Source organism: Typopeltis vanoorti, chromosome 3 (assembly GCF_054136105.1).
Source record: "Typopeltis vanoorti isolate ZY-2024b chromosome 3, IOZ_Tvanoo_1.0, whole genome shotgun sequence".
Classification (NCBI taxonomy): domain Eukaryota; kingdom Metazoa; phylum Arthropoda; class Arachnida; order Uropygi; family Thelyphonidae; genus Typopeltis; species Typopeltis vanoorti.
The window spans coordinates 25,498,017-25,642,195 of NC_143551.1; the positions used below are offsets into that span (position 1 = coordinate 25,498,017).

Genomic DNA, 144,179 nt, shown 5'->3' on the forward strand with positions numbered 1-144,179 from the left:
TTACAGTATTGTCGAATGGAGTTAATGTTCACAGAATTGGTAAGTTCTTTATCAATAAATGTTTGCACGTATATTATAAATAAATGATTAGATATTCATTTTTAAAATAAATATTACACATATATTCTGTGTATGGAAACAAACTATATTATTTGTTTTGATATACCAAACAGCTTCATAAATTTGTGGAATAATTTGAAGTATCAAATAGTTTAATGTGTTATTTCTGCTTACTAAAAAAGTGGAATCATAGATTTAACATTTTTGAAATATGGCTGCTTAGCTCAGAAATTGAAAGTTTACTTGTAAACTTGTTTAATTTAAAGTACCTTAAAATCTTGATCTTAATATGTACCTATTTTAGCTAATTTGAAAGGAGTGAGTGCATATTATTTACATGTATAATCACAGTTCTGCTGATCCATCTTTCTGTATCGTTGTGAGTTTTCTTCATGCCATTTTCCCTAGGATTACAACCCTCAGCTTTTCAAAAAAAATTTTTCAACATGCCCCTTTTTTTTTCTAAATTTTTTCCACACAGCACTGATGTGCTGTAGGTTTTGTAATCTGTGTTAGGGTAATATTGACAAAAAAAGCAAACAAACTAATCACTGATATGGTTTGTTGAACCCACCTTGTCTTCTCCATGTTTCTGTTCCACCCTTTTTCTTAGCATCTTCTCAAATCTGTCCAGTATTAGAATACTGTTTTCACATCTGAAGTTTGGACACCAATCTTAGCATCTTCTCAAATCTCCCCAGTATAGAATACTGTTTTCACATCCGAAGTTGGACACCATAATCTGTTTAAAAACATATGATACTCTCCAGAAGAATTACAGTCCATTTCATTGATGACCACCTCTCAGTGACTCACTCCACTCACTGCAGTCATTCCTCTCTATTCTGTTTTTATGTGAAAACTTGGGCAGATGCTGGTCAGCATCCACAATCAGCTTAAATTTACTGAAGAAATTTGTCTTCTGCTCTGACATCCATCTCTGTTATTTGGAACAGCCTTCCTCCAAGAAGCCTATCAACAGATTCCTTCTTTCTGTTTAACCGCTTGCTCATGCATGGCCCTGATGAGCTATACATTTTACAGCCTTTTTTATATGCGTAGTTGTTTTATATATGTATATAGAAGAAGAGAGATAGTTCGGTTGCTGTTTCTTCAACTTAAATTGCTTCCCAATTTACATGATCTGCTTTTAACTAATCTAATGGAGACTTCCCTTTATCACCAACATTGTTTAATCTTGTATCTGTCAGGACTCAGTATTGTCAGACCTTATTTTCATTCTTCTGAGACATTTCTGACTGTATCAGTCCATCTAGATGATCTTTCTCTGCGTCCTTTTCCTTGGATCAACACCAGTTTCACTAATCCTTCCTCACTCATTCTGTTTAAGTGACCATACCATTTGAGTTTTGCTCTACTCATATGTAATACTGCTGAAAGCTAATAATGTCAGGTTTCTTCCTAATATTTTCATGTATAATATGATGCTGCTATTGATATCATCTGTTTATACCATTCATTTTTTTCAGAATCTAAGGTTCACAAGTAAAAATTGGTTTCAATACTGTCTTGCTCTTGATTAATTGCTCTCTTATTTCACTTAAATAAATTCAGTTGTCTCCTCACTATACCATCTTTGCTTATTCTGTTGTCTGTTTCTATTTAAATTTGTTTTCACTAAAATTGTGCCTAAATACTTGAAACGTTTCACTTGTTTTGTAGGTTCTCCATTCAGATGTACCAGATGTTTTCAATGTTCTACTTATTTCCATACTGTTTTTTTTTTAATTACTGATTTCATCATCATCATCAAATTCCTGACATGTACCCTCAAGTGGTGTACAGGATATGATAATACTACATGAAAAATTTATATCATTACTAACTTCTTATCCACTATTTTCCAAATCAGTCTGTTACTTGTCAAGATTCCAACATTATCAGATCTTATATTTCTATCATCTCAGGCACTTTTTACTGTATTGATCTACCTATATCTTGGTCTTCCTCTAGGTCTTTTTCCTGCCAACCTCGCAGAGAACATTTGTTTTTCTTAATCTTTCCTCTCTCATTCTGTTTAAGTTACCATACCACCTGAGATTAGATTTGCTAAAGCATTTCTGGATGCTGACAATGTCAAGTTTTTTCCTAATATCCTCATTTTTAATATGATATTGCCACTGATGCCAACTGTTCATACCCCTAATCTTTCTCATGACTCTAGTCTTTGGTCAAGTGTTTTACTTCTGACCCAGCTCTCAGATCCATAAGTTAAAATTGGTTTGAACACCATCTTGTATACAGCTAATTTACTGATTTGGCTAATTCCTCTCTTATTCCATATAAATTTATTAAGTTCACTTCCTACCATACCATAACATACCATACCAGCTTTGTTGATTCTGTTCTCTATTTCCATATTTAATTTACCATCTTCAATAAAAATCGTGCCTAAGTAGCTGAAATGTTTTACTTGTTCCACAGGTTCTCAATTCACAACGCAGTTGACAATTTCAACGATTCTACCTATTTTCATTGTCTCTGTCCTTTTATTGCTGACTTTCATACCATATCTCTTACAACAGTTATTCAATTTAGTCAGGGAATCTTGCAAACTTGTAGCGGATTTATTTAGAAGTATAACATCTTCCGCATAAAGCAGAGAGCTGATATTAACATCTCCAATTCTGTTATCATGTTTAATACCACTTTCCTTCATAATGTGATCCATATAGATAATGAATAACAGAGGGGATAATGTACATCCTTGTCTCACACCAGATTTAACCATCTTCCTGTACTTCCTTCAGTTCTAACTGCTGACGTACAACTCAAATAAAGAATAAGTATTGCTTGATATAATGCAGCATTGACACCACATAACTGTAGCATATTGAATAGCTTCTCTCTTGGCACCTTGTCTTATGCCTTTTCCAAATTGACAAAACTTAAATACAGATCTCTGTTATATTCCCATGCTTTCTCAACTATTTGTCGTAAAGTGAAGATCTGATACTGACAGCCTCTATTTGGCCTGAATCCAGCTTGTTTTTCACCAAGCTTTTCTTCCACAATTCGTTTCAACCGTTTCTCATGTATACTTGCATAGATCTTCCCAGGAACACTCAGCAGGGAAATACCTCTGTAATTCTCACATTCAGTTTTATTTCCCTTTTTATACATGGGGTACTATTAGAGCTCTACTCCAATCATTGGAAACTCGTCCCTCTGTTCAGGCTTTCTGAACTATGCAGTGCAGCCACTGTAAGACTTTTACACCACCATACTTCAGCATTTCTGGTCTAATATCATCTACTCCTGCTTCAAGCCTTTGTTTTCTTTTTCTACTTCAAGTATGGATATGCATTCCTGACTGAAAGTCTGTTAAGTGTTTTTTACCACTGTGCTATCACTGCTTGTTTCCTTTAGCAATTTTTCGAAATAATTACTCCATACTTCAAGGATATCTTTTTTCTCCTGTTTTCATGTCACCTTTATCATCTCTAACTCCTTTTACAACCTTCAACTGTTTCTCAAGTGTACTTGCATAAATCATGCCAGGAACTTAGTAGGAAAATACCTCTGTAATTCTCATATTCAGTTTTATTTTTATTTTTATATATCGGTATTATGATAGCTCTAATCCACTCATCGGGAATTCGTCCCTCTGTCCAGGCCTTTTCAACTATGCAGAGTAGGCACTGTAACACTTTTATACCACCATACTTCAGCATTTCTGGTCGAATATCATTTACTCCTGCTACATTTCCACATTTCAAGCCTTTAATTGCTTTTTCTACTTCCCGTATGGATATGTATTCCTGACTATATGCCTGTGAAGTGTTTTTTACATGCTATCACTGATTGTCTCATTTAGCGATTTTTCGAAGTAATTACTCCATACTTCAAGGATATCTTTTTTCTGCCGTTTTCTTGTCACCTTTATCATCTCTTAACTCCTTTTACATTATTCTTTCCACCATTTCTAAGCTTCCTCAACAACCTCCAGAATATTTTACCACCTTCTTGATATTTTTTTCTATGTTTTTGCTAAAATCCTCCCATGACTTGTTTAGCTAGTTTTACACAGTGTTTAGCTTTCTTACATTTCTCTCTGTATTCTCTAAGAGCTCAAGGTGACTTATTTGCTAGGAACATTTGATATGCTTTCTTCTTTTCCTTCACTGCCTCATTAACTTCCTGTGTCCACCATGAAGTTCTGATTTTTCTATCCTTGCAGACAACCTCACCACTTGTCTTTCTGGGTGAATCAATCAGGGTTTTCTTCAAGGATTGCCACTGAGTCTCCAAGTTTTTGTTTCTATTCTCAAACTCTTTCATTTTTTCTTCAATAAGCTTTGTGTATTTTAGTCTACAGTTTAAATCTGAGAGCTGCTCAACTTTTATTAATGCTTTAAAACTTTCTTACATGTTATTCTTTTCCATATGAAATTCAGTTTTATGCTGCTCAAGACTAAATAGTGATCACTTCCAATTTAAATCCTCTGTACACTCTGGTGTCCTGCACCAGGGAGAAAACATCACTATCAACAATAACATAGTCAATGAGACTTTTCTTATTCCTAGGTTTTTCTCCATGTGAATTTGTGCACATTTTTATGTTGGAACATTGTGTTAGTAATAAACACTCCATGTCCTGACTAGAAATGCAACAGGTATTTGCCATTATTATTAGCTTTGCTGTTTTCTCTAAATTTTCCCAAAATATTTTTGTATGTCTGACAATCATTTCCTACTCTGCTATTTAGATCCCCAACAAGCACGAAATTTTCCTTTTTCATTTTATCAGTTGCTTTTTCTAAAGCATCAAAAAATTACTTTACTTCTAATTCCTCTACTTAGTAGAACCTTCTGTGGGACCATTGGCACAAATAAGGCTAATTGTCCAATTCCCCATTCTGATATTTGCCTACATCACTCTACTTGAGACTGCCAGCCAATCAAGAAGATTAGCCTCGTATTTTGTGTTGAATACTATGGCTACTCCTTCTTATCCTTGATTGTCATTTCCTGAATATAACATTTTGTATTTATTACTTAGAAAGATCTCACTAGTTTTTGTCTTTTTAGTTTCAGTCACCCCTATTATGTCGATCTGGTACTTATCTAATTCTTCAGCTAGCTCCATTTCTTTGCCATTCAGGCTTCTTATGTTGATAGTCCCAATCTTTAACTCTGGTGATGCTGAGTTGGGGTGTGTTTTCAGATTTGTTCCAGTAGCTGACTTTTCGCTGTTCGCCCTGGTTCCCTGGCGTAAACAATGGGTGCCTTGTTTATCCTGGTGATGCCCTAGCCCGCATGAAATTTTGTCATGTTGTAGCCTCATTTTGTATATTGGTTTAAGCCAATAAGAATACAGTTTGGTCAGCTAATAATCCCAAATTGGCAGCCCATCTTCCTTTGTTCAGTATCCAAGTAGATACCTAACAGGGTGCACCAAGAGAAGGTGAGGATTGGACATTAGTTCAGAAGCCCTGGTCAGTTCTCTGCATTCCTTTAAAGGCTATGTGGAGGTCTCCTCTCAGTTATATAGCTGTGACCCTTAAGCACCCCTATTACTGATTTTTCATATTAAATTTGTTACATGCATTCCCAACCTGGGGTATTCATTGTCCCCAGGGGTATGAACCAGGACATTTAGGGGTATGGAAAAAAAAAAAAAAAAAAATTATAATGGTGGAAAAAGGCACATATGTCAACAGTATAAGACAAGATACAAATCAAAAGTTGTGAAATTAATTGAACATTATTTTCCATGAGCTTCCATGAGGTTAAATAACGAAGGAGTTGGTTTCCTTCGTTATTTAACCTCATGGAAGCTCTTTTCCCTTGCTTTGTTATTTTGTTATATATATAAGCAGACACCTCATTCAGTCCTCTGAACAGTGTTCAATGAGTTAGATTTTCCTGGTCTTCTCTACGTCTCTTCTCTTTGTCATCATTTTAAGTTTGAAAAATTTACTGTACCAATATTCACCTTTTTTTACTGTACCAATATGGAATACATCAGGAACACATCTAACACTCTAGTGCAGTGAGAAGGAACAGTGTTCAGTTCTTTGAACAGGTAAAAAGAGAACATGCTCTGATGAATACATGAAATATGGATTTTTGTATAGTGTTTAGGGAAGTATTATCCAATGGTAGCATGAAACCTTGTTTACTCTTGTAGCATTTACAAACACAACATGCCAATTATACAAACAAGGACTGCAGTTTTTTCACCGCTTAATGAAACATCGGAATATGACATCGTTGGTGTTGTTGTCAACTAACAAAGATAACGAAAATGTGCTTGAAGTCTCCTATTGTATTAGTTACTGCATTGTAGATGTGGTAAGAATCATACCATGGCTGAGAATTTGATTTCTCGTTGTGTAAAAGATGTTATTCTGTGTATATTTGGAGAAGAATGTGTGTGGAAAATGAACACTATCTCTCTTTTCAACAATACAATATCTCAAAGAATGAGGATATGTCTGATGATATTGGGGGGACAGTAATAGGTAGAATTAAAAATAGTAAATTCTTTTCTCTTCAAGTTGATGAAAGCACAGATGTTGCTTATTTCACTTGCTTGTTTTGGTTTTTATTGTGAGGTATTTGAAAGGCAATAAAGTTGAAGAAAACCTTTTACTTTGTCATCCTATGTCAGAGCATACAAGAAGTGACAGTATATTTAATGCTATTGATTGTTATTTCAAAGAAAATGACATTAATTGGCCTAATTTTTGTGGGCTATGCACTGATGGGAGAAAGTCTATGTCGGGTGTTCACTCTGGTCTTAACACTGTGTCATGAAGGTAGCCCATTATAACCTGGAGTTACTGCTGCATCCACAGGCAAACGTAGCATCTAAGCACCTCTTTGATAAATTACAAGTCGTTCTTGATGAATCTGTTAAACTTCTTAATTTTATAAAGTCAAAATCCATAAACTTGAGGATTTTCAAAGCACTATGTGAAGAGATGATGAGTCTTCACTCTGATCTGCTCCTTTATCCAGTAGAAAGGGGCTTTCTTGCTGTAAATTCCTTACCCAGGCTGTTCAAGCTAAGACATGAAATCCAAGATTTATTTTTTTTTGAAGACCATCCTTTCCAACTTACTTTTAAGTTACACAACTGTGATTGGTTTCAGGCTCTTGTACTTATCAGATATTTTTCTACAAATAAACAATTTAAATTTGGCGTTTCAGAATAGTTCGATAATGATCTTCAAAGTTTCAGACAAAATTGAATCCATGATTAAAAAAATTAGATTTTTGGAGGTCATGTGTAAAGTTCACAAACACCTTAGGTATTTGTGAACTTTATACAATTTCCTATCTAGGAACAAGCTACAGCTCCCAGGAAATGAGTGAGAAAATAACTGAAGACTTGAAAGGGCTAAAATCATCTTTTGAGAAGTACTTCTCAAAGCCTAGTGAAGAGAACAACTGGATTGCAAATCCCTTTGAAGAAGATTACTTCCAAGCTGCCAGATTATCAATCAAGGAAAAAGAGAAGTTGATTGAACTTTTGACTGATACTACTTTAAAAAGCTGAATTCAAAGAAAAACCCTTATTAACATTTGGGCAGACATCAGCAGAGAATATGAACAGCTTTCTGACAAGTTTCTGTTGCCATTTACAAATATAAAGCTGGTGGAGATCGCTTTCTCTTATACCTTTATAAAAAATAAATATCATAGTAAGTTGAATGCAGTTCCAGATTTAGGATTGTATATTACATCAGTTGACCTTATTTCAAAAAACTGTTTGTCTCAAAACATGCTCAAGGATCGCACTGAATATTTGTGTATAAAATATTTGTTGTATTTTATAAATATTATTTCAAAACATATTAAAGTTTTGAAATAATATAATTAAAGTTTGTATTGTTTATTTACAGTTGCAATATATAATTTGAAATAATAGCAACTGTATTAAGTACAGACCTTCTGCTAATATAGAGGATACAATTTATTTATTGAAATGGGCTGCCAAGGGGTATGCAAGTGAAAAAAGTTCAGGAACCACTGCAACAGTAGAGATTGTGTGCAATCAAGTGTAAAGCTCTTGTTTACACCTGCTTTAACATCAAACCATAATTTGTACCTCTTTCAATTTTAATTGCTGACTTACAGCTCCAGTATAGACTGTGTATTGCTCAATGTAATATCCACTTTACATCATAAAAGTGCGCATCTACAAAACAAATACAAATCCTTATTATATTCCCATGATTTTTCAGCTATTTGTCTTAAAATGAAATCTTCTAATCCCTGTTTACTCTGAGACCAGTTTCTTCTCCAAATTTCTATTTCAGCCTTTTTTTAGCTTCTTCTCAGATATAAATCTTATCTAGAACACTGTGAGTGAGGACATTCCTGTGTAACTCTCACATTTACTTTTATTTCCTATTTATAGAATATTCTGAGAATTCAATTTTAATTATCCCAAATTCAGTCTTCTCTCTTGACTCCCGAATTATTCAGTGCAGCCATTGTTAAACTTCTTTTTTTTTTTTAAAACTATATTTGGGCACTTTGGTTGAATATTATCTATTCCAGCATTCCTTGTGAATATTTTCTACCACTGTTCTGTCACTGACATTTCATTTAACAGTCTTTCAAAGTAAATATCCAGATATCTAATATCTTTAGTTTTTATATCACTTTTATCAACTCTGACTCCTTCTACATTACTCCATCTTCCATTTTTTCAATAGCTTTCAAAATATTTCTCCAACTTCCTGATATTTATCTTTTGTACGAGGGTGGTCTGAAAAGCTCTCAGCCTAACAATAAAAAAACAAATTTATAATTCCAAAATTATTTTTATTTATCAATATAATCTCTTAAGGGAGATTATATTGATAAATAAAAATAATTTTATTTATCAATATAATCAATACATTTATTCCAGTGATGCTACAATGCCATTATCCTGTCTCTGTAGTGGTTCTCAGTAAGATCAGCAAAATACCCATCTACAGCTGCAATTACCTCTTGATTAGAGGAAAAACACTGACCAGCGAGGAAGAGTTTTAGTTTTGGGAAGAGATAGAATTCAGAGGGAGCCAAATCTGGAGAATAGGGTGGATGTTCCAACAATTCATAGTGCAGATCCCTTATTTTCCCATTACCAAAACACCTTTGTGGGCAGGTGCATTGCCCTAATGAAAGATGATTTTTTCTTCTGCAAACCGGGTCTTTTCTCATGAAATTTTTTTGTCTATTTGGTTGAAAGATTGGAATAATATTCCCCAGTTATTGTTTTACCCTTTTCAAGATAATTAATAAACAAAATGCCTTTAGCATCCCAAAACACCGATACCATGACCTTTCCTGCTGATGGAACCGACTTTGTCTTCTTTGGCACTGAATACTCGGCTTCTCTCCACTGTTTTGACTGCTGTTTGGATTGTGGTGTGTAATGGTGAATCCTAGTCTCATCTATAGTAATAAATCGACACACAAAATTAGTTTTATTCTTGTTAAAACGCTCCAAGCACGGTTCAGAGATTTTCATGCGAGTGCGTTTTTGATCTGATGTGAGCAAGTGCAGCACCCACCTTGCGTAAAGTTTTTTCATTTGCAATTCTTCATGCAAAATATATCCTACATGTTCTTTTGAAATGCCTATAGTCTCAGCAAGTCTGCACGTTTAGCCTAGTGGCTGTGAACTTTGCAACCATATGCCTGGGGAAGGAGTGTCCTAGGTTCGATTTCCATCAGTGATGTGAGGAGCTGAAGGATCTCCCTCAGCCATAGCCAAGTTAGCCGGTCTTGGGTGTGGACAGTAGGGTTTTTTCCCACAGTTTATCCTGGGATTTTTCATCCTACAAACCAGCCTTGAAAACTCAACTATGGACATAGGATACACCGGGACGTAGGGCTTGACTACCTTATCCTGTAAACGGTTTGAGGTCCGATGATTAATAAATGCTCAACACTGCAAGGTAAAAGAGGGGAAAAGGAAGATGAGATAGTCTCAGCTATTTCATGCACTTTGACTCACCGGTCTTCCAATACCATATCTTGCACTTGATCAATGATTTCTGGTGTTGTTACACTTTTGGACGTCATTCACGTGGATCATCTTCAAGGCTGGTACAGCCAATTTAAACTGGGTAGCCATTTCTTAATTGTAGAAAACATAGGAGAAGAGTGCCCATAAACTTTTATGAACTTCAAATGAATTTCTTTTGCTGTTAAACCTTCTTTTACAAAGAATTTTATAACCGCACGATACTCAATTTTATCCATTTCAAGGGCACACACAACATTTTTGCTTCAGGCAGCTGTATGAAACAAACTACTTGATATAATGTCTTGCAATTTCACATGGATGCTTATGACAGATGTACCAACTTAGAAAAAAAAAATCTTGGCAATGTGTTGCCATCTATGGTCGAGGCCGAGAACTTTCTTTTCAGACCACCCTTGTATTATTACCAATCTCTTCATGGCTAATTAGCTACTTTTACACACCACTTTGCTTTGTTATGTAGAGAATAGATAAAAACTGTATTCTCTCTCTCTCTCTCTGAGCTCATTCTATCTTACTTGCTTAGAAACCTTTGATACACTTTCCTCATTTCAAGCTTCGTGACTTCCTGAGTTCACCATTGAGGATTTCTGAATTTTCTATCCTGGCATCTATCTCCACAAAGATTCTCCAGGAACAGCAAGATGATAACCAGCTTTCTCAAAAAATGTTAACCTTTGTCAGTCAGTGTTTCAGACCTACTATGTTATATCTTATGTTCATTCTCAATTATGCAGTGAACATAAGATATATACATGCACTGATACCTTCACATTCTCCCTCCAAATGATGCCTAGTACCATTCCTGTAATTCTCCTCCACCCATGTTCATCATATGACATTGAAATGATTTCTTGATCTTAGTCCAATGCAGTGTTTCCATATATCATACTCTCATCCATTTTCCTTTAATGAAAAATTATCATATGGCTTGGTTAAATAGCATGTGTTAATTATTCAAATTAAGTGGATATTGAATCCAACATTATTTCAAAGCTGAATAGAGAAACTACAAGAGTTTCATGCCGAATATAGAAACTATAAAAGTTTCGGTAGATCCAAGCATAAACAAACCTTTCATGACAGGGGCAACTCGTAGTAAAGATGGAGTAAGCTCTGATCACTATCCTTAGTATTTCCCATAATGTAAAACACATCTCCTAGCAGACATGTATGATGTTATACATTATGGGGGATGGGGGGGGTCACTACCCAGACTGGTTTTGACCTTTGTTGAGGTCTCATCAGTAAGTAGGCAGACCCAAAATGTAAATACCCAGGTTGTAGTGATGTAGAGGTTATACTTTACCATACGAATTGCCAAGAGGTATCACATCACAAAAGGCAAAGGCATCAAGATTTACTGAAATAGAGAGCAAAAAGGCTTCACTTCGGCAATGCAAAATTATTCAAATTAAGTGGATATTGAATCCAACATATCAGTCAGTCAGCCATGCTAATATTCTATAACCCAAACCCTTCTCAAATTTATGCAACAGTCTACCATGCTGTATTCTGTCAAATGCCTTAGAAAAATCCAAAGGCATCATGGTGTATCCATTCCCCTTGTCTCGTTCAATGGTAACATTGTTATAGAATGTGTGCAAGTTGCTAAAACATGACCTTCCTGTAGTAAACCCATGACCCATGTTGCTCATTGCAAAGTAGAGATTCACTGTCAGCCCATTTCAGAATGTGAGCCCTAACCAATTTTTCTAAAATCTTCACCACTATTCCTGAGATACTAATTGGTCGATAGTTGGCTACATCGATCTTTGCACTACCCTTGTGCAATGGAATTACCATACATTCGTTCCATTCCTGCGTAATCTTCCCTGTTCTGAGACTAATATTAAACAGTCTGATCAAAGGAATAGCCAGTTCAGCTGAAGACTCTTTTAGTACACATGCTGATATTTCCTCAGTCTCTATTGCTGAATGCTTATTCAGTTTGTGCAACAGCTCTAATACCTCGTCCTCATACAACTGAGTTTCTTCATCCAGTGAAGAGGTAGCAGTGAGCTCAATGTCAGTTACACCAGGTTGATAGCTTTTAACAAAATGGGCACTCATTAGTTGAACAACCTCTTCTGGATCTGTAACCATCATGCCATCTGCATTTATAAGAGTTACTCTTTCATATTCATTCTTTCTTTTACTTACAGCATTTCAATGGAATTCTTGTGGGTTGTTCTTTAGCACACAGAGCCAGTTTCGTTTCATACTTAGACTTTGCTTTCCGTACAACATTTGTGACTATTCTAGCCTGCTGGTTATAATTTTCATAATGGATATCATCCTTATGCACATGGTATTCCTTCTTCATCATCCTTTTCTTACATATCATTTGCTTTATATAGTTTAATATAGTTTTATTTGGGTTGTTCTAGACATCTGTTTACTGACTTGTCTGTTCCAAGTTCCAATAACTGCTAGGAATTTTTGCTTGTTATATGCAGTGTCAATTTCTCCATTGGGGCTTATGTAAGATAATTAAATTTTTATTGCTGATTTTCATTCCAAATTCATTGCAACAATTATTCAATTTACTCAGGGAATCTTGCATACTGAATGGATTTATTCAGAAATATGAAATCTGCATAAAGTAAAGAGCTAAGATTAACATTGCCAATTTTGTTATCAGATTTAATACCATTTTCATTCATTATGTGATCCATATAGATAATAATGAATAACAGTGAAGATAACGTGTACCCTTTTTGCACACTTCATTTTACCTCAAACAGTCTTCCCCTCTCTCTCCCTCCTTCCTTCAAATCTAACTGCTGACTTACAGCTTAAAAAAGACTATGTATTGCTTGATATAATGTACCATTTACACCATATAACTGTAACCTTTTGAAGAGCTTTCCTCTTGGCTCCTTGTCAAAATCTACAAAACTTAAATACAAATCCTTGTTATATTCCCAAGGTTTCTCAACTATTTGTCTTAGAGTGAAAATCTGATCTTGACAACTTTTATATGGCCTGAATCCAGCTTGTTCTTCACTAAGCTTCCCTTTCACAATTTTTCTTAGCTGTTTCCCAAGTATATTTGCATAAATCTTATCAGGAACACTCAATAGGAAATATCTCTGTAATTCTCACAGTTTTATTTCCCTTTTTATAGATGGGTACTGTGAGAGCTCTGCTCCAAACTTTTTTAATTTGACCCTCTGACCAGTCTTTCTGAATTATGCAATGCAGCCACTGTAAAACTTTTATACCTCTATATTTGAGCATTTCTGGCTGAATTTCGTCTACTCCAGCTGCCTTTGCACATTTCAGGTTTTTGATGATGACGACTTTTCTACTTCAAGTATGGAAATGTATTCCTGACTGCATTTCTGTTGGGAATTTTCTACCATCATGCTGATACTGTAATTCAGAGTAATTACTACAGACATCTAGAATATCTTTATCTTCAGTTTTCATTCACATTTATCATCTCTGATTCTTTCTACAGTACTTTATCCTCCATTTCTAATAATAATAATGTATCTCTGAAAAAAAAGTAATTGAAAATTTTCTTACCTAAAAATTATGTTGAAGAAAAATATATGAAGAATTATGTTTGTTTCATGCATTACAAAAGATTTTTTTTATGACATTGCATGCTATGTTTTGAAACTGACATTTATTATTTTTAAAAACATAATTTTATTTAGTGGATTTGTATATTTTTTATTTTTTGTTATATTTTTCAATTTCTTAATGTAATGGATTAAAAAGAAGCAATGATATGAATTAAATTAATATAAAAGTTAAAGTTCTACTCATATTACTATTTCTGAAGTGCTTAAAATCTTAAAAATTGAGGTGTACATAAATATACATTCCTTACATCATCTAATTTATATAGACTTTAATTTTCTTGTTATTTAATAGATGATAAAAAAGAAAGAGGAACTGGAACTTAAGAAAATTCACCTCTCCAAGGTTAGTGAACCGTCATAATTGTTTCACCTGAACAGAAATGTAAAGTATTTAAATAGAAACTTATTATTATATAAATAATTTTCACTTTTTTTAATCAGCTGCTTTTTATTTATTTTGATATGTGTCTGTTTTGTTAGACAAAATCGTGCTACCTTCTTCAAGGAATATATAGTAAAAACTAAGCAGATACCCTGGTTGGCTGAGTAGTTAGTTATTTTACTCTCCCACCAGTAAGATATAGGTTTAATCCTGCTGTGAGCATGGATGTTGTAAATGTCTTTAGGAGGGAGAGAAATTTCATTGCCTGGTGTATGTTGTGAAACCATGGCTACTGTTAATTGGATGCCGGAAGTGACTTGAAAAGGTTCCATGTTTTATCTCTAGAGCTAGGTTTCTGAATAATGTAAAAAAAAAAAAAATAATGAATAAAAAAATATTAAAAGTGCTCACGTGTGCATGTGTAAACAAAACTTGAGCTGACCCTATAGCACTAATGAACTGAGTGTTTTCTACTATGGGTATGAGTCACATAAAACAATTAAAGCATTGTGTAATAGTTATGCAAAAGTACAAGCATTGTGAAATGGTTTTCAAAAATAAAAAAAAAATGATAGCCCACTGGTGTTAAAGAAGAATTTGGGAGTTGAAAAATCATGTAGAAGGTTCCGAACTAAGTCAGCATGTACTCTTAAAAGAATTCAGAGCAGAATGTAGGAAAGTTATGTATAAAAGTAACTAGAGTCAAAAGAATATTGTAAGATAAATATCAGAAAGATGACAAAATGTTTCACAGGTTATTAAGAAAGTTAGTAATGGAGGGAAAAGTACCACAAAAACAATCAAATATCATAATGATGATATCAAAAAGGAAAAGGATATTCAGGTATTCTGGAATATTCATTTTGAAAAATTATTAAACAAGGTAACAGTAATAGAAGAGTGGGTAGAAAACATCCTGGAGAAATGTGAATATAAGTGTATTTTAGTACCAGTTGTTTAATGGAAACATGCATAGCAGACTTAATTAATTTTTAAATAATGGTTTTGAACATATAAAGGAAACTAAAATTTATTAAATAGGTATACTGTTTTTAGGAATGACAGAAGAGATGGGGGGGAGCACTACTAATGATATGGTATGACTTAAATTCAGTTAGGATTTAATGCAAGAAAACAATGATAGTAACAATGTCTCATGTAGCGGTGAGTTTTAGGCTGTCTGGTGGGAAGTGGAGGATAACATAATAAAATATATGGTGGGTGTTGCTACAGACCTGACAGCTTAGTTGCAGAGGATGAAGAAATGCATTGCCAATTTAGCCTTATGGTTCTAAATGAGTGATCATTATGTGTGACTTTAATTATCCAAACATTGATTCATTCTTATCATGAGAGAAATCTCATGATAAGAATAAAGAGGAATTTGTTGAATTGTTGCGAGATAACTTTCTTAAGCAGCATGTGAAAGAAGGAAATCGAGGTCAAAGAGATTTGGATTTATTCAGAGCATCAGATAGGGTCTCTGTTAAGAATATGACTATTTTACCACCAGTTGGCGACAGTAATCATGATGTGCTTTCTTGGGAAATATCTAATAATATTGATGTTCCCATTAGAACACGTTTCAGGCTGAACTACAAAGCTGAGAATTATGATCAACTTAGGAGAATATTATCTTTGGTCCCATGGTATCAGTTATTGAATCGGAAAAATATTGGCAATGCATGGGAATCTTTGAAGATTCCCATGCTAAAGAAGACAAAGTCAGTTCCATCAGCAGGAAAGGTCATGGCATCAGTGTTTTGAAGGCATTTTGTCATTAATTATCTTGAAAAGGGTAAAACAATAACTGGGGAATATTATTCCGATCTTTTAACCAGACTAGACGAAAAAATTTCTGAGAAAAAACCCAGTTTGCAGGAGAAAAAAATCATCTTTCATCAGGACATGCACATGCCCACAAAGGTGTTTTGGCAATGGGAAAATTAAGGGATCTGCACTATTAATTGTTGGAACATCCACCCTATTCCTCATATTTGGCTCCCTCTGACAAAACTAAAATTCTTCCATGCTGGTCAGCATTTTTCTTCGAATCAAGAGGTGATTGCAGCTGTAGAGGGGTAATTTGCAGAGCTTACTGAGAACCACTACAAGAACATGATAATGGCACTGGAGCATCACTGGAATAAATGTATTAGTCTTAACAGAGATTATGTTAAAAAATAAAAATAATTTTGAAATTATAAATTTGTTTTTCATTGTTAGGCCAAGAACTTTTCAGACCAGCCTCTTACCACAGGAATTGTAAGAATGTATGGTAGTTCCATTGTACAAAGGATTCAAAAACTGATCTGTCTAACTACCGAGCTATCAGTATCTCTGGTGTGGTAGTGAAGATTTTAGAGAAGTTGGTAAGAACTCACATACAGAAATGGCTAGACAATCAAGCTATACTCTGAAGGTTTAGTAGTAAATTGCTAAAACATAATCTTCCATTACTATAGGAAGGTTATGTTTTAGCAATTTACTTGATTTTATAACAATGTTACAGATGAGTTGGATAATGGGAATGAATACACTATGAAATTGTTGGATTTTACTAAAGCATATTATAGGATATCACATGAAAGACTGTTGTGTAAACTGGAGAATATGGGATTGGAATATAAACTCTTGACTTGGATCAGTGGATGGTCACGTGGATACCATATACCACTTTTTGATATCTGATCCACTTATCCACTTGGATCAGTGGATCAGATATCAAAAAGTGGTATATGGTGGTTGTGAATCTTTTAAGTTCAAGGTGACCTCAGGTGATCAGTGGTGTACCAGGGTTCCTTGGCCCATCCATTGTTGTTCAATCTATACATTAATGACATTAGGAAGGGTCTAACAGGAGATGTGCAATTGTTCGCCGATGATGCGAAGATAGGCAGGGCGATCACGGATGCTACTGATATCTAGCACTTACAAAATTATTAGAATAGGCTAGAAATTTGGGGAAAAAAATGATTGTCAGTTTAATGTTAGTAAGTGTAAAGTTATGCATTTTGGCATGATGAGATTTCCAGCAGCATATTATATTAGAAGGGTTATGCCAGAAGAAAATGATGAGGCTAGGGATCTTGGCATAATGGTGGATAGGAATTTCAAGTTGAAAGGTCACATATCAAAAGTTTCAAATACAACTCAGTGGATAATTATGATGTTGAAGCAAATCTTAACATGTAAGGATAATGAAGTCATTTTGCCTCTATATTAGTCCTTGATACAACCACACCTGGATTATTGTGCACAGATTTGGTCTTCTTGGTTCAAGAAGGGCTAAAGAAGCTGTGGAAAGGTTACAAAGAAGAGTTGCAAAGATTATATTCGATTTGTGGAGTTTAGATTCTGAGGACAGATTGAGAGTTTGTGGATTGCAGATTCTAGTTAACAGGTGAAAGAGGGGTTATATGATGAAGGTTTATATACTTTTGAATGGGTGTTATAGGATGATGTTTTGAAATGAAATTTTTCATAATATGGAAGGTGGGGAAGGAAGACTGTCAGGAGGGGTATCCCCGGAAGTTAAGTTTCAAAGGAGTAAGAGCTAGGTTTTTCTCTCACAGAGCAGTGAGTGAGTGGATTAGTTTGCCTTTAGGGATAGTGAGTGCATATAGTGTGAATGAGTTCAAGAAAAGGTATGACAGTTAATGTAGGTGATTTATTGTCTCCCTCAATGAGTACTCAACTCCCTGGAGGTCTCAGATAATATAATAAATACTCCTGTATATTTCACTCAGTGTAACATGACCATCATTCAGGAAGAAAACAAGAATTGGCTACAACATTTAAAATGTGAACACAAGAATGAGGAATATAACATGTGTATACTTTTACATGTGTTGGTTGCACTTTAGTGGGTAGGAGGAAACACCATTAAAGTTCCAGGAAAATAGGTATAGTTATGTAATTTAAAAAAAAAAAAAAATATATATATATATATATATATATCATCATCAAATTCCTGACAGGTACCCTCAAGGGGTGTACAGGTTATGATACTACTACATGAAAAATTTACATCATTACTAACTTCCTATCTACAATTTTCCACCAGATCAGTCTGTTACTTGTCAAGACTCCAACATTATCAGATCTTATATATCTATCGTCTAAGGAACTTCTTACCGTATCAATCCACCTATATCTTGGTATTCCTCTGGGTCATTTTTCCTGCCAACATGGCAGAGAACACTTGTATTGCTAATCTTTCCTTGCCCATTCTGTTTAAGTGACCATACCACCTGAGATTAGCTCTGCTAACGCACTCCAGGATGCTGACAATGTCAAGTTCTTTCCTAATATCCTCATTTTTAATATGATATTGCCATTGATGCCATCTCTTCACACCTCTAATCTTTCTCAGAACTCTCATATCTGCGGTCTCTAGTCCTTGGTCAAGTGTTTTACTTCTGACCCAGCTCTCAGATCCATAAGTTAAAACTGGTTTGAACACTGTCTTGTATACAGCTAATTTACTGATTTGGCTAATTCCTCTCTTATTCCATATGAATTTATTCAGTTGACTTCCTACCATACCAACTTTGTTGATTCTGTTGTCTATTTCCATATTTAATTTACCATCTTCACTAAAAATCGTGCCTAAGTAGCTGAAATGTTTTACTTGTTCTATACGTTCTCCAATCACAATGCAGTTGATATTTTCAATGTTTCTGCCTATTTTTATTGCTGACTTTCATACCATATCTATTACAACAGTTATTCAATTTAGTCAGAGAATCTTGCAGACTAGTAGTGGATTTATTTAGAAGTATAATTGTCTGCATAAAGCAGAGAGCTGACATTAACATCTCCAATTCTGATACCACTTTCCTTCATAATGTGATCCATATAGATAATGAATAACAGAGGGGATAACGTACATCCTTGTCTCACACCAGATTTAACATTAAACCATCTTCCTGTACTTCCTTCAATTCTAACTGCTGACTTACAACTCAAATAAAGACTAAGTATTGCTTGATATAATTTCCCATTGACACCATATAACTGTAGCATATTGAATAGCTTCTCTCTTGGCACTTTGTCATATGCCTTTTCCAGATCAACAAAACTTCAATACAGATCTTTGTTATATTCCCATGCTTTCTCAACTATTTGTTGTAAAGTGAAGATCCTCTCCTGACAGCCTCTACTTCGCCTGAATCCAGCTTGTTCTTCACCAAGCTTTTCTTCCACAATTCTTTTCAACTGTTTCTCAAATATACTTGCATAAATCTTACTAGGAACACTCAGTAGGGAAATACCCCTGTAATTCTCACATTCAGTTTTATTTCCCTTTTTATATATGGGTACTATGAGAGCTCTACTCCAATCATCAGGAATTCGTCCCTCTGTCCAGGCCTTTTGAACTATGTAGTGCAGCCACTGTAAAACTTTTATACCACCCTACGTCAGCATTTTTGGTTGAATATCATCTACTCTGGCTGCCTTTCCACATTTCAAGCCTTTGATGGCTTTTTCTACTTCAAGTATCAATATGTATTCCTGACTGCATGCCTGGTCAGTGTTTTTTAGCACTGTGCTGTCATTACTGCTTGTTTTTCATTTAGCAGTTTATCAAAGTATATCAAAGCAGTTTATCAAAGATGAAACCGAGAATTATATCTATCTTTATAGTGAAGTAAAGATGGAGGAAAGGGCAAAGTCAGGGGTAATCATATTTATACATAAATCTTTGAGAAGAAATATTATACAACTACTGGAATGATAGAATCATAGAGACAAGACTAAAGATATATAGAGGATATTTGGCAATAATAGTCACTTATGCCCCAGAAAAGGGAAAAGAAGAACAATCAGAGAATTTTTATCATGAAGTACAAAAGATTATAGATCAAATAAACCCTTCTGATTATATTATAATAATGGGTGACCTAAATGCAAGAATTGGTAATACCTCACATAAACCTAACATAGGACCAATAGGTGAACCAACATATAATAATAATAATGGGAAGAGGATAAGAGCATTCATCCTATACAACAATTATGGAATAACGAATAACTACTTTAAATATAAAGATATTCACAGATTTACCTAGTAGGCAAGAAATAGAAAAAGCATTATAGACTATATAATAATTAATATGAAATTATCAAACATGATCATAAGCACCAGAGTATATAGAGAAGTAGAGATAGAATCAGACCACCACTTACTGGTAGGGAGAATTAAATGAAAACCAAAATGGGAGGGAAGAAAAAAATCAGAAGAAAATAGAAATATAGAACTATATAAAATTAAACTCTTAGATGATGAGAATATTAGAGGCCTATATCAGAATAGAATTAGGGATTGGTTGAGCACAATTCAGGAAGAATGGTTAAACATCAAATATATATTAGGAAATGCTGCAAGAGAGAGATAGATAGTTTCGGAACAAAAAGAAAATGGATAAGATGCAGAGGTCTAAGACAATGGGATGAAGAGATCAAACAGATTGAAGAAAAAAGACAACATATAAACAATGGCTAAATTTAAAGGCAGATGAATCACTCATTGAATATAAAAGGAAAGGAGCAATAGCAAAGAGAGCTTGTAGAAAAAAAAAAATAGAGAAACGTATGAAAATTTTATAGCAAAATTAGAATGGGATTGCACATTAAAAAGACCTAATACATATAGAATCCTCAAACAAATGAATAATGATTTAAAAGAAAGAACAAAAATTGATATGATCGAACCAGAAACTTGCAGGAATTTTTCCAGAAGCTATGGCATCATAACTCCTTGATACAAGAATCTTCCCTGAAATATAACATCGGTAATATAGATGAGTTTACATACGAAAAACTACAAAATACCCTCAACCAAAGTAGAACAGGCAAGTTACCAGGAGAAGATAATATAAACACAGAATTTATTAAATTTGCAGGTAAAGAATTTAACATCAGATTTCTAAAATTTATAAACCAAATAATACAAAGAGGGAAAATCCCCCCCCCCCCCAAAAAAGCTGGGGTAGAGCCATAGTGATACCAATTTATAAAAAAGGTCTAAAAACAGATTGCAATAACTATCATGGTATCACTTTCCTCAATACAGGATACAAAATATATGCAAAAAGAATGTTCGTTACTTGTATTCCATTCCTATAACTGTTTGTGTGACGCTGAAGATGTACTATTAGTTTTAGTATGAAATATCTGTACCTTTATTAATTAAAAGTTATTATTACTCTGGTCTTACGTGTTCTTTTAATAATAAATATGCAAAATGTTAACAAATTAATATCCTATGTAGAATCACAACTGGGAGAAGAATAGAACACATTCCTTAAGGGAAGATCATGTATGGACTCAGCTTTTATCTTAAAAATAATTATAGAAAACATAGAGAATGCAATATTCAAACTCATGTACATTCATCGATTATATAAAAGCATTTGACAGAATTCTGAGAAATAAACTGTGGGAAACTCTAAAGGAATGGCACATTCCAAACCAGCTATGCTCTATTAAACATATACCATAATAATGAAATAGCAATAAGGCAAAATGATATCATATCCACTTGGAAACCAATAAATAGAGGAGTCCATCAAGGCTGTCCTTTATCTCCCATATTATTCAATATATATATATGGACAATATTATCAAAAAATGGAGAGAAGTAAATACATGAGGCTTCCAAATCAGTCGACATACAAAAATAGACACACTACTCTTTGCTGACGATCAGATCATATTTGGAAAGACTGAAGATTAACTACAGAAATCAATTTATAATTTAAATAATATTATCCAATAGTATGGCCTAGAAATGTCAACAGAGAAATCTCAAGTCATGGCTTTTTATGGAAATAACCCTGTCAGAAGTAAAATGATAATAATAGATAAAATAATTGAGCAAGTTAATAATTTCAAATACCTAGGCTGTAAACTGTCTTACATAAATGAAATAGATATTAATTTTAAGATGACAAACTATAAAAATCACTGGAATAATTAACAGACTCTTTAAACCTAACTACGTACAGAAACACACAAGACTCAGAGTATACATTTGGCTATTGTTTTGGCTACAAAACAATAGCCAAAACTACACTATTATATGGAAGTGAGATCTGGACCTTTGGAGAAAGAGACATGCAGAGAATTCAAGCAGCAGAAATGAAATACCTTAGGAAAAGAGAAAAACTTACTCTATTAAATAAAAAAAAAGAAATAGCGAAATAATCACTATTTCTTTTTTTATAACTCAATGTTTGTTATGATATCCCATAACAAACTCAATGATCAAATATAGGAAAAACTGGCTAGACCATGTAGCAAGAATAAGGAGAGAAAGGCTACAAAAAAGATCTTAACATATAATCCTAGAGGAACAAGGAATAGGTAATGACCAAGAAGATGGACTGAGTCCAGAACAAGCCACATGGCCTAGAGACTGGATAGGAAGATGACAATGACATTTCATCTATTTAGGCAGAGTTTTTAGTGAGGATGGCAAATTAAATTTGGAAATATACTGCATAATAAGCAAAGCTGGGATAAGAATCCAATTGAATAAATCTTTATGGAATTAGAGAGATATTAGCCAAATCACCAATCTAATAGTATACAAGACAGTGCTCAAACCAGATAGTTGGGCAGAAATAAAGCACTTATCAAAGATTAGAGACTACATATGAAGTTCTGAGAAGAATTAGTGCAGTGAACAGATTGCATCAATGCCATAATCATATTAAAAATGAAGATATTAGAAAGAACTTGGCATTGTTTGCATTCAAGAATGTGTGAGCAGAGCTATTAAAGATTAGAGACCAAAAATTTAAGGCTAACCACATAATCTAAGGCAGTTAGCCTTAAATCTATGGTGGTTAGGCCACTTAAATAAAATGGGTGAGGAAAGATTAACAAAACACATGTTTAATGCCAAGGTGGCAGAAAAACAGACTCAGAGGAAGACCAAGGTCTAGGCGGATTGATTCAGTCAGAAGTGCATTAGAAGCACAAACTATTAAATACAGTAATATTGGAGTGCTGACAAGTAATAGATTAATTTGGAGGAAAATTGTTGATGGGAGATTGATAATGATGTAAACTTAATTACATAGTGCTGTCATAGTAACCTGTCTCCCTGGAGTCAGGAACTCATCGAGGAAGACCATGCTAATAGCACCAGCTCTCATGTCTAATCATGTCATGTCTTGAATTCATTAACACTACTTACGCACGCACACACACAATATCCAACAACATTCCATTCCAGTCATGCACTATTCTATGAGAGAAAAATCTAGTCCTCATCCCCTTCCTTTCATGCTTGCACATTCTTCAAAGACTGGCATTATGTTGTTTCAGGAAGGTCACCACATTAACACATCATTCATGATGTCTACTTGAAATAATAGCCAACTAAAATGAACATAATAGTTCTCAGGAAACTTGGAAGCTTGCAAAGTGTCAGTTGCAGCTGTAGGAAGAGATGATGAGAGATAGCATGATGCAATTTAATAAATTTCTTTGTTTGGTTTTCTCTGAGGCTTAGTAATGTCAATAAAGGTATGACTTGGCTGAAAATGAAATAAACTTGGTGAGTGCAAGTTTATTTCATTTAATGGTAAGTACCATTTATCACAGTTAAAAAGAAGAACAGTGTATATTTATCACATCAACAAAATATTGATGAGATAGAAATTTTGAGATGTCTTTTCTGAATTGTCTGAAAAAAAATTTTTGGAATCTCATTAGTTTACCAGCTAAGAAATTCTTTTTTTAGTATAAGCTAGTTTCACTTAACTTTTAACTCCAACTGGTTTTAATAAAATATGATGGTGAGTTAATGAGTGGCCATTTCTTGTTTATTTAAATTTCCTGTTCCATAGCACAGCATCTTTGATAATTGCCATGGCATACGCTTTATTTTTAACTACATCTCATTTTTTTACTACACTATATTATTATTAAGAGAGACCTCCAGGGAGTCAGAGCCTCATCGAGGGAGTCCACATACTATACACACCAGCTATCATACTTATTCTTGAATTCATTCACACTGCTTGCACTCACAACATCCAATTGCAATCCATTCCAATCATGCACCACCCTCTGAAAGAAATAGCTCTCACACCCTTCTTGGCAGCCTTCATTCTCAGCTTCCAAGGATGCCCTCTCATCCTTTCCCCACATGTGTTCTAACTTTTATGAGTGAATAGAGTATTCTTTTAAGGAACATGTCAGAGATCTCATTTCATCTCATCTTCTTTATATCCTTTTTACCTTGCGGTGTCAAAGGTTTATTAATCATCGGACCACAAACCGTTCACAGGATAAGGTGGTCAGCCCTATGCCCTGGTGTATCCTATGTCCTGTAGTGTTGAGCTCTCAAAGCCGGTTTGCCTGCTTTGCAGGATGAAAAACCCCAGAATAAACTGGGGGAAAAAAACCTTACTCTCCATGCCCAAGACTGGCTAACTTGACTATGGCTGAGGAAGATCCTTCAGCTCTTTACGTCACCAACAGGAATCGAACCTAGGACATTCCTTCCCAAGGCAGATGGTTACGAAGCTCACAGCCACTAAGCTAGCCACACGGGATAGTAGCAATATTTTTACTCTCTGTGACTCCTTTCTATAAATGAAGTTTTGATCTAGGATAGTCTTTAAAGCAGGCCTGCACAACTTGATTGTCTTTGAGGGCTAACCCAATTTGGACCACCTGACCAAAGACTTATTAATCACTTCGGACCTAGAATCTTAGACTAGTCCACTGCAGCTAAACTTAAGTAAATTTGTTAGTAGGTCTACAGTAAATATTAATTAATATGCATATTTAAATTTTTTAGAGAGTTACAATTAAAATTATAATAAAAATTATTTACAAACAGATATAGGCTGCAAAAGATTGCCAAAAATAACACAGGATGGGAAAAGGTTATGGGAAAATTTGTATTTGGAGAAAGAAATGAACGTGCAGAGATGTTGTTTATTATTTTAACGGTATAATAGAACACAGAAACTAAGTAAATAATTAATTTATTGACTTGATGCTGATATTTCGCTGGTATTATAACCAGCATCTTCAGAGCACAAAAACACTGTTTGTCACAATACGCGAGACTAAAACAACATGGTGTACTTAACCAAAATTGTAGCCAAAGTGTTGGTTGGCTACGCTATGTTGATGATGTGCTTGCTATTTGGCCACATGGCCCTGAGACATTGAAAACATTCTTAGCACATTTAAATAGCCAACATCCAAAAATCCACTTTACTATGGAACTGGAAGCCAACAACTGTCTGCCCTTCCTGGATACACTCATCACACGTCTCCCAGATGGTTCCTTATCATTTTCAGTTTTCAGAAAACCCACACATACAGGCAGATACTTACACAAACAATCACACCATCATCCTTCTCAACAATATGGCATATTAAAAACGCTAACCCATAGAGCGAGAGCAATCTGTTCAAATGACAAGGCTCTGACTGCTGAACTGACTCACTTACGCCACACCTTCTTGGCCAACGGCTACAATCCACAAAAAATAAACAAAATACTAAACACTCCTAAGAAACCCCTCCCACCATCTACCACAGAGAACTACAACAAAACAGTCACCATCCCCTACATTAAAGGCACATCCGAAAAGATCTCAAGAATCCTCAATAAACATAAACTACGCACCACATTCAGACCATGTAGCAAATTAGCCACCCTCATCCGCTCACCCAAGGACAGCATTCCTCCTTTATCACATCCAGGAGTCTACCAAGTACCCTGCTCATGCAGTCAAGCCTACTACGGTCAAACAGGAAGAACTGTGAATATCTGCATCAGCGAACATAAACGATACGTCCGGAAATATCATTATGGGAAGTCGGGCTTAGCAGACCATGCTCTGGATACCCCTGCACACAGGATCAACTGGAAAAACACAAAAGTACTACACAGAAACCCATATAAATCAGAGAGATTGTTCTTAGAGGCGACAGAAGCCCTAAATCACACTCCAAATCTCAACAAATACGGCTGTATTAACTTGCCGAAGATCTGGGAGACAGTCATATTAAGAAAAAACTAGCACTTTTCTAGGACTCTAGTAATATATGATAGCGGATTTTTTTTTATTTTTTTTTATTTTTTTATTTTTTTTATTTTTCAGATAGAGGGCGCCAAAATCAGGACTCTAGTCTTTGTGTTGCTGCTACAATTTTGGTTAAGTACACCATGTTGTTTTAGTCTCGCGTATTGTGACAAACAGTGTTTTTGTGCTCTGAAGATGCTGGTTATAATACCAGTGAAATATCAGCATCAAGTCAATAAATTAATTATTTACTTAGTTTCTGTGTTCTATTATACCGTTAAAATAATAAACAACATGTTCGATGAACACATAAGTCTGTCCACACGTGCAGAGATGTTTCTGGAATTTGCCACGGATAACAACCTGATGATTTGCAATACCAAATTCCAACAAACCATCATTTTTTATTTAGGTTTAACCAAAATAAAAATGCATAGTAATTTAGCCATAGTATTCAACACAAAATACAAGGCTAATTTTCTTGAATGGCAGGCAGTCTCAAGTAGAGTGATGTGGGCAAATATGAGAATGGAGAACTGGACAATAAGATTTATTTGTGCCTATGGTCCCACATAAGGTTCTACTAAGGTAGAAGTGGAGGAATTTTTTGATGTTTTGAAAAAAGCAACTGACACAATGAAAAAGGAAAAGTTGGTCCTTGTTGGAGGTCTGAATAGCAGAGTAGGAAATGATTGTCAGACATACAAAAATATTTTGGGAAAATTTGGAGAAAAGAGCAAAGCTAATAATAATGGCAAATACCTGTTGGATTTCTGCTCAGGTCATGGACTGGTTATTACTAACACCATGTTCCAACATAAAAATGTGCACAAATTCACATGTATAGAACAGGCAAGGAATAAGAAAAGTCTAATTGACTATGTTATTGTTGATAGTGATGTTTTCTCCCTGGTGCAGGACACCAGAGTGTACAGATGATTTGAAATTGGAAATGATTACTATTTAGTCTTGAGCAGGATAAAATTGAATTTCATTTCGAAAAGAATAACACGTAAAAAAGTTTTAAAGCGAATAAAAGTTGAGCAGCTCTCAGATGTGAACTGTAGACTAACATACACAAAAATTATTGAAGAAAAAATGAAAGAGTTTGAGAACAGGAACCAAACCCCTGGAGATTCAGTGGCAAGCCTTGAAGAAAACCCTGATTGATTCAGCCAGAGAGGCATGTGGTGAGGTTGTCTGAAAGGATAGAAAAATCAGGACTCCATGGTGGACACAGGAAGTTAAAGAGGCAGTGAAGAAAAAGAAGAAAGCATATAAAAAGTTCCTGACAAATAAGTCAGCTTTTGCTCTTAGAGAATACACAGACAAATGTAAGAAAGCGAAACATTTGTAAACTAGCTAAACAAAAGTCATGGAGGACTTTGGCAAGAACATAGAAAATAAATAACAAGAAGGTGGTAAGATATTCTGGAGGTTGTCGAAGAAGTTTAGAAATGGAGGAAAGAGTGCTGTAAAAGGAGTTAGAGATGATAAAGGTGACATGAAAATAGGAGAAAAAAGATATCCTTGAAGCATGGAGTAATTATTTTGAAAAATTGCTAAAGTAAACAAGCAATGATAGCACAGTGGTAAAAAACACTTAACAGACATACAGTCAGGAATGCATATCCATACTTGAAGTAGAAAAAGCCATTAAAGGCTTGACATGTGGAAAGGCAGCAGGAGTAGAAGAAATTTGACCAGAAATGCTGAAGTATGGTGGTATAAACGTCTTACAGTGGTTGCACTACATAGTTCAGAAAGCCTGGACAGAGGGATGAATTCATATAGTGAATTCCAATTGAATGAACTCTGATAGTGCCTATATATAAAAAGGGAAATAAAACTGAATATGAGAATTATAGAGGTATTTCCCTACTGAGTGTTCCTTGCAAAATCTATGCAAGTATACTTGAGAAATGATTGAGAAGAATTGTGGAAGAAAATCTTGGTGAAGAACAAGCTGGATTCAGGCCAAATCGAGGCTGTCAGAGCAGATCTTCACTTTACAACAAATAGTCGAGAAAGCATGGGAATATAACAAAGATCTGTATTTAAATTTTGTCGATCTGGAAAAGGCATATGAAAAGGTGCCAAGAGAGAAGCTATTCAATACGCTACAGTTATATGGTGTCAATGGGAAATTATATCAAGCAATGGTTAATCTTTATTTGAGTTGTAAGTCAGCAGTTAGAATTGAAGGAAGTACAGGAAGATGGTTTAATGTTAAATCTGGTGTGAGACAAGGATGTTCGTTATCCTCTCTGTTATTCATTATCTATATGGATCACATTATGAAGGAAAGTGGTATTAAACATGATATCAGAATTGGAGATGTTAATGTCAGCCCTTTGTTTTATGTGGACGATGTTATATTTCTGAATAAATCCGGTACAAGTTTGCAAGATTCCCTGACTTAATTTAATGACTGTTGTAATAGATATGGTATGAAAGTCAGCATTAAAATGACAAAGACAATGAAAACAGGTAGAATTGTTGAAAATGTCAACTGTGTTGTGAATGGGGAACCTGTGGAACGAGTAAAACATTTCAGCTACTTAGGCACGATTTTTAGTGAAGATGGTAAATTAAGTATAAAAATAGACACCCCCCCCACCCCCCCCCCCCCCCACCCCCCCCCCCCCCCACCCCCCCCCCCCCCCACCCCCCCCCCCCCCCACCCCCCCCCCCCCCCACCCCCCCCCCCCCCCACCCCCCCCCCCCCCCACCCCCCCCCCCCCCCACCCCCCCCCCCCCCCACCCCCCCCCCCCCCCACCCCCCCCCCCCCCCACCCCCCCCCCCCCCCACCCCCCCCCCCCCCCACCCCCCCCCCCCCCCACCCCCCCCCCCCCCCACCCCCCCCCCCCCCCACCCCCCCCCCCCCCCACCCCCCCCCCCCCCCACCCCCCCCCCCCCCCACCCCCCCCCCCCCCCACCCCCCCCCCCCCCCACCCCCCCCCCCCCCCACCCCCCCCCCCCCCCACCCCCCCCCCCCCCCACCCCCCCCCCCCCCCACCCCCCCCCCCCCCCACCCCCCCCCCCCCCCACCCCCCCCCCCCCCCACCCCCCCCCCCCCCCACCCCCCCCCCCCCCCACCCCCCCCCCCATCAGCATTTCTGGTCGAATATCATCTACTCCGGCTGTCTTTCCACATTTGAAGCTTTTGATGGCTTTTCTACTTCAAGTATGGATATGCATTCCTGACTGCATGCCTGGTCAGTGTTTTTTTACCACTGTGCTGTTGTCACTTCTTGTTTCATTTAGCAGTTTTTTAAAGTAATTACTCCATACTTCAAGGATATTTTTTCTCCCACTTTCATGTCATCTTTAGTATCTCTAATTACTTTTACAACACTCTTTCTTCCATTTCTGAGCATCTTCAACAACTTCCAGAATATCTTACCATATTCTTGATACTCATTTTCTATGTTCTTGCCAAAGTACTCACATGACTTTTGTTTAACTAGTTTTATACAGTGTTTCGCTTTCTTACATTTGTCTCTGTATTCTCTAAGAGCAAAAGCTGACTTATTTGGCAGGAACATTTGATATGCTTTCTTCTTTTCCTTCACTGCCTCTTTAACTTCCTGTGTCCACCATGGAGTTCTGATTTTTCTATCTTTGCAGACAACCTCACCACATGCCTCTTTGGCTGAATCAATCAGGATTTTCTTCAATGTTTGGTACCTGTTCTCAAACTGTTTTATTTTTTCTTCAATAATCTTTCTGTATTTTAGTCTACAGTCCACATCTGAGAGCTGCTCAACTTTTATTCTCTTTAAAACTTTCGTACATGTTATTCTTTTCAATATGAAATGCCATTTTATCCAGCACAAGACTAAATACTGATCATTTCCAATTTCAAATCCCGTGTACACTCTGGTGTCCTGCACCAGTGAGAAAACATCACTATCAACAATAACATAGTCAATGAGACTTTTCTTATTCCTTTCCTCTTCTCTCCATGTTTGTGCACATTTTTTGTTGGAACATGGTGTTAGTAATAACCAGTCTATGTCCTGAGCAGAAATCCAAGGTATTTGCCATTATTATTAGCTTTGCTCTTTTGTCCAAATTTTCCCAAAATATTTTTGTATGTTTGACAATCCCTTCCTACTCTGCTATTTAGATCCCCAACCAGGACCAACTTTTCATTTTTCATTGTGTCAGTAACTTTCTCTAGATCCTCAAAAAATTCCTCCACTTCTACCTTAGCAGAGCCTTCTGTGGGATCATTGGCACAGATAAGTCTCATTGACCAGTTTTCCATTCTCATATTTGCCCATATCACTCTACTTGAGACCGTCTGCCATTCAAGAAGATTAGTCTCGTATTTAGTGTTGATACTATGGCTACTCCTTCTTTTCCTTGATTGTCATTGCCTGAATATAACATTTTGTATTTATTGCTCAGAAAGATCTCATCAGTTTTTGCCTTTTTTGTTTTAATCACCCCTATTATGTGGATCTAGTACTTATCCAATTCCTCAGCTAGCTCCATTTCTTTGCTATTCAGGCTTTTATGTTGATAGTACCACTCTTTAACTCTGGTGATGTTGATTTGGGGTGTGCTTTCAGATTTGTTTCAGTAGCTGACTTTTCGCTGTTCGCCCTGGTTCCCTGGCGAAAACAACAGGGGCCTTGTTTAACCTGGCGACGCTCTAGCTAGCATGAAATTTTGTCATGTTGTACCATCATTTTGTATATTGGTTTAAGCCAATAAGAATACAATTTGTTCTGCTAAATGCCAAATTGCCAGCCCATCCTCGTTCGTTCAGTATCCAGGTAGATATCCAACAGGGTGCACCACGAGAAGGTGAGGACTGGACATTAGGTCAGAAACCCTGGTCGGTTCTCCGCATTCCTTTAAAGTCTATGTGGAGGTCCCCTCTCAGTTATACAGCTTTGACTCTTAAGCACACCCTATTTCTTAACTAGTTTCCAATCAACAACTCTCCCTGACTGTTTGAGGTCGGAGGATGTTGTTGCACCCTTACATTTCTGCCTGTTAGCACTCTCCCCCTCACTTTAAATAGACTTTTGTTTCAAAGACCAAGTAAGTAGTATTACAGTATTAGTTAGGTCTTTGAAGTGAAAAATGATGACAGCAGAAATGTAAGACCTAACCTATAATTGGCAAACTGAAACATAATATAACATATTAATGTGGAGGAAAATTAAAGATAGAAAATTTTAACTGTACTAGACAATCACAGTATTCTCATAGAGAAGTGAAGGGCTCCTAATTACATCATGCTGAGAGCATCATTTCCATATTTCTGGCAGCATGCTTAAACTCTTTAAAAATCCTTGATTTTGTTAAGAAGAGACGTTTAGGTTAATTAACTCCCTCATTCTCACTTCACTAATCACAAACAAGAGTTTGTGTTTTGTGGATCAGCATAAACTAGTTACATGAAAGTGTAACTAGTTTATGCATTTCTTGCTCTGCAGATAAACCCAATAGCACTGGTCATCGCTACCTTAATTCTTCTTTTTTTTTCTCTCTAAAATCTTATCAGTATACAAGTTGGAGTTATCTCCAAACACAGTAACTCCCTCTGCCACTATTCTATGGAACAAATTCTTTTCATACATATATTTTCTAAAATTACATAATCAAATTCTTGATATGCATCTTCAATGAAGTGTATAAAATAGTATAATGATTAAGTAACTGTATGATTAAGTCTCAATTATTACTAGCTACCATTCAATGTTCTTCTCACTTAAATCTGATCTCCAATATCATTACACCTCTAACATTTCAATGTTCTACAGCACTACCAATTGCAACAATCCACTTAGATCTTTGTCATACTCTGCATGCTTTTCCTACTATCCAGCATCAAACACCATTTTTTTTTTAACCTTTCTTACCCCATTTGGTTTAGACATTATAATACTTTAGATTAGTTCTGTTCCTATATTTTGGAAGGCAAAATATGTCAAGTTTCCTTCTAATTTTTTTTTCCCCTAATAGTTCCTTTCGATAACTCTTAATACAATTCTGCATTTCATGTCATCTGTTTCTTGCATTCTAGACAGGATGCATGAAACTATTATGAAGACTTTCTAGTCAAAGGCGAGTTATCTGGTCCTACATAGAGGTTACAAGGTTTTTCCTACTATAAACTCAGACTTTTTTTTTGTCATCCCAAAAAATACAGGAAAATGGGCCAGCCTGAGATTATACAGTTAACTTAAATAACTATACTGTCCTCATATATATTACCTAAAGTTTTGAAACTATCACAGTACTCATACATAAAAACAAAAAATAACTACTTAAATGGATAATTCTATACATAATTCCATATGTTTTTAATGTGTGTTTATCTCTTATCTCATCAATCATTATCAAATATCTGATATATACTCTCGAGGGGGGTATACAGTTATATTTTATCTTTTAATTCTTAATTATAATGTAAAAATGTTGCTAAATCATGATTTTAAAATATATATATATATACTTTCATGAGTAATGGCATAAAATGCAATGACTTACCCATTCTTCATAATATTCCTGAGAGAGACAATTCTTTTCAGCTGCCCTTTTCATGGCATTATTCACATGCATCAAATTCTAAAAAAGACAATAATTATCAAATTAATACTGAAAAAAACATATAAAAAAGTAAGATAATACTTTTTACCAGTTTTGTATAACGATACTGTACTTCTTCAGATTGATACAATAAAATTTGCCATCCCATGGCAGAACATATTGCAGGGGAAAGATGTTAGCAGCGCATGGGATAAAATCAGCGAGTATCTGAGGAAAGCAATATCAGATTGTGTCCCCATGGTCTGGAGGTCAAACAAAGCAGGCGTTAGATGGATGAGCAGTAGTATCAAGCTTGATCTACAAAAAAAGAAAATGTTATGGAGAATTTACAAGGAGAAAGGCGATCAGTACACCCATGAGCAGTACAAGGCTCAAGCTAGGAAGGTTACCAGCATAGTAAGAAAAGCTAAAACTGATTATGAGAAGACCTTAGCCAAAGAGATCAAGGGTAATCCCAAAGAGTTCTTCCATTATGTAGCTAGTAAGAGGAATAGAGGAAGAGGAAGAATGACTTCAGAAGGATAACGTTAGTGGGTGCTGATGGTATTGAGGTGACAAAATCTGATGTAATAGTTGAGTTACTGAGTGATCACTTTTCAAAAGTCTATCACCCAAGTGAGGATATCTCTATACCTATAGCAATACCTAATGTGAGACCTGAAGTTAAAGAATCAGAGGTATTTAATATATTGCAAAATTTAAATGCAAAAACTGCTGTAGGCTTAGATGGAATATCAGCTCGGGTGTTGCGTGAATGTGCAAATGAATTGTCAACCCCTCTTACTTGGATATTTAATTTGAGTTTGAACTCTGGTATGGTCCCTAGGGAGTGGAAGTTAGGCAAAGTGGTTCCTTTGCATAAGGGTGGCAATAAAACTGCAGTAGTTAATTACAGACCAATCACCATCTCAGGAGTAGTGGTAAAAAGTATTGGAAAAGTTGGTTAAAGACAAAATTCAAAAATGGGTGGATCAGGATAGGATACTCTATAGGGGCCAACATGGTTTTGTTAAAGGTAGATCCTGCCTTACCAATCTATTAACTTTCCATAATGGAATGACATCTGAGTTGGACAAAGGAACTGGCTACACAGTGGTACTTCTGGATTTTGCTAAGGCTTTTGACAGGATACCCCATAGTACACTGTTAGGCAAATTGGAGCAGATGGGAATGGATATTAAATTGGTGATATGGATAGGAGAATGGCTCAGGGAGAGATACCATAAGGTGGTGTATGGAGGAGCCAAGTCCAGAATGAGGCAGATGACCAGTGGTGTGCCACAGGGCTCTGTGCTTGGGCCAATGTTGTTTAATTTGTATATAAATGATATAGGAAATGGCTTAAAGGGAGATATTCAGTTGTTTGCTGATGATGCAAAGTTGGGTAGTGCAATAAAAAATCAGCCTGATGTTGAAAGTTTGCAGGATGATTTAAATAAGCTGTTAAATTGGGCAAAAGATAATGGATGTCAGTTCAATGTGGAAAAGTGTAAAGACATGCATTTTGGGATTAAAAGATTACCAGCTGTGTACTACATTGATGGAAAGGTACTCCAAGAGATTGATGAGGCTAGGGACTTAGGGGTGTTGGTAGATAGGGAGCTGAAGTTCAGAGGACACATTGCACATAGGATTACTTGGTTGTTGAGGAACACACTGACATCCAGAGATAAAGAGGTTATTATTCCCCTTTATAAAGCGTTGATACTTCCACATTTGGATTACTGTGCTCAGGTCTGGTCACCTGGATTCCTTGGAGATGAGGAGGCTGTGGAGAGGGTTCAGAGAAGAGTGACCAAGTTGGTGAGTGATGTAAAAAATGATCCCTACATTGATAGATTGAGAGCTTGTAGATTGCAGAGATTGGTTGATAGGCGAAGAAGAGGGGATATGATAGAAACATTTAAATTACTGAAAGGTTTTTATAGGATTGATGCAGGGGAAATATTTCAGCTGTGTGATAGTGATGGAAGAACAAGAGGTCATCTCTGGAAATTAAAGAAGAGTGTGGTTAACAAGGGTGTCAGAACAAGGTTTTTTGCCTGGAGGGTGGTGAATGAGCGGAATTCATTGCCTGACTTAGTTGTGAGCTCTTCGTCTGTAAATGAATTCAAGAAGAGATATGACAGATATTGTTTTGCTAGTTTGCGTCTCCCGCAATGAGTCTACTGACTCCATGGAGATACCCGTAATAACAATAATAATAATAATAACAAAACATAATATATAAGAAGTATTAACATGGAGGTACCTAAATGTCGGTCATGGTTCTAATACCTGTGCCTGACAGTAAAGAACATGATAACAAATCTTGCTGTGCAAAAAAAACTAAATGTGTCAACTGTCAGGGAGATCATTCACAGCTTACTCTTATGCATGTCAGAAATGGAAATATGAAAAAGAAATACAAAGAATGAAAACAGAGCAAAATATAACATATCAGGATGCAAAAATAAGACAAAGTGCACATTATCTCCACTCCTACTCATCATCTATATGGATCACATTATGAAAGTAGCATCAAGCCTGATATTAGATGTCAAACTTAGTGCTTTGCTTTATGCAGATGATGTTATACACCTAAACACATCTAGTGCAAGTCTCCAGGATTCTCTAATTAAAATAAATAACAGCTGTAAGAAATATGGCTTGAAAATCAGCAATAAAAAGACCAAAAGTATGAAAATAGGCAGGAGCACAGAAAACTTCAACTGCATTCTGAATGGAGATCCTATAGAACAAGTACAATATTTCAGCTATTTAGGCACAGTTTTTAGTGAAGATGGAAGGTTAAATCTGGAAATAGACAACGAAATAAATGAAGCTGGTATGGTGGGTAGCTAGCTGAATAAATTTATATAGAATAAGAGAGAAATCAGTCAATACACCAAACTAGTATACATGACAATGTTCAAACTAGTTTTTTTAAGTTATGTATCTGAGAGTTGGGTTAGAAATAAAGCACTTGATCAAAGACTAGAGACCACAAATATGAGGATTCTAAGAAGAATTAGGGGAGTTAACCAATGAAATCAATGGCAGAATCATATTAGAAATGAATTTGTCTTTACTAGCATTCAAGAATGTGTCAGAAAAGCTAATGAAATAGAATGGATGAGGAAAGATTAGCAAAATAAGTGTTTGATGCCAAGATGGCAGGAAAGACCTAGAGGAAGATCAAGGTCTAGGTGGAGTGATTCAGTTAGAAGTGCCTTAGAAACACAAAATGTTAGATATGAGAATAATGGAGTGTTCATAAGTAATAGATTGATTTAGAGGAAAATTGTTGATAGGAGATTAATAAAAATGTAAATTTAATTATATAATGCTGTCATAGTAACCTAAACACTCCTTAATGATACATATCAGGAGATTGATGATGGAAAATAATATAGTAATCAACAGTAGGTAAAGTCATAAAATACCTGCATAGCTATTTCAAAATTTTCATTTTGGAGACTATCCAAAAGATACGGTATGTAGAAGCCCCACATTCTGTCTAAAGAAAAAAAAAAGTTTTAATACAAAAAAAAAAATGCCAACACAAATATAATTCAAATAAATACAAAATTCATTTGTTTTATATATATATATATATTCTCGTATTTTGAACGAAGTGGTGCCTCGTATTTCGAACGCTTCTAACTTCAAATGTTCCAGGAACTCAGTCATATAGCATTAGATAGTTTCGGCATGCTTCTCCACAACTAATTTCCCTCACTCAATTCCCCGTGCCTATGCAGTGTGTGTGTGTGTCTGTCTCAGTCCGGAGTGCATTGTTCCTTACTTTACACAGCCAAGTCATTGCGTGATACATTTGCGTAGAGAATTTTTAACTGTTTTTGGCATTTTGTTTTTATTACCCATGGCATCCAAGAATGCAGAAAGAGCAAAACCTAAAAGAAAAGTTGTAGTATTGACAACTGAGATGAAAAAAGAAATTATCATGAAACACGAAAGCAGTACACATTTCAAGGATCAGGCGACGATGTTTAAAATATCAAAGTCAATGATGAGTAGCATTCTTAAGAATAAGGAAGTGATAAAAGTAGCAAATGTGGCTAAAGATGTGACAACGCTGACCTCCAGGAGATCATGTTACTGGAGAGATGGAAAAATTCCTTTCAGTGTGGATAAACGAGAAGTGATTACGTGGTGACGTTATTACTGAGATAATTATTTATCAGAAAGCCAAATATCTGTATAGTGAACTTAACAAACACACACCTGAGACCAGTAGTGAAAATGGGGAGTTTAAAGGAAGTAGCAACTGGTTCGATAAATTCAAAAAACGAAATGGGATCCATAGACAATGAGGGATTTGTATCTCAACAAGTTTTTAATTGCTATGAAACAGGCCTTTTATTTATACCTGTACACCCCTTGAGGGTACAAATTCCTGCATGTACCCTCAAGGGGTGTACAGGATATGATAGTACTACATGAAAAAAGTTACATTATTACTAACTTCCTATCTACAATTTTCCTCCAAATCAATCTGTTACTTCTCAAGACTCCAACATTATCAGATCTTATATTTCTATAGTCTAAGGCACTTTGTACCGTATCAATCCAACTATATCTTGGTCTTCATCTGGGTCGTTTTGCTGCCAACCTGGCAGAGAACACGTTTTGCTAATCTTTCTTCGCCCATTCTGTTTAAGTGACCAAACCACCTGAAAATAGCTCTGCTAATGCATTCCTGGATGTTGACAATGTCAAGTTCTTTCCTAATATCCTCGTTTTTAATATCATATTGCCATTGATGCCATCTGTTCACGCATATAATCTTTCTCAGGACTTTCATATCTGCGGTCTCTAGTCTTTGGTCAAGTGTTTTACTTCTGACCCAGCTCTCAGATCCATAAGTTAAAACTGGTTTGAACACTGTCTTGTATATAGCTAATTTAGTGTTCCGACTAATTTCTCTCTTATTCCATATGAATTTACTCAATTGACTTCCTACCATAGCAGCTTTGCTGATTCTGTTGACTATTTCTATATTTAATTTACCATCTTCAGTAAAAATCGTGCCTAAGTAGCTGAAATGTTTCACTTGTTCCACGGTTCTCCATTCACAACACAGTTGAAATTTTCAATGATTCTGCCTATTTTCATTGTCTTTGTCTTTTTATTGCTGACTTTCATACCATATCTATTATAACAGCTATTCAATTTAGTCAGAGAATCCTGCAGACTTGTAGTGGATTTATTTAGAAGTATAATATCATCCACATAAAGCAAAGAGCTGGCATTAACATCCCCCATTTTGATATCATGTCTAATACCACTTTCCTTCATAATGTGATCCATATCGATAATGAATAACAGAGGGGATAATGTACATCCTTGTCTCACACCAGATTTAACATTAAACCATCTTAATGTACTTTCTTCAATTCTAACTGCTGACTCACAACTCAAATAAAGACTAAGTATTGCTTGATATAATGACCCATTGACACCATATAACTGTAGTGTATTGAATAGCTTCTCTCTTGGGACTTTGTCATATGCCTTTTCCAAATCAACAAAACTTAAATACAGATCTCCGTTATATTCCCATGCTTTCTCGACTATTTGTCGTAAAGTGAAGATCTGATCCTGACAGCCTCTGTTTGGCCTGAATCCAGCTTGTTCTTCACCAAGCTTTTCTTCCACAATTCTTCTCAACCATTTCTCAAGAATATTTGCATAGATCTTCCCAGGAACACTCAGTAGGGAAATACCTCTGTAATTTTCACATTCAGTTTTATTTCCCTTTTTATATATGGGTACTATGAGAGCTCTACTCCAATCATCGGGAATTCGTACCTCTGTCCAGGCTTTCTAAACTATGTAGTGCAGCCACTGTAAGACTCTTATACCATCATAGTTCAGCATTTCTGGTCGGATATCATCTACTCCTGCTGCCTTTCCACATTTCAAGCGTTTGATGGCTTTTTCTACTTCAAGTATGGATATATATTCCTGACTGCATGCCTGGTCAGTGTTTTTTACCACTGTGCTGTCATCACTGCTTGTTTTATTTAGCAGTTTTTCAAAGTAATTACTCCATACTTCAAGGATATCTTTTTCTCCCGTTTTCATGTCACGTTTATCATCTCTAACTCCTTTCACAGCACTCTTTCCTCCATTCCTAAGCTTCTTCATCAACCTCCAGAATATTTTACCACCTTCTTGATATTTATTTTCTATATTCTTGCCAAAGTCCTCCCATGACTTTTGTTTAGCTAGTTTTACACAGTGTTTAGCATTCTTGCATTTGTCTCTGTATTCTCTAAGAGCACAAGCTGACTTATTTGACAGGAACTTTTGATATGCTTTCTTCTTTTCCTTCACTGCCTCTTTAACTTCCTGTATCCACCAGGGAGTTCTGATTTTTTTATCCTTGCAGACAACCTCACCACATGCCTCTCTGGCAGAATCAATCAATGTTTTCTTCAGAGTTTGCCACTGAATCTTCAAGGTTTGATTCCTGTTCTCAAACTCCTTCATTTTTTCTTCAATAATCTTTATGTATTTTAGTCTATAGTTCACATCTGAGAGCTGCTCAACTTTTATTCGCTTTAAAACTTTCTTACATGTTATTAATTTCAATATGAAATTCAATTTTATCCTGCTCAAGACTAAATAGTGATCACTTCCAATTCAAATCATCTGTACACTCTGGTGTCCTGCACCAGGGAGAGAACATCACTATCCACAATAACATAGTAAATGAGCTTTTTCTTATTCCTTGCCTCTTCTCTCCATGTGAATTTGTGCACATTTTTATTTTGGAACATGGTTTTAGTAATAACCAGTCCAGACAAAACAACCTATATCACAAAAGAAGAAAAGACGCACTGGGATATAAACCTATGAAAGATAGAATTACTTTGCTGCTTTGTGGTAATGCTAGTGGAGACTGTAAGATAAAGCCTTTGCTCGTTTACCATTCTGAAAATCCACGTTTTTAAAAAGAGTGTCATAAAGAGCAAATTCGGTGTTATGTGGAGGGCCAACACGAAAGCATGGATTACCAGAGAGTTTTTCACTGAGTGGATTTATCAAGAATTTGCTCCCACTGTAAAAGCTTATCTTACTGAAGAAATCTACCATTAAAAGCTCTTCTAGTGATGGACAATGCTCCTGCTCATCCTCCAAATTTTGAGGAGGATTTAGTTAGTGAATTCATTTTCATCAAGATTAAGTTTTTGCTGCCCAATACCACTTCTATCATACAACCCATGAACCAGCAAGTGATTTCAAACTTCAAAAAAATGTATATTAAGGCTATGTTTCAAAAGCACTATGAAATAACCAATGCCACAGAACAGACTCCTAAAGAATTTTGGAAAGAACATTACAACATTCTTCACTGCTTAAGGATCGTTGATAAGGCATGGAAAGAAGTTTCTATTAAAACAATGATTTCTGCTTGGAAAAAACTCTGGCCAGATTGTATTTCAGTCGGTGAAGTAGTAAGCTGTGAAGAAAAGTCTGTTGTAAATGAAACTGTGTCTTTGAATAAAGCTACGGAATTAGAGGTGAGTGATGAGGATGTAGAGGAGTTAATAGATGATCAGAAAACCGAACTCAGCACAGAAGAACTTCAACATCTTCACGATCAACAAAAAGAAGTGGAAAAAGAAATTTTTATGGAAGAGAAGGACGACAAAGGATGCATTTCCAATGCCGACCTTCAAGAATTGTTCTCTGTTTGGGTTAGAACTCAAGCTGTTGTGGAAAAATGGCACTCTAATAAGACAGTAGTGACCAGGAATATGAACTTATTCAATGACAACCTGATGGGTTATTTTAAAAATATCAAAGAAAATCGCCAGTGCCAAACAACATTAGATAGATTCTTCTCTGCAGAAAAAAGAGAACATGAATCAGCATTCTCAACTCCAGCTAAGAAGCAAAAAGAAGAACTTAACAATGAGATTAGTTTCGTCTTTGTGATTTTTATATTAAAAAAATATTCTTCACTGTTATTTTTATGTTGTAATAATTAAAATAAATATAAGATTATTTTGTTTAATTTTTTCTAAGTTATTAACAATAAAAAACCTAAAACAGATAAAATAAAAAAATTATTGAAATTTTTTGGATATGGGAACAGATTATTTTGCTTTCCATTATTTCTTATGTAAAATCTTGATTCAGAATTCGAACGATTCATAGTTCGAACGGGTTTCTGGAACAAATTAAATTCAAACTATGAGGCACCACTGTGTGTGTGTGTGTGTGTGTGTGTGTGTGTGCGTGCACACTCGTGTGTGTGTGTGTGTATACATTAGGAACACCCACCTAATAACATGCTGGTCCACTTCTCTGTGCAATCGCAGCTCACAGACTGGAGCAATGGAGGATGTTCGACACCTTGTGTCGCACATCTTCCATGCATAACTTGACCCATGTCTGCTGAGGCAACTCCATCATTTCACACTCATTCTGTGGAGGAACATCAGCAGTTCTCACATGTCATTCTAACATATTCCACGCAAGTTCATTTGGGTTACAGTCAGAGGAGTTTGAGGGCCAAGGCAATGTGATGAATTAGTTGTTATGTTCCTCCAACCAATCATCAGTTGTACAAGCCCAATGACAAGGTGCATTGTCCTGTTGAAAGATGGCACTGTGGTCGGAGTAGACCTCATACAGATGTGGATGGAGATGATTGGTTAACAGGTCCCTGTAGGATTTACCATTTAGTGTTTGTGGGATGAGAATCAATGAACCTAGGGTGTGCCAGGAAAAAGCTCCCCAGACCATAACACCACCTCCACCAGCCTGTTGAACCCCAAATGTACAATGAGGGAATAGGGCTTCATTCAGTTAATATCAAATGTGAATCTGGCCATCAGCATGCTGCAACAAAAAATGGGACTCATCACTCCAGATGACCTTCTTCCATCTGTTGATGGTTCGTGGCCGACATTCCTTGGCCTATTCGGTGTGTTGTTTGCCTGGCCATCATAATGAATACCCTTGTTGGTCTCTGGCTGTGGAACCCACAGTCGAAGCAAAGTATGGCGCTTGGTGTATGTGGAAGAAATAGGTCGAACTGCCCTGCTGTTGTACTGATGGGTGAGCTGTGTGACTGCTGCATGTCGCTGTTGAGATACTAGTTGTGACACCTGATGCTCACCAATAGGATCGACCATGCATGGCTGACCAAAGTGAGCCCTTCTGCTGGATCTCAGTTCATTCTTGATACAGTTCTGATACACCCTTGATACAGTAGTAAGAGAGCAAACAACAAGTACAGCTGTTTCCAAAATACTGGCACCTGCCCTATGGGCTCCCACTATTTGCCCACAGTCAAATTTACTTATGTTGCCGCCAGTGACGTCCAGTGCCCATTTACATTGGGTGTACTGCCGTGTGGGCTATGCAACCTGCAATACAAAATTCACATGAATTTGAATGTATGATTGGATTTTCAATGACGAATGAAAGCTTTAAGAGTGCACAGAATACAGAATTTATCGATTAAAATTATATTAATTGATAAATTAAAGTATTCAGAGTTATCCTACAATAAATTATATTAGACTAATTAAGATGAGCGCTGATGTTATGTGCACTCTTAAAACTTTCAATCATCAATAAAAATGGGGTACTTAAGGGTCAAAGCTATATAACTGAGACTTCCACATAGCCTTTAAAGGAATGTGGAGAACTGACTAGGTCTACTGGCCTAACATCCAATTCTCACCTTCTTATGGTGCACCCTGTTAGTTATCAACCTGGATACTGAAAGAACAAGGATGGGCTGGGAATTTGGGATTTAGCCGACCAAATTGTATTCTTATTGGCTTAAACCACAATATAAAATGATGGTACAACACGACAGAATTTCATTCCGCCTGGGGCGTCATCTGGTTAAACACGGCCCCCCCTTGTTGTTTTCAACAGGAAACCAGGGCAAACAGCAAAAAGTCAGCTACTGGAACAAATCCTAAAACAAACCCCAACTCAACATCATTTTGAATGGCAGACAATGTCAAGTAGAGTGAAGCGGGCAAATATCAGAATAGGGAACTTGAGACAATGAGACTTATTTGTGACTATAGTGCTACAGAAGGTTCTACTAAGGTATAAATGGAGGAATTTATTGAGGCCTTAGAGAAAGCAACTGACACAATGAAAAATATTGGGGATCTAAATAATAGCGTAGGAAATGATTGTCAGACATACAAAAATATTTTGGTAAAAATGGAGAAAGAGAAAAGCTAATAATAATGACAAATTCCTGTTGGATTTCTGCTCAGAACGTGGACTGTTTATTACTAACTCACAATGTTCCAAAATAAAAATATGCATAAATTCGCATGGAGAGAAAGAGGCAAGGAATAAGAAAAGTCTCATTATGTTATTGCTGATAGTGATGCTTTCTCACTAGCACAGGACACTAGAGTGTACAGAGGATTTGAAATTGCAAGTGATCACCATTTAGTCTTGAGAAGGATAAAATTGAATTTCATATTGAAAAGAAATAAAAGAAAGTTTTAAAGCAAATAAAAGTTGAGCAGCTCTCAGATGTGAACTGTAGACTAAAATACACAAAGAACAGAAACCAAACTTTGGAGATTCTGTGGCAAGCCCTGAAGAAAATTGACTGATTCAGCCAGAGAAGCATGTGGGTCTGATTTTTCTGTCTTTGCAGACAGAAAAATCAGAATTCCATGGTAGACACAGGAAATTAAAGAGGCAGTAAAAGAAAAGAAGAAAGCATATAAAAAGATTTCTGGCAAATAAGTAGGCTTCTGCTCTTAGAGAATACAGAGACAAATGTAAGAAAACCAAACACTGTGCAAAACTAGCTAAGCAAAAGTCATGGGAGGGCTTTGATAAGAACATGGAAAATAAATATCAAGAAGGTGGCAAGATATTCTAGAGGTTGTTGAAAAAGCTCAGAAATGGAGGAAAGAATGCTATAAAAGGAATTATTACAGATGATAAAGGTGACATGAAAATTGGAAAAAAAAGATATCCTTGATGTATTGAAGTAATTACTTCGAAAAATTGCTAAATGAAACAATCAGTGACAGCACAGTGGTAAAAACCACTGAACAAGCTGAAATGTGGAAAGGCAGTTGGAGCAGATGATATTCGACTAGAAATACTCAAGTATGCAAGTATAAAAGTCTTACAATGGCTGCACTGCATAATTCAGAAGTACGGGACAGAGTTGAATTCTGGATGACTGGAGTGGTGCTCTCATAGTACCCATATATAAAAAGGGAAATAAAACTGAATGTGAGAATTACTGAGTTTTAGCTTTACTGTGTGTTCCTGGTAAGATTTATGCAAGTATACTTGAAAAATGGTTGAGAAGGATTGTGGAAGAAAAGCTTGGTGAAGAACAAGCTGGATTCAGAATTCGTGTGTTGAGACTTAAGTGCTGTGAGGACATCGTTTGGAGGCTTAATGGAATGTATACAGCACTCGGAAAGTATTAAAGTCTGTTTTAATCCTTTCTGAGTGCTGTATAAATTACATTAAGCCTCCAACATGAAGCTGGATTCAGGCCAAATAGATGCTGTCAGGATCAGATTTTCATTTTACGACAAATAGTTGAGAAATCAGAATATAACAAAGATTTGTATTTAAGTTTTGTAGATCTGGAAAAGGCTTATGGCAAGATGCCAGGAGAGAAGCTATTCAAAACACTACATTTATATGGTTTCTGCACTCAACGAATTGGGTTTGAAGAAGCTCTTTTCATGAAGAAATAAAGTAGCAACCTCGGATGTCTTGTAATATCTCAAAGACATCATTTAGATCAGTGTTTCTCAACCTGTGGTCCATGATGATGGGAGAAGTGGTCTGCAGGCAGACTTAAATTAATTAAATAAATATTTTTTTTTTTAAATTATACAAACAAAACATATTAAAATTGAATAAGTAAAAAGTTGGAGAAAAGAGCAAAGCTAATCATAATGGCAAATATCTGTTGGATTTCTGCTCAGGACATGAATTAGTTATTACTAACACCATGTTCCAGCATAAAAATGTGCACAAATTCACATGGAGAGAAGAGGCTAGGAATAAGAAAAGTCTCATTGACTATGTTATTGTTGATAGTGATGTTTTCTCCCTGGTGCAGGACACCAGAGTGTACACGGGATTTAAAATTGGAAGTGATCACTATTTAGTCTTGAGCAGGATAAAATTGAATTTCATATTGAAAAGAATAACATGTAAGCAAGTTTTAAAGCGAATAAAAGTTGAGCAGCTCTCAGATGTGAACTGTAGACTAAAATACACGAAGATTATTGAAGGAAAAATGAAAGAGTTTGAGAACAGGAATCAAACCTTGGAGATTCAGTGGCAAACTCTGAAGAAAACATTGATTGATTCTGCGAGAACGGCATGTAGTGAGGTTATCTGCAAGGATAAAAAAAATCAGAACTCCATGGTGGACACAGGAAGTTAAAGATGCAGTGAAGGAAAAGAAGAAAGCATATCAAAAGTTCCTGTCAAATAAGTCAGCTTGTGCTCTTAGAGAATACAGAGATAAATGCAAGAATGCTAAACACTGTGTAAAACTAGCTAAACAAAAGTCATGGGAGGAGTTTGGCAAGAATATAGAAAATAAATATCAAGAAAGTGGCAAAATATTCTGGAGGTTGTTGAAGAAGCTTAGGAATATAGGAAAGAGTACTGTAAAAGGAAATAGGGATGATAAAGGTGACATGAAAATGGGAGAAAAAGATATCCTTGAAGTATGGAGTAATTACTTTGAAAAACTGCTAAATGAAGCAAGCAGTGATGACAGCACAGTGGTAAAAAACACTGACCAGGCATGCAGTCAGGAATACATATCCATACTTGAAGTAGAAAAAGCCATCAAAGGCTTGAAAGGTGGAAAGGTAGCAGGGGTAGATGATATTCGACTAGAAATGCTGAAGTATGGTGGTATAAGAGTCTTACAGTGGCTGCAGTGCATAGTTCAGAAAGCTTGGACAGAGGGACGAATTTCCAATGATTGGAGTAGAGCTCTCATAGTACCCATATATAAAAAGGGAAATAAAACTGAATGTGAGAATTACAGAGGTATTTCCCTGCTGAGTGTTCCTGGGAAGATCTATGCAAGTATACTTGAGAAACGGTTGAGACGAATTGTGGAAGAAAAGCTTGGTGAAGAACAAGCTGGATTCAGGCTAAATAGAGGCTGTCAGGATCAGATCTTCACTTTACGACAAATAGTTGAGAAAGCATGGGAATATAACAGAGATCTGTATTTAAGTTTTGGTCGATTTGGAAAAGGCATAGGATAAGGTGCCAAGAGAGAAGCTATTCAATACACTGCAGTTATATGGTGTCAATGGGGCATTATATCAAGCAATACTTAGTCTTTATTTGAGTTGTAAGTCAGCAGTTAGAATTGAAGGAAGTACAGGAAGATGGTTTAATGTTAAATCTGGGGTGAGACAAGGATGTACATTATCCCATCTGTTATTCATTATCTATACGGATCACATTATGAAGGAAAGTGGTATTAAACATGATATCAAAATTGGAGATGTTAATGTCAGCTCTTTGCTTTATGTGGATGATGTTATACTTCTAAATAAATCCGCTACTAGTCTGCAAGATTCTCTGACTAAATTGAATAGTTGTTGTAATAGATATGGTATGAAGGTCAGCAATAAAAAGACAAAGACAATGAAAATAGCCAGAATCATTGAAAATGTCAACTGTGTTGTGAATGGAGAACCGTGGAACAAGTGAAACATTTCAGCTACTTAGGCACAATTTTTACTGAAGATGGTAAATTAAATATTAAACAAAGCTGGTATGGTGGGAAGTCAATTGAGTAAATTCATATTGAATAAGAAGGAAATTAGTCGGAACACTAAATTAGCTGTATACAAGATAGTGTTCAAACCAGTTTTAACTAATGGATCTGAGAGCTGGGTCAGAAGTAAAACACTTGACCAAAGACTAGAGACCACAGATACGAGAGTCCTGAGAAAGATTATAGGTGTGAACAGATGGCATCAATGGCAATATCATATTAAAAACAAGGATATTAGGAAAGAACTTGACATTGTCAGCATCCAGGAATGCGTTAGCAGAGCTAATCTCAGGTGGTATGGTCACCTAAACAGAATGGGCGAGGAAAGATTAGCAAAACAAGTGTTCTCTGCCAGGTTGGCAGCAAAATGACCCTGAGGAAGACCAAGATATAGGTGGATTGATACGGTACAAAGTGCCTTAGACGATAGAAATATAAGATCTGATAATGTTGGAGTCTTGACAAGTAACAGACTGATTTGGAGGAAAATTGTAGATAGGAAGTTAGTAATGATATAATTTTTTCATGTAGTACTATCATATCCTGTACACCCCTTGTGGGTACATGGCAGGAATTTGATGATGATGATGATGATGATGATAAGTAAAAATTATTGAAATCAAATGGAGCCTTAAAAAAAACCAACAAATAGCATCAGAATGTTCAAAGTAGAAGCAATAAAACTATATTGTTTTTCACTTCACCCCTCCTTTATTATTCGTCATTCTGCCGCTAAATTTGTAGCTGCAGAATGACGAATAATAAAAGAGGGGTAAAGTGAAAAACAATATAGTTTTATTGCTTCCACCTTCCCTTGTTGTTTTGTCAGATTTGAAGTGAACATATGTTATCCACATTTCAACCAAATGCTTGTTGTGTATTGATTTTTATTATTGAAGGTTTCCTTCAACCAAGGCTCAGTGTATCTTCAGAAGTGCTAAGTGATACTTGAACAAAGTGTGTCGTGAGTTAACCCCAGTATTTATATATTTATCGGAAGCATGTTTTTTAATAATGGAAAAGTTGCTTAGAACTAGGACTTTGAAAAGAAGAGCAAATGAAACAGGTAATGCTACCTGTTTCATTTGCTCTTCTTTCGAACAGAAACCTCAATGTGTTTTGTGTTATGAAGTGTTGTCGAACGAATGCATGTAACCTGCAAAACTCCAATAACATTTAGAAACTAAACGTTGCGATGTGAAAAATAAGCCAATTGAATTTTTTCAGCGATGCTTAGGGACATTAAATCATGGGAAAGATATATTTTCAGCCATGGGTTCTATTAATAGTAAAGCACTGGAAGCATCCTATCTCTTAAGTTTGCACATAGTGAAAACAAGGAAACCTCATTCTATTGGGGAAAATTTACTACTTCCAGCTATAAAAGATGTGGTAAAAACTATGTTTGGCAACAAGTTAATAAAAGATGTTGATTTGATTCCTCTTTCAAATGACACTGTCGGTCGCAGAATTAATGATATGGCAGTGACATAGAATCTCAGTTAATCGAAAGAGTTAAGAAGAGCCCTTATTATGCATTACAAATAGACAAGACAACTGATGTTACAAATGATGTGCAGTTAATATGCTATGTAAGATATGCGCATGATAACAACATTCATGATGATATTCTGTTTTGTAGAACTTTGTCACCCGAACAACTGGAGAAGAAATATTTCACACTCTCAATAATTACATAATACACATTGGGTAATTCCTACATAGGGGAAAATGTATAGGCTTCTGTTCAGATGGAGGCATAGTGGGGTTGTTTCTAAGAAGTAGCTCTGGATATGAATTGAGTGCATTGTTATGAATTGAGTGCATATGAATTGAGTGCAGAATATAGGGAAGTGTTAGCCTCCAAAGGAATGCCACCAGAATTTAAAACTGTGTTATACAATGCTGTCAAGCTGGTTAATTTTATTAAAGCTCGACCATTAAATAACAGGTTATTTTCAGTACTCTGCGATGAAATGGGCAGTGAATATACACAACGTTTGCTTCATTCTGGCTGGCTTTCCAGGAGCAAAGTACTAACAACGTTATTTCAATTAAGGCACGAAGTTTTATTATTTGTAAATGAACATAATTCTGATTTTGCATCACTCCTTGTTGACGAAGCATGGTTATCAACAATATCCTATCTTTCAGACATTTTTTCAAAATTAAATGAACTAAATCTCTCCCTTCAGGGAAATTTTTTAACTGTTCTTGATGCCTACAACAAAATAAAGGCATTCGAGATAAAACTGGTTTTATGGATTAATTATGTAAAAGACAGACAATTTGCACCTTTTCCAGCATTGGAATCCTATTTAGTGGAAAATAATATTTTTGTTCATTCTGAGTTGGTGGAAAGGGTTCGTGACCACCTCAAAAATCTGAAACGGAATTTTGAAACATATTTCCCGAATAACTTTTATAAGAAATTTCTGTGGGTTTGCGATCCATTTCAGGCTTGCAGTCATGAGAATGACCTTTCGTTATCAAAAAAGGAACAGTTAATTGAGCTTTCAAGTGACAGTGGCCTTAAAATGCAATTCCGTGATCTCAGTTTTGCTCGATTTTGGATCTCGTCTTCAGTGAGATGTGAATTTCAGGAATTATCTGAAGAAACATTGAAAATCGTCCTGCAGTTTTCTACAACCTATCTTTGTGAGAAAGGATTTTCATTGCTCATTCAAATAAAAACAAAATACAGAAATCGTCTTAGTGTGTGTGTGTGCCAATCTTTGACTGAAGTTGACCAATATTGAGCCAGATATCCAGCAACTCTGCAAGGGCCGAGAAGATCAATCATCTCATTAAAAGTAAGTAGTAATATCATTATATCATCTGATTTATTTGTTTAATAAAAATTAAAACTTTGTTCAATGATGATACACTTTTAATCGTTTACTTCCAAATTAATTAATTATGTTGCCATATCTTTCAAAACATGCTTTTAGATTTATTATGTTATAAATGGCACAGTTTTTCTGAAATGTTGGTAATTCCTACATAGGGTTTTAAAAAAAAATAAAAAAAGTCAAAACGACGTATAGCGAAAAAAATTAAAAACACTATGTTTATTTTTGAAGTAAAACTTTAATTCCAACATTCTAAAATGTTATTTTTCTTGCTTTTCTGTTTGCAAAATTGTCGAAAATGCCAAAAAAGGTGCTGCCAGGGACTGATCCCCCCCCCTTCCCCAGCTATGCTCTGTAACTTAGTGGTCCGCAGAATTGTTTCAGGCATTTTATTGGTCCTCGGGGCTTAGAAAGGTTGAGAAACGCTGAGCTAGATGATTTCACAAAGGGAAGAATTATTGGAAAGCTTGAAGAAGGCTGCAGAATTACTGATATTGCAGGACTTTGGAATCTCATATAGCATCGCATCCTGGCTGTGGGTAGCATTTCAAACCAATAGAAAACAAATAGAATGAGGTACTAAAGCTTCAAAGCTATATAACTGAGAGGAGACCTCCACATAGACTTTAAAGGAATACGAAGAACTGAGAAGGGTTTCTGACCTAACGTCCAATCCTCACCTTCTCGTGGTGCATCCTGTTAGGTATCCACCTGGATACTGAACGTTCAATGATGGGCTGGCAATTTGGGATTTAGCCGACCAAATTGTATTCTTATTGGCTTAAACCAATATACAAAATGATGGTACAACATGACAAAATTTCATGCCGGCTGGGGCATTGCCCGGTTAAACAAAGCCCCCCGTTGTTTTCGCCATGGAACCCGGGGGAACAGCGAAAAGTCAGCTACTGGAACAAATCTGAAAACAAACCCCAACTCAACATCACCAGAGTTAAAGATCAGTACTATCAATATAAGATAAGAAGCCTGAATGGCAAAGAAATGGAGCTAGCTGAGGAATTAGATAAGTACCAGATCGACACAATAGGGGTGACTGAAACAAAAAAGACAAAAACTGGTGATATCTTTCTGAGCAATAAATACAAATTGTTATATTCAGGCAATAACAATCAAGGAAAAGAAGGAGTAGCCATAGTATTCAACACTAAATATGAGGCTAATCTTCTTCAATGGCAATCATTCTCAAGTAGGGTGATGTGGGCAAATATGAGAATAGGGAAGTGGACAATGACACTTATTTGTGCCTATGGTCCCACAGAAGGTTTTACTAAGGTAGAAGTAGAGGAAATTTTTGATGCTTTAGAGAAAGCAACTGACACAATGGAAAAGGAAAGGTTGCTCCTTGTTGGGGATCTAAATAGCAGAGTAGGAAATGATTGGCCTTCATTGGAATTTAATGAGCGGTGCAATAGAAAAGAAATCAGGCAAGTCATCAATTAAAGTTAAAGAAAAACATTTAATCACAAATCAGACAGTCTACACATTATGAACGAATACTGACATATAATTGCACTAACTTTAAGGAATGAGTATAATTATCCAACTTTTCTAATTCTCCCATAACATGTAAAGACATCAATTCACATAGGAAATTCTATCTAAGGTCAATCATGCATTTTATACACTTCAATGCTAAAGGTCACTTATCAACAACAAAGTTAGCTCTATGTGCTTTCACACAAATTCCTTCATTCAAAACTTATAGTTCCACTTATTTCTTAAACACAATCTCTAAAGTCCTTTCATTAATCGTTGCTTTTAAAACCTAATGTCCATTTTACAAATACAGATTTTCTTCTTTAATACAATTACTTAACAAATCAAAGTTTCAACATTACCAAAGCCTGGGGAACTAATTGACCTTCACATACATCTCGGCAGAACTTCCGATACTTGTTTCCTTCTTCAGTTGACTTTATCTGCATTATTCTACTGATAGGCTCGGACTAGACATATCTCTGCCAAAAAAGGTAAGTGCTTGCCGCTCTCGCTGGTAAACAGGTTCGGCATGGCATAGCAATCTCGGTGGCGATTGGGAACTTCACTCTACTGGGCTATTCGTTGACCGGCGAACTGCCCATAGACATTTCAGCGTGCTCCAACAACCTTCGAAAGACCTCAATCTCGAAAGCATCTCCAAAGCAGGGGGAAAGACAAAAGACCTCGAGCCGGCTCAGCGACGCGTTTTAAATCTCGTGCCCGATGCTTCCTTTCTATGTCATCATTCTCTCCCCCTTTGCCCATGACACCTTACTTCTCCCGGCACCTAGCACCACACTCTCCCTTAGCGTGCTTTACGAAGGAGGGGGGGGGGGGGACCTTGCGTGCACGTGTACTTGATGCAGGTGTTTAGCTTCTGGACATCAGTATCTAATCCGATTATCTTTCTCCCAGCAATACACAAGTATTTACACAAAAATAGCATAGTGTGAACATTAGAAAAGCTACATTAATTATTTATAACACGATATATAGATAAGTATTTTCTCAAATTATTAGTGTTGCTGATAAATTACATTAAGCTTTATTCATCTGATATATCAATATTGGCTCTGGAAACAGAGTTTCATTTTCATTCAGAACTTAACAGTTAGACATACAAAAATATTTTGGGAAAATTTGGAGAACAGAGCAAAGCTAATAATAATAGCAAATACCTGTTGGATTTCTGCTCAGGACATGGACTGGTTATTACTAACACAATGTTCCAACATAAAAATGTACACAAATTCACATGGAGAGAAGAGACAAGGAATAAGAAAAGTCTCATTGACTATGTTATTGTTGATAGTGATGTTTTTTCTCCACCTTATGTATCCTCCTGCCAATTGTGTCAGAAATGGTCAAACAGCAGTGGTAAGGCCCCCTTCCATCCTTTCCCCATCCCCATGCATCCGTTTCAAGCTGTGGCCATGGACATCATAGGTCCTCTTCGATCTAACCCGAAGGGAAACAAATATATATTAGTTATTATTGACATGTTTTCCAGGTTCACAGAGGCCACAGCTATGAAAGACCAAACTGCATAAACAGTGGCAAAAAAGTTGTTCAAATTGATTATATCCAGGTATGTAACCCCACAAACTCTCCTCTCGGACCAGGGTTCGAACTTCACAGTTGAAGTCATGCTTCAGTTGTGCAAGTTGCTGAAAATAAAAAAACTGTTCACCACTCCTTAAGGCAACAGAATGTGTGTGAGACAATGAACAGAACCCTGAAACAAACACTTTCCAAGCTGGCTAGCAGTCAGTTATCGAACTGGGATGATTATCTCTTACACACACCCTCTTTGCCTGTAGAACTGCTCTACATGCTGCAATCAGGGAAGCCCCTGCCATCATATTATATGGATTTGAATCGTTGTTCCCCAGTGATTTTCGAAGCTCGAGGGCAAACACAGGATTCCCAGACATTGATGATTATCTGAATAATGTCATAAATGAAAACAAAATTGCATATGAGTTGGTAGCAGAGTCTACTAACAACAGTTCGCAAAAGGCAAGGGCATATGCAAACAAACTTAGGAGATATAAAGATCTAAAACCAGGAAACCTAGTTCTTCTAGAACAACAATCTAGCAACAAGAGGGGAGGAAAACTAGGGAAGAGTGCTGCAGGACCATATGAAATTGTCTAAAAAACATTCCCGGTAAACTTCAGAATAAGAAACATCAAGCCGATTGAAGACGTTAATTGTTCACTCAGACAGACTAAAATTATTTAAAAGCAGACCAGAACGACTAGTTTGTCTTGGCGACTCGTTAGGATATGGGGAAAAAGGGGAAATTCTTTCAAAGTAAATGAGCACTGGAAGGGCACTCTAAGGGAGAGTGTGGTGCTAGGTGCCGGGAGAAGTAAGGTGTCATGGGCAAAGGGGGACAGAATGATGACATAGAAAGGAAGCATCTGGCACGAGATTTAAAACGCATTGCTGAGCCGGCTCGAGGTCTTTTGTCTTTCCCCCTGCTTTGGAGATGCTTTCGAGATTGAGGTCTTTCGAAGGTTGCTGGAGCACGCTGAAGTGTCTATGGGCAGTTCGCCGGTCAACGAATAGCCCAGCAGAGTGAAGTTCCCAATCGCCACCGAGATCGCTATGCCATGCCGAACCTGTTTACCAGCGAGAGCGGCAAGCACTTACCTTTTTTGGCAGAGATATGTCTAGTCCGAGCCTATCAGTAGAATAATGCAGATAAAGTCAACTGAAGAAGGAAACAAGTATCGGAAGTTCTGCCGAGATGTATGTGAAGGTCAATTAGTTCCCCAGGCTTTGGTAATGTTGAAACTTTGATTTGTTAAGTAATTGTGATAAAGAAGAAAATCTGTATTTGTAAAATGGACATTAGGTTTTAAAAGCAACGATTAATGAAAGGACTTTAGAGATTGTGTTTAAGAAATTAGTGGAACTATAAGTTTTGAATGAAGGAATTTGTGTGAAAGCACATAGAGCTAACTTTGTTGTTGATAAGTGAATAACCTTTAGCATTGAAGTGTATAAAATGCATGATTGACCTTAGATAGAATTTCCTATGTGAATTGATGTCTTTACATGTTATGGGAGAATTAGAAAAGTTGGATAATTATACTCATTCCTTAAAGTTAGTGCAATTATATGTCAGTATTTGTCTATAATGTGTAGACTGTCTGATTTGTGATTAAATGTTTTTCTTTAACTTTAATTGATGACTTGCCTGATTTCTTTTCTATTGCACCACTCATTAAATTCGAACCACAGTGGGAGGTAAATTACAAGGGAGGCTACAACTGCGATATAAGTTTTAGAGTTTATCAAAAGAGATTAAGAGATTTAAGACAGGGTGCTAAACTGAGTTCTGGTTCCTTGATTTTGCACTATTCGACAATCTAGGATTCAGGGTGGCGCATCCCCCCCCCCCACCCCCCCCCCCCCCCACCCCCCCCCCCCCCCACCCCCCCCCCCCCCCACCCCCCCCCCCCCCCACCCCCCCCCCCCCCCACCCCCCCCCCCCCCCACCCCCCCCCCCCCCCACCCCCCCCCCCCCCCACCCCCCCCCCCCCCCACCCCCCCCCCCCCCCACCCCCCCCCCCCCCCACCCCCCCCCCCCCCCACCCCCCCCCCCCCCCACCCCCCCCCCCCCCCACCCCCCCCCCCCCCCACCCCCCCCCCCCCCCACCCCCCCCCCCCCCCACCCCCCCCCCCCCCCACCCCCCCCCCCCCCCACCCCCCCCCCCCCCCACCCCCCCCCCCCCCCACCCCCCCCCCCCCCCACCCCCCCCCCCCCCCACCCCCCCCCCCCCCCACCCCCCCCCCCCCCCACCCCCCCCCCCCCCCACCCCCCCCCCCCCCCACCCCCCCCCCCCCCCACCCCCCCCCCCCCCCACCCCCCCCCCCCCCCACCCCCCCACAAAAGTGTTCTTACTTAAGCATACATACATAACACATCAAAGACACTGTTTGTTCTTTTAAGTTTACATATTTATTTCACAGATATTATTTACATTGCAATATGCAAGAAATAGGAATTGAATTTACATATATCACCAATGCAAATGGTGTTTTTCTTGGCGTAACATTTCTTTGATGAGGCAAGTTTGATTGCCTGATTTTGATACTGCTTCCCAGATGATTATGGCAATTTCCATCACTAATATTAGCAGTACTGCTATAAAAGCAAGTAACTGCCACTTTTGCGATGTTTCTTGATTTTCACCTGCAAAGAAAAAAAATCATTGATAGTAATGGAAAAGTTAGCAGATTACTATAATCCTAATACAGTAGTTAGTTTTGGAAGTATCAAAGCTTTACAGAAACATACAAATTTGCCACATGAAACCGTGAAAAGTTGGTTAGCAACACAACCTACTTATGTGAGACATAAACCCATTAGAAGAAAGTTTAAACGCAATCAAATCAAAGTCCCGACACTTTTACACACTTTTCAATGTGATTTGGCAGATATGTCATCCCTTGCAAAAGAGAATGGGGGTGTGTGTTTCCTTCTTGTATGCATTGATTGTTTTTCCCGATTTGCGTGGGTTCGAACACTGAAGAAGAAATCAGCAGACGATGTTGTTAATGCTTTCGAGTCTATTTTTAAAGAGGAAGTGCCATGTTACATAAACACTGATCAAGGAAAAGAGTTTTGCAACAAGAAAGTTCGTGCATTGTTTAAGAACCATAATATTCATTTCTACACGACCAGGAGTGAAATGAAAGCACCCATTGCAGAAAGATTTATCAGAACATTGAAAACAAAGATCTACAAATGGATGACGTATACTAAAAGTAAAAGTTATACGAAAGTTTTGCCGACCCTTGTACATACTTATAACCTCACACCACACCGCACTATCGGTATGGCTCCTTCGCAAGTTAACCTTCACAACGAGGATCGTGTTTGGAAATATTTGTACGGAACCCAAGAGGAGACTACCAAACCAAAATTTCAAGTAGGTGATAGTGTGGTTTTAAGTGATGATACCCACAAATTTAGAAAAGGGTATTGGGGTAACTGGACACGAGAATTGTTCACTATTGCTCAGGTTATTAATAGAAACCCTGTAGTATATAGAGTTCGCAGTCGGGACGGAGAGATAGTGGAGGGAACTTTCTATGAACCTCAACTGCAAAAGGCTAATATACCCAATGAACTTCCGGAAGACGTGTATCTAATCGAACAAGTACTTAAGCAGCGCAAACAGAAAGGAAAGCTTCAGTATTTTGTTAAGTGGCTCGGTTATCCCTCATCGTATAATTCTTGGGTTCGTAGCGAAGATGTTTTACTTAACCCTCCCCAGTAATGCCAGTATGAAAATGTTTCCTACAAACACGCAAACGAAATTTCAAGTGGAATTACCACACGAGATCAGACTTAAAGGTAAATGGGAAGTTGCTCTTGCCGAAATTCATCTTCCGGGAGAATTTAATAACATCGATTCCGGTTACGATGAGTTTCATATGATACGTGCAATTGGGGGAGGTGTCAACAATATCGAGAACAACAACATCGCAGGAAATAAAGTTTTCGAAAAGTCTAAAGAAGGATTTTACAAAGTGTACAAGATTCCCCATGGCAGTTACAATTCACCCTCTGAACTTCTTCAAGCAATGTTTGATGTGAGTTCTGTGATTACTGGAAAAAAGAATCCAAACAACACTATTTCTCTGACAGTCCCAAAAGATTACAACCTTTTGTTTCCCAAAGAGGCCGCAGGTTTGGGCCTTCTACTGGGTTTTAATCAGATTGGTGTTAAACTGAAAGGTACAATCACAGGGAAATATCCAGTTGATATAAAGAGGGGTGTAGCCGCATATTTTGTTTATTCTGATTTAATACAAGAACAGATAGTTGGTGATACATGTGCACCATTGTTACGAGTTGTTCAGTGCAGCACTAAGTGCTCCTTCGTTTTTGCTCAACCTGATTATTATCCGTTACGAAAACAAACATTTCAGTCAATTAGCATTGAAATTCGTTCTGACAGCGGCGAGTTGTTCCACTTTCGTGGTGGCAAGACAATAGTTAAATTACAGTTCCGACAAGTGAAGGATGACTGATTATCTCAGATATTACACATTGCAGGCAGGTGGGGCTCAAATGTTTACGGGCCCCCCAATACAGCGTGGGTACGGATTAGGTAGCATTTTCAGAAGTGCCTTCTCCTTTCTAAGTCCACTTTTAAAACCTGCAGCTCAATTTGTCGGTCGTCAAGCCTTAAAAGCCGGTCAGCATATGATAGGAGATGTCTTGGAAGGGGTACCTGTACGTCGAGCCTTTATAAACAGAGCATCAGAAGCTGGGAAAACCATTGCTGAAAAGGCTCAGAGTCGATTACTTCAGAGAGGTCAAGGAAGCAAGAAGAAAAAAACGAATACTAAAAAACGCAAGCGAGATGACATCTTTTGCTGAGGATATGATGTCAGAGTTAGATCTTTTTTCCCACCCTCGTGTCAACATGTGTGTGGAAAGAAGTTCTTATGTTACCTACCAACCAATATCCAGTACTGACAGTGGAGGTCCTGTGGAATTTTGCATACCAGGTACATCTGAAGAATACTTGGATTTGGGAAACTCATACCTACGTGTTCGTGTGCGCATCACCGACAATGATAATAAACCTATCGAAGATTCTTCAGTTGGTGTTGTGAATAATTTTTTCCATTCCCTGTTCAGTCAAATTGACGTTTTTCTCCAAGATAAACTAGTGAATGTGGCATCAGACACGTATCCTTATAGGGCTTATATTGAAAACCTACTAAATTATGACAGAGATGCTAAAAACAGTCAACTCACAAATGAACTATTTGTTAAAGATGATGTGGCTAATGTTAGTGATATGTTTACCAAAAGTGAATGTGGGATGCGTAGACGACAAGCTCGAATTAACCAATCAAAAAGTGTCGAGATGCTTGGGCGAATACACGCTGACATCATGCATCAAGACCGGTACTTGATCAATAACGTTACTGTTCGTGTTCGTATGGTTCGCAGTTCTCCCGAATTTTGTTTACTGACTGCAAATGCTGATTCTAAGGCTAAAGTGCAAATTGAAGAGGCTACACTTTTTGTCCGCAAAGTCAAAATAAATTCAAAGATTCAACTGGCTCACCTGTCTGTGTTAGACAAGTCAAACATGATATACCCCATCAATCGTGTGCAAGTGTCTTATTTTTCAATTCCCAAGGGTATGTCAGATGCCACACGAGACAATCTGTATCTAGGTGAAATACCATCTAGATTAATTATTGGACTGGTCGCTAGTGATGGATTTAATGGCACTTTCAACAGAAATCCATTTAATTTTCATCATTTCAATCTGAATTTTCTTGTAGTGACCGCTGACGGTATTCAGTATCCCTCACAACCTTTGACTCCGAACTTCAAAGAAAGGCATTACAGCAGATGTTACATGTCACTGTTCACATCACTAGGTAAATGGAACAGAGACTGTGGTAATGACATTTCTTATGAAGAATACGTAAAGGGAAACGTTCTCTATGGATTTGACTTATCGCCAGATCAAAATGCCGTTGCCCCCCATGTCAGCCTGTTAAGAAGAGGAAGTGTGCGACTCGAAGTTAAATTTGCTCAACCTCTTCCTGAAAACATCACAGTGGTTCTTTATGCAGAATTTGAGTGTACGTTATCCGTAACAAAGGATCGTTCTGTGTTACTGGACTATGAACACTGAACAATTAGTAAGCATACTAGAGTTAGAACCCACGACGAGAAAAGTGGGTTTAGGAGTTTGTGCTCGTGATGAATTGCCACATTATCCGATCAGAAAACAACAGTCGATGTTCGTAGTGAACACAGATCCGACTTGGTTGCCAGGACAACATTGGCAAGCTATCTATATTAAAGACAAACACGGTGATTTTTTCGATAGCTTCGGTCGTCCACCCGAAAACGATATTGTTAACTTTCTGAATATTAATACTAATAAATGGTATTATAATTCTGTAGCTGTACAAGCTAAGGAATCTGTCGCGTGTGGTTTGCATTGTGTGTATTTTTTAATATTGAGATGTCGTGGTCTTTCTATGCAAAATATTATTAGCAAATGTTATTCTAAGGATTTGTGGTTAAATGATATTGTAGTAACTAATGCTGTTACAGATCATTTACTGAAAATAAAAAAATAATTAAAAAAAAAAATAATAATAATTGTTTTTTTTCACTTACCATTTTTTCCAAACCAGTTTCTTATTCCCACGCAGCTTTCGGGGAGATAGAGAGATGAATTTGGTACTCCTTCTTCGAGCTCTCTTGCGGGGAGGGATTGGAGTGGAAGCATTTTCTTCACTGGGAGTGGCTGATGTTGATGGTTGATGGGAATGGTTCTGGGTATTTGGTTTGTTCAGTAAAGGTTCTGGACGTGGTATTCTATGTTCCTGTTGCTCTCCTTCTGTGAGAGCCAATTGGTTTTTCAACCCTAAATACTTTTGCAGAACATTTAAATATGCTTTTACTTTTTCATCTGCATGTTTATTTCTTATTTTTAAAATAGCACTCATTTCGTCATCAAGTTCATACAATTCACGCTCCTCTGGTGATTGGAGAAGCGTAAATTTTTTAAACATATTCATTTTCTAATAAGTGAAGTCAATAAAGGAACAATGATACTGCCTAATAATGGGAACAGTGCTCCTCCGTGCTGTAAAACCAATTTTCTTCTGGTTATGAAGGGAAGCGATTTGTTACTTAGTGCTCTTATAATTTTTTTTTTCCTTCGTAGGCGTGACTTTTGCTTGTTTTTTAGTGGAATATTTCCACATAATACATTTTTGCAAATTTCACAGAGTGTGGTGATTTGGCTGGAGGTGCAATGTTTTAAAGCATCATTTGCTTGTTTGGGAGAGGAATGAGATAAGTACTTGATGAGATATTCATAGCGTTTGAGTCTATCAGCCATTCAGGGATAAATACTGTATTGGGTTCTTCTCCTGGCAAAATCCGTGACCTCAAGCGTAAAATATCAGGTGTTTCCTGTCTAAAGTCTAAAACTAAATATGAGTGGGGTTCCCGTGTTGCATCTTTATAAATCTGAACTAACACGTTCGTTTGTCCTGGAAATACTTGGGAAGCTAAATGAGAAAACTGCAAAGAGTCTCGGGGATTTTTAAAAGCAATAACATAATGACTATTGAGAGAAATTGTACGAAAATGTGTACCTTTACAGAATAAATTTTGTGTCAGTAGAATGACACTAAGGTTACGGTGATGTGAACCTTTTATGAATACATCAGCTATTTCCGTGCTGTCCTTAGCCTGGTGAACCAAATCATCGATTATGAGTAAATTTCTCACATTAGAATCAAATTCAGGTAACTTCAAACCATTCACGAACTCTATATTGGTAAATTTTTTAAATTTATCTTGATTTTCACTGTAACAGTAAACGATTCGTTCCGGTGGTGGTTTGATTAGTTGATTACAATGTTCTATGAGAGACAACACGAATGTTGTTTTTCCTGACTGAGTAGCTCCCGAAATTATACATGTAAATGGATGTATGAACATATTGAAAATGATAATATAATAAGTCTGTGATTGTTTTTATATAATTAGAGATCATGTAAAAACAAATAGATACTTGTTTTAATATCAAAAAAAATCTCCTTGTCAACATTTTTTTTTTTTTATCACAGTCACCATGTAATCATGCCAAGACGAATTTTCTTTTTTAATTCTAAGAAAAAAAAAAAGCTATTGTGGAATAATAGTAACAATAACATTGATGTTAAAAATGTACAAGAGAAGGGCGACACTGCAAATCATCGTGTTGGGAAACAACCATGGATTTTTACCAACCAGGTAGAATGTTGTTTAGTTTTCTGTCCCATAGATGGCATCTTTTGCTTATGGGGTATATGAGTGTAAGGAATTATCCTTTAAAATACCCATAGGGAAAAGTGCATGTGTCTGTTGACACTATGCGCTTCGCAAAAGTGTATCCAAATCTTTTTGTTACTGAGGTCGTTTTGAGTTGACAGCTCCATTTGTCTCTGTGGACAGAAAATGGTACAGGAATTTGGATATTTTGTGGCTCACCCCTTACTGCTGCAATCATAGATTCCAGATTAATCTCAGTGGCCGCGCGAGAATTTAAAGTAATGCCTTTGCATTTGGTCACAATCTTACCCCTCCGCGTTCTGTAGGAATAAGATTTGGGGCCTGTGGTAACAAACTCAACAATAAAGTCACCGTCGAGTTCGTCACCTAGCTCCCCAAGGTAGTGACCAATGGACGGTGAGTAATCGCCCGGTTTTTCAATGAAAATCACAGAATCAGTATCTGTGTATAAAAGCCGTCTTTGCAAAGGTTCCATGACCTCGTATAACTTTATCCTACCGTAGGCAGCTACAAATGAGGAGATGACAGCATTCCCTTTCCTATTTTCAGGCTCAGTGCCTTCAACAGGCGAGTAGGCAACCATCATCTGCTCTTCTGAAACTAACCTGGCATCTTGGATAACTTTACTGTTATCTAAAAAAAGTTCTACGAGGTCTTCATAAGAGGAAATCACCTGGGTCTGAGTTCTTAACATTCTCATGCCAAGCCTTCCCCATAGAGAATTCAAACAAAGCTTAGCAAGTGAACGTTTACCAGGGTTTTTACTAATGTGCTCACTGTTTAACATAACACCTTCCCTTAGCAAAAACTCGTCCAGATAAGCCTGTCGGTTTTGACCTTCAGGCCATCCAGATGCTTCCTGTTTCAGCTTCAGAAAGGTATCAATATAGTGAGCAAAGAAGTTTTCTTCCCCTTCAAATTTTTGAGAAAAATGCCACACCTCGTAAAATTCAATAACTTTATAACCGCGAGAACGTGCTAAATCTAACTCTGGACTGCACCAATAACCTGTAAATGATCGATCCGTATGAGAGCATAATGGGGCCATTTCGGAAGCACACTTTCCACACAGGGGGAAGATTAATTTTTCGTTAACTGTGATGGGCAAAACCGGCAAAAAGAGATCAGTAGGTGCTTCCACTTTTGCATGGCAAATACCAAAGTATACCCCAGGAGAATAGTCGAAATTATCGATAATAACTTCGGGATGCCCCATAGGAAATACCTGGTATTTCATAACCCATGGATAAAGGCTATTGAAGTCCAAATAGCGAATAACTTCCCCTTCTGACTGAATTTTGTGATACATTTTGTAGCAGTCGGTTCTGCCACCATGCAGAGCACTACGAGGTAATATGGGATCTGGAATATTAAGAGCAGCAATAAAGGTTTTCAAGGCTGTGTTTTCAGAAATTTCTGCATTAAACTGACATTCCCAAATTGAGATAACATCGAATCCTTGGCTACGAAAATAGTTTTCGCGATCCTTTGTTTGCTCAAAAAGGGTTATCATGTTTGTATTTCTGTATGGTTGGAATGTATTTGGCTTGTAACAAAACTGACAACCATGGAAGAAGCAGCCGTAATATTCAAAAATTAAACTTCCACATTTCCCATCGACAAAATAAGGTCCGATGCGGACTTCTCCCCCCACAGAACGTGCATGTTGTATGGTTATGTTGTTCTGTTGTTCTTGCCATTTGAGCCAAGCCAAAGCCTTTCGACTTTGCACGTTTGCCCCTATGTAACCCCGAGCAGGAAGTATGGCCAATGTGTTAGGTTTCAAAAAGTTTTGGAGAAATACTCTCAAACATACTCCTGCAATTGTAATGTCATGGAGAAAGGGATCAATCTGGGTGAGCTGTATGAAGAGAGTGCGAAAAGTGTTGCAACTGTCTCGCAAAACACGCACGTCATCTTTCGTATAAGCTAAAAGTTCCGCTTTCAGACAGTATTCAGTGTCTAGCCGATTTTCGTACCAAGTCTCGAACTCTGTACGAGTTTCTTTATTCATAAATTCCGGCTGGAAATATGATTTTTCGGGGATGACTCCACGATAATCCAGAGAATCGGATGTGTGAAACTTATGAGGAAAGAAACCCTTACGAACTTCTGGGAGATCAAACATAGCAGGCAGTTTCCTAAGAGCGACACTTATGTAGGAAAAACTGTCAAGAAATATGATGTTTAAAGGGTCATAATAGATAGCAAGTATCTTCGATCCGTCAAACACTACACGGGGTTGGAAATTTTTTGAAAAAAGATATTCCAAAATAAAATACCCGTCAAAACCACGAAAATTGTGTGCAATTACACGAATATTTTCGTATTTTGGTTTGACAGTCCGAAGGATTTTACCATCTCGATCTCTTTTCATAATATTCTTGACAGAAAACAGCTCGTCTAGGAATTGACCCACACAGTTTTCACCCCAAAACTCGCGTTCGTGACTACCGAAATCAGCTATACATAATACTGGTACATGACGATGATTTTTAGCTATAGTTTCTGTGTCAAAAAAAACCATAGAAACTTGTTTATTTGAGACCTCAGATTTTTGCACAAAGCATTTCTGTTTTGGGTGAACTGATTTGCAGTAGTTGCAGAAATTTTCAGGTGGACAGACGTGACTTTTATCTGTAGAGAAAGTAGTCAAACACTGTCCGCAACGATGGAGTTTTGAACAAATATTATTTTGTATGTGCAAATTCAGACATTCGTTGCCGTAGAAAAATCTATTGCACGACTTGCACAAAAGTAGGTCCCGCACACTATGACTGGCGTTTGTGCGGCAGCGGATGCATATATTTTTGCATCTATGCATTTGCAATTTGATAGAAGTGCTGTATGTCCGAAAGCAACTGGGGCAATAATAGCTATTCCCAAACAGAGCTGACACACTACGCACTAAATCATAATGAGAGTTGCGGTATAAAAGACAGATCTGTTTATTTGCATTTGGGCCCCGAAATACCACAGAAAAATCAGCATCTGCTGAAAAAATTACGATTTGGTATTCCGGAGTCAAATGCTTTTGAAAGAGATCTGCTTCTGGAATACCGCAAGAAATGAGCGGAACCCCAGCAATTTTGTGCAGAGTTAAAGCCCTCTTTGTTTGTAACTTTTTTCTATCTAAACGCACTTGTCTGTATGTTGCAACATCATCAGTGTGTGAAGAAACACCCAGAACAAGTGCTCGGGCCATGCAAAGATTGTCTTTGTTGTTAATTTCCACAATAGCTTTTTTTATTTTCACAAATTCATCCAGGCTAAGCAGCGTTCTTCTTTTAACATTGCTTCTTCCACCACCATTGTTACTGATATTGATAAGAATGACGTCGATAATCAGATCATTTGCCAAAAGAAACTCACGTTTCGATTGGGCGACAGCATAAAAAGCATCAACTATTCTTTTGATAGTTAGTTCAGAAAGCAACATAAATGGTAAGTTTATGTTGCTTTCTAAACTGGATGCACTAACACCCAACCGAACGTGAGAAAAAGTTCCAGAACCCGATAAACGCTGAATGATCTCATTAAGCATATCTCGAAAAATATCAAAAAAACACTCTGGTGAAAAGAGTTCCAGATCACGAAATCGAACTTGATACTCTAATTGTCGAGTTTGATACTTGATAGATTTACGTGATCGGGCCACCGAAACAGTATAAAAGTCCCTGTAGAGTGAGGGTTCGATAGTAGTAGACGTAGAGAGTTTAGTTTCACATCCAGTAACTGAATGTGAATCATATAAATTTTGGGGAGGGTCGCGACTTCCTCCAGCCACACCAGCGATTGTTATATTAGAATTAATACCACGTCCTGTGATTTCTTCATTTTCTCCAGTCAAATCTACCTCTACAATGGTGGGTTGATGATTGGATATATTCCCATTACCATCAATAAACCGAATAACAGATGATCGCTATTAAAAAAAAAATAATAATAATAAAAATTACTTTCTAGATTTCAGAAATATCGTTTAGAAATAAAAACTCAAGGTGATTTTAGCAATTTCAATACTACATAAGAGTTTCACTAACACACTTTTACTAAACATCACCCCTCAAAAAATTTTCCCCCAAAAAATCCTAATAACCAAAAAATAAATTAAATGTTACTCATCATAATTTATTAGCAATTTCGACACTATGCGATGGTTTCACTAATACAATATTACTAAATAACTACACTCAATATCTTTTCCCAATCAAAAAAAAAAAATATATATATATATATATATGACTTATGGGATTTCACTTAACACAAAACAGAATGAATATCATGAACATGATTTTTATTTTCCATTGCAAAAACCACCTTATAACTTTATAGACAAAATCGCTAATGTAGTCACTAAAATTCATATGACATTGCTATAAAATGACAAAATTAACTTACCTTTTCTCCAGGAAAACTCATTTTGAAACTATAATAATCTTCTGAATGCATACAACTGTTACAAATACTACTAGAAAGTAACTACTAGAAACTCAAATTGGAACCAAAGAGCGACCCTTTAGTCTATTTATAAAAAAATTAGAACCAATGGAAAACCAAAAATCACATCATGTGACAATGAATAACTTAGTTCTCATCGATCACACAAGGTCAAATTACGAACCTTTGCTACCGATCAGAAAGTTGACTAATACACATCCCTGAGAAAAATTTTACCTTTGAAGTAACCGCTAAGAAAAGAACGATGACCGACTGATCGGAAATGAGTCACTCAGTTATCTACAAAAAAAGGTTAATGAAAATTAACAGTGTGGGAAAATAATTCACAAATAAATTCTACTTACAGAAATAGGTTAAGAGCACAAGGAATCGAAGGTAAAATAAATAGTTATATTGGTAATTTCCCAACGGAAACCAAGAGTTCGAAACAAAACACACGATTTCTCACCTACGTACAACAAAAGGCGAGCGGATAAGAAAAGACTTAATGAGAAATATACAGTGTTGGAAAATAAATTCTCATATACTTTATATATTTATTAATTCTGCTCAGTTATTCTGTTAGAATATGACCTGTAAAAGTAAAATACAGAAAATAACCAATCAATTTGAAAAAAAAAAAATAAATAAAAATTTCACTTGTCTGAATTCCATACTCTAACAGCAATCGGAATTCGAAACCGGAAATAACACTTACCCTAAACAAAACGGCGCATAGAGTTTCCCACCAAACGATGGGCACCCGTGAGAATGAATTAATACAGAGAAGCAAACGGATACTAAAGTAAATTAAGTAGTCCACTAGCTTTTCTGGTTATTTACAGAAATATCTTTCAACTCCTATGTTTTGTGTGTTTTGTGGTGTGAATATATGTTAGCCACAGTAACCTATAATGAAAAGTCTTTTCAGATTTGTGTTTGTGTTCTGTGAATATATGTTAATCAACAATTTGGAATATTCAGAAAACCTAGATAGTACCACGATGTTCCCATTCTGGAAAGAAATGTAAGTTTTTTTTTTTTTCAAAGAAATGTTACGCCAAGAAAAATACCATTTGCATTGGTGATATATGTAAATTCAATTCCTATTTCTTGCATATTGCAATGTAAATAATATCTGTGAAATAAATATGTAAACTTAAAAGAACACTTTTGAAATAACCATGAATACACACACGATTTGTTTATTTATTTATTTATTGAACTTTAAGATCTTACTTTTAGACAAATCAAAATATCCGGATGAATTATGAATAAAATATGAACTTGATTAGAATATGAATATAGAAGAAAATACAGATGAGGTATGGAAAAAAAAAAGTATGTGTGTTTGAGTGACATCAGTATATAATTAATTATTCAGAAAAGCTCGAAAGACTGCCGCCATCACGACTTACTCTAAGAATTCCCACCCTTTAACAGGAAACAAATACCCCAAATGTATTGGAAAATTAGTACAAACATCTATATAAAATAAAATAATAATAAAAAAACCGTATGTTTGAGTGACACCAGTATATAATTAATTATTCAGAAAAATCTAATCACAACAGCCATCACGACATACTCTAAGAATTCCCATAGACGACAATGACGGATGTGTGTCACCCTGGGAAAATTCAAAGATATCTTATCTCAAAACATAGCCCACAATTCCATAGCCAAACCAAAATACCGCACAAAGACATAACGTCACGATTCTTATCTCTAAATATCACCCATCACACCACGTGATGTCCCCGACAGACGAGGGCCCCAGCGAAATTCCAAACTCAATAACAACAAACTTTCACGTCACGATTCCTTATCTTATCTTGATCTTCATCTGGTCAGAAGTGTCCACCAATGACAACACGATTTCTTATCCACTAATATCATCCTTTCCATTCAAAATAATAACGTCACTTATTTACAAATGACGACATTTATTTACAAATAACAAATGACGTCACTGATATTCATCTGACAACAACCAAACATTCCACACCCACAAAGCCATGCACACCGGAAGCATTTGGTCAGAAGTGTCCCACCAATCACAACACGAATCCTTATCTCAACCATCACCCATAATCCCATACGCGAACCAAAACACAAGAACTGAAGCCATTCACACACTTGCCCACATGGAAATTCCAAACATTCCAAACTCATGACGTCACTCACAATGACGTCAGGAAGCCACGCCCATCGGAAGCATTTGGTCAGAAACTCCAAGCTGAAGCCATTGACACATATACCCTCAGGGAAAGCCACGCCCACCGGAAGCATTTGGTCAGAAGTGACCCCCCCTACTACTACTCAGCTATACCCAAAAAAAGTACTCATAGCTTTTTACAGCATTCAGGTATGTATATTCAAAGTGTGCTAGGTGTGCTGCACATCTGACAAATTCATGAAGAAAAACTTTTTGAGCAGTTATTTATTTATTTGAAATAATTAATCACAAACTGTTACAAATATCAGGACATTGAGTGCAACTGTAAATCAGATAAAGTGAGTGCTTTTAATCGAAGCACATATGATTATATATATACAGTAATCTCTCGATTAGTGCGTCATTTTTTTTCGATACCTAAATTCAATTAGTGCACCATATACATCTTAAAAATAAATGTCACAGATTTTAAAAATTTTCTGTCTATACATTTTTATGCCTAACTATTTTAAAAAATCACTTGCCAGAATGAAATAATTTATTTACCGATTTAAAACATTTTACAAAGTTATTTTTAATGGCATACTACACTACTTCTATGTACACTATGTATACTATGTTCCAAATTTTTACTGCCAAAATTTATGTCGTCTGCTATAGTACACCCACAGATTCAAGACCCTTTGACACTTCTGCACTTGTCACAAAAAAGGAGAATCCATTCTGATAATAGGGTAATCAATCAGTCTTCTGGGATGAGTTGTTTATTATTACACGTCGGAAAATTAACTTCTCTTTTATGATCATTGTAGTTTTTAAAATGGTAACTATTTTGCTTGTATAACAGTTGGGAAATTTTATCTATAAAGCACGTGATTTCGTGTGTTGGTGACCAATTCGTACGTCTTTCATTTCTTTCTCCCCTTCAATGATAAAGTCAAGAGTTAATTAAATTTCATTCTGAAGAATTGAGTGATTCCAACCTGCTAAATTTAGATGCACAGCGGGAAGATCTCGAAGAATATGAAGAAAATTTAACCACTGATAGTCAGCCAAAAGAGATTTCAGAGAAACAATTTGAAAATATTTTTTGTACAATCGAAGTTTTTAAGCAGCAATGCTTAGAGGCTGACCCTGATGAAGAGAGAAGCAGTAAAATTTGCAGAAGAGTAGAAGAGGCAATAGGGCCATATTGTCGGTTGTATGAAAAAAAGAAACAACATGCCTGCCAAACTACGTTAGCTCAATTCTTTGTTAAGAAGTAGAATAATAAAATTTATATTCTGAATATGTTTTATTGTCTTTCAGCTTTATGGTTTTCCTTTAACTAGGCCCTGAGACATACCTTAATTCTTTTATAAAAAAAATTAAGGTTCAAAAAAGAAATTTCAGGAACGAATTATACTTTTTCCCATAGGTTATTATATTTGATTAATGTGCCTGTTTTAAAGAACACATTAGGCGCACTAATTGAGGGATTGCTGTATATATATATGAAAAAGAGAATAATGTGATTTTCTATGCAGAGTTGCAGTGAGGCTTTGATGTGCATTTTTTAACAACTAAAGTCAATCGAAGATATGTATCACACATGCTGGTGCATGCACAATGACTGAAATTGCATGGAATTAAATTGTGTGGATACTGAACAGCACAAGCAGCTTAGTTCTACAGGAGTAGAGAAGTGCAGTGCAGTGCAGTTAGTTATTCTATATGGTTTTCTGTGAGATAAATACTATAATAGTATTATAGTATTTTTTTGAAACTAATATTTATTTTTTATCCTTGATAATTGGAGTCTGATGTCGAGGTTAGCAGGTGAAAAGACGTACTGTCAGAGAACTCCTGAAGGATTTGTGATGTATGTTGATTTATTAAGTGTTTTCTTAGATTTACTTGTGTATTTTTAGTATTTTATTGTAGTTTTTTAGTGTAGTTATTGTTCTAAAGCATTTGATAACATAATTTCAGAAATATTATTAGTTTTTACTACTCTTAAAAATGGTGCCAAAAACTCGGTGTAACAAGGCAATGGCTAAAGCTAAGGTTGTTGCTACTGAGGAGAACGTTTGTCCTGAACAAAAGCACTGCTGCAGTGATGATAATAATTTATCTGAGCATATGTTGTCATTAGAAAAAGCTTGGTTAAAAGGAATTATTAGGAAATCGACTAGGAAATTGGAAAAGGTGGAAAAACGTTTGTCTGAACTTTGACAGGATAAGAAAAAGGATGAGAACAAGAACAGGCAGGAAAATACTGAACACGGAAACCAAAATATTAATAACAACAAGGTTAGTCAGTTAATATCTAAGAAAAAAGAGGTAATATGGTATGGTGACTCAATTTTAAAATTTGCACTTGCTGAATGAGTCACCACTTCTAGTTTCTTGGTAGCAAAAATTAAAAATATGACAAAAGTAATTGAAAACCAAAAAAGAAATGTGAAAGAAATGGTAATGTTGGTAGGTACTAATAATTTAAGTGGTGACAAACATAGTATGAGAGAAGATATGAAAGGCCTGTTGGAAGAAGCGAGAAAGAAATCTGAGAGAGTAAAAATTGTAGGATTACTACCTAGATATTATAGTACTGAGTTAAGAAGGAGGGCAATGGTAGCAAACAATTTCACGCGCAGGCTATGTAGAAGATATGGATGTGAGTTTTTAGATGTGTGGGGTGTGTTTGATGGCAGAAAAGATTTGTATAAGAATGACAGCCTGCAATTGAATTCATTTGGAATCAGAAACCTGAAGAAATTACTTCTTGGTATGAGACCCAATGCAGAGAGTCAGGGAAACTAGGAATTTCTCATTTCTCCCTGGATCATCAAGGGAGGAATAGGAAAAATGTGTGTGAAAGTTCAGCTATGGTATACAAACGTGATAAAGATATGAATGCCTTGAAACATGGTTATGTATATGGCGAAGGAGTGGAAAAATATGCTTTTGGTTCGGACCTTTTAAGTGTGTCTGGGGAGGGAAAAGAGAAAATTCTAGAACAAGACCAAATAGATTGCATATCTAATTATAAGAATAGGCTAGGTCGTAATTTGTTATGTCTATACACCAGGAGCATTAGAAACAAAGGTGTTGAGTTTGTTGCTTTATTGAATACGATGTGACCTAAGATTGTTGGCATTAGTGAAACCTGGCTATCAGAATCAGATATGGTAAGTGGGATCGAGTGTAACAGATATATTTTTTTAGGAATGACAAGAGATAGGAGGAGGAGGAGTGCTACTAATGATATCAGATGACTTAAGTCCAGTTAGGGTAGAAATACAAGAAAACAATGATGGTAACAATTGTTCCATGTGGCGATGAGTTTGAGTCTATCTGGTGTGAAGTGGAGGTTAACAGAATGAAATATATGGTGGGGTGTTGCTACGAAATGTATGGCAGCTCAGTTGTAGGGCACGAAGAAATGCATCGCCAGTTTAGCCTTATGGGTAACTTTATTCCAAAATTGATTGGGTAGAAGAAAAATCTCATGATAAGAAAGAACAGGAATCTATTGAATTGCGGCGAGACAACTTTCTCAAGCAGCATGTGAAAGAAGGAACACGAGGTCAAATAGTGTTGGATTTGCTCATAGACACAGAAGGGATCTCTGTCAAGAAACGTGGCTATTTTACCACCAATTCGCGACAGTGATCACGCTGTACCTTCTTGGGAAGTATCTATTGTATTGCAGCTTCAATTAAAACAGGTTACATGCTGAACTACAAAGCTGGAAATTATTATTAACTTAGGAAAATACTATCTTTGGTCCCATGGTATCAGTTAGTGAATGGAAAAAATGTCAGCAATGCATTGGAATTTTTGAAAAAATGCTTGAATGAGGCAGTATCTCAATATATCCCTAATGTTCGAAGAATAAATTGTTTGGGAGCGAAATAGATGTGCAGTCTTATTAAGCAAGCGATCCACAAGTAGAAGATGATGTGGAAAGAATATCATGAGAATAAGAGTAAGAAGAGTTATGAAATATATAAAGCTCAGACCAGAAAAGTAATGAGTATTGTGAGAAAAGCTAAAACCAATTATGAAAAGAAATTGGCCATTCAAGCTAAAACAAATCCGAAAGAGTTATATCGTCATGCCGCAAGCAAAAGAAAGAATGAATGTAGAAGAATAACTATTGAATGCAGATGGTACACGAGTGTCGGAAGTTAAGGAGATTGTTCAGTTAATGAGTGCTCACTTTGGCTAAGATATATCAACCAGGTGTATGTAGCATGGTGCACAGCGCTACTGGTACGTTGGATGAAGAGTTAGAGGTTCATGAAAATGAGGTTGAAGAGCTCTTGCATATCCTGGATAAAAATTTGCAATAGGGACAGATGGAATATCAGCCCGTCTGCTAAAGGAATGCTCAGCTGAATTGGCTAGACCTTTCACACATTTGTATAACTTGAGTCTCAGCTCTGGATGAAGAGTTAGAGGTTCATGAAAATGAGATTGAAGAGCTCTTGCATATCCTGGATAAAAATTTGCCAATAGGGTCAGATGGAATATCAGCCCGTCTGCTAAAGGAATGCTCAGCTGAATTGGCTACACCTTTCACACATTTGTATAACTTGAGTCTCAGCTCAGAAATGATACCCCAGGAATGGAAGGAATGTATGATAGTTCCATTACACAAGGTTGGTTAGACAGGTGCAAAAACTGATGGGTCTAACTACCGACCTATTAGTATCTCTGGTAGTGAAGATTTTAGAGATTTTGCTTTCTTTCCTTACAAAATAAGATTATATGGGTCTCACATTTCAATTTTAGGAACGATTTTTTTTTATGAACAATAAATGGTGTTAAACTGCATTACTCGAGGTTTCCGATTGCGAGCCTTTTTAATATCAAAAATTTATCCAATGGTATTTTATTCACATGGTCTTCGCTTTTGTCTTTGGCTTAAAACTGCAAGATTTTTTTTCTACTTCTTTCGACTACTTCAAATATCTTATTAGCAGGGATGCAATGGGCCTTTATTTATTTTTCGGAAACGAAAATCACAAGTGCGGGAAGCTTTTTTCACCCTGGCCGCGTATGGCGACATATACCGTAAAACGCAAACATGCCGCGTGTGCTCGGCCGCATATGCACGCAAGCGACCGATCGTAACTACAGCCACATAGGGAGACCACGGCCGCTATGCTAGTCATCGACAGCGACGGAGAGAAAGAGATACGAGCGTCACCATGACGTCAATCTGATGTAATTTCCGGTTCATCCCCCTTACCGTGACGTCATTTCTGGTAGCGAACGAAGACGAGCTACCCGCTCACGCATTAATGCGTCCGCTGCGGTCTCCCATAGGCTACCATGTTAAAGAACCAGCCGTTTGAAAGGAAAGAGTCCGATATTCGAAATGGATTAATTTCAAAACCTGAAAAGAGCCCTAATTTTAGTAAGTTGCGCTATTCTCACTGAAAGGTAACAAATTGCATGACATGCTAATGTCGGAATTTAGCTTCGATACGATCTTTCTCACGTTTCCTCGAAATAAATTTTAAAATTCATTTTATTTTGGACCAGTTATATAGTGATAAATGTCATAAGCCCATAGAAAACAAAAATAATGAAAGAATAATTTGGCAGGTATTTGTCAACAGTGAGATGTTCTGAATTCAGTAAATGCCAAAAATGGTGTTTTTAATTTTTTTTTTCTAGTATTGCTTAATATAAATGAAACTATTTTATTAAGTGTACAAAAGAATCTGATGGAGAGGGGAGTACAGAAAAGATGATTAAATCATACATCTATCTTGTGGATGATTTTTGCCCCCCCACCCCCCCCCCCCCCCACCCCCCCCCCCCCCCACCCCCCCCCCCCCCCACCCCCCCCCCCCCCCACCCCCCCCCCCCCCCACCCCCCCCCCCCCCCACCCCCCCCCCCCCCCACCCCCCCCCCCCCCCACCCCCCCCCCCCCCCACCCCCCCCCCCCCCCACCCCCCCCCCCCCCCACCCCCCCCCCCCCCCACCCCCCCCCCCCCCCACCCCCCCCCCCCCCCACCCCCCCCCCCCCCCACCCCCCCCCCCCCCCACCCCCCCCCCCCCCCACCCCCCCCCCCCCCCACCCCCCCCCCCCCCCACCCCCCCCCCCCCCCACCCCCCCCCCCCCCCACCCCCCCCCCCCCCCACCCCCCCCCCCCCCCACCCCCCCCCCCCCCCACCCCCCCCCCCCCCCACCCCCCCCCCCCCCCACCCCCCCCCCCCCCCACCCCCCCCCCCCCCCACCCCCCCCCCCCCCCACCCCCCCCCCCCCCCACCCCCCCCCCCCATTCTAATTCATAAGTGGTTTCATTGTTGAAACCACTTATGAATTCCTCAGTTCATAAGTGGTTTCAACAATGAACTCTATACTGATATTAGTTTAGTGTTTCAGCTCACATTCCATATAAATTTATTCAATGGGCAGCCCATCACACTAGCTTTGCTTATTATATTTCCAAAGCTAGTTTGCTATCTTCACTAAAAATAGTACTAAAATAGATAAAATTGTACTTCTTTTATAGGTTCTCCAACAAAAATGTAGTTATTTTTCCATGTTCCTGTTACATTCATAATTTTCATCTTTCTACTGCTGATTTTCACACCAGATTTGTCATTATCTTCATCAATTTCCTCTTAGATATCTTTGAAGGTTGCACAGGATATAATAACAGTGCTATATGAGTACATTTACTTTATTACTAATCTTCTATCACCAATTTTCCTCGAAATTAGCCTACTGGCAGCACTCCAATTTTCTGGTATCTTTTATCTCTGTCTTCCAGAGTACTTCTGGCTGCAATCCAGCTAGACCTTGGTCTTCTTCTAGGTATTTTCCTTACCATTTTGTCATCAAACACCTGTTTTACTAACTTTTCCTCTCTCATTCTGTTTAAGTAATCATATTACCTAAGATTAGTTCTGCTTGCACAACATGGAATGCTAACAATTGAAGTTCCTTCCTAATATCTTCATTTTTAATATTATTCTGTCATTTATGTCATCCTCATTAATCATCAGTGCTCTAAATCTTGGCCATAATTTTGTGTAGCACTGAAAAAAAAGTGCCAGTGCTAGACTTAATATACAATGTAGAACATGGAAGCTGTCATTAGCTCCAGAAATAGCAAACAACATCAGAGTTGATGTCACCAATATTCTTTCCCAGACTTTGCCTTTGAAAAATAATCTATTTTCTGGCCAACTTATTGCTCTCAGAAAGTTACAAAACAGATAAAAGTATTGCCATCACCAGAGCAGATAAGGGTAATGCCACAGTCATCCTTAAAACCATTGAATATAATCAGAAAATAACATTATTCTCCAAGATTGCTCTACCTACATCCTATTATGATCCCACCAAATGCAGGTTAAAAAATTAATAAGCCTATTTAAAAAAATATCTTCCTGGCTACCTGACATCCCAAAAAAACTCAAATTCTTCAGTTCTCATATCCCTCCCAGATATACAGTTTACCTAAAATCCACAACCCCAATTTCCTCCTAAGACCTATAGTAGATGCCATTGATGCTCCATGCTACAAATTGTCAAAACAGCTAACATACTTTCTTATCCCTCACTGGTTATACCACATCCTATATAAAAAAAAAACTCTATCCATTTTAAAACCTCTATTAAAAATCTAACTTTAAATAATACATTGGTAAGCTTTGACATCACCTCACTGTTTACCAATATTCTCTTGAAGGAAATCATAACACTTAAAAAATGCTTTTCCTTCTAATATCTTATATCTCTTTTCCTTTGCCATCAATTCTGGCTATTTTTCTTGAAGGAACAAATTTTACAACAGACAGAGGGAACTGCTATGGGTATCCCCTCCCTCTCACCTGCTAATTTTTACATAGAAAATTTTGAAAAACAAGCTACAGACTCAGTCTCCCCCCACACAGAAAAAATACAGAAGTACAGAAAAAATAGCAAGTCTTTAAAAAAGTACACTTCTAAACAGCTTTTAAGCCCCACTAGAAACTTGCTACCCTAATCTCAGCTCCCTCCTCTCTCTCTCTCTCTCTCTCAATTCCTGGAATATATAAAGTACCCTGATCCTGCAAGTTGACATACTTTAAACAGACAGGTAGATCAGCGCCCAGCTGTTTAGATGAATAATCTAAATGAATGGTGCATCTGTTTATACTGTTCTTCATGACTATGGTCAATCTGGTCTTGCACGCTATGTATTGGATACCACTCACAGGATGTTCTTGAAGAAAACCACCATCACGGTAAATTTAAAGAAAGACTGTTTTTTTGGAATCTGCAGCAGCACTCAGAAATCAATGGTTGCAAGAAACTTCCCAAAATTTGGGAAACATTAATTGTGAAAAGTTCCAATATACATCCTAGGATTCCTACAAATACTCATAGAATAGAGGATGCAATACAAACAAGATTGGACTTTAGTCATATTCATGTGTTTCATTTAGTATTGTTGCCTTTATGTGTGTATGTGTAATGTTTCAGTTGTACTCTCTGAAGATGTCAGTGATAGAGACAAAATAATGGAAGCATTAAAATAGTATTGACAACACTAAGAAGGATTAAAAATTCTGGAGCCATCATGTTGGAGGTTTAATGGACTTCCAGGATACAAATTTCATGGTTATTGTTTAAAACAAGTAGAAGAAACTGGGTAAGACGTGGACATACCATTCTGGATTCTCTCTTAAGTCATCTGCATGAAAAATTGCATAACTACACAATAGCCACTGTCACTTTATGTCAGTGGTTCACTTTTAATTCATTATATTCACAGACAACACAACTCTTTTTTCTAAATCACTTTTAGAATGCAACAGCAAACAAATTTAATTACCAACCATAAAGTCCCATGAGCCTCTATAGCTCAGTCACTAACAATGACACTCTTTGGACAGAAAGACCTATGTTTTAACTCCATCTAGGGCACAAACAACAGTTCAACTGAAGGTGACTTATCCAGTCTCTATATAGTTAGCAGCACTTTTCTCCTGGAAACTCAGGTTTTTCATCCTGCAAACAGGCAAACCAGCCAGAGAATTCACACAATTTATAGATATAATACACTTTACAGATTGGATTGATTGCCTTATCAGAGTATTAATTAGGTTTTCTTAAAAAGGCAAAGTTAATTAGCCATGACAGGCCATTGGGCTTAACACATAAGGTGAAATGAGAAGTCCCAGAAATGATATGTAAAATTATTATGAAATCATAAAAAACTATTATGAAAGAATACACATCCAGCTACTGTTATACAAGCAATATGCCAACTCCCTTCAAATCTTCTTCCATCATGATAATTGAAACTCACTGAGGTAAGTTTAAAAGATATATATTTGGATGATGTCAAGTAAAATATTTCTAATGCAGTTTATTTCATTTAAAAAATGTATTGTTATTAAATAATTATTGAAAAAGAAAAGGTTCATATTTTTCATTCAATTAAGAATGCATTTCTCCATTAAAATGCAACTCTATGCAAAAATCATCCACAAAATAGCTGTATGATTTAATCATCTTTTCTGTACTCCCCTCCCCATCAGATTCTTTTGTACACTTAATAAAATAGTTTCATTTATATTAAGCAATACTAGAAAAAAAAATTAAAAACACCATTTTTGGCATTTACTGAATTCAGAACATCTCACTCTTGACAAATACCTGCTAAATTATTCTTTCATTATTTTTGTTTTCTATGGACTTATGACATTTATCACTATATAACTGGTCCAAAATAAAATGAATTTTAAAATTTATTTCTTAAGTGGAAAAAAAAAATTTTTTTAAATATATATACAAATGCAAAATAGTAAATTTTCAAATACCACCCTATGAAATTTGGAAGAACATAGTAAAAGGTGCTATTTGAAAATTTACTACTGTGCATTTGATAAAAGAAACTTACCTTAAACAGTCTATTGATTCTTTTAGCAATAGAATGATCAATTTCTTTCTTGAAAGTATATCCAATTTTCTATATAAAAATATAAAAAAGAATAAAATATAGTGTGGAATGCAAAAATTTTGGAATCTAAAAATGTCTTTTGTAAATTTTTATACTTACAAATATTAGGCTCATTTCTCATAAAATGCATAAGAATCTATTACATTTGTTCTGTCTATATATATATATTTTCTTTCTGGATGGATTAACATAGCTCGATCAGTAATGACCCATGTTCTGTGGTTAAAAATAGCTGGACTTGAATCCCAGGTATTTGATAAGCTAGAACCTTTATAAGATCTTTTCAACAGAAGATAAGTTAGCCTGTTTCATAGACAGATGGAAAAAGATTTTCCCCTTTTTTTAAGTCATTCACGTTTTTCATCTCATAAGACAACAACCTAAAAAGAACAGATGCAAGTGAGAGACACAGCAGACTACACAGCAGGATGAAGCATCCTATTCTCAGTTTCTGTCAAAACTGAATATTTGCATAGGAGAGGGGGGGAGCAGTAAAATGGTTCAATACATTACACAGTGGTATCTCACTGATCCAAACTAATAAAAACCACGCTCGTTCAGATTATCGAAAAGTTCGGATTAGTAAATTTTCCCCCAAGAGGCACAATAACTAGTGTTTAAGACAAAAATAATCAGATTCTAATGGTACATCAATTTAATTCTATAAATAAATGAAGTAACTGGTAGAAAAAATGCTACTGTACTGTTGTGAAATGCGATGTAGCTTAAAAATACCAAAGCGCTTTACATCGATTTTTACAGAGGTCAAGTCTCATGAGAACTGTTACAAAAATGACCTTGTTTGTATCTATGTATTTTATTAATGTAAATAACCCTATGGGAATTGATTGTATTTACTGTTTTAACTAGTTTCTAGAATGTCAAAAACAAAGGCAATGCTTTGCCATCAGAACTTATAACAGCTATGTATAAGAGCACAAGAAAGTTGTTTACGATTAAGTGTGTGAGAAAATTGTTTGTAAGCTCTGCGCATGAGCACCTTCAAAGCTAGTATCAAAGAGGTCTGCTAGTTTCAGAGAAGTTTCTGCTGCCCAACAAGACAAAGAAAAAGAGTGCACGGAGGAGTAAAAAGAACGGGCCGGCCTTAACAAAAGGATCAAGGAGAACTGTGGATATCTTCAGGGTTTACAACCCTTGGTGCAAGATCCCGAGAAGGCGAAAATAAAAGAGGACTGAGCCGAACATCGGTGAGCAGTTTTCGGCAGAGGATGTGGTCAGTTTTCGGCAGAGAACCAGAGGCAGTCAAGTGGAGGCGAGATCCAGTAGCTGACAGAAGGGGAGGCAAAGCGGTTACCGAAGAGAGCCAGAGGCAGTCGGCAGAGAACCAGGAGCATACTGACCCAGAGAAACAGACTTTATGGCAAACCCACGCCAGAGGAAATAAAATTGGGAAGTCAACCGAAGCCAAAAGTTGCAGAACGATCTTCAAGCCTGTATGCTGAAACTTCTTGCCTGAGCTTTTGAGTACCCGAAAAATTGCAGTCCAAGAACCGCTAATATGCTGACGAAATGCCCCCTGAAGCAAGGCCTAAGATGAAAGAAGAACCAGTGACTTTGATGTACCTTTGGAACGTGTCGTGACAAAGAGCCTCCGTGTGTTCCAACCTCTAATGTACATTCTTTTTGTAATCTAGGAGATATATCATAGATGGACTGATAAGAAATAGTAATAAGAAATATCTATAAGAGAATCCTCTGATTTGTTGTTAACTGGAATATAAATTGTAAGATAGCTTCCCATAGCTAGCTAATCTCTTTATGAATAACTTATTCTCGGCAATTTGATTTTTTTAAAGCATAGAAGTAACAGAGTAATTATATATATTGTATAGTCATTTAATATTGAAAAGGGAAAATTTGTTTTTTCTTTATACCAAAAGGATAGGTAAAGAGGGAAGATTAACTAACCTCCCTATTGCTTATTTTAAATGTAAATAAAATGTGTTTTAATTATATGTCTATAGAGTGCTGCCTGATTGTTTATTTTACAGTGCACTGTTCCTTAAAAAAACATCGGACTTGTGAGTGGGAAACCAAGTGAGATAGCCGAAGCATATAGTTAAGTGCAAATAGACCACGACTGTTTGTGTAAAGTTTTACTGAAGGAATTTTTGTTAGAGAAACAGAGAGAGAAATCAACTAGTCGTATTACTAAGTTTTATGCCAGTTAAAAGATATTAGTGGCACAGTCTCAATAAAATAAATTTTCTAGTATCCATAGGCACAAGACTTGTAATGCGATAGGTAGATAAACACAGTATGCAAGCAAGAAAGGTTACAAGAGAGAAAGCACACACTGCTAATTAAGAATAAAGATAAAAATATTAGAATAATGGTATTACAAAGGTGCAGTAACCAAGCAGGCTTATAAATAGCAAGAAGTAAAAAGTATCACACACAGTTTACACTGTAATATAAAACTTAAAGAATAATACAGTACACAAGTTTATTTTAGTAAAAAAATCAGTTTGTATGTACCTGTATTGTTGAGGATTCTGATTTAATAAAATTGCATAGTTCAGTACATAACTTAATTTGCATAAAAAATATCACTTTCTTGTAGAAAGTTTATTTTTCACTTGGTTCGAGTATAATAAAATTAGTTTAATCCTTTATCCAAGTGTGAGCAAACAAAGTTTGCGCCTGAAAGTATCTTCAGGACTGGGGTAAAGTGGTACAACACCAGGGCAACTCGTTGCAAAGGTGGAGAAGGCTACCAACACTCCTAAATTCCCTTAATGCATAACATTAGACATATCCGCAAAGAGATGTGTTTTGCATTATAGGAGATACTGAGATAGGAGTGTTGGTAGCTTTCTCCACCTTTGCAACGAGTTGCGCTGGTGTTGTACCACCTTACCCCAGTCCTGAAGATGCTTTCAGGCACAAACTTTGTTTGTTCACACTTGGATAAAGGATTAAACTAATTTTATTATACTCGAACCAAGTGAAAAATAAACTTTCAACATCTTTCTCTAAATCCAGAGTAATTTATTAAAAAAAGGGTGGCACACCATTTGGCAACTCCTATAGGTGGAGATGACCTGCTAATGCTTCTGCCTGGTATCTCCACTTGGGCCTGGCTCCCACTGAAGAGACCTCAATAAAGGTCGAAACTAGTCTGGGTAGTCGCCCTTCCCTTTATGAATAACATTAGACATATATGCAAGGAGATGTGTTTTGCATTATAGGAGATACTGAGATAGGAGTGTTGGTAGCTTTCTTCACCTTTGCAACGAGTTGCCCTGGTGTTGTACCACCTTACCCCAGCCCTGAAGATACTTTCAGGCACAAACTTTGTTTGTTCACACTTGGATAAAGGATTAAACTAATTTTATTACACTTTCTTGTACATAACATAAAAAAATGTTTTGCAAAATAACACACAAAAAAGTTTTTTTTTTTTATTTCTTTGTAAAAGAAGTCACTGATTTTATTTTGCTTCTTGGAAGCTAAACTTTTTTTGAATGCTTCTTCTCGGAGTTGCATTAGCAATAAAATTTTGTGAAATGGAATATCATTCTGCTTAGCCCATTCTATATATACATATTAAAACTGCCAACTGCTTCTTCGTGTTTTACTATTTTTTCTTCGAATTCTTTATCGTCATCATTGTCTGCTAATTCATTCTGTGGAGTCATATTTATAATTTAAGCATCTGATTTGATTTCGAATTCATTTTCAGTTCTACCTGTAATCCATTCTGTAACATCTATTTGTGAACTTTCAACATTTGGATTTATATTTTTAACCAAATTATGCACATTTTGAATTTCCACTTTTTGTGTATCACCATAGTTATCTTCGTAAATTCTAGAAGGCCACAGTTTTTTCCATGACGCTCAACAGTGGTGATTCATGCCATCAATACAGTACGTACTGTACAGTATAAAAAAGCAAACATGAACACACAATAACTCAAAATAGGCCTATACGGTGTAACCGTACAATCGACAGTATGAAAAAAAAATAATGTACTGTAATAATAATAAAATAAAAAACAATAGTTAAAATAATAATTATTAAATAAAAATAATGGAACACAAAATAATAATATGTAATAAATAAAACTTTTTTTTTCTTTCAAACCGCAGTTCGGATTACTGGAGGGTTCGGACTAAAGAGGTTCGGATTAGCAGGATAATACTGTATATAATTTTGAAATATTTTACCACTTTTTTTTTCCCAGCATCTTGTGAAAAGCAACTGCTTTTCACAATTATTCTGTCTGCTTTTGTCAACTTGCTACCATCACTAATTTCCATAAATCATTCTTCCTTTAACTTCCCACATAGCAAAAAAAATTCAAGGATTTCTTTTCATAATCTGATTTTACTTTCCTCACCATGGTGGTTACCTTTCTTGTGCCTTCTACTTCCAGTGAGTTTGCTGATAAACCTTTCTCCTCATTATATACCCCCCCCCCCCACTACACACACACACACCATTTTCTATTTTTGCAACTCCTGCTTAATGATACCACTCATCCATCTAACTCCAGGACTAAACTTTCTGACCTTGGCTAAACAATAATCTGATATTGCTTCCTTCTGATACCCCTTAAATAGCAGAGTGAGAAATGAATATTAGGAATACAGAAATATTACAGAAAAATCTGAAAAAAAAGACAAACTAATAACCATGGTAAAGATTTCTGTTCAGGATATGGACTATTCATTACTACAACAATGTTCAATATAAAGGAGTGCATAAATTCAGGAAGAAAAAACAAGGAATAAGAAAATGTCGTATTGACTGTGTTGTTGTTGCTGTTTAGAGTTTGAGATTGATAGCTTCACACTGATTCCAGATAAAAGATTATTACACAAGGAATATGAAACAGAAAGGAATCACTGTTAAGTCTTCAGCAAGAAAAAGATGAATATCATATGAAAAGAATATGAACAACAAACAAATTTTAAAATTTGTGTTTGTCATTATCATCAAATTCCTGATATATATATATATATATATATATATATATATATATATCCTCAAGAGGTGTACAGGATATGATAGTACTATATCAAAAATTTACATCATTACTAACTTCCTATCTACAATTTGCTGTTTTAAGGATACTTGTGACATAAGACTGAATGATATATGCATGTAAACACAAGAAAGATATTAAATTAACCATATATTTCGGTCTGGAAATAGCAGACCATCCTCAGTGGTAAGAACAGTTTTAAAAAAATACAAGCTAGAATACTAATAGATCATTAAAAACAGAACCCGCCACGTGATGTTATATCACTAAGTATGAAACGGAATATTTTGAAGTAGAGACATGATTGAAAAAAAAAAAAAAAATTTAATGAGTAATCTTGATTAGACTTTCCCAGATTTTTGATATAGATATAGAGTCATTACGATTCAGGTTGGGACGATGGAGCAAGGCCTCCACGCTTTCCATGAACAAACGTTCAAACCTATAACAGGATCTATGTAAGAGGTGAGTCCTGGACCAAAAGATGCTGTAGTCAGTTTCAATCCCGTGTTGAGCCAATCCAGAACAAATCCAAGAACATCAATCCTCCGTTCTTCACAACAAACCTGAAAAGTCTGGATTGGCTCAACACGGGATTGAAACTGACCACAGCATCATTTGGTCCAGGACTCGCCTCTTACATAGATCCCATTATAGGTTTGAATGTTTGTTCAAGGAAAGCGTGGAGGCCTTGCTCCATCATCCCAACCTGAATCGTAATGACTCTATATCTATATCAAAAATCTGGGAGTCTAATCAAGATTACTCATTAATTTTTTTTTTTTCAATCATGTTTCTACTTCAAAATATTCCGTTTCATACTTAGTGATATAACATCACGTGGCATGTTCTATTTTTGACGATCTACTGTTAGTATTCTAGCTTAGCTTGTATTTTTTTAAAACTGTTCTTGTAATACCACCGAGGATGGTCTGCTATTTCCAGACCGAAATATTTGGTTAATTAAATATCCTTCTTGTGTTTACGTTCATATATCATTCCTATCTACAATTTTCCTCCAAATGAGTCTGTTAAATGTCAACACTCCAATATTATCAGGCCTTATATTTCTATCTTCTAAGGCACTTTTTACTGTATCAATCCACCTATATCTTGGTCTTCCTCTGGGACTTTTTCCTGCCAACCTGGGATAGAATACTTGTTTTGATAATCTTTCCTCTCCCACTCTGCTTAATTGTACATACCACCTGAGATTAGCTCTGCTAATGCATTCCAGATGCTGACAATATCAGGTTCTTTCCTAATATCTTTGTTTTTAATATGATATTGACATTGATGCCATCTGTTCATGCCCCCTAATCTTTCTCAGGACTCTCATATTTGTGGTCTCTAGTCTTTGGTCAAGTGTTTTACTTCTAACCAAGCTCACAAATCCATAAGTTAAAATTGGTTTAAACACTGTCTTGTATACAGCTAACTTAGTGTTTTGGCTAATTTCTCGCTTATTCCATATAAATTTATTCAGTAGACTTCATACTATACCAGCTTTGTTGATTCTGTTGTCCATTTCCATATTTAACTTACCATCTTCACTAAAAATCATGCTTAAATAGCCGAAATATTTTACTTCTTCTAAAAGTTCTCCATTCACAATGCAGTTGATATTTTCATTGTCTTTATCTTTTTAATGCTGAGCTTCATACCATATCTATTACAACAGTTATTCGATTTAGTCAGGGCATCTTGCAGACTTGTAGCGGATTTATTTAGAAGTATAACATCATCCGCATAAAGCAAAGAGCTCAGATTAACACCTCCAATTTCGATATCAGGTTTAATACCACTTTCCTTCATAATGTGATCCATATAGATAATGAATAACAGAGGGGATAATGTCCATCCTTGTCACACAAGATTTAACATTAAACCATCTTCCTGTACTTCCTTCAATTCTAATTGCTGACATAAAACTCAAATAAAGAGTATGCATTGCTTGACACAATGCCTCATTAACTCCATATAACTGTAGTGTTTGAAATAGCTTCTCTCTCTTGGCACCTTGTCATATGCCTTTTCCAGATCTACAAAACTTAAATACAGATCTTTGTTATATTCCCATAATTTCTCAACTATCTGTCGTAAAGTGAAAATCTGATCCTGGCAGCCTCTATTTGGCCTGAATCCAGCTTGTTCTTAACCAAGCTTCTCTTCCACAATCCTTCTCAACCGTTTCTCAAGTATACTTGCATATATCTTACCTCTGTAATTCTCACATTCAGTTTTATTTCCCTTTTTATATATGGGTAGCACGAGAGCTCTACTCCATTCATCTGGAATTCGTCCCTCTGTCCAGGACTTCTGAACTATGCAGTGCAGCAACTATAAGACTTTTATACCTCCATACTTGAGCATTTCTGGTCCAATATCATCTACTCCAGCTGCCTTTCCACATTTTAGGCTTCGGATGGTTTTTCTACTTCAAGAATGGATAAGTATTCCTGACTGCATGCCTGGTCAGTGTTTTTTTTTTTTACCACTGTGCTGTCATCACTGCTTGTTTCATTTAGCAGTTTTTCAAAGTAATTACTCCATACTTCAAGGATATCTTTTTCTCCCATTTTCATGTCACCTTTATCATCTCTCTTTCCTACATTTCTGAACTTCTTCAACAACCTCCAGACTATCTTGCCACCTTCTTGATATTTATTTTCTATGTTCTTGCCAAAGTCTTTCCATGACTTTTGTTTAGCTAGTTTTACACAGTGGTTAGCTTTCTTACATTTGTCTCTGTATTCTCTAAGAGCACAAACTGACTTATTTGCCAGGAACATTTGATATGCTTTCTTGTTTTCCTTCACTGCCTCTTTAACTTCCTGTGTTCACCATGGAGTTCTGATTTTTCTATCCTTGCGCACAACCTCCATACATGCCTCTCTGGCTGAATCAATCAGTGTTTTCTTCAGGGCTTGCAACTGAATCTCCAATGTTTGGTTGCTGTTCTCAAACTCTTTCATTTTTTTCTTGAATAATATTTGTGTATTTTAGTCTACAGTTCACATTTGAGAGCTGCTCAAATTTTATTCTTTTTAAAACTTTTTTACATGTTCTTCTTTTCAATATGAAATTCAATTTTATCCTGCTCAAGACTAAATGGTGATCACTTCCAATTTCAAATCCTCTGTACACTCTGGTGTCCTGCACCAGTGGACAAACATCACTATCAACAATAACATAGTCAATGACAGTTTTCTTATTCCTAGCCTCTTCTCTCCATGTGAATTTGTGCACATATTTATGTTGGAACATTGTGTTAGTAATAACCAGTCCATGTCCTCACAGAAATCCAACAGGTATTTGCCATTATTATTAGCTTTTCTCCAAATTTTCCCAAAATATTTTTTTCCTTTTTCATTGTATCAGTTGCTTTTTCTAAAGCATCAAAAATTTCCTCCACTTCTATCTCAGTAGAACCTTCAGTGGGACCATAGGCACAAATAAGTCTCATTGTCCAATTCCCCATTCTGATATTTGCCCACATCACTCTACTTGAGACTGCCTGCCATTCAAGAAGATTAGCCTCATATTTTGTGTTGAATACTATGGCTACTCCTTCTTTTCCTTGATTGTCATTGCCTGAATATAATATTTTGTATTTATTGCTCAGAAAGATCTCACCAGTTTTTTGTCTTTTTTTGTTTCAGTCACCCTTATTATGTCGATCTGGTACTTATCTAATTCCTCAGCTAGCTCCATATTCTTTGCCATTCAGGCTTCTTATGTTGATAGTACTGATCTTGAACTCTGGTGATATTGAGTTGGGGTAAGTTTTAGAATTTGTTCCAGTAGCTGACTTTTTGCTGTTTGACCTGGTTCCCTGAAGAAAACAATGGGTGCCTTGTTTAACCAGGCGACACCCCAGCCGACATGAAATTCTGTCATGTTGTACCATCATTTGAAATTTTGGTTTGTGTTTGTGATTCTTTTAAAAACACAAAAAAAGTTTTTAAAAGAATCAAAGTAAAGCAGGTTTCAGAAACAAACTGTTCTGAAGAAAAAGATAACTGATTCTGTTAGAGAGGCATATAGTGAAGTTATTTACAGGAACAGAAAACTCAGAACTCCATGACTTGACTCAAAAAAATTAAAGCAATCCCAGTGTAAACAAAAATCAATATTTTTGGAAGCTAAAGATATGATGCATTTGTTCCAGGAATTGCAAGAAGTGCAAAACAGTCTGAAAAAGAAATTATAATGAAAGTTACAGGTAAGTTAGTCATTATGTGCCTTTAAAATATATTAAGAAAATTATTTTAAAAAATATTACTATTATTATTATTATTACGGGCAACTCCAGGGAGTCATTAGACTCATCGAGGGAGGCCCCAAATCATATTCATCACAACTATTTGACATTCATACAGTATCTATCATACCTCGCCTTAAACTCATTCACTGTCACAGCATCCACCACAGACTCAGGGAGCGCATTCCACTCATTCACTACTCTAAAAGTAAAGAACCCAGCTCTAACACCTTTACTAACCACACTTTTGCCCAGTTTCCATGGATGTCCCCTAGTCCTCCCACAACCAGCCCTGTTCTCAAAAATATCTTCTGAATTAATTTTATAGAAACCCTTCAGTAATTTGAATGTCTCAATCATATCTCCCCTCCTCCATCTATCAACCAATTTTTGATATATATATATATATATATATATATATAATAAAATAAGTTACATGTAAAAGTAGCTAATGGGAAGACAGATATGAACATAGAAAACAAATATTATAAAAAAATGTGACAAAACTTTCTTAGGATGGAGGAAAGAATACATTAAAATGAAGTAAGACATGATATTGGTTAAATAAAACTGAAAGCAAGAATATTCTGGATGTTTGGAGTAATTACAAATTAAGCAGTAGTAAGAGATATTGAAGAGAAATGCAGTCAAGAAGACATAATAATGCTTGACGTATATAAATAGCCAGCTGAAACCTAATAGATATTTGATACAAATGCTCAAATATGAAGGTATAAAAGCTTTACATTCTTGTATTAAGGCGTAAGTACTTGTTCAAGCTCATAATTGGGTTTAATGAAGTGAAAGAGCACAATGAAATAATTAAACAGAGATTTAATAGTTCAAATATTTTGTCTCTGTCACTGATGCAACTTCTTAAATACAATATAAAAATTGTAATAGCACAAGCAAAATAAAACAAGCAATAAATGGAAGAAATTAGACGAGAAGCCCAAAGTCCTAAAAGTAGCACTGTCTATGTTGGCTAGCAATTAGACTTGGCTGTTGGAGAAGATCTAAGAATTAATGTTTCTCAAATATTGGAAAGTTTAACACAACCATATTTATTTAGATTAAAAAATAATGATAATAATCTGCTACTGATTTAAAAAAAAAAATCTTTCAAGTTTGTATTTGATGAAAAATTAGTTTTTAAAAATTAATTTAAAAAATTAGTTTTTTTCTGCTTGATTCTATGCAAGGTACTTCTTGTGTTCTTTAATGCTGATGTTAGCAATCTCCTAGTTTGTGGGGAAACTGGGACATCTGCCTTGAAAAACAAAAGAAATACATCTTTTTTTTCTTTTTTATGTTAGGCCCATACACAGGAGGTTGATTGATCAACCTATAGTACATTAGTACTGTGTATGGGTGGTGGGTTTGGAAAGGAGGAATTTGTTTACATTTGATTTGAATGACTTAAAATTGTATTCGTTGGGAAACAAAGTTCCATATAATAAGTCCACTAAACAAAATGTTCTTTGGAAAGCACACAATTCCTTAACCGTGAATATATAATACAAGAATCTACATTACCATCTCTGAAATGATACTCGTTCCTTTCTTCTGCCTTGTCTGGGCATCAAGGCTTCTTCTCAGTCTGCTGCTCGTCTGGTCACCTTCGGCAACTGTATGGCCAGATTCTCAGCGGGAAGGGCAATATGGCTCGGGAGCCTAGCCAGAACGGACGGCATCTAGTTGGTTTTTCCGTAGCACAATATAGCATAGCTATCCTAGTCCAAGGAAATAGCTAGCCCTATTCCGTATGCTGCGGCAGACGACTCATACCTTCCACGGCCAGCCTGGAACTTCTCCGTAAGTGTGGACCAGACCAACGTCTGAGAGGTCAGGAAACAGGAACCAAAAAAAAAAAAAAAGTGGGGCTGCTTGACCTTTTTGTTTTCATGCTCTTCCCAGCGTTTCTCGTATATCACGATGCCCGCCAATGTGATCACGTGGGTTTTCGTCACGGCATCCAGCTCCTTCCACTACATCGCACGTATTTTTGGTGTGTTTTCTTAGAAAGCACTTTAGTTTCTCTTTCTCATAATTTCTCCCCCCCCCCTGGCACACGTACCACTGGACGGTCAAAAGGTGACCCTTGGACTCTGGCTTATAGATTTTGAAATCTTATGACACACAAAGTGGGGTTCTTAAATTAATTCAATACACTAAATAATTTCTCTATCAGACCCTTATACATAACAGGTTAGGTCTTACAATTTTCTTTCATTTGTTATATAATTTCTTACTCCTATCTTAGTGTTATATACATATATATATACATTTCCAGTTTATGGCCAACACACCACATTCTCTGCCTATTTTCAAAGAGAGTTGTTCCTAAATAATTAAATGGTAATTCTTTCTCTTGGTTTATTCAGGTCACAATATAGGTCCCTCCCATCTAAGAAAAAATTTTAGATCTGAAAAATTCTTTTGCAGCTTTCTTCTTCCTGTTTTCTAAATAATTCCCTTTGAGATATGTTTTTCTATCACCCATTTTATGTTTGAACATGGTACGCTTAGTAGCTTTCTTAGCTTCCTTATTCTCGTGATCCGTGTGATCATGAATTCTTTGCTCCCTTTTCTTTTTTTCATGTCTGGCACCTCGTTTTCATTTGAGGGAGTTTGTTGAGGTGCATTCCTCATCCTTACGGTTATCTGCCCTAGTCTTCATGCTTCTTTCATTCTCATATTCGGAAGTGACCCTTCAATCAGTGCATACCAACTTGCCTATTTGATTAATGGTGTCAGGATCCTTTGAACAGGCAGCCTCAACCGATATAGTTGTGTTGCATGCAACAGGTTTAGAGCCTTTGTCTGAGAGTCTTCTTTTAATTGCTCTCCGGGATCCCCATTTTACATGAGCACTTCTTGCACTTACATTTTGTGATTCTTCCTTACTAGGTTTTCTCACATTTCTCTTTCTTCCCATAAAGCTCATTTCCTCTCTACTGTAATCGCATGTGAATTTATATTTTTTCAAAAAGTCATTTCCTAGTATCAGTTTTTGATGTGGGGGAGAATTTCTTGGTAAGACTAGAAACTGGTGCCAGGCGTACATGTTAAACTCAGGCAGCTTTGCCTTTACCCTTATAGAATTATTCACGTGAACTTCCACTGGGGATATCCCAACTAGCTTTATGGTTTCCTTTAGGTATTTCACTTTGCCCTGTGCATGGGGTTCTAGCTCCCTCAAGAGGCTTTCTGAGATAAAGGATGCTTGAGAACCTGTGTCCACCAAGGCTTTAAATCTCCTATTGCAGATTCGTCCTACATAAATACCAGGGAATTGTTTCTGACCCTTTTGATTTCTTTCCCAGGTATCTCTGGTGCAAATGTGGTACCTATATTCTTTCTGATATTCCCTTCTTGGATTCCCTTGTCTAACATAACATTTTCGTGCAATATGCCCCAGTTTGTTGCACCTGTAACACCTTGCGGGCTCTGTGTGATCTTGTCATAATCTCCGTCCGAGGACAAAGGAGCATATGTGTTATCTCAAGTGGACAGTTCTGCCAACTTTTGCATTATAAAGTCCATTTTGTTTAGCACAGGCTTTTGTAGCTTTTCTACTTCTCTGTGAATTAGTTTAGTTGTTCTCTCATCCTTAGTGATGCAGTTTTTCTGGGACTTTGTAGAGTTTGTCATCAGTTGACCAATCACATTATCGAGGCATTCCATCATGGGTTGATGAAGTCTCTCCACCTCTTGTTTAATTATCTGGCGAACTTCGCTAAGGTTGGGATTGTTTAGCAGTAACCTGACAAATTGACTCTGTTCTGTTTTCCTCACTGCCCTTCTGTGCCTTCAGTCTCTCTTTCCTTTCTTGACTTTCATTTATGATTCTAGGATCCCTATTGTTATCCCTTTTCTCTTGAATCATGTTGAGGGATCCAATGCTGACTGCGGGACATATGTCTCTGATCAGTTGCTCTCTTTCTTTTACTGCTGCATAACACTCTTTCAGGTTTGATATCACCCATCCAAAGGCTGTTTCTCTCAATTCCCTTTTCAGGCCCATCCTAAAGTGCTGGAAAACCTTCTATTCCAAGTGGTGTCTGTCTTCACCTGGGACGTTCAAGGTATTTGAGAGAGTAAGTATTCTGTCATGAAAGTCAGATACACTATCTCCTTGTACCATCTTTTGGAGCTTCCATAGGTTAGGACTAACATTCTTGACTTTAGAAAATTGTGAGATTAAGATCTCTTTAAATCTGTTGTAGTCAAGTGTTTCCTTCAGGATCTGGGATGAATAGAGATATGTTTTGGCCTTCCCCCACTAATTTGCTGCGTAGCAATATGAGTAGCTGGAAATCACTCCGGCGGCCAATCTTTCTTAGTTCTTCAATGTATTCGAAGAAGGCCACCACATCGTCAGTGTCTTCCCCAGAATACTGTGGGAATACCTATGCAGGATTTAGAGATCTAAAAAATTCTTCGTTGTCCATGTTGGAACTTGTAGGCAGAGACATGTTGGTATTTTGGCTCACAATAAGATGTTACTGAAATATTCAAATACACTATTTTTCTCACTAGTCTTTTGCCTGCCTGATATGAATTCAAAGACCAACTCACTGTGATTGATTTACTAAATTTCATTTTCGGGATCAAATCACATCCTATAGGCTGACTGCACCATTTGTTATATTACTCTTTTTCTATATTTTCCCTTTTTTAGCCTTTAAGGTTAGTCAATACTTAACTCGTTGTTCTCTTAAATCTTTCCCCTTTTTAAACAAACAAAATCTTTGGCCACTCTTAAGTTTAATCACGTGTAGGATACTTAATGATTAGGGGTTTGTCCTAGATTGAGACGAGGCCAGTAAACATATCTTCTGAGACAGTCCACCTGATAAGCATTGACAAATTTATTTTTTAACTGCGCCAGCCAATACAGAGCATAGATGAGACTCTTATCCAGGATGGCTCTCTCAGAGTGATACACAGTAACTAAACTACAGTAAATATCTAACTTCTGTTCACTATATTCTTGCATGCAGTCGTGGTCTGCTTCATTAAATTATACACGTGGATTCTTCCCGCTAAGTTCGATAATAATTTTATGAGTGGCTGTTTGAATTCATATACTAAACCAGATCAGGCAGGTACAAAGAAACATATTTATTAATTAAAGAAATGATACATGAAAGTCTTATTTCTAGGTAATCTGAATCAAATTTTAGTAAGATCTCTGGTTCATTACTACTAATGAAATACATGAAAAAATTAGCTTAAACCACTTCTGTGTGTAACCTAACATCATCTCATCACAAGTTATCACACATTCTACACTCACGTGGTCACCAGTTATATCACTTAACACAACACAATTAATTCATACAAATTAAATAGAGCCCTTCTAGGCAGACCGTTCTCAACCAAAGATGGGGCTATGCCAAGTTGGAGACAGTTCCTAAAGTTCCATATATTAAGTCCACTACACAAAATGTTCTTTGGAAAACACACAATTCCTTAACCGTGAATATATAATACAAGAGTCTACATTACCGTCTCTGAAACGATACTCTTTCCTTTCTATTGCCTTGTCTGGGCATCAAGGCTTCTTCTCAGTCTGCTCGTCTGGTCACCTTCGACAACTGTATGGCCAAATTCTCAGTGGGAAGAGCGATATGGCTCAGGAGCTTAGCCAGAACGGACGGCATCTACTTGGTTTTTTCGTCCCACGATATAGCATAGCTATCCTAGTCCAAGGAAACAGCTAGCCCTATTCCATACGCTGCAGCAGACGACTCATACCGTCCACGGCCAGCCTGGAACTTCTCCGTAGGTGCAGACTGGACCAACGTCCGAGGTCAGGAAACAGGAACCAAAAAAGACCTCGAGTGGGGGTTGCTGAAAATGTCTCAGTGACTGAGACAATATACTGGACGCATTATAATTAGTTTTTAATCCTTTCCTAGTGCTGTAAATATTCCATTAAATCTCCAACATGATGTCTTCCCAGCACTTAAGCCTTAACACACAGATCAGGAGAAATTATTGACTGATATAAGACATAATATGGAGTCAGGAAAACAAGTTCATAGTTTTTATTTATTTTTACAAAATCTGGAAACCCTTCTCTCTAGAACCCTTACAAGTCACTTCAGGCTTCCAATAAGCAGGAGACTCAACACTGGTGGGATGAAATTCATCTCCCACCAGACCACAAACATTGTCAACAGCAGGAATCAAACCTATAACCTGTTGGTTGGGGAGCAGATACACTAACCACTCAACCAACTAGGCCAGCATGATACCAAGTGCCATTCAAGAACATTATCCTCATATTTAGATATATAGTGTTCATAGTTGAAACTATGAACACTATAGCTGCTAATTCTTTTCACTAATTCTCGCTGCCTGAATATAAACTCCATAATAGAACCACATAAAAAAACAGCAAACAGAAAGAAATGATGGCAAAAATTCGTCTTTGAGGAACTCAACTCACCATGAGCAGATAAGAAGAAAAAGAATATAGCATTTTGTATGTGCTGCTTATATCTCACCTGATTTTATCTTTTTTTGTTTAATACCTATTATGTTGATCTGTACTTATCAAGTTTTTCAGTAGTTCAATCCATTCCAATCACAAACCATTCTATGAGTGAAAAATCTCAGCTTCAAAGAATGCCCTCTCTCTCATCCTTTCCTCACCCTCATCAAATGAAAAATTCTATCAACTGAAATCCTGTATGATCCTTTAGAAGTTCATAAGTCTCAATAATATCACCCCTCTTTCTCCTATTTGCTAATGTCTACAAATTCTCAATAACCAGTATTCCACAATCCTGATATTATTTTTAATACTTTCCTTTGCACTCTCTCCACTGTATCAGAATCACCAAGAAAACAAGGTGACCAGACCCGTGCCCAATAGTCCAAGTGAAGTCTTATCGAGGCCTTATAAAGAGGCAAAACGAAACCCTTATTTTTACATATCAAAGTTTGTTTCAGCATTTCAGTTATCTTTTGAGTTTTATTTGCAATCTTTTCTACATGGCCTCTGAACTTCAACTTCATATCTACTAACCAAGATCCCTAGCCTGATCAGTTTCTTCTAGCATAATTCCAAGAAATGTACTATGACGTTGTATATCTAATCTCATCGAAGTGTGTGACTTTACATTTACTAAGATTGAACTGACAGTCGTTTTCCCATGCCCACAATTCCAGCCTGTCAAATCATTCTGCAAGCACTGCATTCCTGATTATTTTTCATCATCAAATAGTTGTGTGTTATCTGTCAAAACCCTCCAAATGTCATTAATACCTAGAATGAATAACAGTGGACCAAAGACTGATCCTTTTGGTACACCGCTGGTTACCTTGAATCTTGCAGACTCATATCACCTATATACCACCTTTTGATATCAGTCAGCAGTCTTCTTATTCAAGCAAATATTTTATAATCCAAACCCATATTCTCCAATTTATACACCAGATTTTCATGCTGTATTCTGTCAAAAGCCTTAGCAAAATCCAAAACTATCATTGTGTATCCATTCCCCCTTGTCTAACTCAATGGTGACATTATTATAGACTGTGAGCAAGTTGCTAAATGGGACCTTCCCTTAGTAAGCCCATGCTGTTTATTGCAAAGCAGAGATTTTCTATCAACGAATTTCTGAATGCAAACCCAAACCAACTTTAAGAAAATATTCACCACAGAGATACTAATAGGTCGATAGTTGGATACATCAGTCTTTGCCACAGCTACATACACCACTCTTGTGCAATGGAATTACCATACATTCTTTCCGCTACTGTGGAATCTCCAAAAAGAATAGCCAAAAGAATAGCCAGTTCAGCTGAACACATTCAGCATCCATGCTGATATCAGCATGGATGCTGAAATCATGCTGATATCACATCAGTTCCTATTGCTGAATTATTATTCAGTTTGTGCAAGCTCTAATACCTCCTCATCATACAACTGAGTTTCTTCATTAAGTAAAGAGATAGCAGTGAGCACAAGTCGCATATGTAAAAATCTCACATAAGTGTTTTGTTTATTATGTTCATTTTTTTTACAAGTTATATGTTTGGTGAGAATTTTATTTAATGAGAAATATGTTCTGTTATGTGAGTTGTTATTCAGTATTGTAATTATATGCTCAGTATTGTCGAAGCTGCCATGTGGTTAAACAGTGGCGATATAAAATAATTTAATTCTAGCTATAAGTAAGTAAACTTGCTTATCAAACATTGTAATTCTTAAGAAATAGCATAGAAATGTTGAATGTATATTATAAAGTATGTTGTTTGCTGTAATATTCGTATGTCACTATTACTGTGATGTAAGCACTTTAATAACATTACTGTGTGTGATGTGGAACTTTGCTTTGGATCTCGAGAATCGACGTGCACATTGGTTGTTAATTTTTTTTTTTTGTATAAGAACTGTTTGTTTGATAACAGGAAGGGAGGGAAAAAAGTAAAGAATAGGCAAGCAGGAGAGCTGTCATTCAGCAACAAGAAGGCAGAAAAGTAAAGAAGATGCAAGCAAGAGAGCAAAGCAGCAGAAGTTTAAATAAACTATGGAGTCAAATTCAAAGATGTTGGAGAAGTTTTATATGCATGTAGAATTACTTTCCAAGGATAAGGAACTATATAACTATATAGCTAATTTATGCTGAATTAAAGGCAAGTGATATATATTTCCAGGAATAATCCAAAATCTACAATGAAAGTTCTAGAATTGGAAATGCATGTGGAACTGCTCAACTAATATATTCCTGTTGTTTGTGAGATTTTTTTTTTTTTCATGCCTATTTTGGATAATTGAAAGATAGACAAAATAAAAGAAGCTTCTATATGGCCAAGTCAGATTATATATGTTTAACTAAATGCTATTTTCAGTTTGTGTTTGTAGAAGTATCTTGTTTTATTTCTAAATATGAAATAGAATATGAAAGAAAATTATTGAGTTACAATATCATAAAAAAATCATTAAATCTGTAAAAAAACTTACTTTATTTAAAAATAAATAAATAAAAATTTAAAAAAAAAAGTCTATTTATACTTATACATCAGTTCAATCATTTATTTATGATAAGTAAATGCTGTGTAAATTTAGAAGAGGCAGATATAGTTCAACATCTTAATCATTTATACTTAACTTCATATTCTCAGTTTGAAACCCATTTCTCAGTTTGAAATCATTATTATTATTATTATCGTCATCATCTGAGACCTCCAGGGAGTCAAGGACTCATCGAGGGAGGCAGTAAATTACCCAACCCAGCTATCATACCTTCCTTTAAATTCATTTACACTAGATGCACTCACTACCCCGAAGGGCAAACTATTCTACTCACTCATTGCTCTCTACGAGAAAAACCTAGCTCTCCCTTTTCTTGACTGAGAACAACCTTAACTTCCATGGATGCCCATATGTTCTCTCCCTGCCTTCCATATAATGAAAAATTTCATCATTTTAAATGCTATAACACCCATTTAAAAGTTTATAGACCTCTATCATATCATCCCCTCTTTCTCCTGTTAACCAGAGTCTGCAATCCACATACTCTCAATCTGTCCTCATAATCTAAATCCCATAATCCGGATATAATCTTTGTAACTCTTCTTTGCATCCTTTCCACAGCTTCTTTATCTCCTTAGAACCCAGGAGACCAAATCTGTGATAAGACCACACAGTAATCCAGGTGTGGTCTTATCAAAGCCATATAAAGAGGCAAAATTACTTTCTTATCCTTACATGTCAAGGTTTGCTTCAATACAGCAATTATCCTGAGTTGTATTTGCAACTTTTGCTATGTGACCTTTGAACTTTAAATTCTTATCATAGCCTGGCTAATATAATATGCCGCTAGAACTCCAATCACGCCAAAGTGCATAACTTTACACTTACTAACATTAAACTGACAGCTATTTTCATTTGCCCAGATTTCCAGTCTATCCAAATTATTTTGTAATTGCTGAATATCAGTAGCATATCTGATTGCCCTGCCTATTCTTCGCATCATCAGCAAGCAATTCTACATCTGATGATAGACCCTGCTTGATGTCATTAATGTATAGATTGAACAATAATGGCCCAAGGACTGAACCCTGAGGTACACCAGATTTACCTTAAATCTGGAAGATTCACATCAACTGTATACCACTTTTTGATATCTGTCTGTCAGCAATTCCCTGATCCAAGTCAATAGATTATATTCCAATCCCATATTTTCCAGTTTATGTAACAGCCTGTTGTGTGGTATCTTATCAAATGCCGTAGAAAAATCCAACATTATCATAGTGTATCCATTCCCTTTATCCAACTCAGCCATAACATTGTTATAAATTATGAACAAATTGCTAAAACATGACCTTCCTTTAGTAAACCCATGCTGTTACCTGCAGAGTATAGAATGCTTGTCTACCCATTTCTGTATGGGAGTTCTTACCAACTTCTCTAAAATCTTCACTACCAGAGATACTAATAGGTCGGTAGTTAGACACATCAGTTTTTGCACCTGTCTAACCAACCTTGTGTAATGGAACTATCATACATTCCTTCCATTCCTGGGGTATTTCTGAGCTGAGACTCAAGTTATACAAATGTGTGAAAGGTCTAGCCAATTCAGCTGAGCATTCCTTTAGCAGACGGGCTGATATTCCATCTGTCCCTATTGGCAAATTTTTATCCAGGATATGCAAGAGCTCTTCAACCTCATTTTCATGAACCTCTAACTCTTCATCCAACGTACCAGTAGCACTGTGCACCATGCTACATACACCTGGTTGATATATCTTAGCCAAAGTGAGCACTCATTAACTGAACAATCTCCTTAACTTCCGACACTCGTGTACCATCTGCATTCAATAAAGTTATTCTTCTACATTCATTCTTTCTTTTGCTAGCGGCATAATGATATAATTCTTTCGGATTGAATTTAGCTTGAATGGCCAATTTCTTTTCATAATTGGTTTTAGCTTTTCTCACAATACTCATTACTTTTCTGGTCTGAGCTTTATATATTTCATAACTCCTCTCACTCTTATTCTCATGATATTCTTTCTACGTCATCTTCTACTTGTGGATCGCTTGCTTAATAAGACTGCACATCCATTTCACTCCCAAACAATTTATTCTTCGAACACTAGGGATACATTGAGATACTGCCTCATTTAAGCATTTTTTCAAAAATTCCAATGCATTGCTGACATTTTTCCCATTCACTAACTGATACCATGGGACCAAAGATAGTATTTTCCTAAGTTAATAATAATTTCCAGCTTTGTAGTTCAGCATGTAACCTGTTTTAATTGAAGCTGCAATACAATTAGATACTTCCCAAGAAAGTACAGCGTGATCACTGTCGCGAATTGGTGGTAAAATAGCCACGTTTCTTGACAGAGATCCCTTCTGTCTCTATGAGCAAATCCAACACTATTTGACCTCGTGTTCCTTCTTTCACATGCTGCTTGAGAAAGTTGTCTCGCTGCAATTCAATAGATTCCTGTTCTTTCTTATCATGAGATTTTTCTTCTACCCAATCAATTTGAATAAAGTTACCCATAAGGCTAAACTGGCGATGTATTTCTTCATCCCCTACAACTGAGCTGCCATATATTTCGTAGCAACACCCCACCATATATTTCATTCTGTTAACCTCCACTTCACACCAGATAGACTCAAACTCATCGCCACATGGAACAATTGTTACCATCATTGTTTTCTTGTATTTCTACCCTAACTGGACTTAAGTCATCTGATATCATTAGTAGCACTCCTCCTCTCCTATCTCTTGTCATTCCTAAAAAAATATATCTGTTACACTCGATCCCACTTACCATATCTGATTCTGATAGCCAGGTTTCACTAATGCCAACAATCTTAGGTCACATCGTATTCAATAAAGCAACAAACTCAACACCTTTGTTTCTAATGCTCCTGGTGTATAGACATAACAAATTACGACCTAGCCTATTCTTATAATTAGATATGCAATCTATTTGGTCTTGTTCTAGAATTTTCTCTTTTCCCTCCCCAGACATACTTAAAAGGTCCGAACCCAAAGCATATTTTTCCACTCCTTCGCCATATACATATAACCATGTTTCAAGGCATTCATATCTTTATCACGTTTGTATACCATAGCTGAACTTTCACACACATTTTTCCTATTCCTCCCTTGATGATTTAGTTTCCCTGACTCTCTGCATTGGGTCTCATACCAAGAAGTAATTTCTTCAGGTTTCTGATTCCAAATGAATTCAATTGCAGGCTGTCATTCTTATACAAATCTTTTCTGCCATCAAACACACCCCACACATTTAAAAACTCACATCCATATCTTCTACATAGCCTGCGCGTGAAATTGTTTGCTACCATTGCCCTCCTTCTTAACTCAGTACTATAATATCTAGGTAGTAATCCTACAATTTTTACTCTCTCAGATTTCTTTCTCGCTTCTTCCAACAGGCCTTTCATATCTTTTCTCATACTATGTTTGTCACCACTTAAATTATTAGTACCTACCAACATTACCATTTCTTTTACATTTCTTTTTTGGTTTTCAATTACTTTTGTCATATTTTTAATTTTTGCTACCAAGAAACTAGAAGTGGTGACTCATTCAGCAAGTGCAAATTTTAAAATTGAGTCACCATACCATATTACCTCTTTTTTCTTAGATATTAACTGACTAACCTTGTTGTTATTAATATTTTGGTTTCCGTGTTCAGTATTTTCCTGCCTGTTCTTGTTCTCATCCTTTTTCTTATCCTGTCAAAGTTCAGACAAACATTTTTCCACCTTTTCCAATTTCCTAGTCGATTTCCTAATAATTCCTTTTAACCAAGCTTTTTCTAATGACAACATATCCTCAGATAAATTATTATCATCACTGCAGCAGTGCTTTTGTTCAGGACAAACGTTCTCCTCAGTAGCAACAACCTTAGCTTTAGCCACTGCCTTGTTACACCGAGTTTTTGGCACCATTTTTAAGAGTAGTAAAAACTAATAATATTTCTGAAATTATGTTATAAAATGCTTTAGAACAATAACTACACTAAAAAACTACAATAAAATACTAAAAATACACAAGAAAATCTAAGAAAACACTTAATAAATCAACAAACATCACAAATCTTTCAGGAGTTCTCTGACAATACGTCTTTTCACCTGCTAATCTCGACATCAGACTCCAATTATCAAGGATAAAAAATAAATATTAGTTTCAAAAAAATACTATAATACTATTATAGTATTTATCTCACAGAAAACCATATAGAATAACTAACTGCACTGCACTTCTCTACTCCTGTAGAACTAAGCTGCTTGTGCTGTTCAGTATCCACACAACTTTAATTTCCATGCAATTTCAGTCATTGTGCATGCACCAGCATGTGTGATACATATCTTCGATTGACTTTAGTTGTTAAAAAATGCACATCAATGCCTCACTGCAACTCTGCATAGCAAATCACATTATTCTCTTTTTCATATATATATATACAGCAATCCCTCAATTAGCGTGCCTAATGTGTTCTTTAAAACAGGCACATTAATCAAATATAATAACCTATGGGAAAAAGTATAATTCGTTCCTCAAATTTCTTTTTTGAACCTTAATTTTTTTTATAAAAGAATTAAGGTATGTCTCAAGGCCTAGTTAAAGGAAAACCATAAAGCTGAAAGACAATAAAACATATTCAGAATATAAATTTTATTATTCTACTTCTTAACAAAGAATTGAGCTAACATAGTTTGGCAGGCATGTTTTCTTTTTTTCATACAACCGACAATATGGCCCTATTGCCTCTTCTACTCTTCTGCAAATTTTACTGCTTCTCTCTTCATCAGGGTCAGCCTCTAAGCATTGCTGCTTAAAAACTTCGATTGTACAAAAAATATTTTCAAATTGTTTCTGTGAAATCTCTTTTGGCTGACTATCAGTGGTTAAATTTTCTTCATATTCTTCGGGATCTTCCTGCTGTGCATCTAAATTTAGCAGGTTGGAATCACTCAATTCTTCAGAATGAAATTTAATTAACTCTTGACTTTATCATTGAAGGGGAGAAAGAAATGAAAGACGTACGAATTGGTCACCAACACACGAAATCACATGCTTTATAGATAAAATTTCCCAACTGTTATACAAGCAAAATAGTTACCATTTTAAAAACTACAATGATCATAAAAAAGAAGTTAATTTTCCAACGTGTAATAATAAATAACTCATCCCAGAAGACTGATTGATTACCCTATTATCAGAATGGATTCTCCTTTTTTGTGACAAGTGCAGAAGTGTCAAAGGGTCTTGAATCTGTGGGTGTACTATAGCAGACGACATAAATTTTGGCAGTAAAAATTTGGAACATAGTATACATAGTGTACATAGAAGTAGTGTAGTATGCCATTAAAAATAACTTTGTAAAATGTTTTAAATCGGTAAATAAATTATTTCATTCTGGCAAGTGATTTTTTAAAATAGTTAGGCATAAAAACGTATAGACAGAAAATTTTTAAAATCTGTAACATTTATTTTTAAGATGTATATGGTGCACTAATTGAATTTAGGTATCGAAAAAAAATGACGCACTAATCGAGGAATTACTGTATATATATAATCATATGTGCTTCGATTAGAAGCACTCACTTTATCTGATTTACAGTTGCACTCACTTTATCTGATTTACAGTTGCACTCAATGTCCTGATATTTGTAACAGTTTGATTAATTATTTCAAATAAATAAATAACTGCTCAAAAGTTTTTCTTCATGAATTTGTCAGAAGTGCAGCACACCTAGCACACTTTGAATATACATACCTGAATGCTGTAAAAAGCTATGAGTACTTTTTTTGGGTATAGCTGCTTTTTACAGCATTCAAAAAACTTCAAAAATCTGTAAAATATTACCATATGATATCACTACAAGCATGAGAAGGAAGCTGCATAAATATCATACACATTATACTCCATACACAACATCAAACTCTAGATGAGCAGTGATGCATACAAACAAATAGGAATAGAACTTAGCTTCTAATAATTATTCAAAGACAAACATCCATCTGAAATTTGAGAAACATACCAGATCTAATATTAATATTAGATCTAATGTCTGGGGAATTTATTATGTTATTTTATGTTAAAAAAAAAAAGAAGAAGAAATCTATCAATTATTCAACTTACCTGCCTCCTTTTTTTCAGCAGACTTAGCAAACTGATTTCATACTATGTATAGAAAAAATGTTTAATATGTTATGTAACTTTAGTTCATATTTAAAAAATTAAACAAGAAATTTGTAATTTATATAAATGAAAGTTACAGATCAGATACTTTTCATGATACTGGAATAAAATAAAATTCAAAAATACCTTGGTATGATCTAGTGCATAGGTTCCCAAACTTTTTCGGGCCACCGCCCACTTTGCAAGACATAAATTTTGCAACGTCCCCAATAATAAAAGTTTTCCGCGTTCAAGCCATTTGATATTTTTGACGTAAATAGCAACTAATGATACATTACTGTTTATGCTGTTAAATTTTTAAAAAGAAGTGGCCAATATGTGCTTCATCTTGAACACAGTTATTGCTATACCAATTTTGGTGAAACGTAGCCCATATGTAAAGATTGTAAAATGTATGCTCGAATAACATTATGCACAGTTTCATACAATGGTTTAAATATGAAAATGTGGAATACAATTAAGAGATTGCATTACATTAGTAAGAATCTTATTGTAATAATTAAAACACCATCAAATGTATTAGATGGTTTATTTCGAACTTGCAAAGTAAAAATACAAAGAAAAAATAAATTAATGTGAAGGATAAGCCTGGTGCATTTTTAAAAGTTTGTTAATATCGGGTTCAACTTTTTAAAAACAGTCGTAAATCACCACGCTCAGTTATATGCAATCGGTTCCTTTTCTTAGATAGTAAATTCACTACAGCACTAAACCCATGCACAGCCAAATAAGAAGATGGAAATATAATTAAAAGTTTCTGCACTATTTCCCATAATCCAAGGTACAGTGTCGGTATTGATTTTTGAAGCCAGAACTCTTGGTATCCAGTTTTGAATTTTATTTTTAGTTTTTCATTTGTTGTGAGTTCTATGAGTTCCACTTCTAAATTTGATGATCCTGCTGTGCTTACATGTGAGAAAGGATCTAGAACCCAATTTTGTATATTCATGTTTAGAATATCCTTGAATTGCTCATTGAAATGGAGAACCTCCAAGTGTTGGCAGTATGTAAGAAAATCTTCCTTTTTGAGAGACACTGCTGATAAATTTGAAAAGTGACTATATTCCCCTCAGCCCATATTCTGCTTGAACAGAAGAAGTTTCCCTACAAAAGCGGCAATAACGTTTTTTGTTTTAATTAAATTCAATTCATCACCCTGTAGTTGTAGATTGACTTCATTAAATATTTTATAGAGGTCTGTCAAATAAGCGATGTCATTTTTGGATGTAATCAGGTTGGCCTGCAATCCGTCGTCTCTGTTTTCTAGGAACTCTAGTCCTGAATCAAACAAATTGTAAAATCAATTCAGACAAATACCTTTTGAAAGCCAGCGAACTTCTGTGTGAAGCAGCAAACGATTGAAATCTTCATCATTTTCACTACAAAGTTGGCTAAACAATCTGTCACTCAATGAATTGCTTCTAATCTTGTTGACTACTCTAATAACGTAATGGAGCGACGTGTGCAGGCATTCACTTAAATTTTTCGCAACCAAATGTTGACGATGAAGAACACAATGTATAGCGAGTACATTTGGTACTGCTTGTTTCAAATGCACTATGAAACCCTTGTGGCACCCTGTCATTGATGGAGCACCATCAGTAGCAGCAGACAAAATATTACGAATAGGAATGTCTTTCTCTTGAAAAAACTTATTCATGATATTAAACATAGATTCTCTCTTTGTATCTGCTTCCAAGTTTTTAGCAAATAATAATTCTTGACAAACTTTTTCTTCTTTTATGAATCGTACGTATGATAAGAGTAGTGGTTCATTATTTGGGAGAGTTGATTCATCGAGTTGAATGGAAAATTGGCATGTCTTCAAATAATCGCACAATGATTTTTCAAGGTCTTCAGCCATTTCATTGATTCTTCTTTGCACTGAATTATTGCTCAAAGGAATTTTCCTGATGATATCTGATGCTAGCTTATGAAGCACAGTTATTACTTCTTTTACTGCCGGCAAGATTAATTGCTCACCAATTGTGTGTGGTTTTCCCACTTTTGCGATTAATAATGAAATATTATAAGAAGCTTGTAATCCTTCATTATCTTGTTTATTGGACGACGTAAAAAGTTTTGATATAGTTAGACGTTTAAAATATTTTTCTTCTAGTACTTGAAAACAGGACAAATCTTTATCCTTTTTGTTAGCATGCATTTTAGTCAAATTCTCTTGTAGCCTAGAAGGCTTCATTTGAAAACCCTTTTCGGCAAATCAAGCACATGGGTAATAATTGGTTCGTAGGAGACTGAATAAAACCATATTTCAAATATTCAATACTGTACTGTCAACATTTCTTCTTATATTCAGACATAATGAAGTAATAAAATTTACAAAAATATTCACAAAATAAAAGATTTAATTTACACATTGTATGACTCCACTTACCTATCACACTTTCGACTGATGATTGTTGGCAAAGCACACAAAAAATAACGAAAGTTATTCCTAAACCACTGGTATTTATAGATTTGAAATCTAGCCCGAATCGACTTGCATGCGTTGACTTGTCTGCGATACCATCGTACTCATGCTTTGAACAAGTCACTGCAAGCACCCATATTCCTGTCAAAACATGCTGAATTGATGTTGAAAGTTTATTTTTCACTTGGTCAGACTATAATAAATTTAGTTTAATCTTTTATCCAAGTGTGTGCAAACAAAGTTTGCGCCTGAAAGTATCTTCAGGACTTATCTTCAAGAAGTAACTTCAGGGGTAAAGTGGTACAACACCGGGCAACTCCTTGCAAAGGTGGAGCAAGCTACTTGCAAAGGTGAAGCAAGCTACCAGGTAGCTTGTAGCTTGCTCCACCTTTGCAAGGAGTTGCCCGGTGTTGTACCACTTTACCCCTGAAGTTACTTCTTGAAGATAAGTCCTGAAGATACTTTCAGGCGCAAACTTTGTTTGCACACACTGGGATAAAGGATAAAACTAAATTTATTATATGCTGAATTGAGTGAATTACCTACGTAATAGTTGACCGACATACTACTAGTTAAGACTCGTCTGCTGCATGGATAGACTAAAGCCTGTATGGCACGATCAATTTTTACAATAGCAAAAAATGAATAAATTTTTTAAGTATATAAAAAATAGAAGTTAAAATATCCTGTATGACACATTCAATTATTTATTTTGCACGCAAGCACATTTTGTTCTTCTGACCATGACACTGTCCGAATAATTATAAATAATAATTAATAAATAAAATAACTACACAAGATATAAACAACAAACCTACAAAACATAACCACAAAAAACAGTATAATAAGTTTCGAATTATATATGCTTTGTTTTTTCCCTCTAGTTAGCAATATAAGTTAGTACTAACTAGGCTAACTAAAATTTATGATTTTATTTCTTTCTTGCCATTATTATTTCTACTTGTAATATTAAATTATATAAAATTGGGTTTATTTTTGTACAAATCAATTAGAAAAGTGGTTTTATATATTTTATATATATTTTGAAATGAAATATAACGAATATATTTGCTACTGTAAACATAACCTATTATACACACATATATAGATGCTCTATTTTCTCATTGACATAGAAAATTGACATCTATTTCTATCTGACATGGTAAATTTTCAAATGATTAAATAACTGAAATAGAAAATTGATAAAAAAATTGATCATGTAAGACGGGCATAAGATGAATTAAAATGCAATATTTAAATTTTAAATGATTATCAAATCGCAAAATCACGAAAATAATTAATTTTTAAATATATATTATTAATTTCTTCTATAAAGAGCCACCGAACCCTAGAACACCGCAATGCCCCCAAATGCTTCTGATCCCACTATAGCTCCCACCCCCCAAGAAGGCTTCAGCACCCACTGGGGGGTGGTACCGCCCACTTTGGGAACCTATGATCTAGTGCAATCTGAATATTATATAAATCAAGTAACAAAACCAAGCTCTCAATTTATTCATGGCTACTTAATACCAACAATATATATATATATATATATATATATATTAATAATGGATCTTCTTTATTTACAAGTTCGATTATTAATTTTTAAAGGGGAGGGATAGGGGGATAAAAGATAAAAGCTAGATTACTGAGAGACCTCCACATAACCTTTAAGGAATGAAGAGACCAAGTAGGATTCTGACCTAATGACCCTCACCCTTCATGTGGTGCAACTCATTAGTAAGATAAGTATCCAGCAGATACTGAATGAATGAGAGCTGACTAAACTATATTCTGTACTGGCTTAAACTAGAAACAAACAAACATGATAGTAGAACATGGAATTTCATGCCAGTTGGGACATATCCCAGTTTAACAAGGCACTCACTTGCATAAGCAAAGTGGATATTTGATCCAGCATTATTTCACAGCCAAATGTAGAAATTATGAAAGTTTCATGAGTTGACCAGAGAGCTTGTGGGAATGCATTTCTTGGCATTCTCGAGTTGCCTTAGTGTGACTACTTAAAAGACATAGGCGCCACCCAAACATCTATATATATTCGCCTTTCATTTTGATAAGGTTTCAGTGGCCTGGCAGCTGTTTCAAACTGAGACCAGGCAGAAACCTTAAGAGAGCAAAAACTCTTGTTGTACTAAGGAACTTGAAATGGCAAAGAATTGTATTTTTCATAAGCGACCTCTCGGTCATGCGTAAAAGTAATTACTAAAATAAAGAGCCAAAAGGCTTCAGTTCGGTGATGCAAAATTACATAAGCAAAGTAGATATTAGATCCAGTATTATTTCAAAGCTGAATGTAGAAACTATGAAAGTTCTGCGAGTTGTTGGAGAACCAGTGTGGGCACAAATCAGCTATCTCATCATGTTGTAGCATCGTATGCATTTGTGGTCAGCTACTGGAACAGAATTCAAGATAAACACTATCGACAAAAAAAACTACAAAAAAAGCAGAAAAACTACAGAAATATCATGAAGATATAATGGATATTATGAGACAACAAAGATTAAAACAGCTGAGATCTTGCAAATTAATAAATACAACATTGAAACATATTGAACTCATCCAAGGATCCCAATCCCACCACTGGCTCATCCTGGGGTATATTGAATCCAGTACACCTGTAACTTACCTTATATTGACAAAACTGAACATACAATTCCAGTCCATAAAAAAAACACAGACACATCAATTTTAACAATTCTAATATACTGGGCCTCTCTGATCATGCTCTTAACACTCTGCACTAAACTGAACGGAAAGGAACGTGTTCCTTACATCATATAAAAACTTGGTATGAACACAAATTTAATAAAACTTGTGAAATTTTGATCAACCATTCTAATCTAAATGGTGGCCTAAAAAATGATGGCCCAATAATTTCAGCTCTTATTTCATATATTGGCCACCATCAACAATACTGTTTTTATTCTAATTTATATGTTAGTAATCTCTAGCCAAACAGATAACAGGACTTTAGCTTTGACATAGTAGTTTCCCCCCACCACCACTACTGGAGGTCAAGCAGTAATGTTGACAGATGGCCAAATTAGTGTGAATTTAGCACATCATGTATATTGTAATGTAGCTTGTCTATTTGTATATATATTATACTCCAGATCAGCATTTCCCAAACTATGTTCCGCAGAAAGTGAATAAGTGTTCCATGAAAAATGCTGTAAATGCTGCAACAAATTCAAACATGTCTGAAAATCAGGCGCTCCTCACTTTAACTGTGGATTGTGCTATTAAGGCCAGCACGCGTTCTGGCCTTGACTCAGCTGCCTACGGTTGTCGACACTTCGGAGTGCGAGTGAAACACAGAGGTATCTATTCTAGGAAACATGCAGTCACTAGCAAGGTCAATGCAATGTAATGCGGCCTGGTAAGCCAGTAGTGTGCGCTGTCACATTTTGGTGATGCGATACAGCCTGCTTCAGCGATAGTGCACACTTAGCTTTTCATTAAATACGAAACCGATGATACTCGACTCAACCAAGGTGTTCTGTTAAAATTTAACAATAGCTGTCTCCATAATTTATTATAATAAAAAGAAACTTATATGGGCTTGTGGTTTCACAAAAGATTTTGTTAAAGAAGTTACTTAGTTATTTGCATGTAATGTCACTGGATGCTATTTGGTCGTTACCATACCTTACTGGGTTTTTGGGAGTGAAGCCTTCTGCTAGAAGTGGTAGGGTCACAGATGCCCTTTCTACACAGAGTTAACAGGACAATCACAAACATCCAATCCCCAGGTGGGATTTGAACCTGCAAACTCTTTGCTGGAGAGTGAATATGCTTACCACTCGGCCAAGCATGCAGAAGAATTTTTTGAGTCATTAGAGAAGGCAAATGACTTGAATTAAACAGAAAATCTGCTCCTTGTTGGAAAACTAAAGAATAGGATATGAAATTAATCTCATGCATACAGAAATGTTTTGGGAAAATTTAGAGAAAAGGATACACCTAATAATAAGTGCCCACTGTATTTCTGTTCAGTACACAGGTAGCCATCACTAATACCACATTTTAACATGAAGATGTTCACAAATTTACATGAAGAGAGAAAACAAAAGAAAAAAGAAGTCTTATCGATTACATTATTACTGACAATATCTTCACACTGGTTAAGGTCACAAGAAGATATGAACAGAAGGTATGAATTTTAAACAGAATAAAAATCATATTGAAAAGAAAAATATATAAAGTTTTATAAGGAATTTATGTTGAACAGCTTTTAGAGATAGACTATCACCTACAAAAATATCAAGAAAAAATGAAAGTTCAAAAACAAGACCCAAAACTTAAAGTGTCAGTGTCGAATTTCAAAGAAAAACACTATATAATTAATCTAGAGAGGCATGTGTTGAGTTGTCTGCAAAGATATAAATTGAAACTCCATAGTGAATGATATGATAGAACAATAGTGCAGTTAGTGTACGCCTCTCGTGATGAGTTTTTGGGATCCACAGAGATGAGATGCCTATGTAATAATAATAGTAAGCATGTAGGATAAGTAGTATGAAAATGAGCAATGTTGCAGTGTAAGTACATACATGTGTTAGCAAACCTTTGCCCCCCCCCGTCTTTTTTTTTTAACTGATAATCTCAAGAAGGTAATGCAATCAATGTACCCTGCAAACTTTACAAAAACAACATCACAAGATTTTCATTATTTATTGCATATCTTATCATTGATGATAATTTTATGGTTTTCATCTGAATAATCTTTTAAAAGTAGTCATCCAGAATTTTTAAGATTTCTCTCTGTAATGGAATACCAATATTTAATGAATTTCTTGTTTCTTTGGCAAAATCCAAATTTAGACGTTTCACTCACCTCGATATAGTTCAAATAATCATCTTTTGTTTTCACACGTCGCTGCAACTTATATTCCAGAGCAGTTCGCTTTTTTATTATTTTTCTAAAAAGTAAAACAGAATAATAAAACTATGATAAAGTAAGATAATTGCTTAATTCTAATGGTTTAACTACATAGCGGGGGGAAAAAAATGTTTAAAACTTACATCCAAAATGGATGTAAACTTTACGCCGTAATAAATACACAATCATTATCATTCTTTAGTTCATTTTCAAGCAGTTCTAGTTTTTCTCTGCTGTTTTCCCTTGAAGACTTTGATTTGCTAACCTTGTCTTCTAATTTGTGAAAATAACTATATCAGCTTAGATCAACAGTATTTAAAAATTCCTGAATATTAATACCACAACATTCCATCTTATATCTGAAATAATCAATACTGCTGGGATATCTTTTTTTATTTTTCCATTTCACGAATATTCCTTCACCCCCCCTTTGCCCATATTAAAGAACAAAAGTTTTGTATGGGCAATTTAATATGGGCAAGCTTGAAACATATCAAGATGCATAGTCGATTTGTGTATGATGATTGAAATGTGCATGTGTGTAATTTAAGATGATTTCTTACCTAATTTCTTCTTTCGTGAACAGACCAACTCTTTGCATTTGTTTCAGCTCATTTATTGTTCTTTCTGTGTGTAAATGGACAATTTCAGCCATTTTTTTTTATTTATAACTTTTTCTTTTAAAATCAACAGATAGTAAATAACTTCAAAATTCCAAATCACGCGTAGACTTTTCATTAGATTACACAAGCACCATCTTTGTGTACATAAATTTCATTTATTACGAAAATAAATAAAAATTCGTAATGTACACAGGAGGAGAGTAAAGAAAATTTTAGATATAAATATCAGCTAACGCCTATTTGTTCCCATATACAGGGAGTAGGCGAGGCCGTTTACCCTATCTAACGTATTGGAGACTGAGTGGGCAGTTCAATCTCCACTGGTAGCCAATCAGAGATATAGCTGGCCCAAGGCTATCACTGATTCATCGGTACGCAGTGAAGAAGGCGGCAAGCTAGTGCCGTCATCTCGTGGTCCCTAACCCTAACACAATATTTTTTAATGTCTGAAAATATTGTGGGTTCGACGGTCGATTTCCTTGAGTTAACGGGACGAAAAACCTGAGTTTCCGGGAGAAAAAACCCGCTAGCCCATGCCAGAGATCGACTAACTCGGGAACCGGTCGAAAAATTTCCTCTAGTCGGTGACTAGATTTGAACTACCAAATCCTTTCTTCATGCGGTCAAGCACTGTAGAGTGACAACGCCACTTCTACTGAGCTACACAGGCTCTTATTTTAGATGCAGATAAATAATAATAATAATAATAATAATAATAATAATAATAATAATAATAATAATAATAATAATTATTATTATTATTATTATTATTATTATTATTATTAAATTGATGAAGCTAGAGATAATGGTTTATGGCTGATAGGGAACTGAAGTTCAGAAGTCATATTGCAAAAAGTTCACAAGATCACTTGGATTCTCAAAATTATGCTGACTAGTAGGGACAGAAAGGTGATTATTCCTCTTCATAAAAGAGGAATAAAAACACTGATACGTCCACATCAGGACTACTGTGCTCAGATTTGCGCGGCTGAGTTTCTTGTAGAAATGGAGATGGTTGAGAGGATTGAAAGGCAGGTAAAGATTGTTTCGTACCCATTGCCGGTTTTATCATTAGGCGAACCTAACTAATCGCCTAGGGGCGTTAAGACTTCGGGGCGCCAGATTTTGCTGCATAGTTCCAGAAAAAATTGCAACCTTCAAAAAAATTAGTAAAACCTTGATTAATAATAAAAAACTGAAATAAGTCAAGCCGTCCTGGTGCTCGCTGATGATCCTACATTATTTTTGCTTTACTCTATTGGCGGCACATTCGAGCCGTCTATCTTCACTGTATACCACTTAATTAGTGATAGCCTTGGGCCATCTATCTCTTATTGTTACCAGTGGAGATTGAACTGCCCACTCAGTCTCCAAAAGTTAGATAGGGCTAACTTTTGGAGACTTTTGGAGGCCTCGCCTACTCCCCGTATACGGGAATAAACAGGCGTTAGCTGATTTTTTTTTTTACTCTATTTCTTCCGCTCCCCTGCTCTTTGTATACTTAACTTCAAGTGCAGAGATTTTTCTTCCTTCTGGCATCTTTGTATTTTTGTATTTAAGATGAATTAATTATCTTGCTATACAGATATTAGGAGTAATCATGTATTGGTTTTGATTAATAAAATTTTTAATGTTCATAATGATATTATTTTTATAAATATCCACATGTGTAGGTGTACGTGCGCTTGTGTGAGTATGGCAAAATATATTCAGAGAGACAATGTATAGGAGTGCCTAAATTTTCTTTGAGGGGCATCAGATACTCACGGACTGGCCCTGTTCGTTCCTGTGGAATGTTCTGTACGAGAATAGATTCAGGATTTTTTAGTTACCAAAATTGGCATAAAGAAGGAAGAGAAGTGCATGATTGAAACATTCAAGCTGTTGAAAGGGTTTTATATAATGAAAGTAGGGGAACTTCTTCAGTATATGGCAGATGGTGACAGAACAGAACAGATCATCATTGGCAAGGAGAAAAAAAAGAAAATTAGCTAACGCCTTTTTGTTCTCGCATAGGAAGTAGGCGAGACCGTTTTAGAACTACCTAACTTTTGGAGACTAGGCAGTTCAATCTCCACTGGTAGCCCATCAGAGACAGCTGACCGAAGGCTATCGCTAATTAATCGGTACGCAGTTAAGGCGGCGGCTAACAAGTGCCGCCATCTCGTGGTCCCTGACCCTAACATAATATTTTTAATGTCTGAATGAAAATAGTGTGGGTTCGACAGCCGATTTTCTTGAGTTTAAGGGACGAAAAATAAGAGTGTTTCCAGGAGAAGAAAACAGCTTGCCCGCGCCATAAATCGATAACTCGGGAACCGGTCGAAAAAAAGGATTAGAAAAAGTTCCTAGACGGCAACAACTACATTCGAACCTTTTGTAGTGCGGTCAAGCGGCGTAGGGTGCAAACGCCACTTCTACTGAGCTACACAGACTCTCGATTAGCAAGGATGTATGAACTAATTTTTTTCTACAAGAATGATGAAAAGATGGAATCGTTTGCCAGAGGTGGTTGTCAGTTCTTCATCAGTGAATCAGTTTAAGGAGGGATATGATAGCTACAGTTAGAGTTTCGTAATTTCATGGTGAAAGTTTGGTTGCACTACGAGATGTATGATCGTATTTGGTGAACAACGTTCATAGGCTTCTTTCTTCAACGTTTAAGTGAAACCATGAGGCCCATAAACATTGTTTATGGGCCTCATGGTTTCAAAACACTTTTTCCAACGAGTCTTTGGAAACCATGGAGATACTTGTTCATAATAATAATAATAATAATAATAATAATAATAATAATAATAATAATAATAATAATTAATAAATAAATATGATAAAAATTAATGATAGATTTGAGCCAGCTATCTCCCGTTGGCTACAAATGGAGAATAAAGTTTCGCCTTTCAGTCCACAAATAGTTATATAGAGCTAAAACGGTTCTTTCTACTCCCTATAAGGGGAAGAAAAAGCGCTAGCTGATTTGTTTGCTTATTTCTATTTATTAAAATTCGAATTCTTTTATCTGCATCTACTGTGAAGGGACTAGATACAGATAATTTCAAACGAAATTTTAAAAATAATTACAAGTGAAATAAATTACTTTCTTCATAAAAAGAAATAGTGGGATTTTCATGTGCCTTCTATGGCGCTAGATCGACGAAGAGAGAGCGTCGTAAGTTCAATTCCAGTCGCCGACTAAAGGAACTTTTACTAAGCTTTTTTTGACCAATTCCCGACTTATTCGATTCCGGGCACGGTCAAGTGAGTTTTTTTCTCCCGGATACCCGACTTTTTCGTCTTGTAAACTCAATTAATTGTAAAACCAACACTATTTTCACACAGTAAACATAGTGTCAGGATTAGGGAACACGAAATGGCGGCACTTGTCAGTTGTGTCTCTTTACAGGACGCCATGTAAGATTAATGATGGTCTTGGACCAGCTATCTCTAAGTGGCTACTAGTGGAGATTGAACTGCTCACCTCAGTCTCCAAAAGTTAGATAGGGCTAAAACGGCCTCGCCTACTCTCCATACAATAAAAACCTTAACTATTTAGCTGTTTTTTGCAGCAAGCTTTCAAAAGTTGAAGTCGGGAGTTAAGAACTGGTTCGTGTAATTCTAGTGAGAGTACTAGAGAAAGACGAGTTTGATTATGACAGTAAGAGGTACTGAATACTCATAGAACAAATTGTACAGTTAAGTTGAACTCTATGACTAACCTCACAATGAAAGTACAGAAACGTTGTGGATCGATGAAAATAAATCCAGTGAAACCGTTTTAATTAAACTGAGAATTTTTGAAATCAGGATGTCTGTTCGACAAAGAAGAATATCATGGCAGATATATTCACTAAATCAGCTAATAACTTTTATTTCCTGATATAGAGTAGGCGAGGCACTTTTTAGCTATTTATAACTTTTAGAGACTGAAGGGACTATTCAGTCTTCACCCGTATCAATTTGAGATGACTGGCCAATGACTATCACTAATGAACAGCATCCGGTGAGGAATCTAGAATGTTGATATGTGCTGCCATCTCATAGTCCTTAATCCTAACACTATATTTATTGTCTGAAATAGCATATGTTCTACCCTCGATTTTCTTTTACACTTTATGCTACATACAGAATGTGGTATTTGCAACATGCCTCCTGCCATCGCCAACAATAGCGAACGCATAACATATCGAACATACTTTCTCAGCCTTTGTCTCCTAGAATAACAACAAACTCCTTTCTCTCCGTAAATTGCACAAAGAGGGTAGCATAATAATCACCAGAGCTGATAAGGTTAACGCGACTGTGATCATCAATGCAAATGAAGCAAATGAATGTAATTGAAAAATGATCGTGTTGCTTAGAGACTGCACTACTTAAAAATCACCAGATTGTGATCATAGCAATTCACAAAAGAAAACAGTAAAAATGCTTCTAAAATGTCACATCTTGGTCTCCTGAAGTACTCAAACCATTTAGTTTTCACCATATCAAATATATGGACTGCTGATGATTTATGAACCCCAAAACTCTCTCTCCATCCCATAGTAGATGCTACTGACTCCCCCTCTTTTAAGTTGCCTAGACAGTTAGCTAAATCCTTAACCCCGATTACTGGTCCTTCTTTATTTTATAAAAAATTCCACTAATTTCAAATCTTTAAACGAAAATTTAGACTAGATAATAATGATATCAAACGGTTTCATGGTTCCTCTCTTTTTACAGGTATCCCTGTTTCTGACACCTCAATTTTACTAAAATAATTTCCTTCATGATATCATTAATCTTTATAATTTTACTATTCATTCTAGTCACTAGGAAAGATACCATCTTTAACAGATGGAGGATATAGCCAATGGTTCTTCCCTCTAGGCTCTTGTTGGCTCAGACACATTAGGTTCCTCAATCTCAACAGACAGTATCTCAGATCCGGTTCACTATAGAAAAAGAAAATAATAATAGCATGCCTTTTCTAGATATCCTAATGACATGTCTTTACAACGGCACCCCTTTTTTTTCTCAGTTTACAGAAACCCCACCTACACAGGTAGCACTGATAGATACATTCACAAACTGTATCATCATACCCCTGCTCAACAATATGGTGTTATCATAACCCTTGTTCATAGAGCCTCCAATCTCTGTTCTAACATGCTGAACTTACATTTGAAGTCTGCTTTATTTACCAGACCTTCTTGTTCAATGATTACAATGCCAAGAATGTCAACAAATTATTTTTCCCTCGTATCCCATATTCCTCTCAATAAGTCGACTATCAGTAGTGGATTATTTTCCTTTGAGGCCCTAAGCACTATTTTGTTATAAGATCCGTTATGTAAAAGTGTTTATATATATATATATATATATATATATATATATATATATATAGGATTTGGTGGTTCAAATCTAGTCACCGACTAGAGGAAATTTTTCTAAGCCTTTTTACGACCGGTTCCCGAGTTAGTCGATCTCTAGCACGGGCTAGCGGAGTTCTTCGCTCGGAAACTCGGGTTTTTCGTCCCGTAAACTCAAGAAAATCGACTGTCGAACCCGCACTATTTTCAGACATTAAAAATACTGTGTTAGAGTTAGGGACCACGAGATGGCGGCGCTAGCTTGCCACCTTCTTCACTGCATACCATTGAATCAGTGATAGCCTTGAGCCAGCTATCTCTCTGATTGGCTACCAGTGGAGATTGAACTGCCCACTCAATCTCCAAACGTTAGATAGGGTAAGCGTCCCCACCCACTCCTTATATGGGAACAAATAGATGTTAGCTGATTTATTTTATATTTTTATATTTCCTTTCAAGAACTCGGGTTTTCTATTCTGTAAAATAGAGAAAGTGTTTCAGAATATATGCTGTTTAGGGATGTAATACCTAACCCCATTGCCTTAGTTGCAATTAGTTATTTCAAAACAACAATAAGCAATATCATCAATATCACCAGGTTACATTAAAGAGAGGGAGAGAGAGAGAACTTAATGAGACAATAATTTCAATTCATGCTTTAAACGTATACAAACTGTTAAGGGTGAGCTTTTATAATATATCAATGCTCAGTGGAAGTGGCGCTTGCGTCCTCTGCGCTTGTTCGCTCGAAGTTAGATTTAAGTTCAAGTTTAGTCGTCGACTGGAGGAACTTTTTCTAAGCCTTTTTTCGATCGGTTCGCGATTTATTCGATCTCTGGCACGGGCAAGCGAGTTTTTCCTCCCAGAAACTCTAGTTTTTCATCCGTAAATTCAAGAAAATCGATTTTGTACCCACATTATTTCAGACAGTAACATGTCTTGTTAGGATTACGTACCAAGAGAAGGCAGTACTTGCTTGCCAGCCTCTTCATCGGTGGCTGCTATAATTAGTGATAGACATGGATCAGCTATCTCTGATTGGCTACCAGTGGAGATTGAACTGCTCACTCAGTCTCCAAAAGCTAGATATGGTATAAAAGCCTCGCCTACTCCGTATAAGTGAATAAAAGGCATCAGCTGATTTATTTATTTTTTTATAACGTGGTCCTAATAAATTCCGCTTTAATTTTTTAACCAGAATGATTACTGTTCTTAATTACACACACACAGATAGTATTTTAAATATTACATAATATTTTTTCATACCAATTTTTATTTTATTTACTTACTTATTTTCTGTAATTATTTGTCATATCATTATCATTTTACTCTTTGCATCATCTTTACTGTATTATTATTATTATTATTATTATTATTATTATTATTATTATTATTATTATTATTTATTACCCAAAATTACCTATAATTTTGGGTACTTTATTCGAAGTACCCAAAATTATCGCTACTTCGAATAAAGTGATGAGATGGATAATCTCCTACTCGAGAGACACAAACATGGAGGCACTAAAAGCAGAGAGTAATCTTACACTTGGTGATGAAATTGATATATCACCTGCTCATTTAGAGTAGGTGATAGATGAATTCCACCTGCTCATGGTGGAATTTTAAATCAGAAATTATTAGTTGCAAACTCGGTACGCTATCCACTCAACCAACCAGGTGTGTTCAACTTGTGTTATTAGCATTTACAACGTAACAGTTAAAGTGCATAAACAAAGAGAGATAAAAAAAGATTTATAATATTTCATACTTCTATTAATGCTCCTATATTTTGTTAATTTATACGCTGCTTGAAAGAAGCTAACGGACACTCCCACGAGAACGGTGCATCATGCCATGTAACGAGTCACGTGTTTGTAGTCGGTATAAATTGGAAGAATATGACGCTCCCAAGTCATTGCAACTGTGTCTGTTAAACTGTTGAGAAGGACTAGTACTCACGCAGTGAAATATATATATATATATATATATATATATATATATATTATATTTATGCTTACTAACAAATTTGGAGGAGCCTGTGTAGCTCAATGGAAAGAGGAACTGGTTAAAAATATTTTATGAAAATGCACAAAGTTGTATAATCATAAATAAAAAACTCTTCGCACCTGTCCAAATCAATTGTTCCGTAGACAAGGTGAACCTCTCTCTTTCTATGGCCCTCTTTGCATTAGCAATCGAATCACTAATCAGAGCAATAAACAAAAATAAACAAATTCAAGGAACAAATATTCATGGAGAAAGCGAAGTAAAATTGCTAGCTTATGCAGACGACATAACACTCACATTAGAAAATGCAAAATCCGTGGAGGAAACAATAAAAATATTGGACTCCTTTGCAAAGGCTTCAGCTCTTAGGGTGAACGTGGCGAAGTCTTGCTGTTTGGTGGTTGGCGACTGGAAAAAGGAACCAAAAATAGCGCCGGAATGTTTAGAAAAAACTACTTGCCAGTATTAGGAATAAAAATTGGAGATATAGACACATATGTAGATCAATGGAAAGAGTTGCATGAAGCTATATTTAAATAATAATAATAATAATAATATGCGAAATAGACAACTTTCTGTGAGAGGCAAAGCTAGGATTTGCAATATGTTTTAGCCTCCAGACTGTGGTACAAAATACATAACATTCCATACCAAGGACAGTGGGGGGATAAAATTCACAGGCTCTTTGCAACATACATATGGGGTTCACAATATGAACTAAAGCGCCGTACAACACTCCTTCACGAAATAGAATCTGGAGGTCTCGGCCTAGTTAACATACACCTAAAGACCTTGATTATCAGAGCCATAACTGCAGTAAAAGCACATAATAAATCATACCATGGATATGCAATTGCTTTTCTACAAATGTGCCTCACTGACAAAGTCATCAGCTCTCTTCCTTCGATCAAAAAGTGACAACCCAAAATGTTCACCGAAATGGCTGAAGGATTCCGGTTTATAGAAAAAAAATTACGGCATTGAGAAATTACTATATACCAAAACGAGAGCAATATATGCAAAGCTAACTAAAACTATTTTTCCAATATCTCAGCATCCAGAACAAAAAAAAAGACGGGAGATCAAACTAAGTTCAGTGTTAAACAATTTTTTTGTCTTCCAATAAGTCCGTTCCACAAAACCATTTTAAAGTTCATCATGCATGTTTGCCAACCAAAATGTGGGTTGTAGCAAAAGGAAAAAGGAATACCGCTAGATGGTCATGCAACCCGTCAATTCTGCAAAGAGCCAGAAACACTAGCACATGATGATTTATTGTAAAAAAAAAAAAAAACAGAAGAAATCTGTAGTCTTGTTGAAACAATGGATGCCACAGAATCAAATAAGTAATGAATAATATTTTGGCTAAACGAGAAAAAGTTAAGCAGAGTACACACATATCATAACATAACAATCTTATCATAACAATGTACACTATCTGGACATACCGGTGAGACCATATGTATGACAGAACAGGCGGTGAAATCATCCAAACAAAATTCAATATATATATATATATATATATTCAATATATATATATATATATATTCATTATATATATATATATATATATATATATATATATTCAATATATATATATATATATATATATATATATATATATATATATATATATATATATATATATATATATATATATATATATTCAATATATATATATATATATATATATATATATATATATATATATATATATATATATATATATATATATTCAATATATATATATATATATGTGTGTGTGTGTACATCGAGCCTGTGTAGCTCAGTGGATTGCCAACCACTTCGTTTGCGAACCACGGCGCTTGGCCGCACGAAGGAAGACTTCGTTTCGAGTCTAGTCGCGGCGACTTGAGGAAATTTTTCTAAGCCTTTTTTCGACCGGTTCCCGAGTTAGTCGATCTCTGGCACGGGCAAGCAGGTTTTTCCTCCCGGAAACTCGGGTTTTTCGTCCTGTAAACTCAAGAAAATCGACTGTAGAACCCACATTATTTCAGACATTAAATATATTGTGTTAGGGTTAGCGACCACGAGATGGCGGCACATTTGAGCCGTCTCTCTTCACTGAGTACCGCTTAATTAGTGATAGCCTTGGGCCATCTATCTCTGATTGGTACCAGTGGAGATTGAACTGCCCACTCAGTCTCCAAAAGTTAGATAGGGCTAAATGGCCTCGCCTACTCCCCGTATACGGGAATAAAAAGGCGTTAGCTGATTTATTTATTTATTTATTTATTTTTTTTTTTAGCATATATATATGTATGTATGTGTGCGTATATATGTAGCCTTTCTTCTGGTGTGTGGGAGAGGGACAGGGCATCAGTTATCAAGAATAACTGATAAGTGAACTTATCAGTTATATAATAAATAATAAGTGAACTTTAAGGACTCGAAATGTGTAATCAAATAATCGGGTGATAAAATAGCTAACAGTTAAAATTGTTAATAACAGTAATGCAAAGGTGAGATTTAAAAACTAAATGTAATTAATAATGTAATGTCATGTAACTGTTCACTGTTAAAGGCTATGAGAATAAATTTCACAAAATGAATTACTTGTAACAAATGGTAATACTTGTAAGGAGGTTAAAGCATATGCAAACATATGATGATATATATATATATATATATATCAATGATGTATCTATTTTACTGCTGTGTATTATTTTTATTTGTATAATAACAGTAATACAAAGGTATTAAGAATTAAACCTGAAGGTAACTAATTGAAATGTTATGTAACTGACCCCTGTTAAAAACTATGAGCAGTAAATTCACAAAATGAATTACTTGTAACAAATAGTAATACAGTACCCCAAAGACGGTTAACCAAATGTAAATATATGATGTATATATCTACTTATGATGTGTTTATCTTTACTGCTATGTATTTATTTGTTATGATCTGATAAGAGTAGTACAAAGGTATTAAGAGTTAAACGTGAATGTAATCTGTATGTATAAATCTATTTATGATGTAAATATTTTACTACTATGTATAATATTTACTTGTTATCGTTTTAATAAAATATACTCAGTGGAAGTGGTGTTTAAACTCCTCATCGCTAAACCGCCAGAAGAAAAAGCGCTACGAGATCGATTCTGGTCGCCGACTAGAGGAACTTTTACTAAGCCTTTATGTCTAGCGGTTCCGAGTTAGTCGATCTGTGGCACGGTAAGCAGGTTTTTTCTTCCCGTAAAATTAAGAAAATCGACTGTAGAATCCACACTCTTTTCAGACATTACAAATATTGTGGCAGGGTTAGGTACCAAGAGATGGCGGCACTTGTTAGTTATCTCTTCACTGCGTGCTGCTTAATTAGTGATAGCCTTAGGCCAGCTATCTCTGATTGGCTACCAGTGGAAATTGAACTGTCCACTCAGTCTCCCAAAGTAAGGGCTAAAAAGGTCTCGCTTACTCTCTATACAGAAGATAAAAGCCATAGGCTGATTTTTTTTTTTTTTACTGTTGCAAATTAAACTACTAACACTAGTGTTACTAATAACACTGTTATTATAATTAGTTCGGGAATACCCTTTTTACATTTTTTTATGGTAGTGATCATAAAATGATCACACAGGATATTATTTCTTAGAAGATTTAAAGATAAATAAGACAAATAAGTAATGAAATTACTTATTTGTCTTATTTATTCTGCTAAGTACAGAATAAAAATGAGTTCTTTTATTGCAAGGGGATAACAGTAGATTTTTAAATTAAACAGTTGAATGAGCCCAGGGGAGTAGCACAAGTACTAATAGATATGGTAGGAATTGACAGAATTTATGGGTTTACTCCATACAATAATGGATGATACCAGATAGTCACAAAGGATATTTAGACTACATATCTATTACTAGAAGAATTTGTGTTCAAGAACGAGACAGTCAAGTCCTTCATAATGGGGAACTCCATTAAGACAATAGCAATAGACACCTTTCCATTAAAATTTCCTGATGATATCATAAGAACAACTTTAGCAAAATGCGGAACAATCAAGGAAATTCACAGGGGGTAATTTCCACGACCTCACCTGGAAATCGGGCTAAGTAACAACAGTCGTGGATATGAGAACCCAGTCCCAAATCAAGTGCATATGGGAGGATCAGGTATAATTCTCAATAATCCAGAGGTGAGACGGCAGTGCCTGAGATGTGGACTCACAAACTACATGATTTCGCCCTGTGATAAAAGAAAATGTGAAAATTGTAATCACCCTGGTCACAGTTCTTGGAAAAGCAGCCGAAAGACTAGGCGCCACAGTCCAGCCGCTGGACGCAAATAACAAAGATTTTCCATAGTTTGCATTTGTTAGTCAAGAAGGTAACACCAGCAAACCAACTCAGAACAACAATAGGAGAATACAAAGAGAGAGCCACTACCTGAAAATGTGATAGCAGTTCCATCCCTGACAAAGGAAGACATAGACGACATTGTCAGCAGCATAGGCCCTTCCCCCGTCGGACTGCTCTGGAGAAGAAGCAAGGGAAGTAGACAACCTGCAAGTTGAAAATTCTGTTACCCCCCCCCCCCCCGCACACACACACACACTCAGATTCCTCGGCAGAGAAAATGGAGTATATAAGCAGCTCGGCCAAAAGATCGGCACTCGAAAAGTGCACAAAGAAACAAAAGAGTAAGAAAAAAAGAGCAAAACAGAACAACACTAACAAGGATAAATTAACTTCCTCCTTATTAGTGTTGTCTGTTATGCTCTTTTTGTCTTACTTTTTTAGCTTATTCAGCCCTTTTCCAGACACAATCCAGCCACAGTCAGAAGACAGTTCAGAGCTGTTATCTCGGGTTCTTTTACTTTCTGAATTCATACAATCTGCTCTTCAGAAGTAACAGAGCCCGAGATAACAACTCAGGGGTGGAAATCAAAGGTGACTCGTATTGGCCCACCAAAGCTGATATTCGCTCGTGACGGCGAACAAAAGAAACAGATAAAGTTTGAATGAGGAGAAATTGGAGTATCAATATCTATCTGAGTTATTGATATTCACACTTGGAATCAAACTAGATAGCATAGGCTCAACATTGCAAGAAGCAAATCAAGCAGCCCTCTTTCAGGCACTAAAAGAACTAGCTCAAAAATACTAATTTAAAGTGAGTGCCTTTATTAACATCGCCACTCTAAACATCAGATGTTTATTAGCGCCCAAAAAAGCAAGATGAGATCTCGAAATTTATGTTCTGGTATAATATTCAGATCTTAATTATACAGGAAACACATTTTTCCAGATATAACATTTGACAGTTCATGGCGCATTACCCGTCATTTTCTTTTTGGAGTTTATTTGATGCAGAAGTAGAGGGGGACACTGATTTGGACACCAATTCTGGGGGCCTAATCAGGAAATGGCGAAAATATTTACTTTCCAGTCTACCACCGAGAATTGGTGGTGGATTGGAAATACTGCCAACAAACTATCAGATTCCTAGGAATTTATGCGCTAAACAGTGCTGCGACTGAATCCCCCCTTTTGCCTACCCTTAAGAACTACCTATGTAGAGCCCTAGCACATCATCGCTTCCAACAACTGGAACTGTTTGGTAGACGGTGTGTTGGACAGAAAGAGTTGCAATGCAGCAGCCGGAACAAGAGGAATATAAGAGCTTAAAACATTCCTCTCAAACCATCAATTAATAGACGTTTGGAGAGCCAAGAACCTCAATACATGATTCGGTTATCAGAACGGTTTAACGTTGGATCAAATCTGCATGTCATCTAACATCGGTGACCGAGTGCTTGACATTAGGTCTGCACTAATCCCGAATCAGAGAGAAGTCTCAGACCTTGCCTAGAGCTCTTCTGATTCAACCTGTCCAGCTATACAGAGAGAAAGCTAGTCCCATGGAGATTGAACTCCAACTATCTAAAATTATTTCAAGCCAAGCTGGAAAAATGCTTGGAACAGCAGTCAGGTAAAATCAATGAATTGTTGGCTTTGCCCCAAAATCTCTGTTAGAGAGACACTTTAAAACATGAGCGACAGAAATGAAGTTTCAACAAAGAAAAAAACTGAAACAACAATCAAAGGAACTGAGATGATCCCTTCACAACCAAAGAGAAGAAGTTCCTTATTCCGATTTGATACACCAGATACACTCAGGGATCAACCGGAAAAGGAAGAAGATGAAGAAGGAAGAATGAAAAAGAAGAAGCAGAGGAACAAAACTTCAAGATCTGGTTACAGTTCAAAAGCATGGACGATCCATCCGAAGTACGATGTAGGAACGCTTTATGGAAACCAGTAGAAGACAAAATATTAACCACGCTACCGGCCAAGACGTCTATAGACGTTCACTTTATCATGGATGCAAAGTGCTTATTAAAATTGTAATACCATTGTTATAACAATGAAATATATGATGGATACGAAGCGTATGCGGATGCGTATTTGATCCATAACGGCCGGTAAGGTGGTTAATAATGGTAACAATGGAAAGAAGCTGGAAAACACCCCAGACCTACTAATAATCTTCACCCGACATTACAAAGAGGCTTTCACTAAACACCCAAGTCAGACTCAGCCAAATGATTAGAGTATTCCAACAATTCCATGTTATCTCAGTGCTATACACAATACAGAAGTTTCAGATGTGGAGCTCACACAGGATATGAATGTCTTAACAAAAATCGGGAATAGGAGGCCAGTTTCACAAATCAACATCGATTACAAACCTTCAAAAGCCATCAAAAACAGGCTGAAGATCACAATTCCACGCATAATCATCAGTACTCGGACTTACGGTATCCACAGCAGAGAAATGAGCTTCAAAGTTTTCCTGCTGTGGGATGTCTTCGGTTAGCTATATTCAAGCAATATTTCGTGATGCTTATGGCCCTAGACGTGGAAAAGCCTTTGATTAGGTATGTCACCAATACCCTGAAACTGGGGGGTTTGGTTGAGATGTTAAGGAAAATAATAGAAAGTATTAATGCAAGGTCAGAAACCAGATTAATAATAAATGGGCACATATCAGATCCTATAAAGCTAGGACAAGGAGTATGGCTCATCGCACTGGCATTAGAACCACCGTTACTAAGAATAAGTGAAATCAGAACGATTCCATTACCGATACATCAACAGAGTGCACTACCATCGCATATGCAGTTAACTTAATCTGTACATTAAGAGACCACTGAACAACGCAATTGCATTGTTGCATTATTCTGACTGAGTAGTAGGGGTGGCACTAGTGACAAGATCAAGATCAAGATAAGATAAGGAATCGTGACGTCATTGGTTGCAGACGTCATTGTTGGCGTGGCTTCATGGGATTGGAATGTTAGGAATTTCCGTGGGGGCATATTTGTCAATGGCTTCAGTTGTTGTGTTTTGGTTCGCGTATGGAATTATGGGTGATGGTAGAGATAAGGATTCGTATTGTAATTGGTGGCGCACTAGTGACAAGATCAAGATCAAGATAAGCTAAGGAATCGTGACGTAAATGGTTGTTGTTATGAGATGTAGATAAGTGACGTCATTTGTTAGTTGTAAATAAGTGAAGTTATTGTTTTGAATGGAAAAGGGGGATATATTAATGGATAAGGATTCGTGTTGTGATTGGTGGACACTTCTGACAAGATGAAGATCAAGATAAGATAACAACAAACATTCACGTCACGATTCCTTATGACATGTAGATAAGTGACATAATTTGTTAGTTATAAATAAGTGACGTTATTGTTTTGAATGGAAAAGTGAGATATATTACTGTATAAGGAATCGTGTCGTGATTGCTGGGACACTTCTGACCAGATCAAGATCAAGATAAGATAAGGAATCGTGACGTGAATGTTGTTGTTATAGAGTTTGGAATGTTTGGGATTTCGCTGGGGCCCTCGTCTGTCGAGAACATCACGTGGTGTGTTTGGTGATATTTAGAGATGAGAATCGTGACGTTATGTGTTTGGAAATTTCTGGGGAACATATGTCTCTCTGTGATATCACATGGTGTTTTGGTTTGGCTATGGAATTATGGGCGATGTTTTTGAGATAAGATATCTTGGAATTTTCCCAGGGTGACACACGTCCGTCATTGTCGTCATATTTTGTTTGGTTGTCTAAGGATGGATGTACTAATTTCCAATACATTATGGGGTATTTCTTTCCTGTTAAAGATTGCGAATTCTAAGAGTGAGTTGTAATGGCGGCAGTGTTTCGAAGTTTTCTGAATAATTTAATACCATGCTACTGTCACTCAAATATACATTTTTTTTTCTATAGATGGGTGTACTAATTTCCAATACATTATGGGGTATTTCTTTTCTGTCCTGTTAAAGGGTGGGAATTCTTAGAGTAGAGTCTAGTGGCGGTTGTGTTTCGAGCTTTTCTGAATAAATTTATTGTGTGCTGGTGTCCCTCAAACATACACTTTTTTTTTTTTTCCTCCGAAGTTTTCATTATCAGTTGGAGGTGCCATTACTAAACGATTATTGGTAAATGATAACATGTTTTCTGAATTAAAGTTATCTTGTTTACAATGTTTGGGGAATGGTGTTTTTTTTTTTAGTTTTAATGAAGAGAAAAAACCAAACGGTATTTTAAAAATAAACGGAGATTTAAAGGTTACAATACATTTTTTGTATGTTGTCTTGAAATTCTAATGATAATTTAAATATACTTACAGTTTTCCAGAATTATTCTTCTTAATGCAAATAGATATTCCAAAATAGTTGAATTTTATCCACACCACAACACACAAAAACACAATCTTGAAAGAACGAAATTTATGTAATAATCTGAAAAGCTATTTTACTTTTGTTCCTTAGATTTCTGTCTGTTTGGTACAGTGTTAATTCCTTAGCATAGGGTCATACGATGTTTGGGATGTGACTATATGTTTTTAGCATTCACATGATTCGTTCATTGTCACACATATATCCTAAGTCGTGTGTTTTTCATGAGTAATAATCCGGAAGCGAGCGGTAACTTCAAATCGCAGTATTCACCTTTTAATTCACCCATATTCTTCCTTTGATGTTTTGCGCGGTATTATCAGTTCGGTGAAGTACGACTGTTTTTCTATAGTTGAATATTTAATTAGATTACTATCCGATTGGTTCTCTTTTTAATTCCTTCCCACACTTGGTCATGCTGTGTTTTCCTAAGCTTGGTGGGAAATTCTATGCGCCTTTTTGTTTAGGGTAAATGTAATTTCCTGTTTCGAATTCCGAGTGCTGTTAGGGTATGGAATTCTGACAAATGAAATGATTTTTTTTTTCGAATTGAATGGTTATTTTCTATATTTTACTTTTAAAATTTAGTTTAATTACATATTCTAACAGAATAACTGAACAAAATTAATGAATAAATAAAATGTATATGAATTTATTTTCCAACACTGTAGATTTCTCATTAAATCTTACCTTAAAGATATCTCTCTTATCCGGTCGCCAAATTGTTGTACGTAAGTGAGAAATTGTGTATGTGTGTGTGTAGTAACGTGTTGGTTTAAAATATCTAATAGCTCTGTAAAATTACCAAATTCTAGCAGTATTGTAACATTTCAGGTGAAATCTTCTCCACTAAAATTTTGGTTATTAATTTAATACCCGATTATTCCTTTTGCTTCCAAGAGTTGACAGTTTCTTGATATATTTCAGAGCTTGCATGAACAAATAAGACTTTTAATTGACTGAGTCAAAAAAAAAATCTGGTTAGTTTGTGGCATGAAATTTTACAAGGAGAAAAATAATGTTATGGCCTTACTTAAATTTGTATTTTGACTATGGTTCTCTCATCCCGACTCTTTTTTTTTTCACAGTAAGGGTATTTATATATTTTAACACAATTATTATATTAGATATTCTTTCCAACACAAATAAATAATTATGTATTCTTATTTCAAATGAATATCAGCTCAGAAAGAAAGAAAGAAAATTGTAAGGAAAAAAAAAATGTTTACCTTCAAATAACTATTTTGGAATCACAGCAAGCAAGAAATTCATCACCTTTTCAAAGTTTTGAAATTCCTACCCATACTGTTTTTATCATTTGGTATCATTTAAATGAAGAACGGTTCTGGCTATAAACTTTGTTAATGTTATTGATTTTTCGCTTCCAATGGCGGTCTTTTTTTTTTTTTTGATACATTAATGCTGATTCCTTGTTATCTGCATGCTACGATACCTTTTTATATTTTACAACAAACGTTTTTAGAGTTTAAGTAACGTGATTGGCTAAAATATCAGCTGTTTGTCTCTGTAAAATAATCAAATTCTAACCGTCGTATTGTTAGAATTTGATACGACTGCTTGTCTAGTCTGGTGAAGGTATCTACAGATGTAGTAACAAATTGTCAGTTATCAGTTCATTTTTACTTTATTCACAAAACTACAAATCCGTTAATTGGTATGGTCTCTGTTTTTAATTCCCACATTACTAGAATGTACGGGTGGTAAAGTTTTGAAATAAGTTTCGACTCGCAAGAAAAATAAAATGTTTACATTTAAATAAGTATTTATGATCACAGTAAGCAAGAAATTAATCAGCTTTTCAAAGTTAGGAAATTCATATCCATATTGTCAAAATGAAAAGAAAGAAAGAAAGTTAGAAAGAAAGAAAAATTGTATAGAAAAATAAAATATTTACATTCAAATAACTATTTATGATCACAGCAAGCAAGAAATTCATCAGCTTTTCAGAGTCTGGAAATTGATACCCATATTGTTTTCATTTGGTATCATTTAAATGAAGAACGGGTATGGCTATTATGTTTGTTAATGTTTTTGATTTTTCTCTTCCAAAGACGAGTATTATTTGATATATACATGTTGATTCATTTGTTATCTGCATGCTACGATATACCATTTTTTATATTCTACAATAAACTTTTGAATATTCATTTGAAATAAGAATACATAATCATTTATTTGTGTTGGAAAGAATATCTAATATCATAATTGTGTTAAAATATATAAATATCCGTACTGTGAAAAAAAAAAAAGAGTCAGGGGTGAGAGAACAATAGTCAAAATACAAATTTAAGTAAGACCATAACATTTTTTTTTTTTGCTCCTTATAAAATTTCATGCCAAAAACTAACCAGATTTTTTTTTTGACTCAGTGAATTTTAAAAGTCTTGTAAAATTTTATGCCAAAACTAACCAGATTTTTTTTTTGACTCAGTGAATTAAAAGTCATGTAAAATTTCATGCTATAAACTAACCAGATTTTTTTTTTTTGACTCAGTGAATTAAAAGTCTTACTTGTTCATGCAAGCCCTCAAATATACCAAGAAAATGACCACTCTTGGAAGCAAAAGGAATAATCGTGTATTAAATTAATAACCAGAATTTTAGTGGAGAAGATTTCACCGAAATGTTACAATACTGCTAGAATTTGGTAATTTTACAGAGCCATTAGATATTTTAAACCAACACGTTACTACACACACACACATACACGATTTCTCACTAACGTACAACAATTTGGCGACCGGATAAGAGAGATATCTTTAAGGTAAGACTTAATGAGAAATCTACAGTGTTGGAAAATAAATTCACATACATTTTATTTATTCATTAATTTTGCTCAGTTATTCTGTTAGAATACGTAATTAAACTGAATTTTAAAAGTAAAATACAGAAAATAACCATTTAATTCGAAAAAAAAAAAAATCATATCACTTGTCAGAATTCCATACCCTAACAACACTCGGAATTCGAAACAGGAAATTACATTTACCCTAAACAAAAAGGCGCCTAGACTTTCCCACCAAGCTTACGAAAACATTGCATGAGTAAATGTGGGAAGGAATTAAACAGAGAACCAATCGGATAGTAATCTAATTAAATATTCAACTATAGAAAAACAGTCGTACTTCCCTGAACTGATAATACCGCGCAAAATATCAAAGGAAGAATATGAGTCATTTAAAAGGTGAATACTGCGATTTGAAGTTAATGCTCGCTTCCGGATTATTACTCATGAAAAACACACGACTTAGGATATATGTGTGACAATGAACGAATCATGTGAATGCTAAAAACATATAGTCACATCACAAACATCGTATGACCCTATGCTAAGGAATTAACACTGGACCAAACAGACAGAAATCTAAGGAACAAAAGTAAAATAGCTTTTCAGATTATTACAGAAATAATACGGGAAGTAAGACTGATTGTTTCGTTCTTTCAAGATTGTGTTTTTGTGTGTTGTGGAGTGGATAAAATTCAACTATTTTGGAATATCTATTTGCATTAAGAAGAATCATTCTGGAAAACTGTAAGTATATTTAAATTATCATTAGAATTTCAAGACTACATACAAAAAATTTATCGTAACCTTTTAAGTCTCCGTTTATTTTTAAAGTACCGTTTGGTTTTTTCGCTTCATGAAAACTAAAAAAAAAAAAAAAAACACCATTCCCCAAACATTGTAAACACGATAACGTTAATTCGGAAAACATGTTGTCATTTGCCAATAATCTTTTAGTAATGTCACCTCCGACTGATAATGAAAACTCGGAGCCAAAAAAAGAAAAAATGTGTATGTTTGAGGGACACCAGCATATAATAAATTTATTCAGAAAAGCTCGAAACAAAACGGCAACTAGACTCTACTCTAAGAATTCCCACACTTTAAGGGCAGAAAAGAAATACCCCATAATGTATTGGAAATTAGTACACCCATCTATAGAAAAAAAAATGTATATTTGAGTGACAGTAGCATGGTATTAAATTATTCAGAAAACTTCGAAACACTGCCGCCATTACAACTCACTCTTAGAATTCGCAATATTTAACAGGAAAGAAATACCCCATAATGTATTGGAAATTAGTACATCCATCCTTAGACAACCAAACAAACCATGACGACAATGACGGATGTGTATCACCCTGGAAAATTCCAAGATATCTTATCTCAAAGACATCGCCCATAATTCCACAGCGAAACCAAAACACCATGTGATATCACAGAGAGACATATGTTCCCCAGAAATTTCCAAACACAACGTCACGATTCTTATCTCTAAATATCACCAAACACACCACATGATGTCCCCGACAGACGAGGGCCCCAGCGAAATTCCAAACATTCCAAACTCTATAACAACAAACATTCACGTCACGATTCCTTATCTTATCTTGATCTTGATCTGGTCAGAAGTGTCCCAGCAATCACGACACGATTCCTTATACACTGATATATCTCAATTTTCTATTCAAAACAATAACGTCACTTATTTGCAACTAACAAATGACGTGACTTATCTACATCTCATAAGGAATCGTGACGTGAATGTTTGTTGTTCTCTTATCTTGATATTCTTCTTGTCAGAAGTGTCCACCAATCACAACACCAATCCTTATCCACTAATATATCTCCCTTTTCCATTCAAAACAATAACGTCACTTATTTACAACTAAAAAATATCGTCACTTATTTACATCTGAAAACAACACACACCCACGACACGATTCCTTATCTTATCTTGATCTTGATCTTGTCACTAGTGCGCCACCAATCACAACACGAATCCTTATCTCTATCATCACCCATAAGGCCATACGCGAACCAAAACACAAGAACTGAAGCCATTGACACATATTCCCCACAGGGAAATTCTAAACATTCCAGACCCATGACGTCACACACAATGACGTCAGCAACCAATGATGTCACGTTTCCTTATCTTATCTTGATCTTGATCTGGTCAGAAGAACCACCCCTACTTCTAATATCTTTTATTTGGAAGAGTTTTGCTGCGATGATCCGGAGTTTGGTGTGTAGGTATTCTATATGTTTTATCCATTTGAGGTGGTAATCTATATAGAGACCAAGATATTTTGCAAAATACCTTAGAGGTTATACACTTTGGTATCTATTTGGTCTAGTTATTCACTGATGAAGCCGCAAAAAAGGCTGAAACCTGTCTGGGTAGTGACCTCCCATCATAAATGCCTTAATCACGGCATACATTTCCTAGGAAATGTGTTTTCACATTATGGAAAATACCAAGATTAGCGATCAGAACTTTCCCCACCTTTGCAACGAGTTGCCTGAGATTGTACTACTTGCATAAGCTCGCGCTAGTAATCGCCGATACTTTATAGTTTACTATATTCGGCAGGAAACTCTGTGATTCCAATCTTTGAGTTTCTTATTCGGTTTTAAAACAATCTGGGATTTAATATCCCCTTAATTTGAATAAGTGCTTCTTTCAGTTCCTGTTTTGTTAGGGGTGGAAATTACACCGACTTTGTGTCGGTAATTTTTTGCCCATCGTTGGTAGTTTGTCTTTTTTGAGTTGTATGATATTATTTGTGAAGGCATGGTTGAATGAGTCTGCTAGTTCCTCTTTGTTTGTGTCCTGACCGAAGCTTTTTGTAATAAAATCTTGTGCTGAAGTTTACTTTTTTCGAGTTACTAATTCGTTGAGTGTAGCCCATGTTTGCTTAATATTGTCGTTATATTCCATGAATTTTTGGAAGTAGTAGTGTCATTTTGCCATATGAATATTTGTTTTTAGTTGATTTCTTGTGTTTTTGTATAAGGTTTGTAAATATGTGTTACTGGGTGACTTTTTGAGTTTTTTCCATAGATTTTCTTTTACAGTGATGCTATGTAGTATGCAGAGTGACCACCTAGCAAAAATATTTTGTACTAACTTATGCAGGAAAAAGGTACTAGATCTCAAAAAAAAAGTACTAAATTTTTATTTGCTTTCGTTTCACTCTATTTAGAGCATTTTACGATATTATTACCCTATTATCATAGATGAACTCAATGTAAAACTGCTAAATTAACACATGTACAACAAAAATGAAAAGAAAAAAAGTCCAACCCCCCCTCACTGTAGTCATCTATGAGTCCAAGTGCTGCAGTTGTCAATCATCATAACCGAACTCCCAATTGTAACTCTAGCACTTCACATTTGTATTAATTTACCATATAATTTTTTGCCTCATTTTAGTGTTCAAAATAATATAGCGTTAAATTTTCAGTTATTTAATATGCTAATTGGTTCCAACCCACACGAAAAATAATGGAAGTATTTCATTATTTTTATCAGATTTTGCTAAATTAATTAACTCTTCAGAAATAGTAAAATGTGTAGCCGATGAATGTTTCATTTTTTCTTTAGTCAAAAGGAGTCCATTCATCAAAGTTTTTTTTTTTTTTTGAGATTTCATTGCGTGAATCTAAAGCATTTTTTTATAAGATTGTTATATTTAGTTCGTCCACACTGTATTTTCTTAGCAGTTTCACTATCAGGAGCAATTATTTTCAATAGAGTTGGAAAAGTATCCATAAGCCACAAAAACAGATTGTGTTCGGCATCCAGGGCTGTTTCGTGGGTTTGCACCACCTGAGTGCAAAATGTTTGTTCCGCCCTTTCCATTAAAGATTAAAGAATCCCGAAGTACAATAACACGTTACGAATCATTTTATTATACTGCACATTAAGAGGAATGTATATTAAAATAAAGAAAAAAACACAAATAGTAAAAAAAGCACCTTATTTTTATATAATAAACAAACATACTCGTATAAAGTAACATGGAACACGACAAGAAAAGAATAACAGACTCTCAGAATAACTCAGCGTGCAATAGAACGTAGGATTTGTGACATCAGCAAAATGGAACATGTTAGAATCACCGAACTAGGAAAGAGATCAGGCATAAAAGATGTGGTAACTACAGTATATGAAAGCAGGGTGTGATGAGCAAGTCTCATAGGGACACATCTGTTATCCCTGAGTCTGGGATAACTAGACTCAGGGAAGACCACCTATAAGATGAGAAGATCCACTAGAAATCTATGGGTATAACATGGAAGAGAGAGGCTCAAGATCGAGATCGTTGGAGGCTTCTTTGGCATCTGCACTCATGGAGAAATCCTGAGCGAAACACAGGTCCATCAAGAAGAAAACTCAAGAAACTCCTAGAATGTTTGTTCAGTGTGCTGAGAGCAGTGATTATAGTAAGTTGCGTTGAAGCTCGTACCATTTATTTAACTACCCAGCGACTCAGCCCCTCACTGAAATCTCTCACATTCGAAGGTGACAAATATGCACAAACAGTTCAGTGTATTATTTTTCCTATTTTTTATGAACGTGTCCGTCACTAAATTGTGCCGCCAGGGTTTATTGAACCCTTTGCACCCTGGTACGGAAGAGACCTATTTGCATCATATGCACATAATCTTAATTCTGCCTCTTTTGTTTGTTTTTCGACTGGTATTTGGAACTGGATTTAAACAAGGACGTTATACTTAGTGTGCTTCTTTTAGATTCTACATTCTGCTAGTGTTTTTGGATGGTTTGCATAACGAATCAATAGGCATTTGCTACCAGTAATGCTTATATCACAAAATTTACAATAAGCAGTGTATCCTTTACTTTTACCTGAACTAATCCAGGATTTAAGAATGGGATCCTCCAACCATTCTTCTTTGAATTTTTGCTTATATGATTTTTTCATCTTTTTAGATGAACCTTGTAAACCTGAATCTGAATCATAACTATTATCCCTTTCTCTTTTATCTGAATTACCTGTGTGAGAAGTGGTTACTTGTGAGTGGGAACGGCTGGCATTGAGATCTTCACTTTCAATGGCTCGTTTATGTACTTTACTGACTAATGCATTACACATTTTCCCCTGAGATTTAGAATCAAATTTAATTTTAGAAAGTTTTTCTTGCCACTTGTCCATGAAATCTCAATAGTATTTTCGATGAAGAATTAAACAAGTTTTTGATAATAAAATTAATAAAAACACTGACTTCTTATTACGCGCAAGAAGTTTTTGAACAGAGAAGAAGATATTTTCATTGGCAAATGCCAGTCGGATTGCGTGAATATGTGAGCGGGAGGGGGGAGAAAACTCTCTAACTCTCCAAAGTTAGAGAGTGCTTAAATGAATTCGCCTGCACGCTTGTTCCTCTTTCACTACGCGTTATTCCCGCTTCCTATGCAGGGTCCGCGTGTTACTTAGATGCGATTACTTGTTAGTACCACTCCCAACTGACCTGTTGCCTAGTCTGCCGCTGGGGGGGCTGGATATATTCTTTGGCTGTAGAAGCGTATGTTCACGGGGCCGGTTTGCCTGCTTGCGGGATGAAAAACGCCAGATAAACTGGCGGAAAAAACCCTACTGCCAGTGCCAAGACCGGCTAACTTGGCTATGCCTTAGGAAGATCCTCAAGTTCCTCACGTCTTCGACTGCCATCGAACCTGGGACACTCCTTCCCCAGGCATAAGGTTGCGAAACGCAAAGCCATTAAGCCTGCACACTATAAAGGAATAAAAAGCATTAGCAGATAACATTTATTTTTTTATTTAGTTTTTTACTGCAATGATCTTCAACTGTTTAGTTTATAGTCTGTACAGAATGCATAAGTTGTCATCTGTCTTCTTCTTCTAAGCCTTTTATTAAAAGTTTTAGTTAGAAGCCCATCTTATTTGTTGCAATCTTTCTCTATCGAAATAAAGAGGATCCGTTCCATTATTTCTTTGATAACTGCTTCAATACCTTTGGTCAGTAGGTGCTTATTAAATTTCTTTTCCTCTGTTTGTATATAGATTAGAGTGGTCTTGAACGTGTTGGTTATATGTCCAGGTTCAAGTTCAAGTTCCTCCGGATTGAATACTATCTTTGTATTCAATGGATCAGATTCTAAAAAGCTGCTTGGATTAATTTGATTAACTACAGAAAACAGTTGATCTGTTTTGATCAGAAACCACAAGGTTCAATTTGCATGTTTTCCAAGTGGTGGACGGCACTTTGTGAATTAGGGGATCCTTTTCTGTAGATCTGGGATGAAGTCTACAAATCGGAGGATTTGGCATCCTTGATGAAGATGCCTTTTAGGGTTTCAAAGGCAGTGGCTTTTGTAGCGCGATATAGCAACTCGTTAATTAGCTGTGAGGATTATTTTACATCATTTAATGTAGATGTTAAAATGTCTGTATAGCACTTTCCTTTTGCGTTTCTTATCTGCTGTAAGTTGTTTCCATTTCTTGTTCTTTTGTTAGACTTCTGAAGCTTAATTACGTAGGACACAGTTTAAAAATTACTTAGTTTGCATAAGTAGAATTCAAATATTCAAGGCGTTTTTCAGTAATGTTTGTTGTAATTATGTAGTGTGTTTGGGTTTCCGTGTGGGTTTTGAAAATCGTAGACTTTTTTCTTGTCAGAATGGAATTTGTGGTAAGCCATTTGATGAACAAATTAATGTCCTGTTATATGTTTATTTGCAAGCTGAGACATTAAACCGCAACTGAGATCAACACACGAACAAATAAAATCCATTTATTACAACTGCAGCATTTAAACGCCTGAAAATAAATAAATAAATGCTTTAAGGCCGAATTTGTAAAACAAATTATACAACTAATGTATAATTTGTTTTACAAATTATACATTAGTTGTATAATTTGTTTTACAAACCTCCCGAGTTCCGGGCTGGTAAGCCGGTTCTCCATTGTTTTGAAACGTCCAACAAACTGTTGTCTCATGAAGGCAAACACATTGTTGGACGTTTCAAAAGAATGAAGAGACAGAAAACGTAATATAAAAACGTTTCAAATTTCAGCTTATCTTTTTATATATATAGAGTGGATGTTAAAGATACCAAGAAATTTTATATTTCCCACGTAAGCAAAACAAAGTTTTGCGTTTGAAATAAATTCACTTATGAGATACTTGTATATAGAGGCTAATGAATATATATATATATATATATATATATGATTATTACTATTAACTCGGGGTTGGGATATGTTCATTTTTCTAAATTAACTGACGTAAAACCCGAGAATTATAACACAATGGCATTTATTTGAAAAAAACGCAACATGTTTCGTCAAGAATGACTTCATCAGGCGATAAGAATATAGAGGGATATTAAAAGACACGAAATTAACATTGACACACTCTAAAGCTATACAATTATAAAGCCATAATATTCGACTGTAAATTACAGTTATTATGACCTTGAACTACAGTCCGAGTTAAAGTTCTATTGTTGTACACCTGTGCGTGTGTGGAATCACGCGATCTCCAGTATCTAATAGTAGAGTTGAAAGAGTCAGCCAGATTATAGCTAAGATTGTTATTCATGTGAAAAGGGTCCAAGGTGATTTCTTTTGTCTCGACAATGCGGCGCTCTACTTCATCATGGGAGATGTGTAGGTTTAATAATAACTGTAATTTACAGTCGAATATTATGGCTTTATAATTGTATAGCTTTAGAGTGTGTCAATGTTAATTTCGTGTCTTTTAATATCTTTCTATGTTCTTATCGCCTGATGAAGTCATTCTTGACAAAACATGTTGCGTTTTTTTTCAAATAAATGTCACTGTGTTATAATTCTCGGGTTTTAAGTCAGTTAATTTAAAAAAATGAATATATATATATATATATATATATATATATATGGGATGACACATAGTACTATTAGTACTATGCGTCATCTCATCACCATCCAGCGCAAAAGTTGGATATTATATCAACTCTAGCGAATCGTGCAAGATCTGTACTGTCAGATGAAGGAGAACTGAAAAAGGAACTACAACATCTTAAATGGACCTTTAAAAACAATGGATACTCTCTAAAAAATATTAACAACCAATTATCCCACCGTCAATGTAGCAACGTAGAGACACAGGACGACTCCAAAGGTCATATCGTCCTGCCATATATCAGTACACTATCCAAAAAGCTGAGTAGAATTCTAAAGAAGTTTAACATAAAAACGTGGTTCTCGACTATGCCAAAATTAAGATCACGCTACAACAACTATAAACAATCTCACAACCTTCTACAATTCCCAGGTGTATACAAGGTCACTTGTGAATGCGGGAAGCCTTACTATGGGCAGACAGAGAAATCTATCTTACTACCAACTCGAAGAACACCAGCGCGACATTCCTTATAAAAGAACCAGAGCAATATATATATATATATATATATATATATTTTGACAATTCATTTCTACTCGGTTGGAATATTATAAAATAAGTTTAATGACTATTACCGAGAGAAAAGATGGCAAGATATATTTAACAAGATACTACTAGTTTACTCGTTTCATTACATGAACATCATCAGGTATCATACTCAAAGAAGTATATAAAATATTACAGAGACTTAAAATTGTACTAACAGAACAAGTGAAAAACAGCAGCATGTTTGAAAAAATGCAAGAATGAGTTCCATACAAACGAATACTACGCGCTGTCGCGAGTGCGCCAGTACTGAACAGAAGCAATGTGTGCGTCCGAGATATTGTAACTCAGGCTGTTGTTGATATGAGAGGAATCTAGAGAAATTTCTCTTGATTCAACAATCTTTCTTTCGAGTTCATCATAGCACACATGGATATTAGCAGTTTGAGTCCAGTTTACAATGTGCTGGCGGCCTTCGTCTGAGTTAGCAGAAAAGAGAACGTGGCTAGAGAGAGCGATAGCTCTAGTCCTCTAGTTGAGTATGATACCTGATGATGTTCATGTAATGAAACTAGTAAACTAGTAGTATCTTGTTAAATATATCTTGCCATCTTTTCTCTCGGTAATAGTCATTAAACTTATTTTATAATATTCCAACCGAGTAAAAATGAATTGTCAATATATATATATATATATATATATATATATATTATTGAAATTAGGATTTATTCGGGATGTATATATTTTTAAAAATAAATTTAACTGAATAGAACCCGAGAAAGTATAACAAAAACCTTTAATACATCACGACAAGTTTCATCGGTGCTCCGACTTCTTCAGGTGAGAAATGAAAACCATGCCAACTATATATATATATATATATATATATATATATATATATATATATATATATATATATATATATATATATATATATATTATATATATATATATATATATATATATATATATATAATATATTATATATATATATATATATATATATATATATATATATATATATATATATATATATATATATATATATATATATATATATATATATATATTACCCCAAACCCAGCTAAGATTTAGAAGAAATTCAACATAAAGACCAACTCTACTACTCTTCCAAAACTTCGTTCTTTTCTGAGTCGACCAAAACCAAAACACAACCAACTGCATTTTCCTGGTGTTTATAAAGTTTTGTGCGACTGTGGTCGACCTTATTTTGGCCAGACAGATAAATCTGTTTCACTTCATCTTGAGGAACATAGACATGACATCTCTTAGAGTAGGACACGAGCGAGCACCCTTTCCAGTCATGTCCTCTTCTCGGCAAACTCTAACCTTGAAGAACAGCCACATCAAGTTGACTGGAAACGCACTACTAATTTATTTATATGCAAGGATGAATTCGAAAGAAGAATTATCGAATCAAAAGAAATAGTTCTGGACCCTTCACATTTAAACAACAATCTAAGCTACAATTTGCCTGATTCCCATAGCGCAGTAATTCAGTACTGGCGCTCTAAAATTAGCTGTCGCACACATTTAACTCATGCCAACAGTAGCACGCGGTCAGCGATTCAAATATGACTGTTACTATTCTACTTTTTATTAAGTTGGAAAGTCCATTTTTTTACCATGTTATTTGTATATCTTATGTTTTTCATTTCTCACCTGAAGAAGTCGGAGCACCGATGAATCTAGTTGTGATGTATTAAAGGTTTTTGTTATACTTTCTAGGGTTCTAGTCAGTTAAATTTAATATACATATATATATGGTGATCAGCTTTTACTCAGTTGTTGTGATACATTTCTCGGTTTTTTGAAGTCGTTAAATCTATATTTAAAAAAAAATGAATTATTTACATGACTGATATATATACAGGGTGGTTCAAAATTCCATTGACAAACACTTTGAGAGGAGGTAGAGAACATCAAAATCAACCATATTCACTTAGGAAAGTATGATTGGATATGATATATATATATATATATATATATATATATATATATATATATATATATATATATATATATATATATATATATATATATATATATATATATATATATATGTAGAAAATATTTTACCTTAGGTATAATAATAAATGTTAAAAATACCAAGCAATTTTAAACCTGGTTTTACTCTTTTCCCAAGTAAGCAAACAGACAAACAAGTCAACATTGCGCCTGCAAGTGATGCAAGTCCATATATATATATTTTTTTTTTCAAAATTCATTTTTCAAAATTAACTGACTTAAACCCGAGAATTATAACACAATGACATTTATTTGAAAAAACGCAACATGTTTTGTCAAGAATGACTTCTTCAGGCGATAAGAACATAGAAAGATGATAAAAGACACTTAAATTAACATTGACACAGTCTAAAGCTATACAATTATAAAGCCAAAATATTCGACTGTAAATTACAGTTATTATGAGCTTGAACTACAATCCAAGTTAAAGTTCTATTGTTGTACACCTGTGCGTGTGTGGAATTACGCGATCTCCAGTATCTAATAGTAGAGTTGAAAGAGTCAGCCTAATTACAGCTAAGATTATTATTCAAATGAAAAGGGTCTAAATTTCCCTTGACTCGACAATGCGGCGCTCTATTTCATCATGGCAGATGTGTAGGTTTGAAGTCAATGTCCAATTTATTTCATGTTGGTCGCCTTCGTTGTTCGTGTTTATTGAAAGCAGGATATAGCCTGACAGAGCAGTTGCTCTGGTTCTCTTATAAGCATGGTCTCTCTGATGCTCTTCGAGACGTAGTAAGATAGATTTCTCTGTCTGCCCATAGTAAGGCTTTCTGCATTCACAAGTGACCTTGTATACACCTGGGAATTGTAGAAGGTTGTGAGGTTGTTTATATTTGTTGAAGTGTGATATTATTTTTGGCATAGTTGAGAAGCATGTTTTTATGTTAAACTTCTTTAGAATTCTACTCAGCTTTTTGGATAGTGTGCTGATATATGGCAAGACGATATGACCTTTGGAGTCATCCTGTGTCTCTACATTGTTGCGTTGACGGCGGGATAATTGGTTGTTAATACTTTTTAGAGAGTAGCCATTATTTTTAAAGGTCCATTTAAGATGTTGTAGTTCCATTTTCAGTTCTTCTTCATCTGACAGTACAGATCTTGCACGATTCGCTAGAGTTGATATAATACCCAACTTTTGCGCTGGATGGTGATGGGAGGATGCATGCAAATATCTGTCTGTGTGTGTTGCCTTTCTAAAAATAGAGACTTTAATTGATTCGGGTCATGACTCCAAAGGTCATATCGTCTTGCCATATATCAGCACACTATCCAAAAAGCTGAGCAGAATTCTAAAGAAGTTTAACATAAAAACGTGCTTCTCGTCTCTGCCAAAAATAATATCACACTTCAACAACTATAAACAACCTCACAACCTTCCACAATTCCCATGTGTATACAAGGTCAATTGTGAATGCGGAAAGCCTTACTATGGGCAGACAGAGAAATCTATCTTACTACTTCTCGAAGAGCATCAGAGAGACATTGCTTATAAGAGAACCAGAGCAACTGCTCTGTCAGGCCATGTCCTGCTTTCAATAAACACGAACAACGAAGGCCACCAACATGAAATAAATTGGACATTGACTTCAAACCTACACATCTGCCATGATGAAATAGAGTGCCTCATTGTCGAGTCAAGGGAAATCACCTTAGACCCTTTTCATTTGAATAATAATCTTAGCTATAATTTTGCTAACTCTTTCAACTCTACTATTAGATACTGGAGATCGCGTGATTCCACACACGCACAGGTGTACAACAATAGAACTTTAACTCGGACTGTAGTTCAAGCTCATAATAACTGTAATTTACAGTCGAATATTATGGCTTTATAATTGAATAGCTTTAGAGTGTGTCAATGTTAATTTAAGTGTCTTTTATTATCTTTCTATGTTCTTATCGCCTGAAGAAGTCATTCTTGACGAAACATGTTGCGTTTTTTCAAATAAATGTCATTGTGTTATAATTCTCGGGTTTAAGACAGTTAATTTAGAAAAATGAACATATCCCAATCCCGATTTAATAGTACGCTTCATATATATATATATATATATATATATATATATATATATATATATATATATATATATATATATATATATATATATATATATATATATATATATATATATATATATGTATACATATATAAATATATATATGTAGAAAGTATCTTACCTTCGGTATAATAAATGTTAAAAATACAAAGCCATTTTAAACCTGGTTTTACTCTATATCCCAAGTAAGCAAACAGACAAACAAGTCAAGTTTTCGCCTGCAAGTGATACAAGTCTAGCTGATCCATAGTGCAAGACCAAGGCAGCTCGTGGTAAAGGTGGCATCCCCTTCTTGGAGATGTGTTTTGGCATTAATGGTATATATTAAGATTAGTGATCAGAGCTTATGCCACCTTTACCACGAGTTGCCTTGGGCTTGCACTACCTGTAGGATCAGCTAGACTTGCATCACTTGCAGGTGCAAACTTGACTTGTTTGTCTGTTTGCTTACTTGGGAAATGGAGTAAAACCAAGTTTAAAATTGCTTGGTATTTTTAACATTTATTATACCCAAGGTAAAATACTTTCTACATTTATAACTCCTCTAGAGATTTTTATTTAATGAGGTTAAAACACCTTATGATAACTTGTTCTGGTATAATACTTATAAGCTCTGTTTTACTAAATCTTGATCACTAAATTACTAATGAGTGATATTACTAAATGAGTGATATAGTGATATAGCTCTTTGCTTTATGCGGATGATGTTATACTTCTAAATAAATCCGCTACAAGTCTGCAAGATTCTCTGACTAAATTGAATAGCTGTTGTAATAGATATGGTATGAAGGTCAGCAATAAAAAGACAAAGACAATGAAAATAGGCAGAATCATTGAAAATGTCAACTGTGTTGTGAATGGAGAACCTGTGGAACAAGTAAAACATTTCAGCTACTTAGGCACAATATTCACTGAAGATGGTAAACTAAATATAGAAATAGACAACAGAATCAGCAAAGCTGGTATCGTGGGAAGTCAATTGAATAAATTCATATGGAATAAGAAAGAAATTAGTTCGGAACACTAAATTAGCTGTATACAAGACTGTGTTCAAACCAATTTTAACTTATGGATCTGAGAGCTGGGTCAGAAGTAAAACACTTGACCAAAGACTAGAGACCGCAGATATGAGAGTCCTGAGAAAGATTAGAGGCGTGAACAGATGGCATCAATGGCAATATCATATTAAAAATGAGGATATTAGGAAAGAACTTGACATTGTCAGCATCCAGGAATGCATTAGCAGAGCTCATCTTAGATGGTATGGTCACTTAAATAGAATGGGAGAGGAAAGATTAGCAAAACAAGTGTTCTCTGCCAGGTTGGCAGGAAAACGACCCAGAGGAAGACCAAGATATAGGTGGATTGATACGGTACAAAGTGCCTTAGACGATAGAAATATAAGATCTGATAATGTTGGAGTCTTGACAAGTAACAGACTGATTTGGAGGAAAATTGTAGATAGGAAGTTAGTAATGATGTAATTTTTTCATGTAGTACTGTCATATCCTGTACACCCCTTGAGGGTACATGGCAGGAATTTGATGATGATGATGATGATGATGATGATGATGATGATGATGATGATGATGTGATATAGTGATATTATAGTGTTTCAGTGATAGACGAACCAACTCCATTCCGAGGATTGGATTTTGATTAAAACTTGTTCAGCGAAAGGTAAGGTCTCGCTACTAATTTACTTAGTAAGTTAGACTTTGTTATTGACCAGTAAATATCCGCCCCCCCACACACACGCGGACTCTAACTGGACAGACATGGACGTCACCGATGAACTTGTTCAAGCCTTTACCAAAGATCAGCTACTTGACCTATTCAAAAAAATTCTAAAAAGGTTTGACACAGAATTCCCAGGATACATAAACATCTATACACATGTCAACGATCAAGAGGGAGACGAAGAGGAAACAGAGGCCGAACTCACAAACACATCATCACACACAACCGATAGACAGTTAGACTTCCAAGATGAACAGGCATCCAAGAGACGGAAGACAGAACATGAACACATGGAAGAAGACGTAACAATACAGAACACAGAAATCAAAACTGAAAAGGTCCCACCAGTCATCTTCCGGAATAAAGAGAAGTGGACCTTAATCTCAAAATCATTAGGCGAACAAAACATAAAATTCTCGACTGCCAGAAACACAGACGACGGTGTAAAAATTCAGCCAGACACAGTCATCGACAACCGCAAAATGACGTAGATGTTGGAACATCTACGTCATTTTGCGTACATTCTGTCCACACCTTCTCACTGCCAACTGAGAAAAACCTTAAAGTGGTCCTCAGAGGGGTTGCTGAGGGCATCACAATCGACGAGATCACTGCTGACCTAATCGAACAAGGCCTGACACCAGTCAAAGTCAGCAGAATGATAAGATCTGACAAAAAGCCAATGCCACTTGTGCTTGTTGAAATAAGCAATACCCAAAAAAAGGATTTATGAAATTACAGATATCTGCAGGCTCAAAATAACAACTGAGCCACTGAGGGAAAAGGCATCGGCAGGGCAATGTCACAGATGCCAAAAGTTCGGACATGCACTAAAACTGTGCAGAGCAGCATACAGATGTCTGAAATGTGGCGAGGGACACCAGACCAACACCTGTACCAAACCACGCACAACTCCTGCACGATGTGCAAACTGCAGAGGACCTCACCCAGCCAATTACAAAGGATACCTCTACCACCAAAAAATCGAGAAGTGGCAAGAAATAACCCAGCTCCCACTCGCATTTACACCAAAAGCAATGAAACAGGTCACCCTTCAATCCGAAACACATCAACACAGGAAGGTACGAGACCCACAACCAAGATCAAAACTTATGCAGAGGCTGCAAGTAATCGCATCATCCAGAATCTCACCACCTTCCAGAAAGATATCCCCACAAGGAAACCAAACCACCATAACAGCCACACACGATGAACAAAAAATTCAAACCAAAGTCACTCAAGATAGTTGCATGGAACGCAAACGGATTGACAAACAAAGTCCTGGAGCTGC

General features: G+C 35.9%; 1 protein-coding gene across 1 annotated transcript; it reads right to left on the bottom strand.

The window, feature by feature from the left end:
- Nucleotides 1–21,321: 21,321 nt before the first annotated feature.
- LOC150108002 (U3 small nucleolar RNA-associated protein 6 homolog) lies at nt 21,322–109,785 on the bottom strand. Its single transcript, XM_090415568.1, has 6 exons — nt 109,679–109,785; nt 109,071–109,155; nt 101,715–101,756; nt 77,215–77,283; nt 32,633–32,710; nt 21,322–21,396 (listed from the first exon to the last, which is right to left on the bottom strand). Exons 1-6 carry the CDS (start codon nt 109,768–109,770, stop codon nt 21,322–21,324), a joined length of 441 nt encoding a protein of 146 aa, XP_090271694.1. The 5' UTR covers nt 109,771–109,785.
- Nucleotides 109,786–144,179: the final 34,394 nt, after the last annotated feature.

Coding starts and splice junctions, on each gene's coding strand:
- LOC150108002 (XM_090415568.1), bottom strand. CDS start 109,770: ATGGCTGAAATTGTCCATTTACACACAGAAAGAACAATAAATGAGCTG. Junction 77,284..101,714: donor TGCTGAAAAAAAGGAGGCAG/GTAAGTTGAATA, acceptor ATTTTTATATAG/AAAATTGGATATACTTTCAA. Junction 21,397..32,632: donor AGGAATATTATGAAGAATGG/GTAAGTCATTGC, acceptor ATTATTTTTAAG/ATAAAAGCTGAGTCCATACA.